The following is a 142,403-nucleotide window of genomic DNA, read 5'->3' on the forward strand; positions in this document are numbered from 1 at the left end:
GTGGTTTTGAACTATATTCTCGTTGGGTGCCCCCTATTTTTGATAGAAAACCTACTATCAGAAATAAAATTCACAAAAGGGAGTCTAAATTTCTAAAACAAAACAACAAGGAGGAAAAAGAAATGTTGGCATTCGTGACACAATACCAGCCCTCAGTGTCTACTATAAAGGAAGCTCGAATGAAAAAATGGAATCTTACACAAAACTAACTATAACTTCAATAAATTTTAAAAGAACCACCAATCATTTCCTTACAAAAAAGGAAAATCGTTAAAAGACATGCTCGTTAGAGCCGGAAAAAAAAGGTTGACAGAGGGTTCCACGCGCGTATAGATGTGCGGCCTGTCAACCTTTGTTTTCGCACAACACTTTGTGAGTATTTTAGCAATAATTCCAGCTGGCTGTGTTTTATATAACAAGTGTAGTCAACTGTCTCGTTAGTAGTTAGTAAAAAATTGCACGACCCACCCCTTGCACAAGGCTCAAAACCTCATGACCCACCCCCTCTCTGCTCCGGCCCACCTCCCGCTATACTTTTTGACCAGTCCCTTATGAGTCAGCTTCTGGGCAACGCACATTTTTATACCGTGCAACGAGTTTCTGGAATTCTCTTGCATGTGAAATAAGAGGATGTGATAATTTGCCAATCTTCAAGAGACATTTAAAGGAATTTTTCAGTAGATTTTAATTAGTAATGTGATATATTTTAGCATCTATTAGAATTTTAGATTTTTAATTTTAATGTATTTAGTATTGATTGTAATTAGTTTTTAAAACCCATTTAGTGGAAAACTAATAAACACATTCATTCATTCACCTAGCATATGATTATTTGAAAGCGGATTTATCTTTCTGTTCTAAAAGATTAAAGATGCTGACTGTTTGAGAGGTCAAATGACGCTTATGGCACCTGTCTAAAAACGCTGTATAACATTTAAATCAGAATCAGAAGCGCCATACACAGCGAGGACCACATGTGAGAATGGGAAGAACTAGGGTTTTAAACAAGTGATCTATTTCCTTCTGGCTAAAGAGTTCCTTGCGTACAGTTCTGAGAATGTGAAGACACTTGTTACCTTTTGTAAGCTTGAGTCTGACGTGCTCCCTAAATTTACAATTAGGCTGAAAAGTCAGCCCGAGCAATACAAGGCTATCACATTGAGGAATGTTATTGATGGAAGCGTACTGATGGCGTGTACCGCTACTTTCCTTCTTTCTAAATATCAGTTCTTTACACTTGCTCGGATTACACAGCATCTGATTATTTATACTCCAACTGAGAAACTGAGAAACAAAACTTGAAGAAACCGTGGAAGAGTCTACTGGGTCTATTGAGTGACTCTTTATCTTAGTTCTCCTCAGTTGGTCCACGGGATGAATTGGCTTGTCGTAAGGTCCAGACGTTTAGTTTGACGTTTATGTTCTGATTTAATAACTGTTGCGGGCGGAAAGAGGAGTCCGCAATCCTAATCTCCAGGTTGTTATCACGCATGCGTTGCATGTATGTAGCCAGCTTTCGTTTGGACTCCCACTAAGAGAATGAATGGAATGGATCGCGCGCGTTTGGACTTTCAAACACTCGTAATCTGATCACGCGTGTTTTGACCATCCGTAACGTGAAACTTCCGCAAAGCACAGCGTTGAAGCAAAAGCGTTTTGACCTTCGATCGCTGTTGCTCGCATTTCGTAACCTTTGGTTATTACTAGTTCTAAAAAAAGCGTGTCTTTGACGGAATTATCATCACCCACTACATGCGAACACTGTACCACACATACCTTGGCGACAGTAGACTGCAAAACAGTCCGTATTTTTGCGTATTCAAGTACGCGCGAGGATTCAAACAAAAGGTCTGGAACGAGGCTGTAGGGCGTGTTAGACTCGCGTTGTCCAATACTCACAAATAGACTCCATTGGTACCAATGGTACGATTGGTACCAATGGAAAAGCACCCTATTCCAATGGTTGTATTGGTTAATATGCATCTCATTAAGGGGACTTAGATTATTTTCTGATGTGGTGTAGCTGGGTACAGGGCAATTCCAATGGTCCATTGGCACCAAAGGTACGATTGGTACCAATAGAAAAGCACCCTATTCCAATGGTTCTATTGGTGAATATGCATCTCATTAAGGGCACTTACATTATTTTCTGATGTGGTGTAGCTAAGTACAGGGCAATTCCAATGGTCCATTGGTACCAATGGTACGATTGGTACCAATGGACCATTGGAATTGCCCTGTACCCAGCCATGTCACATGGGAAAATAATCAAAGTCCCCTTAATGAGATGCATATTCACCAACAGAACCATTGGAATGACATCCTTTCCTATTGGTACCAATCCTACCATTGGTACCAATGGACCATCGGTTTGACGAATCGTATCCGTTTGTGTATATTGGACATGTGTAGAGGTGGTGCTTGGCGCGTGCGTAAGACTCTTACGCCACGCTTTACCAATTTCTTTACTAATTTTGAGAAAAACACCGACTGTTTTGCAGTTTATGGCGACACCGCAACTTATTACATCAAACAGAGTATAGTTTTACTGTCGGCACAGAAATAAACAACATTTTTACCTCGAAATATGCTATAAGCTAAGAAGATTTCGTACATACAGTCCACCAAAGGACTAGTCTATTCTCTCCGTTATCGTAAATAGTGACACTAGAAAAACAAACTCTAACACGGAAGTGTTGATGTTTTTAATTAATAAACAATAATTGTTCTTCCAAGAATCATCTGCTAGGAAAAAGGCACCGAACATCTCCAGTGAAAATTTGGTGTTTTGCAGAGGACATATTTTAACCCCTTAAACACGTCATTGCCCTGTAAATCACAACAATTTAGGTATAAAGAAGCTAACATGATCCCATTCACTGGTTCTTAGGTGATTAACCGGGCTGAGTGACCTTTCTCCTCTTCTTGTTTTCTCGTCTGATATAGTTGTATCTTACAGTCATTACTGTTTGAAAACGTTGCCGAAGGCGGGAGGGGGGATTACTCCCATATAAAAGACACAGGGATGTTTTTTGTCTCACTTGGGGTTGTTGTTGTTCGATTAATTAAAACTTCTCCTAATCTCTTCTCTTGAGTTATAAGGAGAGAATAAATGTTAGTCATCACACAAAGAGGTCAGACAATGCACAGTTAAGAAAATTATTGCTACAACAAAATCAGCAAGACAATTTTGAAGAGTTTTTTTTATAACAGCAATAGCTATTTTACCATTGTGCTGACTTAATGCCTCGTCAAGATGTAACTTATGAAACAGGTTATGGTGGATAAGATTCATGGAAATTGAAAGAAAAAAAATGCCACGAACAACAATCTCATTGGAGTTGCAAGGTGCCTCGGCAAGAACAATAACTTTTTGGCATTAATTCGTAGCTCCAGTGCAACTCTGCAGCCAGTGGTCAATAGCTTCCTTGTAAAGCAATATCAAAGCATATAATTTGAACAAATTCAGGGTCTTTGCAGTAGAACCGTGTCATTGTCCAGATATAAATTCTATTTGAACCGCACTTTTGTCCCATCAATGTTTGAAATGCATTAAAACAGTCATTACATGTAGATCCTCGATCCTGCAAACATGATTTTTCCCAACACAGTCATTCCAACTGCTTTTTGCCCACCTTCAGCTCCAAAGCAATGAAGTCAGATAACAAAGCACATTAAGCAATGCCCTTATCTTGGTTAATAGCTTGTAAACTTTGCCATTTTGATATTTAACCATTCTGTTACATTCCTTCAATGGAGTAAATTTCTTTGGCAAAGCAATATTTTTCAAGCAGAGGACGATTGAGGTGGGTGTTTTAGTTGATACCACTCCACAAATTCATCCATAAGGACTGGCCCTTAAAGAAAAAAAGAAAGAAAGAAAGCTGATTCACCCTTTCACTCGTGAGTGTACATGTACTGGTAAAAAGGTAAAAGAAATAATAATCAAAACGAAAAAATTCAAATTTCTCTTTGTAAAATCCTGAGAAGTAAATACCACTGCACAATAGTTTTGTCTGAGAGATTTCATTTGAATGGTAACACCACAGAATTCGTCTAGAAGAAGGTAGTCCTGAATAGGACTGGTGCTGACAGTGACTTAAGTTTCGATAATCTACAGGGTATATGGTAGTCATCTTCAGAGTCAATGTTACCCTGTCACTTCATGGTATTTAATTCTGGTCATTGACCTGATTGGTCAATTAAGTCACAATGATATTGGGCATCTGTCAGTTACACTGTGATGTTATTGGGTATGAAGAATAAGTTAAATGTAAGCTTGGAACACTACATATACATTAAAAAAAGGCCATTATGTTTTAATACAATGGACTGGCTGCATGTCAGGAAGCAGAAGTTGCTAATGTCAGAAGTTTTACTTGCGCTGGTAACCAGCAGACTACATCCTCTTATAGGGCCACGTAATGTTGTCTGTAAAGATTCTAGAGAAAAAGGGGCCAGACGGTTTCTTTCCTGGTTACAGCTGCCAATTCCATCATAACCAGAGATTAATACCATCAACTGATATGATACAACTCACTTTGACTCTGAAGATGACTACCGCACTGGCTGTTGAAACATCAGTCACCATCAACAACAGTCCTATTCAGGACTACACTCACTGCACCCAGACGATCATACACAACCTACCTGTGTTATACTACTACATGAAAAATTACTATAATTTGATTGGCTTAGAGCAGTAGCATTTCAGCTTAATTTGAAATACCTACAAGTGCAAATTACAAACCTTTTGTGGGTAGTAGTATAAACAAATAATAGCATGATTTGTACGTGATATTTGGCATAAATACCACTTGTGATATTTCAAAATTGTCTCAAATTTCACTCGCCTAACAGCTCGTGAAATTATGTATAACAATTTCGAAATATCACTTGTGGTATTTATGCCAAATAACACTACAAATCATGCTATTATTACCTATACAAATTCCACCATTAGTAGCCCCTAACAGAAAAAAGATATTGAAAACCCTTGATGGGCCAGTTAGTACTTACATGCACCATCTTCATCATAATTTGATAAGTCGGGACTTATTGTACGACTGAATTCCAACACGTTATACCATTGGTCTTTGTTTAAAACTTTGTACTTGGAATTCTGCAGGCACAACAAAGAATCACACGTATTTATTTATTTATTTATTTAATCACTCTCACCATGATTACAATGCTAAAATAAGACTAGGAAAAAAATACATTTGAACAAGTCACGAGAACGAGAGATGAAGGTGCGGGAAACACAACAGAGCGAGGCTCCAAATTAAGTGTGCCCTTAAGAAAAATACACAAATACTATGTAAACATTAAACCATTATAAGAAGAATAAAAAACCTGTTTCCAAAAAGGATAAGAACAAATCACTCCCGCAGCCGATAAAAGTTCTCAGAAGCAGCAGTTGCCAGGTAATAGAAGATTACATGACCTACTGCATTTGCAGCAGATCGACTTTCAGGTGTTAAAGTTAGTGACGTATAGTATCAGAACAAACAGTAGAAGCAAAAGGTTGCACAAGGTTGAGTCAGTTTCCCATGGATCTGTCTGTCTGTTTTTGGATACTGTGGGGTAGCAACTATACAAATAACAAACCTGTAAAAATTCTAAAAAGTCATCTAGCAGTGGCCATGAGCCATGAAGGAGAAGATGAATCATTGTAACAGCTGTTTCTTTGTCCAGTGTACGCTGATCTTGATTCTAGATTAAAGAAAATAAATTAACATTATTCTTTCAGAAGAAATATTTTTGTCACACATATAAATGGATAACTCTGGGTATTTAACAATATTATTCCTCGAGCCTGAATGGGCTCTGAGTCAATAGCCCATGACGCTGAAGGCCGAATGGGCTATTGACTCAGAGGCCATGAGGGCGAGATGAATAACAATAAATTTTAGTAAAATCCAACTAGTTGGTCAAAAATATCGAAAATAATAAAAAAATTAGCTAGTTAAAGCTAGACTTTAATCCTTTTTTGCCACCAAAAAGCCTGCGCTTTTCGCTACTAGTGGGCTATAACATATAGCCTAGTTGTAGCTCAACCAATCAGAGCGTAGCATTGATAACAGACCACTAGCTGGATTTTACTAAAAATGGATACTCTGTACACTTACCCTACAGAAGTCAAATGCATAACGGTAAATCTTCTTAAAAGTTGTGCTGTCACTTGTTAATGACTTCAAGCTGTTCAGACGAGCTTTGAGCTTTGCTGTTGAATCACAACTGGGTAAAAATACAGTGTATTATTATGACAATGTTCCCTACACATTATGAGTTTACAAGTAGGTTAATTGAAAAATAAACTCTGCAGTAACTTTAAAAGTTCTTACTCTATTGATAGCATCCCTTTGCTCCATTCATGAAAAGTAAAAAATCCCATTGTTTCTGCTTGTAATTTCCACGCTAAGACAAGCATTACAGTCTGCAGAGGTGAAAAGATAAAATAAATCAGCCAACATCAATGACAGTTGCATAAATGTTTTACCACACTTTGTTCTGTTGCAAATTGAGGCTTCAAGAAATGTAGCTGGACATGAGCTTCAAGTACAGACCAAGTGAATAATAACAATAATAATATTATGACCTCTCTTTATAATGAGCTCTATGCACATGGCTGATTTGGTCTTGCACAAGTGAAACAAGAAGCCATGCACGAGCACCACAGAAAAAAAAGACAAACAAACAAGGGCAAGAGAGTGAGGGAAAGAAGGGGTTGGGGGGGGGGGGGAGTGCAGGAAATAAAAAAAGTTCTTACATCTTCTGGATCAACTCCTAAGTCCTTGCAGAGTTTTTCTACTCCCTCAGGGCCAATGGTGTCTGGCTCATCTTGGCCTTTATCCAATTAAAACAAAAATTAAAAATTCAACCTTATCAAATGATTGCATAATTAAGTGGAAACTAATATTAATAAATTGCAGAGCAAGCTTTAAAAAAATAGTCATCCGAGAGGACATGAAAAGTCTGTATAAAAACCACATGCTTGCAGAACAAAATAGTTCTTCAAGGCAGTCACATTGTGTAGCAACTTCCTAATTGGCACATTCACTTTTTGTTATGAGTTCTCTATAGCACGTAAAGTATTATAGCTTCTGAACTGGTCAATAAATTTAATTAATGTTTGGGGAAAATTCAAAGTGCCAGATTAATCGTATTTATATTGATTTATGTCATCAGTATGGAATTTCTGTTGTTTAGGCCCAGATGTCTCCTGTAAAACTTCCCTAGCAGCAAGAAGTGAGGAGAGACAGCTATATTCATAAGCTGTGAATCAGTCAGCATGCACTATTAAGTTACAGTCTCATTTGGCAGGAAAGCTAAGCACTACAGAACCTAGAGTGACACTTGGCTGACTCTTACATACAGTGTATACATGTACTTGTTGCTGTTAATTTTTTATCTGAAGTAATTTTATTTTTCTCTAATTTTTGGGTATGGTAATGTATGCTAATGAAGTTGAAACAAAGGAAAAATAAAAACTACCTGAGATAAAAAATTAACTACAACATACTTCTCCCATGCTTAGTAACCTCCTGCGCACAACCACAACTCAAAAGTATAGGCTGAGACATACATGTAAACCATTTATTAACTTTACTGGCTGGGACTCAGCCTGCAAAGAAAGTAGTGTCCGATAGCCAGGGGCTAGTGGATTTTGCTATAGGGCTAGTAAATTCTGTTCTTAACTTGCCAGACGGGCAAGTGAAGTTTTATTGAGGAGTTCAAATTACAGAAGAACTGTGAAATCAATCTGCTTATCAAAATGTTTTTGGGGCTAGTTGAAATGATGTTTGGGCTAGTAAATGTTAGCTTTAGCTTGTTCGAATGACAAGCTCTAAAAATGACTTCTTTGCACCCTGGGACCACTGGTGATCAAATGAATACCTGCATAATGCTCAAACCATGTCCTACATCTTTTCACTGAAAATGGTTTCCCTAACTCATCTGATAGTGATTGAGACTTGATGCTACAATAAATCAAACAGAATGGAGGAAATTAATATCCCGTCCTAACCCTCTTGGAACATACAATGTATTAATAGACCTTATCATGATACCCGCCATCTTTTAATTTTTTTTTAATTTGCTCGCGCTTAAGGACTGATGGGTAAAGGCAATGTCACACGGTTTTTCAGGGGGCAAATTGTGATAAAATCTGCAGATAAAAGAAATTATGGTCGAGTTTATTTGATTTATTCTAGGCAATAGAAAAAAGGAGAAATTTTTATCTTACAATTGTTAATGGAAAATTATGGGTTGCAACTCCCACAGGAAGGGGTATCTGAAATAAAACCCTAAGCAACTTCTGATAAACTACTAAATTCTCCTGATAATTTGCCTTGTACATGACTGTAAATTAACGGGAGAATCTAGCAATAATATTAGGAGTCACTTATGGTCCTATTCACATTTGATGATCCCTTTCCTTATTCCATAGCCTTTATGTTTGATTAATGATAAAATAAACAAGGACAAGATTATTATGAACTACTTTTACGGGTAAAACAAACTCAACAGATCACCTTCTTGGGGCTCTCAGATTATAAAAATAACAACAAAACAAGGACTTCTCACACTCCTTGATCACTTGCCACATTTATGTGAATTTCATTGCCTTGTTAAACAGATTCAGCCTTAGCAAAACTCAACAATAAAATAAAGCAAAGTAAAAACCTAGCTTTTAGGGAAGGGTTTAACAGTTGTATGCACCTTGTTAAGCACTCATCTTTCTGTTTTTTCAGCTTTGTTTCTTCTCGTGTAGCAGCTTTTCTTTTTCTCCTGGGAGGCATTTCCTTTGAATTATCTGATTCTGAACCTGAGCTGTTAACTATTGAAGGAGAAAATAAGGGCAAAGTGTGGTCAAACTGAAAAGCATGAAAAGTCTCTATACATATGCATATCTATGCATAATTTATGAAAGACAAAGGACAAATTCCCTTGAGAAGATCAAGTGGTCTGAATAGTGCTTTTTACCGATACGGTGGCCATATTGAATTAATTCAATTGAAGGAGTATTATGGGATGCCCAGGGGGGCATGAGCACTTTTGTTTTTTGGGGGGGCACTTTTCAGGACATTTTTTCTTAAAGTTTTCTTAGAATAAGATTGTAATGGGAAAAAGATTCTTGTGACATGTTTGCATATAATAATGATCGTCTTTTTCTAGTTTAGTATTAAAAATATGGTCTTTCACTGTATATTTCTCGGGAAAAAGGTAATCATTATTACATCCAAACACGGCACAAGGATCTTTCTTCCCATTAACATCTTATTCTAAGAAAACTTTACAAAAAAAAGTCCCGAAAAGCGATTAAAAATACAAACGCAATGTGCTCATGCCCCCTGGGTATCCTATAATACTCTTTAAATTGAATTAATTCAATATGGCTGCCGTATCGGTAAAAAGGTCTATTGGGAAAACAAAACATACTTGGGTCTATTAATCAATTGACAAGTAAGTAAACAGTCATCCTTAGAGGGAGACTGGTATATTGTTACTTTAGTAGACCTTTTTCTTGAAGACCAAACAACAAAATAATAATAGAATCAACCTATCTCAGGTTTTGCAGATAAAAGTTAACTGCTATGCTAACAACTTGATCAGACAATATTGCTGGTTTGCAGATTATGTCAATGTGACGGCCATATTAGTCAACAAGCATTAAAGTGTTTCCCTCCACCAGGAACTTAAGTCACTTTTCAGGTAAATCCTCTGAGAAAACTGAATAATTATTTCACCAACCAACAAGGCCAGCTTATCATGCGATTGTAAACCAACAATGTACGGTATGATCAAGTGGATTTTTCAGCAAATTTGCTTTAACTCCAGGGGTGTACAAAGATAGGAGAATGAAAAAACAGGCTTTACCACAATAAATGACCACATCAAGTTGTTTTGCTACTTTAGGCTTGACGATTCAAACACAGTAAATCAAGGAAATGTGAAGGCCTTTGAAAACTTGTTGAATCCATTGCTTTTAAGAATATTCTACCAGTAAATCTGAAATGCTGTTTATACTTAGCCTGGCCTAATCACTTTCTGTAATGAAACTCCAATTGTTTGATTGACTTCGATTGAGTTTATTAATCAAACATAATCGAACTCACCCAAAACACTTTAACACTCGAACATAATCGAATGTTCGAAAACAAAGCTTCAACAATCGTATGTAAAAACACTTACGTCTGGTCTAAAACAAGGCATTACAGTTAAAAAATAAGTTATGAGTTGGCTTCAATTTCAAACACGAGTACACAAGCAAGATGTAGAATAGAGAGTGGAAAATGTGAAACCCAGTGTGAAACAGACAATATCAACTGATGGTTCTTTTCCACTCGGTGTCAAGAAAAAGGGGAGATACTGTACAGTGTAGGAGTCCAGCTCTTAAGGTGGCTCGACTGGATTTTTTGGGGTTGATACCTCCCAAATTTGAGCATTAACTACGTCGGCATGAGTAAAGATATGGAAAAAAGGTTACCACAACTGTATTATATAAAGATGAAAATTTGTTATGATCTGGGTTTTATTGCAATCGGAGTCGCCATGGCAACGTAATGACGCTATTACGTTTTTCATTTATCTTTGTGTTTCTCTGTTCCAGGAGTTTTTTGAAGAAATCGCTTAAGGGAGTATGTACCTGCTATAATTGCCTCCATTATGGCAAAGTTTGAACAAATTCTATGAGAGCGTTTTCGAAATGTTTTGAAATGTAGTTTTAAGAATAATAAAAACAGTGAAATAGCATGCTACCTACACAATTCGCTAATATTTTAAGAAAATGATTAGCTTTGGTAACGAGGCTTGATCTCATAGTGGTTTGATTCCATTGAAAACTCCATACGAAAAAAGAGGGGAATTGCTCTGGGCGATCGCGAGTAAGAAGAATTTTATTAACTTGCATTGCACACTTGTAAACACAAAATCTGGGGGGAAAATTGGCTATATTTGAGGCCCTATTTAAAAGCCTTCCCTGTTTTTAATCTTAAAACTTGCAGGGAATATTTCTTGACGATTGATCTCGGGATTGTCGAATTTATAAAAAACTTTATCGAGCCGTTTTTGGAAAAATGCGAAATATTTAGGCATGGACCAAATTAGGTCCGAAATCTGTATCAAAAGCAGCTAAATGCAAGTTAATAAAATTCTTCTTACTCGCGATCTCCCAGAGCAATTCCCCTCTTTTTTCGTATGCAGTTTTCAATGGAATCAAATCACTATGAGATGAAGCCTCGTTCCCAAATCTTATCATTTTCTTAAAATATTAGCAAATTGTGTAGCTAGCATGCTATTTCACTATCTTTATTATTCTTAAAACTACATTTAAAAATATTTCGAAAACGCTCTCATAGAATTTGTTCAAACTTTGCCATAATGGAGGCAATTATAGCAGGTACATACTCCCTTAAGCGATTTCTTCAAAAAACTCCTGGAACAGAGAAACACAAAGATAAATGAAAAACGTAATAGCGTCATTACGTTGCCATGGCGACTCCGATTGCAATAAAATCCAGATCATAAGAAATTTTCATCTTTATATAATACAGTTGTGGTAACCTTTTTTCCATATCTTTACTCATGCCGACGTAGTTAATGCTCAAAGTTGGGAGGTATCAACACCAAAAAATCCAGTCGAGCCACCTTAAGGTAACCAATGATGATGGCTGCAGCCACCTTGGACTTTGCAACATGAACTGGTGGCTGTGCATTGGCCATTGGCCATTGACCGTCAAAGTGTTAGGCCCGGAACAGCTCAGCCATTATTTTCACCCAGCCCAGCCTAGATTTTTGCCTTTGGAGCAACTTTGGAACAGCTTTGATTCAGACACCGAATTTTTCATGTACCGAACCTAATGTATAGCGTATCTGTAAGCAGTTTGACTGAAATGAGCATTTTCGTTTTTTAAGCTTTCTTTTCGAATTAGGTTCGGCTCATTAAAAGGTCAGCGCCTGAACCAGGCCTCAGTCTTAAGCCCACTACCGTTATTAAGCTCTGCCAGTATTAATTTTGAATTTATTGATTTTGAATATTTACTTTCAACTGAAAGAAGTTTATGTTTTCACACCTGCCTCACATACACACATGTATAAGAGAGAAATCTTTCCAATTCATTTTCAACCAAATGCTTACTGTTTTTTTATATCATTTTGTCTTTCAGCCAAACAAAATCAAACACATCGCATTGATTAAGTTTGATTGACTTTGGTAATCAAACTCACAAGTTCAATTAACATAACTCACTGCAGAGTTCCAGTTGGATTACATCCGCTTACCAAACCAATCAAACAACAATCGACTGACTTGGCTCAATTGAGTTGACTGACTTTTAGTTCAGTTTTGTTCGATTGACTAGGCCGTGATTTAGATCTTCAATAGAGGTAGGTCAAAAAAATGAACCAGCTAGGAAAGAATGCCACCTGAAGGACCCATGCCTCTAGCTTTTATCTCTTCGTTTATGGAAGTAAGCTTTTCCATATAAAATATACTTAAACCTACATTTCTGAACATTTCTTCCGCATCATGGGCTTAAAATAATGATGCGATGAATTCAGTCATAGCAAAAATATAAGATGCTGCGTATCAGCTTGATGAAAGACTATATAGTATTACTTACACTGCACGTGTAGATATACATGTATATTTCAGCAAAGAAAAAAAACGTAAATTAATAGACATACATTTAAAATCAGCTACCACTGCAATTCGGCAATCTGGTGAATAATCAAAATGGACTGTGGTGGAATTACAAACATTTCCGCGAGGCACGTACGTGCAGTACAATCAAAAGTAGTTGTATGTAATAAAGAACCTTGGAACAATAGGCTCACTTCTTCTGTTATCTCCGACGAAAGCAAGAAAACCTTTAGAAGTAGGCTTCAATCTGGGTTTAAGCGAAGAAATTTTTGGTTGACGAATTTTGCTACGTAGTTTAACAACTTAGGCGGAAAATCTTGGCAAATAAGGTCAAGGTAAAAACAACCCTGTGCCCTGCAGAAAATGGCCATTGTGTCAACTGTGGTTCTTGTGACGTTCAGTCCACATTCATGAATATAGCAGTATTTAAACGAATTCTAAACACAGCAAAACTTAAAAATGTTTAAAAATGATTTAAATACCTTGAACAGGACATAGAAAAGCTCCAATATGCCCTAGCTAAGTAGGGGCCTCATTCAACATTCACGGTCAGCTTCTCCCGGTAGACTGTGTAACCAGGCGTAAATGTTTGTGCACGTGCTAAAGCCTCGGCATCGTGTAATTTGCTGTTTTTGCGAAAACGTTCTGTTTGTTTGCCCAGACAAAAGGGCAAACAAACAAAATCTATTTCGTAAGGCTTCGTCTCACGTTATTTTTCAAGCTCAAAATCTAGGAAAACCAAAAGCAGAAAGCCTAACTTGTCCTTAGTTTGATAATTTTATTTATTTATTTATTATTTTTGTATTAGCTATGTTTATATTTTTATTCTTTTAACTCTTCTTGATGTGTTATGGCGTTGAAGAGTATTAAAGTAGATGTGAAATAAAATTTGTTATTCTGTTTTTGGTATTTTCATATTACTCCAGGCTTGCGATCTTTCGGGTAGCAATCCAACGGGCATGGGAGGAGGAGGGGTGGGCCACTTACTACTTTAAAAATTAAATAGCATAAGAAACCTTGTCAATTAAATTTTTACGATTTACATGCAAAATTTTCCTTGTCGCCTACATACGTACCTTCAACTGAGCTTTCCACCCTAATCGATATTTCTTCGACGTCTTTTCTGATCTCCGACGATGAACAAAGCTTATCGTCGGTTTCTTCATCGGATTCTTTCATTAATTTCCGGTCGATTCGGCGGACAATGAAAGCATATAGCTTAGTCTCGCTGAAAAATGTCAAAGCACCAAGGAAGAAATAACACATCAGATTGATGTGTCCTCATACCTAGAAATCTCACCGTGATCGTTTGCGAGAGATTTCACAAAAGAATTGGTTTGACGTAATAATTAAATTTTATTTGCGTCATCAATCCACAGTCAATAGAGCTTGAATTGGCAAAAAAGAAGATTTTGTGTACCACGGTTTTTAGTTTTCACGAAAAACAACGTTCCCTATGATTTTTAGCCTGCGTGGCAGGCGTTCGAAAGGGATGGGGAAGGGAATTAGGGCGCGAGACCACCCGCGCGCGCCCATATTTCCGCTTCCCCTTCCCCTTTTAAGGCCTGCCACGCAGGCTATATAGTTTTCGGATCACTAGACTTTCAGCTAGGAAATCCAAACAGATGAAAAATTTTAAGGGAATAAAAATATGCCTGTATCTACCGTTTAAATACTAAAATACGTTTAGCAATGCTATTTAACTGGTTTTGAACTACATCTCGTTGGGTACCCCTGAACTGAAACATAGCAAACAAACAAAGAAAGAAAACCGATAAACCCCAGGCTGAGACTTTGGAAAGGATATTATTTTGTGTGTCGAAATCTGTAATACACTACCAATAATACAGTATGTTTTTAACTTATCCCTTTCTTAAAACGGCAAAACTAGCCAACAAAAAGAAAAATCCTGCACTAACTATAATTCAATCATACCCCAATATATTCTAGAACGGAAATGTCACAAGCTATAATTTAAGATTAACACAAGAATATTTTCAGCCTAAAATCGGTGGTCCAGCTGAAAAAGAAGAACATTCAGCCTGGATCGAAAGAACATCATCTTCTGAAAAAAAAGAGTGTAGGCGTCTTTCATGGCATCAGCTGTTTCGCTGGTTCCTGAGTGGCTGAACGCCCTCGTGCCTGGAAAATGTGATTTACTCTCGCCTGGAAGACAAGAGAAAAGCAAAACAAACAGGACTTTTTGATTAGCTCCAAAGCACATGACGGAAAACGAGAAAGAGCTTACTCTAGAGAGTTTCACTGAAGTTTGTTAGCCTGCGGTCTCGGTCACGATGTCAGCGACACATTTAAAATATTATGGGCTGTTCGCGCCAACTGGTTCAAAGTGATTCGATATTGAAAGAGAGAACAAAACAGCACCTGATATCCCAAGCTTAAACTATTGAGTCAAATAATCGTTATTTTCGTAATAACCGAGGAGTAGTAGCCGAAGGTTTACAAAGACAAACTCCAGCGAGGTATTTTTGCAAGATTTTGTCGTGGATCGAGGTGGTAGTGAAACTTGCAAGGTGCTGTTTCAGGTGAAATGCCTCGAGGTGAATCGGGCTCTTCTCCGAGAAAGAGAGCGGCTGCCACCGAGCTTCATGAGAGACTGAGCAAAGACGAGCTTATTAAGCGTTTAAAGGTGAGAACAGATAGGTTTATGAATAACAAATAATGCAGAAAACTGCACTTGCGATTCACTAGTTGAGTTTGTGTCAGAGAGTGCAGGGTTTTCTATTTTGTTTACCCGAAACTGTGCTTTAATAGCTAAGTGACTTCATGCCGTACAATGATGACCAAGTACAGAATTAATCGCACCTGTCGTGGAGTGGATTATCGACTAAATGATAGCATACGGAATCTTTTATTCAAATAATAATTATTCTTGGCCTGCACTATTAACATTGAAATTGGTTATTGGGCTTCTTGGTATGAAATCTGCTGAAATATATTCAAGCCTTAAACACTTGACAGAAAAAAGGCTCTGATGCTTGAATTTTAGGCTTTACTGCAAATAACCTATTTATTATTCCTGGCCAGGAATAAAAGGTTTTTAATTTTTTTTTATGTGGTCATTTAATAACGGTTAAGAATTCCAGTAGCAGGAGAAAGGAGTAATGTTTCAGGAGAATATTTTGAAAGCGGCTCCATGACTGAATAAAAAATAATCAGAGGCTGCCAAACATTAGCTGGAGAATTCTGCGTAGTAAACAGAGAATTCTTTGATCTCCTATGCCTAATGAACACCTGCATTTTTCTTTCATCGTATGATTCGGTCAGTTTAAAACACGGACCGCAGACTGCGGACTACGGACTGTGGACTGGGTATAAAACACGCACTAGATATAAAACGCGGACTACGGACTGTGTATATAAAAACAGCTTTAGAAAGGTAAAACTTAGAGAAAGGGATAGTGGACTAGCATAAAACAGTAGTCCCAGCTCCTTGCCTCATACACAAACATTCCTTTGGCTGGTCATGCAATCTATTCTCCTCAACGTTAGTGGGAGAAGGAACGCATACTACACTGGCAAGGAAGGTTAATACCACTACTCAAGGCAACTGAAAATGAAACTCTGAATTTTATAAAAAGGAGGAGTTAGAAGAGAATTCAATAGAAGATATGAAATTGAGAGGCACCAAATATATAGTATTGGTGTTAGTGAGAGTGAAATTCTTATAAATGCCACAATTCCATTTCAAAGCCTTGTGATATGAGGACATTAAGAACCCAGACCAGAGGGTCAATATAGAGGTATTCTGTGATGCAAAAAAGCTGTATTTAGGGGGAAGGGGTACTCACCTATACGTGAATAACAACCGAAATAAATCATCCAACATTATATATTCTAAGCAATAACAACATGATTTACACCGATGTAAACATGTACATTGCGTTTGTCATGGATGTTAGAGACTGAGACCAGGTCTAAAAATGGGTGTAGAAAATAGCATTTTGGTCAGGCTTAGGATTTGGAGAACAGGGTGGCACACCTCCACCAAGAATTTCTAGGAGTATAAAAACTATAAAAACTGTAAGTAACTTAAACTCATGTGTTGTGCTATTACTGATGTAGTCTGTAGTGCGCATTTTATACCTAGTCTGTGTCTTATTCCCAGTCCGTGTGTTATACTGACCATTGTATGATTCATTAGTAGGCCTGTCAACCCCCCACATCTTTAATATTGAGGGATGATAGATGACATCATAACATGCTGCACGTGATGTCATTGGTGTAAAAAATACTCGTTGATTCTGTCACGAATTTACAATGGCACAAAATGAACAGAAAATATGTTGTTGGCATTATAACATTTGGCCTGATTGGTTTACTTCCCACCAATCACATTATCATATTACAAGGGCAGTGGACTTTACGAGGAAACGTTCATTGTTAACATTAAAATAGCTCAAACAATGCAAAATAGATGAAATTTTATGGACGGAAAGTCAACTCTACTGAAGAAATGGCAAACTTTGGCAATTTTATTGTGATCTTGGAGGGGTTTGCCTGAAACCCAGAATCCGGAAACTCCATGCTGAATGACGAATGACTCTGAAGTCTATTGATTAGGTTTAGGAAACTGAGTGAATCAGGTTCCATTTAGGTTTGAGTCATCAGTAACATGCAATGCATTTTGGGATCGATTCAAGATGGTGGTATAGAAAAACGGTATTGTTTTTGTTTTTAATTTTGGTTCATACACAAGCTGAGTCATAATGAATTGCTGTACTGGTTAAGAATCCGAGTGGAAAAATACTGTATTTGTGTGTTTTGATCCCTCAATCTAAACATGTCACTGGGAAACTATCTCTCGGTTCGGTTATTTTAAGATCACGGTTATGACATGGTACCAGAGACGATCGTTAAATCCTAGGGCTTGTAGGCTGCTGTTGTTGTTCATTTTAGACGGTCCTCGAATTAGACTTGAGCTAATAACGAAGGTTTGAACTGTTTCTACTTATTCATTGAACAGAAGTACAGTTTAGTACTTTGACTTAATAATAAGTAGCAGTCATGCATTTTATTTGAATGTTTCATGGTCAAATTAAGATTTGACTACCACTTATTTTCACAGAACCTTGCTCATGAGCTATCGAGTGCTGATCAAACCGATGGAGAACCCAAGTATCATGATGTGGCGCAGTCTCTTGTCAACCCGTTTATTCTTAAGCACAGAGATAAAGATGTTAAAGTGCATGCTGCATGCTGTATGGCTGATATTTTAAGAATATTTGCTCCCGAAGCTCCTTACAATGAAGAACAGTTAAAGGTAATTACAGTTATGAGCAGTGGTACTGTTCAGATTGTGTACTGGCAATAAAGGGTGCATGACGTAGTGGTCAGCATACCACACTTGCTGTCAGGGGTACACTGGTTTAAGCTCCACTATCTAGTTACTAGCTGGAGTCTTCAGAGTTGATTACCTTAACCACCCTTGTTGTGCCTCCTACACAGCACCAGTCACAACTATTAATTTCTTTTCCTCCCACTAGTGAGTTCTTAATGCTCACTTGCCTTTGAGTTGTAATTAAGAAATGGTGAACGTGTAATGATTGAGTTATGGATGTATGCATCACTAAGCATGAAAGAAGCATGAGAGTTGCTCATGATGTGATAAGAGATACTCTAGCTTCTTGAGTTATATGCGAGTTTGCCATATGTAAGTCAAATTTGTTTATTAGGCTCAACCCTGGTCCAAGGATTCTTCTTTAGTTTCATCTTCAGGTTTCCATCCACAAAAACAAACATTTGTAAATTCCAATGTGATAATGGCTATGTTATCTTGAAAGAAAGTCAGTTTGTGGATGTTTTAGCACTAAAATTAATTATCTTTATCATTTTCATACTCTTGATTTCAAAAGCACTACATGTAAATGTATATCCTGAATTCACAAAATAAAAAGAATGAATTCACAAATAATTCTCAGCAGTCAAATTTTACAAAACAGGCACAGATGTTGCTGCTATTTTCTGGGAAGACATGTCAGTCCTTAGACTTTTTAGATGGTTTTATACCAGTTGATTAGCAGTGAATTTAGCTTTTGTTAGCCCAATTTTTTCTCCCTACCCTCTACCTCCCATGAATATTACTCCCACTTATCTTTTTACATGTATGATTGATTTTACATTCAGGCAGTATTTACGATGATTATCAACCAGTTGAAAGGTCTTGAGAACACCAAATCAAACCTGTCTAAGAAGTATTTTTATCTTTTAGAGGTAGGCAGAGGTTTTACTTAGTATGATAAATTATTTGCCTGGCAGGCTAGGAATTAAAACAAGAGTTCAAAAAGAAAAGAAGGCACTTTATACCTTGGGCAGACATGTGTAACAGAATTCCGTTTTTTTAGAGGGATGGTTGGTTTTTTTTCAAAGGATTGACTTGCTTTATAGCACTCAAACCAGGAATTGCTGGAGGGAAGAGCCCTTTTTCTGTTTTTGTTTTTCCTTTTTGCATAAATTTTTAAAGAGTATCAAAAGATAGTTTGTCATTTTGAACAAACTGTTTCAACTAATTTTGAAACAATTATAGATTCATATTTTTTTAGTGTCCCCAAGTTTATGACTGTAACCTACAAATAATGTGGTTAAAACAAGTAATTAAAACAACGACAGTGTTCTAAAGGGTTGTTTTTTTTTATATTTCTTTTCAGAATTTAGCATTAGTTAAATCATTTAATATTTGCCTGGAGCTGGATTTCCAAGATATTATATTAAAGTTATTTAAACTGCTCTTCCAAGTGGTGAAGTAAGTTGAATTTTACTGTATTAAATGAAATTTAAGTGTACCATGTAAATGGTATTCTCTGGTAATAAAAAGCTATTGCAACCAGCTTTCATAAGATGTGTTAGACAGTGCTAACCTAATATGGGATAAAATGGTAATATTATCATAGGTTATAGAATTGAGTAGAATGACAGAATATATCAAAATCATACCTCGTTGTCAACGCGAAAACTCTGTTCTCAATTTTAGTGAAAATCATACCAATAAAATTCAGAATTTCATGCTTGATGTGATGTGTCCCATCATACAAGAAGGAGAATCTGCATCTCAGGAACTTCTGGATACAATCCTGATCAACATCATTGAGCCACAGAAGGTACCTACTTACTAAGCTGATAACTTGAAATGCATAACTATAAAGATGATGTCGATTAATGTAATTTAAGCAAAGTTAACCTTGAAATCAATAATTATTGTAGCTAGTGATTTCCCGTCTTCCTGTTGCATGGGGTGGCTTTTGGTCCTTAGCAGGGATACCTTGTGACCCTTGTGTGATCATCGGTGACTATCAAAATAAAAGTTCATTATGTGCTGTGTAAACAACTGCATCATTAAAATGGAGGTTAGGTGCCTGAAGTATCCTGGGGCTTCCACTGTTGGCAGCCAGCCCCTAGATTGAAATAATGCCCCCATGACTGGCACAACAGCGCAACCCACAGCCATGAGCCCCCACACAAAAGGAAAGGAACAGGCACCTGTCACACTGGAAAACACCAGTGGAGAAAAAAGGAACACCACCAACAACAACAAAGCCTAGAGGAGGGGGGAGAGAAAATCGGAGGAAGAACCTCATGGGCTGAAAAAACCTAGCACGACAGAAAACTGAATGCGCCAATGAATCACATGATTGATCTAGCGAGCTACTGGGCATGCGCATGCCAAAAGACCACTGACCTCACGCACTAAAAGGCGTTCTTAGTTATTAATTCCTTTAAATTGTATTTAAATGCATTAATGAACAATCTCTTCATTTAGTGATTAAAATAATATGAAAGCAGATTTTGGCAATGGTTTCATGTTAAGTTGCACACCAAGGCACCCTTATGTCTAAACAATCCTTGAAAAGTACTTGAATTTTGACTGCCTTTTTCTGTACAAGTTGAGGCGTGTGTGGCCAAGTGGTTAATACCCTGGATCTGGAGGTCCATGGTTCAAGCCTCGCCCATCGCGTCGTTTCCTTAGACAAGTAACTTTACTCCACGTTGTCTCTCTTCACCCTGGTGTATAAATGGGTACCAGCAATATACTGTTGGGGGGTAACCTTGCAATGGACTTGCATCCCGTCCCAGGGGGGAGTAGCAATACTCCTAGGCATACTTGATGTTAAGGAAACCGGGATAAGCTCCGGCCATTTGGGCCTTTGGCTCGTGTGCACCTTTTCCTTTTTTTTTCTGTACAAACCATGTATTTAGAGGCTGTTGTAGGGAAATTTAAAAAGTGATTGTATGGATAAAGAAGTGGCTTGTTGTTGTTGTTGGTAGGTGGCCATTTTGTTTCAGTGGTTAATGGAGTTTTTTTTTCATCTTTCAAGAATTTTTTATAAGATCATTCTTAACATCATTTTGTTGTTTGTTTTCTCCAGAGTGAAAATCCCGTAGCCTATAAACTGGCAGGTGAATTCATCAGAAGGACTGCAACCTCTTTAGAGCCTTATTTACAAATGGTAATCGAAGAAAATTGGGGCTTCAGAGTGGAAAGGAAGTCAGTTTGCCATTTGGGCAAGTCACAGCTAGCATGTACTAGTCCAAGAGTCATTTTAAATTACCCCAATTTTTTTTTATGAGCAGGATTGATTACAGTTCTTCTGTAATTTGAATTTCCTAAAAAATTCATTTGCCATCAGGCAAATTAAGAACATAATTCACTAGCCTGATGGCAAAATCCGCTAAGTCCCGGGCTATATTCTATCAGACATGACTTTCTTTGCACACTGGGCTAAATTTTTGTGTGGTTTGCAAGTGTGGGGCATTTGAAATTAAAGAGTTGACAGACAAATTGTGTGTTCTTTTAGTTTTTTAACAGTACTCTTGCCTTGGGGAAGACATCAGACAGCAACCTAACAGAGAACATTTATGATCTTATTCTGGAATTGAACAGAGTTTGTCCTAGTACTCTCTTGTCGGTTGTTCCACAGCTGGAGTTTAAATTAAAGGTGATTTTTGGGCATTTTTCCATCTCTCAGAACTCTAACTGTTTTGGTTGCTATGGGCCAATCTGCACTAGCAGACAATGGAATTGTCTATGAAACATCTAAACCAAACATTGTATGGTGACAATTTTTTTTTTTAATTTATCTGCCATGGAAACTACTCTTAATAGGCCAGCGCATCTGTCATTACTTAATGGAAAGAATAATGGTTTTTGCCCCCTTTGGACAAGCACGTGTTCAAAAGGATTAATTGCGCAACACACACCCTTTATTTAGTATGAGGTGATAAGAGTTTCGTGTTTCATTTCGAGTCAGCTTTTACCTCGAGCGTATACCAGAGTTTTGCACCGTAATGTTTCATGTCGTCTGTCATTTCATCCCAATGGGTCGTCCAAGCAGGTGTCCAGGTTGTAAGGAGTTAAAGTCCGCTCATGATTTTGGTCATCCTGGAAAGAATTGTACAGGTCCAGTTCACAATGATACGGAACAGGATCTCAAGGCGGTTGATGAGCTAAAGCACACTGAAGAGGTTGGTGCCACCGCTTCTCCAAAACCTGACGTCTTGCAGTCTTTAACGGAATTGGTGCAGCTCTTATCCACTGAATTGAAATCTCTTCGACCAGAGACTACCGAGTTGCGCGCGTTAGTGCGACCTCCCACTTTACAACAACAGAAAGCAGCAACAGTACTGCCCCTTGTTACATTGCCAGAACTGCGTGCTATGACCGATTTGGCCCAGACGGTGGATCGACAGGTAGACCAACTTGGCGTTGTTTGTTCTGATGATAGCGAGTCGGAAAATAAGAGTGACTCTCTTCAGCACTCAGCAGCTACCTCTGCACCCTCCGCGCGTCCATCGCATCTGTCATTACTTAATGGAAAGAATAATGGTTTTACAACAAATGATTGACAAGAAAAACACATTTTCCTTTGTTTAATTGATTTTGTCCACTTTTTAACCTGGACAAAACAATTTTGTCCAGGGCACCTTTGAAGATTGTCCCATCTCATACAAAATTTGTAAAGTTGCAACAAATTAAACCATACGCATTTCTTAAGCATTGGTGATGACAGAAAATTTGTTGAAATAAACACTTTTTTTGCTAGAGCAGATAGGCCCTATGGCAGGTATAAAGGTTTCTAACCTCTTCTCTTTTTTTTTTAGAGTGAGGATGTAGATGACCGATTAAAAGTGGTCAGCTTATTAGGTCAGATGTTTTCTGAACATGATTCGGAACTTGCTGTTCAGAACAAGGCTCTCTGGAGTTCTTATTTAGGAAGGTAAGCAATTTATTAATTTATTACTACTAACAGAGTGTGTTGTGTTCTATATTAACTTTATCATTTGATGCAAAGGAGAACCCACTAAGTGACCTGCAAATAACTGCCTTCAAATGATGGTCTGCTCATGTGCATTGTCATCCACCTGTGTTTAGCTATTATTGAACTAGGTTATCTCAAAATATCATAATTTGTCAGTGTCTCGCATATCAATAAATCCTCGGCCTTTGGCTTTGGCAGATAATTGATCCGATGGCCACAGACAAATCATGATATTTTTGCTCAACCTGCTCTCATGATTGTTAAGTGGTTCAAGCTGTTTAACAGAGTTAACTCAGAGCACTAAGGTTCTCCGTCCATTGGAAGCAAACAAGATAAAGTATCTATTGCAGCTAAAATTTGTCATCAGGTTAAACCAGAATTTCCTTTGTCTCCCATGGATGATAATTACATGTATCCATAATAGATTATTATGGCTCGGAAACAAAGGTCTGGAATTTTTTGGTAAAACATGAGAATGTAATTTACCAAAAATACATCCACCAGAACTCCATGTGCTCTTGGATTTGATCAACTGTGTTTGCTGTTGATATAGTAAACTTTGCCCACTGTTCTGTTTTTTTTTCATTTTTTTTTTTGAGATGGTGGCCAATGCAAAGGCAGATACATGTGCGCTAGCTGTTGCTTAGAATGTACACCTTTCAGTTTCTGACACATTTGTTCCTTGATAGGTTTGTGGATATTAATGTAGATGTTCGTGTTGAGTGTGTGAAGAGAGCTAAAGAATTTCTCAAGTATCACCCGGACCTGGTGACAGATGTTACAGGTGATTTTTTTTTGGTTGATTTGTTATTTGCTAAATACAATTGTGCACAATACAATGAAACTACATTAACCAGGGCTTTTAAACAGACTAAACAATAAATTACAGATTACTGAAAGTGAATTCCAACAAAAGTTGATGGAACCAGTTAGCATCTTGCAGTATTCTTACAGTGATTTTGTTACAAATAGTTAAGGTGAGTCCCGGGACTTCTTGTGAAAAATCATGAGTCCATCCATAACTTATGAGTCCCAGTTGAAAAAAAACAAAAACAAAAACAAAAAAAACAGGAGTCCTAAATTGAAAATGCTTGGGCTTTTACGTAACCAGACAGTCAATTTGAAGACAGATGCTAGAACTCTTCATCACAGTTTTAAAAAAATTAAAATAATTTATAGTCTTCTATACATTTAAAGCACAAAAAAGACTAAAATAAATATGCATCTTTAAACAATAGCCACAGAAATCACACGAATAGGGTATTCTACCAAAAAATCTTCAAATCAATTGATCATTCTTTGGGGATTTTTATGCATCGGGGACACAGGAGGAAAAAGTAGCAAAATCACTGTTGTCATTGGATCATAGATGACTTTGGTTAGCTTTAACTGTATACTTCTTTAATTTGATTGGTTACCATCACTTTGGGCCAAGTAACTATAGGTGCTGTTGAAAGCTTTATTAATAATTGTTGATTGTATTAATTTTGTAATTTTTTTTTGTGCATAGTTGCTTAATTCAGTATTGTACTTTATTAACAGCTGATTATGTACACAGCCTTTGCTTAGTTTTCTTTTTTTTCTTTTTTTTTAATGTGTGCATACATGTGTATTTCTCTATTATTTTATTACAGTGTATATTATGTAAATATTTTTTTCTGCGTGGCATGACTAGCATTTGCTATTTCTAAGTGGCGGTGCTCTTCTGTAATTTTTTCCTCTGTATGTGCCAAGAACACTAATAAAGATTGTTTGATTGTTGTTGTTTTGCAGATAAACTGCATGAAAGACAAAGGGACCCAGATGAGAGAGTACGGCAAGAAGTAGTAGCAACCATCTGTGATGCAGCGGTTGAACAGATTGAACATATTGATGATAAGGTACTGCAAGTTTTATCACTCCAAGTGCATTGTCAGGGTTCGCAAATACGCTAAATTTGGCGTATTTTACTCCAAAATTGTTCAGATGACTCCACTGGGGTTACGGAGGGAGTCACTTCGACTCCAGAAATTTTCAGTAACAAACAGGGAGCCACTTTGACTCCAGAAATTTTCTGTAACAAACACAGTTTTGTCCTGGCTTACCTTTTTCGCAACAAATACAATTTACGTTAATTGCAAACGTTGTAAACCTTAATTAAATCATTGAAATTCAAGAATAATACTGCACGACAAAACGGGAAGAGGCTAAATTACGATCAAACTTTACTCGATGACTGACATAATGGATTTGAGCTTTCCAGGTCAGCGGACGGCCATAGCTTAATCGTGTATCCCTCACGATAGTGTATACATGCCAGGACCACGTGCTGGAAAGTCTGAAAATGGCTTTTTTCATTGTGATACTTGACTCCAAATGTTCTAAAATGACTTCAAAATTTGTGAAGCAGAAGTCACACTGACTACACTCATCAATAAAATTTGCAAACCCTGATTGTACTGCACCTGGTTGTGTTTTGAATGCATTGGCTGGTTTGCTTCCTGCTTCCAGATGGAGGCCGGACATCTTGCCTGGCCAAAGAAATTTTAGCTTGGTCAAGTCTCGTTTCTGACTGGTCAAAATATTGGGAAAAAAGTTAACTTATACTTTTGTAATTTTTACTTTGTGAACACAATTGTGTTTTTTCAAAGAAATAAAATTTAAGATTTACCGGAGAGGATTTGGCTGTTTTTTCATGAACGAGAGTGCATGCATGACCAGTCAATGTGGCTGGCGACTGAAGTTTTTGGGTAGGCAAGTTACAGTGCTGGCCAAATATTGTCCTTTGACGGGCGGTTATTTTGAGCCCCGCATTTAATCTGAGGGATGTCATGTGATGGCTCAATAAACAAAGCATGCTTGATCTGGCCTTATATTCTAATGTAAAGAAAGAAGAAAAGATGTTGCTACAAATGCAGTCAAGTTATAATTAGGATTTTGTGTTACTTGTGCCCTTTTAAGTTTTAATGTGGACCCTAGATCAAGAGGCCACTGGCTCAAACGTTCTTGAGTACCATTCAGCTGTAAAGAGTACAGTGTCTTTTCTGGAACTAGCAGTCAGCTCCAAGATGTTAAGGACACTATACCTGTGCCTTGAAAATCCTGCAAACCTTCAATAAGTTTACCTTGTGTCAGTCATCACAAAAATGACAAAACACAGAAGCTCAGAGTTTATAAACATGTCAGTAGCTTTGCTATATTTATGCTAGGCCAACCCCAAAAGGACACAAAGACTGTTAGCCTCCACCTTTCTTTCTCTTCGTCTTTACCATTTATCACGGAATTTCAAGGGGGCCTGACTACTTGTAGGGAATATTGACATATACACAAATGTCTGGCTCTGACTGAATTTTTCTTCACTCCCTTGTGTTAGCTTTTTGATGCTGTATGTGAAAGAGCTAGAGACAAGAAGGTAAGAATAGTAATTTTTTTTCAAAATTATTTAAGTGTATTCAGTCCACAGAGCTTGAAAAAGTCCCGTTCGGTAGTACAAAACAAGTCCATTTTCTTGCTGGGCAAGTAACTTTTAAAGCTGACTTGCCCATTGGGCATTTGGGGCCCAGACCAGTTGTCCTCTAACAAAACCATTATCTAAGACCAGCAAGAAGTGGACCTGGCAAGCGAAATGTGAGAGCTGATTGCATGTGGCTAAATGAAATTTAGGCAAAGTTAAAATGTAAACAATGCTGGTCATCAGATTCTTAGTTGCCTGGCTTGGGGTGGCCCCAGGCATTTAGCAGGGGCACTTCGTGATTCATAAATGCAGTCTGCTTCCTTGCAGTTACTTATAAAGTCATATTTATCTCGCCCCCCGTTGCCTTGCCAAATTTTTTCTGCCTGCTCCACCCTCCTGATAGTTCCTTCTACCTATTTGAGTATTGGTTGTAAGTATTCCACTGAGTGATTCAGGGTGATGGTGCCTGGTGGTGGCCGCTTGCGGATTGCCATGGATACCTCCTTTTTCTTGCTACAGCTTTGCCCAGCTCCACCAATCCTTAAGGGACCAGCTTCTAAGCTCATCTATTGATGATGAGTTTAACCAAAGGACAAGCTGGAATTTCCAAGCCCTGAGTCCTACCAGTTGCATGAAGTGTTCCTGCTGTCTATACTATTGATAAGTTGTGTATGAGTTTGTTTTTCTTTAGTACTGTGCATCTAATCTGTGTTTCTGCTGGTTTTGTTTCTTTAGTGGCATGTTAGTAGAGAAGCAATGATGTGTCTTGGAAAGTTATATAAGAAATTGACTACAGGGTCAGTATTTCGTTATGTCAATTTTTTGTGATAGATAGGAACTAACAAACCAAAAGCCACATTCTCTCCATAAGTATCACAGGAAATAACATTATGAAGAATAACGTGGCATCAATGTATTTGGGCGTAAAGGGTTGGCATTATTATTTATAGTCGCATTTGTCACATACCCTTTTTAATCTGTTTCGGTTGTAGAACTACTGCAGACAAAACAGCTGCCAAGAGGTTATTATGGGTTCCAAGTAAAATTCTCCACCGTTACTACCATAATACTCCAGAAAACAGGTACTGTCAAGGAAATTGTGTTAATGATTATAAGGAGTCAGTTTTACATGAAAACAGAATTGCCAAATGTTATTAAAAATGAGCCACAAAACTTTGGTTCTCTTTCCATGTTGTAAAGCTTTTAGTCTGGCATACTTGTCTTCTGAGTCTGGAAAAGCTTAAAATACAAATGTGCTTGGTTTGCCTAAAATCTTTCGTGTTGTTGTACATTACATCATCGTGGGTGCTCTTTTAGCAAAAGTAATGATGGGGCGGCTGTACAGTAATATAATATATCAGAGTGAATGTTGTGCTTAGTATATTAAGTGATTAAAATGTGAACTTGAACAAGAACTGTATCATCATGTTTTCATTAACTGAAGTACAACAATGCATTAGACTAGTCTACAATTTGGTTAACTGAGATCATCTTCATTACTGAGACAGTCATGTTATAACAGACACTTGTGAAATGGGATTTGTTTGGGGGCAGTGTAACTTGGATGCTTTTTATTCGTATTGCTTTTTGTTTACAGGGCTTGGAATTGTGACTGACTGGTCACTTACTCAACTAAAAGTTTAGTGTTGGTGACAACATTTTTTTAGAATTTCAAAGCCAGTTGCTAGTGGGCAACTTGCTTTTCATTTCTTTTAAATTTTGGTTATGGAAGAGTTGATCTTACTGTTAAAAATGCAAAACATACTGCTCAATCCCTATGTTGCAGCTCTTCAATGACCAAAATGCTAAATAAGACAGTTAATTTTGTGTTCTTATTTATAACGTGTAGAACATTCTTACAAAGCTTTTGTATTGCTTTTCAAAGGCTCTGCGTGGAGAGAATTTTAATTGGCTGCTTAGTGCCAGTCACTCTAGAAGCTGATGAGAAAATGAAGAAATTGTTACATATTTATTGCAAGCTTGACCCTCAGGCAGCTAGGTAAGTGTACATGTTAAATAACTGATGTGCCTTTTCTTTCTTTTAGGGAGGTAACACTTCCAGAATTTTGAGGTCAGACCAGAAGTATGTCGGACCCACCAGATACCATTCACCCTCTATTTATCACCTGTTAATTAAGTCAATACTAGTACCAACCAATGGGTATGGAATACGGGTGACAACGATCAAAGCAAAACCCTTTTGCTCCAATGCTATGCTTTGCATAATCAGATTACGAGTGATAAAAGGTCGAAATGCGTGTGATCAAATTGCATTCTGTGCATTTCATTTATTCCAAATGAATGCTTGCTAAATACGCGCGATGCATGCGTAATAACAACCTGGAGATTAGGATTGCGGGCTCCTCTTGTCGTCCGCAATTAGTATTGAGAAAGATGTTAAGTCTCATTTTGGGAGTTTTGTTTCTAAGCCTAGTGGTAACATTTTGTATGTTATGTTTGATAAATATTTTGTCACTTAACTGTTTTTGTGCAATTAAGCATATCCTAATATTTTTCTGTTATTTTTATTCTTTCTCTTCCTTAGTGCTTTCCATGGAATACTCAATTGTCAGCAAAGGTGAGGAAAAGTTAGTTACATCAAAGTGCACTTGCTGTCTCTTTTTTCATGTAAATAAAGTAGGGACTTCTCATGGCTGTGATGAATGTGATTCGTGGCTACTTTCACAAGAAAATAGAGGAAAAGTAGAACCACAAGAAATCCCTCTCTGTTTGCTTCCCTGCCTACTTGTAGTATTTATCTGGTAACTTGACATCTTGGTGACAGCCCTGATTAAGTCTAACATGCAAAGGTGGTTGTGATGTCCACATATTTCTCATAAGGCCTTTCCTAATTCGTTGTTTGCTTTCTTTCAGAGTACGAACAGACATTGCTGATCTTATAGAGCTGTCTACAAAAGAACAGGTACAATTTTTGAAAGGCTATTTGTTTGAATAGCTACATGTCTTCATGTTTCGCTGTGAAATACTTGATACCTCTGGGCATTTTTCCCTGTCTATTGTAAAAAACCATGTGTAATATTTACCAATAGGAATCAACACCAGTGGTGTGGACCAGGTATGAATCCCAGAAACAGCACCATTCGCCATAAATGAGTTTAGTTTGTTGTTGGCTCTCTCTCCCAATCCTCAAGTTTTCCCCACTCCTCAAAAACCAACATTGCTGAATTCCCATTTGATCAGGAATGGTAAAAATAAATCAGTTGACGCATGTGCTACCTCTAAACCATTATTTATTGTATTTATGGTTCATTTATGTCTACCAAACAGAAACCCTTTTGTTCAGTTCTATCCATTAACGGAAGTGGTGACTGACCTCTGCCAATTTTGTCCTTTAAATAGTAATATTCAGCTCAATGTTTGAAATGTTGCTGACTTTGATTTTTTTTCGCTGCAGTCAGAGGACAATGAGGCTCTTATTTTCTCAAAGATAATTTCCCTTGCAAGTATGTTATCTTGCATATCATACATATCACTGCTCAGTCTTAAAAAACACATCTCCTCATATGTAAAATTGGCCTATGGGCCATTTACCATCCTCTCCTGAGGATACATAACGACTTTCTGTTACTCAACCTGGCACTTCACATCGCTGATGAAGTTTAAGTGATGCAGGTGAAACATTCATTTTTGTCTCAAATTTTGATCTGAGTCTTAGAATTTGCTATACTGAAATTTCTTTGCCGTAGCTGGTGAAAAACCTTTTTGGTAGTACTTGTATATGCATGTATGTTAGACTTGGAATAGAACACAAATGGCATTATTATTCCATCCAGTAGATATTAAATGTCCTTTCATCCTTACCAATTGCTTCAGCAAGATTAGTAGTAGCCAGGCTTGTTATAATTATTTTTGGAAATTGATTCAATAGTACTTCAATAGTTTAGTTAACAGATCGGAAAAAGAGACTTAAATTAGGTAAATATTAATTAACATGATAAGTTTCGCAAGAGGCTATCTAATGTAAAACCAAACAGGATTGTTTTCCATACACACGTACACAGTTTGTGATTAATTGGCTACTTCCAGGGCTGTCATTAATTTTTAGAACAGCCGTATCAAATAAAGATTCACTTGTAACATCTCTCCAAAACTTTATAGTGTCACCTTTAGCTTCCCACCACTTGGGGCTGATTTGCGATATTATTTAGCAAGCTTCTTTGTTTGGATTGTGGGACTTTGATTTTTGGATCACTTGAGAAACATAACATGTACATTTTGGCAAATTATTTTGGCAGAGTAGGCTACTTTTAGCCCTTATGTTAATTTATTTCTTTTATTTTTAGATTTTTATTCCTGCTGATCCCTAAATTATTTTACTGTAGCAATAACAATAATGCAAAGAAAAAGAGAACAAAAATTAATGTGATATTTATGTCTCTTTTGATTTTAGGAGCTTTTCCTGATGCCTTTAAATTTCAAGAAAACCTAAAGAAACTGCGGGAAATGCTTCAGGAGCCAACTCTGAGAGAGTTGTTCAAGAAAAGCATCGATCCTGATGTAGGATGTTCGACAGTTTTCAAGGCAGTGGTAAGTACTTGTCCAATGCCTTTAACTCCTATCCTAGAGACAATCACAATCTTCCTGCACATTTGCTAAGGAAGTAATTGTTCCTTTTTCAGAGTGATGTTGTTTTAAAGGTGGGATCTAAGAATCCTGTCCTAGAGACAATCAAAGCTCTTCTGGACAGAGCAGCACCTCTACTAGTGGATGAACAGTGCATCAAGAAACTGTTCAAGCTGGTAAAGGATGCTGTGGAAGGGCTGTCTGATTATGAAGATGATGAGTATGAATGGCATGAGAGCTCTGGATCACGTCCTGTTGGGAAAAAGGGCCTGGATTTGTTATTGGTGAGTCTAAATTCCTGTAATTGAAATACTAGGGACCTGTTTTGTCTGAATTAGATATGTCCTGGATGAAATGCTAATAAGATGCACATTGGTTATGATACCATACGATAAACATGTAGGACATAGGATTGATGTTTGATGCATTGTGATGTAATATGCGATGTGATGTATTATGATATTACTCAATATGTTACTGTTCATATCTGGCCAGAAGAACGTCTGTGGTAACATGCCAGTTAATTTACTTCCTTGAAGCCATCACGAAGTGTGCTTGTGAATTAAAGTTCTCCAACACAACGATAGTTCTAGTAAAAAAAGAAGATTCAAGAAATTAATATGAAAATGGAAGGCAACACTATCACATGATTATAAAGTATTTTAGTAAAGTTAAAATAAGTATGACACCTAGTTCACCTAAATGTGACCTGTTAGTTTTAAGTTGATAAATAGCTATTGGTACAATCTGGAGATATGATAATCGTTGTGTAAGCAGGCATGCACATTGTGTTTTGTGCAAAGCTTAATAATGGGACGTGGCTATAATGTGGAAACTACTCCCTTTTACCGATAAGATTTTGTGTAGGATGTGTTGATTTATCAGATCGAGCTACACAGTATTTGGGTAACTAAATGGCGTGTAACAATGCATTATGCTTATAGGGTGTTTTACCAGAAAGGAAAAATACCTGCATCCAATCTTGAACGTGAGGCCTACATCCATAAGATTTTCAAAAGTTTTTATACGCCTTTTAGTCTAAAGTTTGAGCGTTGTTGAATGCAAAATCTGCGTAATTGCATGTTGACACAGTAAAGAAAAAATACAACATAATTATTACACTGCCTTAAATGTTTGAATGTGTGTTAGGGTTTTAGAAAAAGGTTTCCCTTCAGTGTTACTTTAAAAATGTACACTGTTTCTGTGCATATTATACGTGCCTTTTAACAGAGAGATTTTCGTATGACCTCGAAAAATGGTTTTGGTAAGTCACCGTTATTTGTATTGTCAGCCGATAGATGAAAAGATCAAAAGACGGCCTCTTCACTTTCCCGCCAAAGAAAACCCTAATATGGAGAAGACATTTATCGTGTTGCAGTATGACGTCAAAGTAAAGAATCGACTGACTTCTAGAAAGTTCTCGGACATGAAGTTTTTTCACCTGAGCGTTCGATAAACCAATCAAATCTCTATTTCCGTTTGTTTGTTGTTTCTGTTTTGTTCGGGAGTTTTCATTTCAAGGTCATATGAAAATCGCTTTATTGATAATTATTGATTTTTTTTGTTAGGCACTGGCCAGTGTGTTTCCCTCTCAGTTTCAAAACGATGATATTTTTCAACAACTATTGGTTTTCCTGAAAAACAAAGATCAAGAAATAGGTAAGTCACTCCTATCAGGTCTCAAACAGCAGACTTGAGCAATCTATCCAGGGTGTTGATGTCCTCCAAAAGATTTTCATCTGAGATTGTGTATACCTTTTCCTGCTTCTACAGGATCTATGCGAGTAACTTTTGACATGAATCAACATATCTTTAGCAAGTTGACCTTTCTGGTGCAAAATATAGTATTTTAATGAAATCCTTACTTTGTCACTCATTTGTTTTAAACTCAAAGGAAACCCAAACCAAAATAAACCCAAGATATTACATTTTCTTTGTCGGCTCAAAACATAACTGGGATGTGGCAAGAGAATGGAGAAGGAAAAAATGGTGTTGCGTTCTTTTTATGCTCCGCTTCTCATTTTGAGCCGCGTTCGTTTACATTTAATCCCTTGACATTGTGAATACAGAAGATAACTTTGTTGATACGCCCACTTTAACTAAAAAGGTAAAATCAGCCAAAATTTGAAAGAGAAACTCTTTGCTTACTCATTTCTACTCTTACAGTTTGTTATTTGTTTTTTATTCTTTCTTCTCTGTCGTTAATCCTCAACCATATAGTAATGTTCATTTCATTTATTTATAAACTGTAAACTTTCCTAAAGTGAGCCTTAATCTTAATTTAATTGTTTGCACGCACTGTCCCACCTCGAATAGCCTTGCTAGCTGCGGGCAGTGCTTTTGTTATATTATCTGCTTATCAATAAAGTTTTGTTGTCGTCATTGTTCGTTACATGTAAGGTATCTAACTTCTGCCTCTCATTGCAAACTGCTCTTCCCCACCTAATTACTGGAACAGGCTTTTGGCAATGGCAGTGTCTGGCATAAAGTGTTTTACAAGATTCCTCCTTTTGATAGCTTGTTAAATTGGATTTAAAATTAAATTGCTGAATTAACCGATAAACGTCACCATTTATTTTATTATTATTTGCAGTTGATCAGGCACTTAAGATGCTTGCCTTGACTGGTGATGGCATTGAAAAAGTGAATAAATCATTAGCAAAGTAAGTTTCTTTTATAAGTGAAGTAAAAACTGAGTCAAATGTTCTTCTTATGCATCAGTTCTGATTGTTTAAAGGCCAATTGATAATTTTACAGCAAGTTAGTGGTTGGAATCAGCTGAGATTTCTTAATTGATCATCAGAAATAATTGGATTGACACGACCGACTGATCATTGATTATCTTTAGGAAAAATCTGTTTATATAAATTCCTTTTTTTTCACCTATGTGCAAGTCAAGGTTACATAAAATTTAGGGTGTTTTTTACCTTGTGTACCACTTCTAAATTAAACATGGCCATTGTTCTGTCTTTATAAAGTGACCAAAACGCACAACAATAAAAAGGTAACTGATTGAACATTTTCCATAACTGATCAATTGTATTTAATGATTGGCACATCATTACTGCAGGTATGCTCATAGAAGGGTTAAAATCCAAAACTGTCCCTAATGTATGAAGATTAATGTCATACTGCTTTCTGTTCACCATTAGCTATTACCACCCAGTATTGTCAAAACTAGCGCTGAAAGGAACGCCTTGCCAAGCCAAGCACTCTCTGAGATCAATTGCAAAGATGGCTGCTTCTACCTCCCAGCCTTTTGATCGTATTTTTACAGTAAGTACTCGGATGTTGATGCATGTCTGGTAACAGTGATAAGCTGTTCATCTCTGCTTTTGCTCTGACTCTTTCTCCGGATAGTTTGTGGGCGATATTAGTTGACCTTTTCTTTCCCAGTAGTGACCAGAGTCAAAATTTGATCAAAAGTCCCAAATTTCACCTTGTAAAATACTAAAAAACAAATACAGTAGAACTTCTATACATGGGACACCCTCACGCTCAAGGAAAGTGTCCCATGAAGAGAGGTTGGTCTTGGGTATGTCAATAAATAGCCAATTTTTTACTTCTATTCTCTGTCTTCTCTGCCTCGAAATCTGCTGCAGTCATTATTTCAAGCAGCTAGACAATGTAGAAAAAATCTTGATTAACTTATCTCTACGGTATTGTGTGTTGAAATCCCACAAGTGCAGTACATCGATGTAAGTGAGATAGCTAATTGTATCGAAATCTGTGATCATTGTGATTAGTATACACTTAAACTTATCAGCCCTCTTTGGGGTCACGTCTCGAGAGCTAAGGTGTACCCTAAATGAAGCTTAAATTTGGGGTTTGGGACTCAGAAAAAGTGTCCCTTTCCCCTGAAGAGAGGTGTTCCCTCAGTGGAGGTGACAGATACAAAGATTATGTGAACAGTTTTCCGGGGCCAAATTTTGTGCCCCTGAATAGATGTGTCCCATTGTAGAGGTTCCACTGTAGTATTTTGTGAAAGAATCGCCGAAGACTCCATTAATCTCTTTGGGAATGACAGTTGTTAAGGGTTAGAGATTAATGTTAGTTTTTTACTGGTTACTAAACAATCGCATTCTGTTAAATTAACAGGAGATTGTTGTGCTACCAAAGATTATTCATACACTCTTATTATGTCGACTAAGCAAACTAAGTTCGTGTCGAAATGGTATGGCCCATTTTTTTTCTCGTAGAACCTCGTGAGCTCCTTGAGCTACGATTGTCCGCTTCTGCTGACAACACTGACAGCTCTTGGAGAGATTGCGTTATTGGCACCTACGTTGTTTGAAACCCAGCGGCCGGCTATTGTACGGGATTTTATAGTCAAGGAATTGCTGATGAAAGACAGGGTAAGTTCAGATTGTTCAATTGGGTTGCTGTGAGATGTGTTAGGCTGTAAAAATGGCTTTATGGTGAGGGATGAGGCAAAAAAGGGCAAAAGCGCAAGAAGATGAAGAAGAGCTAAAGGCAAGAGAGGGGGGCGAATTTTCCCTCAACTCGTTCCGGTCACCTCTCCAGGCTGGTGATGTGAAGTCTAACTGTAATCTCCCTGGTTTGCAAGTGTTTTTTTTTTTTTTGTAAGTCACTAAGAGGCGGTTAGTTTTCTAGCAATTCACCTCAAAAGTGCTACACGTAGACCTTTTATTGTACTACAGTTCTGTGAAACAAGTTTGTTCAGCATGACAGTCTTTATTCCCTAAGTGTTAAATAAACGTGTTCTTTTAACGTCAGGGTGTGGCAGCTAACTCTGATGAAAGCGAGAGTTCTTGGTGTGATGACAGGGATGTTACGCATGAAACACAAGCCAAGGTGAGCAGAAAGCATACACCTGATATAGTCTAACGAGTAAAAAATTTCCCATGATTCTTGATTTGCAACCGCGTAACGAGGCGACCATGTTGGTTTAAAAAAACAAAACGTCAGCTGCAAACCAACATCAATACTTTTGAAAACAGTCTACTTGAAAAATATCCTCTTGCTTGTCAAGGACTTCAAAAGAGGGTTTTCCCAGAGGAGAGGCACTCTGCAAAGATGCGCGAGAGAGACTTGCTAGGGTTACCATTGGATTATTAAATTAAACACGGTTGTAAAAAGATGTTTTAGCAACCACTTTGGTAGCAGTAGGGAGACTTTGGTCATGAGGACATGCAACAAAGTAAAAAAATAGCGATAATTACTTTGTCAAGCGCCATTTTCCTGGCGTTGCCTTTTTAACAGTCGATATTTTGACGTGATGCGTGTTTTCTTACAATTAATTGTTAGATCAAAGGGATCCGCCTCCTTGTCAAATGGTTAAGAGGCCAGGATAGGAACCATAAGACATATGTACAACCTGTTCTTAGATTACTTGATAGCATGCTAGCTCACAAAGGAGATTTACAACAACAAGGATGTGTAAGGTACTGTCGCAAGGTTGATTCAAATTGTAAAATATTCTTATCGAGCAAGTCTGTGAAAGTTTATAACAAAATATTAAATATTAACAAGTCCACAGCGACAAACCGTTGAGTGGTGCCGGATCTCACAATGAACAAGTGAACAAAAGAATAAAACAAAAACAAAAATATTTAAACCCAGTATTTTGGACTGAAAGACAGACCTTCAGGGACTAAAAGAAAAATGATGATAAAACTAAAAGTTCATTACAATTAAGGGTTTGAAAATACAAAATTAAAACAATAGATTGTGATTGTTTTCACTGTTTATACTGCTCTTTGTCTCATGTACTAAGGTTAATACCGATTAACAGTCAAGGCTTTCATTTGCTTTTTTAGGTTTTTTGCATTTCTTTGCTCTGTGATTGGCTGAAAATTCTCATGCCACTCTCTCAACCAGTCAGAAGTAAGACCATATTAAAACTAGTCGTTACTTGGTTACACAAGTTTCCAGCGCCTTCTTTAAGTTCTGATTGGTTAGTTGGAATGTGTGCGTCTATTTTGATTGGCCGGGATAATTAGGGATAGATTTTTTGTTTTCTCTTAAGTACGACACCCAAACTCATCGTGCAATAATTCGTAATTCGTGCAGCGAAAACAAGGTAAATTTCTACTGTGAAGAATTGTAAGACTTATCCTTGGATGTTTTCTTTTTGGCTAGTGCTGCTGATTGTTCACGACTTCGCCTGGCTGCAGCATGTGGTATTATTAAGATCGCTCAAGAAGCTCACTGTATTGAATATATAACTCTTGAAATCTTCCAACAACTTTCACTCGTTATGCAGGTAATCGATTACGAACTGTCCATTTGCACATCTCCCGTAATACAAATTGTTCCCCCCCGCCTCCCAAATTTTGCATAAGCAAAGAGAGATCATAAACGTAGAAACGAGATCATAAACGTACGTTATTAAACGTAGGGGGGGGGGGGGGGGGTGGGAGGCAAACAAGGTGTATTATGGGAGATGTGCAAATGGAGACTGAAGTTTACTTTGTACGAAACCTTTTGAACTTGTGAACACAATAAAAAATCATCGTCACCGTTGTTGGGTAGGAGGGCAAGTGTTGCTCAGCAGTGAAAGCAGTCGCCTCCCACAAATGTGGCTCCCAGAAATGTGCGCTAAAACCTCAAAAAATCCCTGGACCAATACTTAACCCCCTGCCCCCATCCTCAAACACCAACTTTTCTGAAATCTAATTCGATGTGAAACACCCAAAGCGATGTTAAACAAGAGCCGAGAGTTTGGTGGAAAAAAACTTATGGGTCTTTATTTTTGACAGTGGATATTTTACCTATTCAGGACCCTTGTTATGAAGTTCGGGACAAGTTTACCAAAAAACTGCACAAAGCGGAAGATTTACTAAAACTTCCCCTAGAGTATCTGGGAATATTCGCCCTTGCAGCACCAGAACCTGTCAAGGAAAGAAGGAATGAGGTAAACTAAGGAGTTTTTACTAGCTTGATTTAATACCGTATTTCCGAGAGTAAGCGCCCGTCACTTATTTAAAATTTCGGCTATAATGATGGGCGCTCTAAGGAAGGATGGCGATTAATCGGGGGGGGGGGGGGGGGGGGGCTTATTAAGTTCTACGGTTGATAATCAAGCCTACCTCAGTTCCATTATACGGTTTACACAAAGGGTTATCAATAAAGTTGGAATAGAAACATGTTTTCCTTGTACCCTTACTATAAAAGAAGTGATGGGGGAAAGGAGGGGGGGCGCTTGTTTGATATTTTGGCCTAGGTAGTGAGCGCTTGTTCGGGGGAAAGCTCGCATTAGAGCGAGGAAATAAGGTACTTTAATATGTTATGAAGAGGTGCGTGGCCTACTGAGGGGCATACCAGAGGCCTGCCTTTTAGCCGCTTCAAGTAAGACATTCTTCGCTAGGGTGACAAAGCGAGGCAGTGTTATGAGTTTCATTTCAAGATTTGATCGCGTAATTATTTTACTAAATTTTAGACGCGAATCTTTGGTTTTAAAAAGTATTCGTTTGTTTGTTGTGAATCAATTGATACAACGGTTAAACTTGTTCGTAGGTATACCCAATAAAAAGGGGGCTTAATTAGCCGAGATAAGCAAAAAGCTACGATTAAGGCCCTGTGCAAAATAATGCGTCGTCTTTTGTTTAAAACCACGACAGCGATGGCAACGGGAACGTATAAAACACAATAGGTTTTATGAACAAAACAACAACTCTGCACGTGCCTCATGCTTTTTTGTACATTTCTTTACCGTCCCTGCACAATTACGTCGTGAAATCACTAAATTTTGAGTTGACTCGAGTGCGGTCCCCTCTCTTTCGCAGTTCCAACCTAACTTCACTGCTTTCAAGTAACTGGGTGACTTGGAATTAGGGCGAAAAAGTTTCAAAGGACGCGAAGTCTATTTTTCGTTGTCGGATCGTAAAGTCCCTAAAGAAGCATCAAGACGTCCGCGTCCACTTTAGCGTTTGCATCGTTTTCCACCATAAGCCGTTTCCGTTTCCGCCTAAACTTACTCTGCAGCTGTATCTTAGTCTTGTGGCTTGTTTTTGACGGAATTAAAACCATATGTTTTTGCCCCTTAGGTTAGACAAATGATCACAAAGAACGTCAAAACAAGAAGAGATTACTTAAAGCAACATTCATCAGCCCAAGGTAAGTGAGGTTCAAGCAAAGAAGTGAAGGATGCTTGACGGCCGCACCTCTCTCAGCAAACAAGTGTTACTAACAGTTGAACTCAAGGTTTAACATTTCTTGGCAGAAAGAGGCTACCATAATGAACCAGTAAAAAATAGTTCGAAGAATGTCTATATGACATTGTATAAAGATTGAATAATTATTTGATGGCGGGAGTCATCGATAGGTCCGTATGTATTCTGCAAATGTTCCTACCCGCCTCATTTTATATAATCAAGACTCAATTTCTCTATAGGTCGGTGTAAAATGATACCTTAAAACAATCGAAGTTTTTGCGCGTAGTATTTATTCGACAAACGTTAACTCTTCCGCTATAGTACATGGTCAAGACTGTCAATCCCCATAATCGTAATCTTCCATTATATTCTTTTTCTTCTTTTATTTGTAGTATGTTCACAGTCCATTTTGCCAGAGTATGCTTTGCCCTGTGTTATTCACATGTTGGCGCATCATCCTGACTTCAGACAAGACGATCATGAAACCCTTGTACAATTCAAAGAGTAAGGAAATTTGTTAATGGAACCCCTTCAGTCCTAAGATGGCCACCTGGAGTTGGTCCTTGTCGTTCTTCACTCATTTAATTTCACTCTTTGTGAGGCTGAAACGTCTTTAAAATGGACCTAGCGATCTCCATGTCAGAGTGCTTACCAAAATTCCGAACAACATACTCGTCTTCTTTTTGTTTGTGCTACTTTGTTTTGCTTTATGCTGTTTGTTTGTTTACTTGTTTTTTCTCTATACCTATTCAGTACTGGAACTTCACACGGTATACCCTACCTTCTTAGCAAGTCTATAATTCACAAGCCCCCAGCTTCTATAAGAGACATCACTGTTTATAAACATTGTTTTTGTCATTCAAACTTGTAACGAGTGGAACAAAAGAATGTTTTGTAGAACCAATGCGCTTCTGGTTTGCAAATTAATATCAGTATGTGAAATCAGCGTGGGTATCGCTATTTGGACTTTTTTGCCATGGTCATTTGGAACATGTATAAAATTAAGTACCGTAATGATTCGATTTAGCGCCCTCCTTCCAATAAGCGCCCCCTTCCAAATAAGCGCCCCCCTTCGAATGTGTTTTTGTTAATAAGCGCCCCTATTCTAATAAGCAAAAGCGAGGTTTCTCCACGAGGAGAAATGCAAGGAAATGGAACTTCCTCCAACATTCACGGCAAGCATTGGGTGGGTACAGAAGTTCATGACCAGACATGGGTTATGTATACGGCGCAAGACAACAGAATCCCAAAAGGATCCCGAAAAACTAATCGACAAACTGATCGCATATGTGTTACAAGCAAGACGGCTACGTGTAAAGTTCTCCTACAGTGACAGTGACATAATAGCAATGGACGAAACAGCCGTTTGGCAAGACATGCTTTCAAATACAACTGTTGATTCCATCGGCCACAACACGATAGCCATGAAAACAACTGGTCACGAGAAGACAAAGGTTTCAGTTTGCTTAACAGCGAAAGCAGATGGAACGAAATTGAAGCCTTTTATTGTCTTTCCCGGTGCTAAGAGAGAAACCAAAGTACTCAAGGCTAAATGTGTTGTAGCATCATCTTCTAACGGGTGGATGAACGAAGAACTGACCCTTGACTGGGTAAGAAGTGTTCTGGGGAAGTTTTCATTCACCCGACGAATCTTGGCGTGGGATTCGTTCAAGTGCCACGTGATGGAAACAGTCAAACAAGAACTACGGACATCAAAGATAGATCCTTTGATCATCCCAGGGGGTTGTACGAAATACATCCAAGCGCCCGACGTAGTTTGGAATAAGCCATTTAAAGCAAATGTCACGGAGAAGTATGATGAATGGATGGCTGGTGAAGCCCACTCTTTCACTGCAGCGGGAAACATGCGTGCTCCACCCCGGAGAGAGATAGTTAAGTGGATCCTTGCGGCGTGGGATGGCTTGGACAAAAGAATGATTATCGATTCATTCAAGAGCTGTGCGCTAACCGTTGCAGTGGATGGATCAGAGGACGGACACATTCACTGCTTCAAGGAAAATCAGCCTTGCCGTGCAGGGCTAGAACGGCTCAAGGTTGTCCAACAAGCCATGAGCAATTCACGCGACAAAGATCCTTTCGACGGGATCACAGAATCCGACGTTGAGGATGCGGCACCAGATAGCTTGATAATTGACGCAAGTGACACTGAAGTCATCGACGTCGAATAGATAAACTCATGAATATTCACCGTCCCGTACATGTATACCGTTTATTACTGCTAAAATGAACAATTATTTTAAAAGTAACTGAACTTTCAACAATTTGTTACTGTTACGGTTTCTGTTATTGTTAGTTATTTTAATATTCATTAAAGTTTTGTTTTGAACATTAGGTTGTTTCTCAAAAAATTAAATAAGCGCCCTGTCTCGAATAAGCGCCCTCCCTTGAGGTACCAAAAGTAAATAAGCGCCCCGGGCGCTAAATCGAATTATTACGGTAATTAAATTTAATATAATTATTGAAAATGTAGATACCCTGAAGGTAGCATTTTTTTATTTAGTTTACTGTAAAATGTATGAAATGAAAATGGAAAATGAAATGAACTAGCCAGCCGGACCGCTCATTTTTATAAATACTTTTCTCCAAAAGTTTAAGCTAAAAATCCATTGCAATCCTGCATACTACTTAATATATATTTTTCTGGTTTATGTAATTTATTTGGTTGCTTTCCAAACTGTTCCAGCTACCTGTGGTTCTTCATGGAACCGATTTTAGCCAAAGCAGATAATTACAGCTTCCTGAAGAAGTTAGTAGAAAACGTCAAGCAAACAAAAGACGTCCAGGCTCCCGATGACCAGGAAGTGAACAAGGTAGATATAAGCCTACCATCCCCTCCCTCCACCTAACCCAGCCCGCTTAGTCTTACTTCAAAATGGAAATCCTGTCCCAAAGGGGTGATTCAGTTCAATTTTATTCTTAGTTGAAGCGTTATTTCTCTTTGTTTCGAACTCCGTATCACCCGTTTCAACAACCTCGTCTCCAAAGCCAGGGAAAAGCGCGCTTTGCCGTTTCAATACTTAAAAACCAAACTAAAATTAAGATAGAAGCAATTACAACGTTGAAAAATCACATGCACATCCAAAGGTCAAGCTGTTATTAAAATAAAAGGCGAAACGCTCTAAGACCAAAAGAAAATACTCTTACTTCAAAACAGCAATTAAATTACTGATAGTTTTATTATTTTCCTTTTATAGAACCTTTACACTGTCTGTGACCTGGCCCTTGGACTCATATTAAACAAGGTAAATGTCTTTGTTATAAATGTCATACAATGAAAACTTATCCCCTGTATCTAGCTTAAGAGCTTCCGTGTTAAAACTCATTTGTGGTTGTTGTCGTTATTATCCCTGTATTAAATCTGTATTGATCATGAAAACAGACACAACTTTACGCAGGGAGAGGCTCATTTTACCATGTAAAGTTGATTCATGATCACGCAGTAGCTATTGCGTTGAAAAGGAGGAGAGGCACTGCCTTAATGTGTTTAGTGACCTGCTCAGCAGAGTCTGAAGTATATACCCTCATTCAACACCTAGATCAAAAGTGGTGGCTGGTTGCTCAGGTGATGACGCGCTCACGTACGTCAGGGCCTCCAGATGTGATTGGTTTAAATTCCCGAAAATTTTAATTGGCTAGAGTAATTGCTCTGGCCAGTTTAGCCAATCAATTAATCTACGACAATCCGTTATGAGTTCTATTCAGTTGGTTTCCAGGTAATATAGATAATAAGGAAAAATAAGGTTTACACTCGAATCCGAAGGTCTTGCTAATAAACCCCTCTTTTTCTGCAAAATACCATTGATTGATTTTCCTGTTGTTTCTCGTAGGTCCACTCATTCGTACTGAAAGATTTTCCTGGTAATGTAGTTTTACCAAAAAGATTCTTTGTCCCGTCCGACACGGTAAGAGTTTTTGTGAAATCTAGACTTGGCCACGTTCGTGTAATCTTTTTTTTTGGATGTAGCTATCACGGCTCTCGCGACTTTGCCTTGCGCTTCTCGCTTTTTACGCGCGCCTCTTAACTTACTTTGAAGAAATTGAAATAAGAAACTGTCCACAGTCTTTAAAACAAAATAATTATCAATTCTATGTTGCAGATGGGTACTCCCAACACTAAAAGTTATCTTCCAAAAGGGTTCGTTTTTGTGGCTTCCAAGGTAAGTTCCAATACAATGTGAGACTAAGTGCTGTTTAATACACGAATAGTCTAGCCCCTCAGTAGCGTTCTTCAGAAGCGCCGGCTTCTTTTAAAGAGGGATAATGTATCCTTCGTATTTAGTCTTCAACACTTTTGTTCGAAAATAAAATAAAATAAAGTAAAAAACATGATATAACATAAGCAAATGTGGGTAAATAAAGGTACCGTCCTCGTGGATAAAATTTGGAAGTTTACGCAACCACTACGACATCATTGAAAATGTTTCTTGTTCTTTCAAACTTTACTCCAATTATTCCGTCTGGTTTAACTTGTCAGGTGTGGGCGAATTTCCTTGAAATGAATCTTAAGAGACCGCATTCAAGTAAAAAAGAATAGAGCAAGTTACCAACTTTGCCATTAAGAGATTTGTGGTCGTAGTCGCAGAAAGTAGACGTTCATTGAAGTTCTTTTTTTTCTGTTATCATGAACTTGGTTAGGGTCAGAAGAAAGGTGGAGTGGCTGAATCAAAATCAGCGTCTGGGAGGACAACATCAAAATCATCGGCCAAACGTAACAAGAAACCACAAGCAAAGTCTCAAAACAGGTATGGAGGAATTGGTGTATACAATGTGTTGTGTTAAAGCACTAATTTATATGAAGTTAAATGAAATTTAACGCAGTTAACAGCAAGGAGCGCCATCGCGTGTTGTCGGTCAGCGGTCAGGTCAGTGGCTCAAGCGCGGTCAGCCTTGCTTGCATCAGCTCCATGTGCTTAGTACAAGTGCTAAGTTAACCCCAAAGCACAAAGCCTCGCGATTTCTCTCAAGATGGTCTTAGTTAAGCTGGACATGAAAAGCTTCTGTTTTATTCTGCCCTCGTCTAACTGTCGGCAATGAGCTAAGCTCTGTGGTTGTTGGTTTATATCAAGTTCTCGCCGGCTTGCTATTTTGCCTGAAACAACGGGCACAACTAGGTAAAAGTCCAAAACTTCAAAGGGGGTGGTTTCCCCAGCAAACCCCCGCATCCCTCTCGCTCTCCCCCCTCAATACATTAATGCTGCTACCTGCGAATCCCCTTTTCGTGTTGTACGAGTTATCCTGGGCACTACTAAACGAACTCAGTCATTGATTTTAGTCAATCAAGTCGAAGGTAATGAATAGTTGACGCGATGCTGTAAGTAACAGCTGCGTTCCTCGCGGGTCCAATGTGAGCTGCCTTCGTGTGTTTGCCAATTTACTTGTAGAAGTTCCAAGACGCCTAAGAATTCTTTCAAGGAGAAGGTGAAAGAGCTGCAGGCTGAGGTAGAGGAAGAAGAATCCACAGAAACCCCGGAGAGTGGCTTTGGTAGCCCTGCAGAAAAAGAGCAGTCATCTCCGAGGTAGTAAAGCCACCTGCATTAGAGACCTTTAGATTCGAGGACGAGAATTAGCTCAAAGTTTTGTTGGTATAATCTTTCAAAAAAAAAACCGGAAAACTTCATTGTTCTTTTTTTCATATGAAAAGGTGGCACGATTATTTATGTTGGAGAAGGATAAGCCCTCTCCCGACTGCAAAATGATAAAACTTCTAACATTTGTCATTTCATGAATACGACGCCTTTCGCTAAAACCCGTAATAGAATGACGACGGCTTTCACGTTTTCTCGCTGGTTAGAGCACGTACTACTTACTAAGGTAGTACTGAGAATGGATTAGGGAGCTTAAACAACAACTGCAACGGAACGGAAACGTCACCCAAAAAGTGAGTTTTCGCTGTCTGAAATTTCATCGCACTTATTCCAACTCTGTTAATTTGTCAAATGGTTGCGATGTTTCCATTAGTTGAACTCTGAAGGACTGTATCTAAGTTCACAAAAAGAAAAAACATCGTTGTCTTATGTTTATGTCCTCCATAGAACGTGAAACTAGGACTTTTCACTTCGCAGTCGTTCAGTGACAGCAAAGAAATGTACAAAAATGAGTGATGCACGTGCAAAGTTTTTGTTTTGCCAATCTAGACTTAGCCGTCGCTCGTTCGTATGGTCGTCCTGGTTTTAGAATCTAAAGGTCTCTTATATTTTGTCTTCATGGCTTAAAGTCCGGCTGTCTTAGAGAAAATCGGTGATATAACTACAAAATGGAAGGAGCCGAATCTAGGTCTGTCCTCGGTAGGGACCTATTTTCAACAGAGATAGACTGTGAAATTAAAGGTGATGTTACTAGAGACGATTCGCAACGACGACTTTAAGCGCAACGCAGCGTTGCAACGTTGTAGCGATATTGTTTCGAATTGTTCCAACATTGCAACCCTGTGTTACGCTAAAAATCGTCGTTGCCAATCGTCCCGTGTAAAATCACCTTAAAGAAGTTCCTCACAGCCATGAAGTCGCAACTTATGCAGCTGCGAAAATAAAGCCTAAAGAAGTTCAAGCATACCGGGATTCGAACCCTGACCTCTGTGATACCGGTGCTTTGCGCCAAAAACCCTCACTCTCAAAATGAGGCTAGGTGCACAACCTTTCTTGTGAAAATGAGTTTTATTTGCATGAGAACGAAAAATGATTTCCATATCAAAGGCTGAGCACCTACCCTCGTTTTGAAACAGAGGTCCGGGGGAACTCGGAAATGGCCTACTGAGCTAGCAAGCCAACTTGGAACTGGTCATTAGATTGGTTCGTAACGTACCCGGGTTGGATAAAGATGAAATGATGAGTACATGCATGCGGCATACATATTCATATATTTGAACCACGGAATGAGGAAATAAATTAAAGAAGGTAGTCGTAGTTTAAGTGGCAACTAAGATTAGACTATGTACAATGTAGTTTTCATCGATGTGTCGGTAATCAACCTCAAAACTCAGTGCAACCTCTAGTTTGGAACAGTTCCTGTCAGGGAACACAAACCTTTCTCCCGAAAATACCTTCATCATTTTAATCTTTTTTTGGAACTGTCCCTACTGCTTCCGTCGGCTCGCCCTCAATTTGTAATCGTTCTTCAATAATGTGCTAATGCCCCAAAACAGTTCGTAACCGTGTAGTTTCAGTTCCTATGATTTGTATCCAGGTTTAGTCTCAAATGAAGTATAACTTGCCCGACGTTATTTATGTTCCTTTGTGATACTCTCACAGGAAAAGAGGAAGACCTTCCGAGTCATCTGAAAGAACTCCAAACAAAGGCAAAAAAGCGTCCTCGGAAAAGTCATCAAAGAACTTTTCATCACCGCCTTCTACGAAAACACCACTCAAAGAAAGTAAAAGATCCCAAAACAAAAAGGATTCTTCGCGTTTAAAAAGTCCACAAAGACGCTCGCCTTTCGTCAAAGCAGACAAACTGTCTTCGCCTAGCAAATCGTCCGCTAGGTAAGTGTCTTACAGCTTTAATTGAACACGTTTCTCCACTCAAGAACAATGAGGCAGGCCTCATTGTTTTCAAGGTAGACATTATACTCAGAGTATTTGAGTTCGTCTTGGAAAAGTTTTAGCCAACATGTTCAGTGGACCAGATAATAAGAACGGCGCAAATAAAAGTGAGTGGGAAAAGCAGCGAGCACGAGGCGTTAGGGGATAACAGAGCGATGATAAATGAATGATCTTTTTTAAAAAAAAAGTCCCGTTTCGCTCTCCCTTCCGCGCCATTCACATATCTGAGCGCTCAGAAAAGGGCGGATAAGTTGATTTCAAAAATCTTTATAACACTCAACGTAGGATTCAGAAAAAAGCTTTTCATGTGCAAAGTCTCATCTGACGACGGGCGAGTTCTGAAATATTTCAAAAAAGAGGCGTTATTTCTCTCAGAGATTTGACGAGTTATTCTTTAGTAATCACTTTCTTGGCCGGTTAAAAACTTGAAAGGAAACTGTAATCACCGTTTATTGTTGGCCGTATAGAAAAAAATTGAACAAAAAGTTCTCTATATTGTTAATAATTAATATTCTTTCCAAACGTTAGGAGTCCCCGAAAAGGGCGAGCCACGAAACAACTGGAGTCAGAATTAGATGCTTTACCAGAAGATGAACCCACACCAGACAGTGGCACATCTAGTCTGGACTCACCCAAGAAACCTCTGAGTTCAAGGTAAAACACGGAACTCTGATTTTTTGTTTTTAACATCACTACATCATACTCATATTGGACTTTACTTCAATCAATGCGCAGACAAATACCGCTGCAGGGAAGTCCTAAAACTAAAGGAGGAAAGCAAGTGAATGGATTGGTAAGCTTGTTTTTGCTGAGGTAGGCTTGCCGTTTAACGTGTTATTCAAGCAGTCCTTTCGCGCTAATGAAGTTGTTTTTTTCCGTTTACAGGAGGCTAAAAGTCCAAGTAAAGCAAAAAGAAAGGTATATTCATTTATTTTTATACGTTTTCTGCAAAGTACCAGGTTTCAAGAAAACCACTCTTTTGTGTTTGTTTGCACACATACGTTTTTGTTTGGAAATATGATTTTTGGCAGAATTATTTGTAGTCGCACGTATTATAACTTGAGTGTTGGCTTCTTTGTGATTTTCTCCCAAAGAACCTTGTAATCACCGGTGACAGTAAAAGAAAAACATGAGTTAATCGCCAGCATATTGCTTGTCAAAGTAATTAACCGTTAACCATTGTCTTAGTGGTTTGATTCATATGCTGTAATGCAGGCGTATTTTTTCGGTGTTTTTGGGGTGGGCGAAGGTAGAAGGAAAAACAGTCCGTTCTTTCTCAAACTGATCGTTTTTCGTTAATGTATTACAGCAAGAGGATGCAGAGTTGACGCCAAGTCCAGCGAAAAAGACCAAAGTATCGGGGTCATCGCCTGTGAAGCGAAAAGAGGCGGCCATAGTTGTACGTATTTTTCCTGTCATTTAATGAAAATTTTTTTCCCTGACGTTGAAAAACAGATACACACTAATACAGATATGCTTTTCCATTTATCTTAGGTGAAAAGAAAGAAACGAAGCAAGCCTAGATGAAAACACAATTTCGCTTCGTTATTGGACAGCCTGTCATTGTGTGTTCTTCTGAAGAAACTGAACCTACAATAGACGTCTTTTACTGTGCGCGGTTTTAATCTCTCCTCTCAAGGATCCATTGCTGTTCAGGTCAAACCATCCAACAATTCGTGACGTATTTATTTCCGTTGATGCCAGGGACGTGTTCGTGGTAGTTCAGTTGCCCAAAACGACGTATCCAAGTCTAAGTGATGTAAGAGCTCGTAGCCCACGGTGTTCTGGACTTATTTGGTTCAGCTGACTGACGGTTCGTTTGAAACTCCGATATATTCTGGTTTTTCGATCATTAAACGAAGTATTAGTTAAAACTTACTAAGTTTACGGTTTTTAGAGTTTTAAAAGTAGCTAAAGGCTTTAGTTTAACCTTGTGACGGACAACGAACCAACCGTAAGATAGCCTTTTGTACAGATACACGGTAGTTTTATTTGGGAATGGCTTAAGTACATAAAAAAAAGGTTTTAATCGCTGTACCGAGTGAAAGTAGCCTCTCAGTGCTGCAATATTTCGTTGCAGCAAGGAGGCCAAAAGTGTGACCTTCTATAATTAACTCACATTCTTTCGTGCAGACATTAGCAAATCAGAAGTGGAGGACAGTTTCCAGCCGGCTTCTGATTGGATTAAATCTTTACGAAAGAATGTGAATAGATCAAAAGCGGTCACACGTTTAGGCTCCTTGCTGTAAATGGAAGTTTCTGTAAAAATGTTTATACAGTTTCGCCAGTTTTGTAGTATTAATTACTTTTAGCTTTCGTCGTCTTTGGAATGTTATGCAAAGTGTGATCACCGCGAAGGGGGTGAGGATGAGAGGTCGAGATATGACAGTCCATTACTTCTGAGTTATTTTCCTAAAAGCCCTGTTGCCAGGGCTCAACGTGGCGAGCGTTTGAGCGTTGGGGTTGAGGCGAGAGGTCTGAAGTAACTGTATAGGTCGATATTAAACGCTTATCTTCTCAGGACAAATGTATACTCTTTTAAACGCTAGTACTCTACCCGTAACTGATATCAAAATTTTTACTTATATAAGCCTGCAAGCAAACTCTCTGTTTAAGAGTTCAAGAGTCCAAAAGTTGCCTGTAGGCTAAGCTAAGATTTTGCCCTTGCAAATGGTCTGTCCAGTAAGCTCTCCCTTGAAATTCCAAACACGCTGGCAGTGATTTGTTATAATGAATCCAACGCAGATTTAACTTAAACTTCTTATAACTTATAGTTTGATTTACATTTGGAAATATTATTCCTATTCATACGACTGTTTAGCAGTACTGACTTTAATGAAACACTTCTGCATTTCAAAGGAATTTTAATAAAGGATAACGATCATACTTACGAGTGTCATATTTATTATTAGGTCTATTTTATAGCTAATAGTACCGCTTCCGAAGAAACTCTCTTTACTCAAGCCAGACCTTAACAAGGCTGTGAAGTTTTTTTTCCGGGTAAGGCAAAATCTAATATTAATTCTTGGCAAAGTCGGCCAGTGAATTAATTTTCAGGTTGCCATGCGGTTTTATGAGGATAAACCCCGAGACTGAGTCCCCAGATTGTGAGGACGGCGCACTACCCGTTAGCCTGCGTTGCAGGCGTTCGAAAGGGAAGGGGAAGGGAATTAGGACGCGAGACCACGCGCGAGGGAGGAGGGAGGAGGGGAACAATAGCGTCCTTGCAGGCGTTCCTTTCCTTTCTTTTCTCCCTCGCGCGCGCCCAAACTCCCCCTTCCCCTTTCAACGCCAACCACGCAGGCTAACTGCCCGTCGCTCATTTCCCTTTAGGAAATGGTCGTTGCCATGCTAAACGGTCGATGCCACCATTGGTAAACAAGCTTTTATTCACGATAGATGTAATATTTTCCCTGGAGTAAGTTACACTAAGGCAAATAATATTTTTGGTAGTCTTAGAAAGAACGACGTTGAAGCCCAAGTTGAATTTACGTTAAAAATTATGGAAAGGGCTAGCCGGGTCACCTGTTATTGATGTAACAGTTAAGAAAGACAGTTTGCTAGTGTATGTACTCAAATTTTTCGGAATTTTGGCAGGTCGGTGTGGTAGTGTAGTGGTAAGGGAGAGGTATTAGGATAGGAAAAGTCCGGGTTCGACCCTGTGTTGCGATTTTCTTACTTTTTACTCTCCCGTGTAGAAACACTCTCAATATCAGCCCGGTTTCCGAGATCTCACCTTACCTCTACCTCGATGTGTTCATATGAGAGGGCAGGCTGGCTCGGTTCCCGAGATCTCGGTTTTTTCCAACCGGGATCTCGGTAAGCGGGCTGGGAATTTTGCCATATGACTCTTCAGGCCTGTTACCGGGATGAAAACAGGATGAATTCTGGCCCAGATGGCATCGTCTTGCATTGCCTGCTGTAGTTTCGACATCATAAGCATCCCAGTTAACTGCAGTGATACAGCTTTAAGAGTTGCAAAAGCTATGATAGGCGCGAAAGTTTTATTTTTTGTGTTTTGCATGTCTGCTTATTTTGTCCCTTGGTGCCAGAACTCGTCCCCAGGATCATTGGCCTTCAGCTCATCTCGGAAACCGGGCTGAAATTTCTCATATGAACCCAAGGAGAAATTGGTCTCGTTAACCGGGCTCATATGAAGAGGCCGTAAGAGTCGTGGAACCTCAGAAACAGGGCTGCGGCTGCAGGCATACGTGAGTGCTAATCAGCCGAAGGACTTTAAATAACACCGCGCATTTCGCTGTTTGTACTGGAGCGTAAACGGAAGTGCCACATGCGGAAGTGTAGGGAAAAGAACCTCATTTTGTCCTATTTTAGTTAGGTTGGGACGTGGGTGTTTAAAGTACCGGTAACTAACGGATGCATTCATTATAAAGCCCGCAGAACTTATGCTACCTTCTTGCTATAAATACTGAGTTTTGCCTAGGAACTCAATTGACCATGTCACGGTTTTCGACGCCATCTTGACGAGTAGGCAAACGCGTGAGAAATTACAGTGTTTGTATGAGAATCTAATTTCGAATAATTTCCGTAGAACAGCTGTTCTGAAAAAAATATGACTTGTAAACTAACGCTTCACTCCTAAGGATTCTACTGAAAAAAATTGAGGGCGTTACATGCACTATAAGACCTAGAACCACTTTTTAAATTTTCTATACATTTTACGTAATATATCAAACATGAGATGCAGTGTTTCATCACCAGATGAAACACCGAGAAGAGAGTTGAAAATACGACGCGCAGCGGAGTATTTTTGACGAACTTCGAGGTGTTTCATCTGGTGATGAAACACTTTGTCGAATGTTTGATATTTCTTCTCAAACAAAATCATTTTTGAAGGAGAAATTAAGGATGCAAATACTAAGCAGTGTTTCATCCGATTTCCAAACACTCATTAAACATTAATTTCCTTTGTATTTTCTTAATGAATTATTAATGAGTTTGAGAAGGTCTGTTGGAAAGTCCGGAGAAAATTACAGACAAACATATGGAAAATCTAAAGCAAGCCTCTGGAGAAATTTGAGCACAGGTACGCCTCCAAAATTTTTTAGGACAATCCTTTGCTTTGTAGCTTTAGTGTACAATTGATATTTCTTTCAGAACAGCCGTTCTACGGAAATTATTCGACATTAGATTCTCATACAAACGCTGTAATTTATCACACGTTTGCCTACTCGTCAAGATGGCGTCGAAAACCGTGACAAGGTCTATTTCTAGTTAATTTCTTTTTTACCTTTCTTTGACCCGGTTACGCCAACCAATAATTCACTTCCTTTCAATCGCGAAGGGGATTCTATAACGGGCTTCTTACCTGGAGAGCGTACAACTAAGGGAAGATCATCTCTTGACAAAACCAAATAATGAATTGTCATTGTGAAAGAAAAAAGAATGTAGGGTACATACTTTTTTAGCTCAGGCGGACTGGCCCAGGATTGAACCTTCCTATTTAAAAAATTTATTAGCCTGAAAATTTTGTTGAATTATTCACTGTTAAATCATATGTGGAAAATGGGGTTGACTGGCCACCACGAGTTTTACCTCGTAGTTTGAAGAAACTGAGAATGAGCTGAGTGGCAACAATGTCGCATACTAATATTCAAACAAATCTTAACTATTTTTCTCGATGGTAATTTCTTTATGTCCCGTGTTGAAAGGGTTTCAGTCTGAACAACGTTGTCACGGTTTTTTTAAGTTTTTCCCGTTCTCATTCTTAATTTTCTGAGACTAGAGAAAGAGAAAGAAAGTATTGAGGATAAGCATTATTAACCTGACTAGAGCGTCAACCCAGAGGGGATCGACGCGCTCCCACCATGTGGATGTGTGCCGATATATATTGCGAACGCCTAATAAAATGTTATAGAGAAAGTAGATAAAACTGTTATGAGTTCTCTATCACTACTCTTATCAATTTTGTATAGCTTTGCTGATCAAGTTTTTATAAGCCCCCCTTGGCAGTTCACGCAATCATCTCCCCAGTAGTCATCCCATACGACTTACTTTTCAAAACGGCTGTTCTACTATACCTTTCTGATTCCCCCTACTTTAAAACAAAATAGGCTTTTGTAGTCACGCCACGTTAACTTACTTATTCGAGTTTCAGTTAGAGCCGCTAATTCAGAAAGGTTATCAATTCCGTTTCAGCAAACACATCAGTACTGAAGCTTTAACTACGATCTGGAAATTCAGTACCGAACACACTTGCTTATAAAACCAGGCTGGTCAAATTTGGTGTTTGGATAATGGAGAAAGGGTTTACATGTCTTGTTGAGATCACTGCTGTTCTCAGCGTGCTAGGACTCACATTTCAAGTCCAAGGAGGTGCTATGATCGGTGAGGGGAATTTAATATTCTGTACTTTAAGTTTTGCGTGATGATGATCAACTATTATGGCGTCAAAGACGAGAGGCAATTAATGACTTCTGATTTGCATCTTTTCGTTAATTGAATCGACGTTGAGCTGGTCTCCAATACCGGTGATGAAGTTTGCAGAATTTTTATATTGATTCAGCACGGTCGTAATCAAGCCGGCAGGAAGGCAATTCATGACTATAAACTAGAATAAAAAAAATGACTGCCGTATATCATTATCAAGTCACTTGAACAGTTGTTGAAGTCTCTGAAGCCAGCAAAGTCTACCAACTGTCGGTCCTGTCGAGATACCTAAACTATAGTACCAAATATATACAACAGTTTTAATTTTTTAAAAAAGAATTTTTTCTTCAAGGTCAAACGCGTATTTATGGGTGTTCCCAGTAGACATTTTCTGCGACATCAAAATATGAGTTTAACTTTTAGAAGATCGAGCAGAGGCGCGTTCAGAAATAACGAAAGAGATTTTTTTTCCCGATTGAAAGATAATGTTTCAGTATTCGCTTTCTTACATATTAATCACTGAAACATGGGATAATTTCTTTTTCTCTTGAAGATCGGACGCTCAATTACGGCTGTTCCCGGTACACATTTTATGCTGAATCTCAACGGGAGTCAGTCAATTTTGTTAAGAGCAGAGGCAGGTGCAAAGTTAATGGAAGTGACCTTGTTTCTATTGAAAGTAACGAGGAGTGGAACTTTCTGAAAGACACTATAAACAAATTTCAACATAGTGATGGAACTGAATACTTCATTGGTTTAACCAAAGACAAAGACGGACTCTGGAGGTGGATAAGTAATAACAGCACAGTGAATGAATCCTATTGGGCACTATACCAACCCGGCAATGAGAGTAATATAAGGTGTGCTGTAATGTACAAGGATTTCAACAAGAACTATGGTTTGTTTGATGATTTGTCTTGTGCAGCGCAAAGGCATGGGTATATATGTGAAAGTGAGTATCATGTCATGTGTTGAATATAATTGCTAACAAACTACTGGTATGGCTCAGAAACAATACTCTGTGGCTTTACAGTGTGTTATACAGTTGGCGCATTTCCTATACGAAAACTTTATTGTATTAAAACAAGAAACAGTTATTTCTTTGTATTTTATAATTATTATCAATTTGGTGTAAATGTATTTTGCCACGATGACTTTGAGTTTATCAACTTTAATGTAATTCTTATTGTTCCTAAATAACTTTTTCAAGTCATGTCGATACTTTAATCTGTACTTTGAGTTTTATTCTGTATAAATAAATCATTACTTTAAATTCCGTTGTTTGAGGTAATAATTACTAGCAAAAACTTTCTCCTTCGTAATATTGCGGTGCATTCTCTTCTGAATTGTTATTATGTCCAGGTCATTCATTGCTCACAACGTCAAGGCGGGTGGCTTGACTCGTCTAACAGTGCACTTTCCTTGCAGAGCCAACATGTAAGCCAACAACGCCAAAGGAAAGCGACACACCAACATCTACTACAGGGCCACATTCTGTACCCCTTTCACAAAGTCGATCTACAAAGGACGGTTCAAAGGCAATTGCCACGACAAGTACGTGCAATTTACTTTAACATGCCTTAATTCATGTTTACCATATGAAGTACTACTATTAACCGAAGTCTTTGAGGACATTGTTTTACGTGCCTTTCTGGAGACATTCATCACGAGTACGAATGTTAGTAGACGTTTACAGCAGGGGCACCCAACGAGAATATAGTTCAAAACCACTTAAACATAGCATTGTTAAACGTGTTTTAGTATTTAAACAGTGGATATGGGCATATTTTTATCCCCTATAAATTTTTCATCTGTTCGGATTTCCTAGCTGAAAGTCTAGTGATCCGAAAATTATAGGTATCAAAACTTACCCGTTCGAAAATTTCAGCCAGAAAAGAGGCTCCCGAAAATTTTAGGTGACCTTTTTAGGGTAAAAATCCGCTGAAAATGGGCAGTTTTACCATTTTTTAGATGTTCGAAAATCCTAGGAGAGGCAGGCAAGCAAGAAATTTTACAACAAATGTTTCGAAAATTCTAGGTCTCAAATCGTCTTCCGAACAGATATTTTTCCGAAAATTGTCGTTGGGTGCCCCTGTTACAGGGCGAAGTCAGTCAGTCAATTTTCGCCAAGAATTACATTGCTGCGGTTCTAGGGAAAACGTTGGAATTGTACACTGAGTTCGATCAAGTTGTCTTTGTTGGGTAACCTGCAAAAGGTGAAACAGAATTTAGAAGAAATTCTTGTTCAGTTTAGCTTAACTTCTGATAGATGGGGTGATTTAGAGGTTTATAGTTCAAAGAATTTTTACTTTTCGTTGTCTTTTTTTTTTCAGCGGCAGTTCCTGAGGAAGTCATCGATGAGTCTCCCAATATCACTGTAATCATCTTAATTCTTCTAGCTGTTATCATACTGGCTCTTTTGATTGTCTTTTTCATCATCTTTTATCATCGACGTCGCAGAAACAAAACGAAAGGTACTTTTTGTTTTTTTGTTCGTAGCACTTTGTTCATTCATTCTAGAACGACTTAATGTCACCGCAACCAAACTATACTTGTTTCCAAAAAAATATGACATAAAATTAATTTGAATAGTTTTTTTTAATTATGTCACGTAGCCAAGGTGCTGCGTCGATGGTAGAAGGAACACAAGGCATTGGGACTGAGTTCATAAGAAGGGTAAATTGACACAAGATTAATTTTTAATGACTCTGTTAATAAAAAAAACACAGTCCTTTTGTTTAAGTAAAATGCCAGTTTTAGTATTCTCCTTTCTAAATTCAGGACATTAATATACTTACGGCATACACAGTTGTTGTTGTTCCTTTTTTAACGATATCCTCTTCTTTTACACTTCTTTAAGATTCGTCTCAGTCAGGAAAACAGCCCAGTAACCGGAAAAATTACCTGCATAGCTCCACCAAACTTACAGTTCATTTTAGCATGTAACAAGTGCATGAAGAAAATATTACCATTAAGACTGTTGGAGAAAACGACGAAGAGAACGCCTATGCAGTTGTAGATGAAAGTAAGCGAAAATCCAATTGTGACCAGGAAGGCCCATCCAGCTCCGAAGGAGAAGGAGTGGAATCGCTCCCAAACGATGATCACATCGCAGCAAACCAATCAGCATTGAAGCAGAATACGGAGAGGTGTGATAAAGGCGACGATCAAGAAGAGAAAAGGGACCACGTCTACGCCGAGGTGCTTGTTAAAGAAAGTAAAGCAGCTATGTTTTGTAAAACAACAGCTTCTAGGGATGAGAGCCTGCAAGTTTCTTGCACAGAAGACGGTTCGACTGAAGGGAAGGATCATGTGGAGAATTTGAATCCTTCATCTTTGGAACAAGGACGGGAAATGAACAGCAACGAGGTCACGAGTGAACAGGATCCACTTTATAGCAGAATTGAGTCCAGCGATCACTTTTATGCAGTTGTTGACAAATCAAAAAAGAAACGAATGGCTCCTAAAGTAGGTACTTTTAACTACCTTAACTAGTTCATATTTATCGCTTAGCTGATATCTGCGAATGATCATATGTTCAACATTACCTTTTTTTGAAGGATGCTAAGGGAATTGTCACACTCTTTGTTATAATGTTTAACAATAGTTACATAGAATCGGTCATGAAGACCATCAGACTCCCTTGCTATTTTTGTGGACTTGACAGTGCATGACGTTCAATCAGCATTTCTATCACGCATTTTGATCCGGTTGCAATAAAAACGTTGAATTTATTAATTCATTCACATTTTGCAAGGATTGTGGACCGTCAAAAGCTTCCAAAATAACCTACAGAATCGTTGTCTTTTTTAATGTTTTCTTTCTTGTTTTGTTTTTGTTTTTATATTGTTTTATTATTTGTCTATTTTTATACAGAAACCTCTCCCTTACCGCAGTGGCCACCTAATGTATACAGACGTGAACCACTTACCGAACAACTAAAACGGGAAGGTTCACAGAGCATGCACTCCAACGGTTTACGCTGACATCACTCATTCCACTAAGAGTAAAAATGTAAAGACTGGATTGAAGCCAAGGCTCCCAACAATGTGAAATATAAAGTACACTAACAATGAGTACTATAAATAAAATGATGGTACTGTTTGGTAGGGCCAGTGAAAAAAACTGACGATTAGAAATCAACACTAAATACAAGTAATTAAGAAGCAGGCTTGTTAAAAGAGTGAGTAAAGACTAGATAAAAATTAATTAGAAACAGAAGAACAATTAGAAACTATTTAAAATTCATGTTTGATCTTAGATTTAAAATAAGACCATAGGTGTTCAAATTGATTATTCTCTAATGAACAAAAAGTTGTTTGTCTCAGCTGTTCTTACACGATGTGGGTGAAAATCGTCTCTTAACGCCTTGTAATTGTAGACTACGAGCAGTCTCTCTCTTTTCTTGGTCCGTCGAGCAAAACGCCCGAGACACGCAAATGTCCACGCACGTCGCACGCGCGTGCACTCCCCTTACTAAATCTGAAGAAAAAGAGAGAATGCTTGCAGTCTATTGTAATTGTGAATCGAATGGCAGCGACCGTTTACGAAAGGGACGACTGCTTGCACCTCTCTTCTTTTCGCACCACTCCCCAGTATCTGAGCTGGACGCCGGGAACAGAGGAACAAACTACGCTAAGTCCGGTAAGGGTGATCTTCCTGAGGCGAAACCGGCCCACCAGGGTGAAATTCCGCTAAACCACGAGGGAAATACCAGAAACAATGGCATAAAATTTCTTCAACTCTTGAAACAAGGTCAATGTCGTGTGGATTACGCGGGGTAGAAGAGCAGGGGAAGCCCACGTCACCCTGAAATGGAGAATGAAGTCGAGCAAATGAAAACCAAAAAGCGCCATTTTCCCATCCCTGATTTGGAGAGGAGAGAAAATCCGTCAAACCACTGAAAAGAACGCCTTAAGATTAGTAAAATTGCCAACTTTGAAAGTGATTTGTTGAAAACTGACCAATATATAACTCCTCAAAGTCACGCAGTTTTACAGACGTTTATATGGTGGTGGGTACAAACTTGCCCCCTCCCCCCCCCCCACCCCCACAAACGTCTGTAAATGTTCGCAACTTTGCGCGGAGCTATCTTAGCTCACTTAAGACGTTTCACTTTCAAATTTGGCAAGTTCACTACTTTTAACGCGCTCTTTCTAGTGGTGTCGACGGATTTTCCCTGACTTGTTCATGTCAAAAGTTGAAAAACACGGCGGTGAAAAGTTCTGTCCGGTGGTAGTCTGAGGAGCATTTGCCGCTGGCGTGGGCATGACGGAAGTCAAAGCGTGACTTTCCTGAAGCGAACCTAACCCGGCCCACCCGGGTGAAAATCCGCTAAACCACAAGGGAAATACCTGAAATAAAGGGATAGATTTATATTTAATACAACTCTAGAGACAACGTTATTATTCGTGAGGATTACTCGCAGGAGTAGACTGACAATAAATCTGTCGGGTCAAAGATCGCCTGTTACCTGAATACCAGACGACTTTAAAATTGCATTACTGTCGGATTTGTTTGTTTATTTCTTTTTTGTAATTGAGTAGCTGTACTTTATGGGGCGCCAAAGTCAATCTAAACATACCGAAAATGATTATGTAATTTTCAGTCGCTACAAATCAAATGTATACTATTTCTTAGTGGAAGTTTTTTTTCCTTAATGCACAAATTCACAAAAAGAACAAAGAGAGAAGGTTTTTTTCTAATCTGTGCATGCGATTTCCGTTCTCCCGCTTGCAAACAAACATGACTAAACAAAAATAATTTTCTCATATATGCTGTATTACTTGTTCATGACCTGTTTTGCGAAGAAACAAGAACCGGTAAAAAACATGGGAGACGTAACAACTTTACGGGCATTTTCATATTTACGCATTTCTGATCGGGACTTGGTTAGGAAAGCAACCTCGAATTGGTTTCTCCTAAGTCTGATAGTTCAGGCCAAAAGATATCAGCAAAAGAAATCAAAAAAGCAACGAGGATAGAGACTTTTACAACGTAAAAATTCTAAAGCCGAAATATGTCCAATCTAATTCGATCGGGCCCAAGTTTGGGTTCACATCAAGATAAGGAAAGGACAACAAAACGTCACAAAGCTCGTTTACCAATTCTTCAAAGACTTTCTTACAGCGTTGGACATTTTTTAAACGATGCGGTGGTGACCGCTTGGTCCTCGTACTTGTTGGTTTTTCTTATAAGAGTGGTAGGCATGTCTAACAGAACAGCCGGATTTTTATGGATTGTTTCCAATTCAGCAGATGCTACCTTTGGAGTCTTAATCGGTTATATCTGCGATAGGCTAAATCTACCATTTCTCTCTAAATACTACGGCAAGCGAAAAAGCTTTCACTTACTGGGGACAGTCCTAGTGGCCGGATTATTCCCGCTTGTTATGATGCCCTGTTTCGTTTGCGGTGAAGATTCGTCTCAGTGGGAAATAGGACTATATTACGGCACCATCATGTTTGTGCATAACATTGGATGGGCTTTGTCGCAATGCACCCATTTAGCTCTTATACCTGAAATTGCACAACGACCCAGAGAAATGGTGGAGCTACAAGCTTTACGGTAAGTGCCTGACTATTGTCGTTATAAACAAGACTTTGTTTCAGAGCTTATTGGGATCAGACGAAACTGTAGCGAACTTGAAATATGCTTGCATTAGACGGGTAGCCTCATGGTTGCACGGACCTCGATTTGCGATGACTCGTGTCGACTAGCGTCTTGACCGCGTAATAAAAATCGCCGAGAATGGTAGTCTTGCAAGCAGACCGGCACTTAAGAACGTCAATCTCAACGAAAGGAAAATAACATCGTGTTTAATGCGAACATAAATGAAATATTAGAAGATTCTCTCTTGCAATAAGTAAGTAGAAGGTGTTTAACTGAAAGCGGATCACCAAACCAACTTCAGTAAGCTGAAGATCTGAAGTTTTTGCTAGCAGATTCAGACCTTCAAAGATTATGCCGGGAACTGTTTACTGTTTGTCTTGAAATTAAACTTACCTGCTGCTTAGAGGAATGTTGTGTGGCGTGAGGTTGAAATGACCGTGAAAAACTTGCTTCGAACAAGTTTAACTGCGGCGCCAACACAAGTATTACACGTGCTAAGCATACGCCCTTCGGACTTGCAAATACGAGCTAAAGAGCCTTTAAATATAGACGTAACATATCAGTGGGGTTTTAAAAATACACCCCCATCATCAACTAATTACCCTCAGCTGTAAATATTTCATTCATTTCCGTTGGCAGAATGACCTTCGCTCATTAACTTGACCGGTGATAAATAGAAATTGATTTCGAAATGACAGTTAAACTTCCTCTATAGAATGAGTAAATCACTTTTTTTCGATTCAGACAATTTAGAGTGCATGGCTTATAATTTCCATGGTATGGCTGACAATATATTAAGGAATTGTGTCTTTTTTTTAGCGATTTTGAAGGCAGGATGCGGAATGGCTAAAGCCTATTTTAACTCAGTAGGCCCCTATTACGACATGCATGCAGTTTAGAATTGGGTGTCTCACTGCGTGTCAAAATGAAAAAGCCAAAAAATAACCGCCTGACATTTAGTTCAGCTGGGCCATAATAAAAAAAAATTATATATACTGAAATAGCTTTGACTCATTAACTTTTTTAAAGTAAATTTGATGAGACCTATCTCCTTATTCCCGCCAATTCTTTCTTAACAGGCCTTGCTCACACTGGCTTTCTTAGCGTCTTTTCTGTATTTGACGGCTTATATAGTAAAACTGTTCTTCACGGACGGCGATAATTATATCATTCGAGAATGCCTGCTACCTTCCAAACAAATTTTGCTCGCGACATCTTCCACAAATTTAACGATGCATCTGGAAGTTCGGGAAAAATACGGTTTTCTTACTTCTCATCCAACTCGTGCTACCAGTAAAACAAGCTTTTAGGTGATGACTGATCAGTTAGCTAACGCAAAACCTGTTTGCAAAATGTTGCATAATTGCAGTAATTGTAGACTTTGACAGAATGACGATCAACATAACTGCCCTGTAAATAAAAAAAAATAATTGCTTCACTTAGCAGCAAGTCAACCGAAATCAATGAAAATGAATAAACTAAAACTAGAAATTGGGGACATTTTGTGTCCTTAAGCGTTTTGCCCGCTCACTCATGGATATGTCCTGAAAATCGATCCCACAATGCAATCCTTGGATCTTGAAATATATCAGTGTAATTGGTTGCAATTGTACACCCTGCCACGGCGTTATTACTCTGAGAGGAAAACATCACCGTTGTTGATTTTAAATTTTCTTTTTCACTTTTCTTTTAGGTCAGGAATAACTTTTATCAGCGGTATCTTTATGTACACTATCACGTGGATTCTATTGAAAACGGACGGAGGAGACCAACGAATCTCGCCTAGTCAGTGGAGGGACTTTATGGTAAAGTTGATTTCATGTGAATACACCCGGACAGACGTGTTCGTCATTAAAACAGAACAAGATTATTTGAACAGAATGTATCCTGTCACTAATTTGAATCAAAGTCCGCGCTAAAGATGACAACTGACAGTCTTTCAAAACTTTACAAATTCCACCTACAGGGTTGTTGAATTGTGGAAACCAAAACAAGAACACTTGAAAAGAAAACAAGTCAGTTTCATGATGATTTACTATTTTTTTTGTCAACTTTTTCAGGAAATGGCTTTAATTGTTGTGGGAACAGGATGCTTTTTCTGCTTTGTTTTCCACCTGGGAACCAAAGAGTCTCCTTCAATGCAACTAAGTGACAAAGGTTAGTCAAACAAAACTACTCCTTTGAATACAATTACCTATATTCTATAAGGTACATAAAAATCAAAACTTGGCAAATAACGAAATTGTGAACGTGAATAATGAAAAACCTAATTTAAAAAAGTAAAACCACGCCAAAATTTACAGAAAAGATGGTTCTCACTGTTCTGGATTGTGATTTTCTTCACTTCGACCGGCGTTTCTTTCCTTTACGCGAGAGACATTAATTTGAAGATAATAGGGGAGTATAATATCTTCACAGTCTGCTTGAGTACCTTGATGGAGCTCGATCATGAAGCTCCTTGTTTCGCGATTTTCTGAGAAAAAAAAAACTCAAGAAGTCTTTCATTATTAAAGTAAAGCTGATCTTTTTTGTTCTCAGGTCCTTCTAACGATGATGTTGGCCTGAAAGAAACCAAGAAAACTCAGTTGGATAATTCCCCCATTGAGGAACAGCCCACTACCCTTGATATTGTGCTAGAAAACACACTTTGTGATTCCTTTAATAGGGAAGGTATCGAGACATGCGTAATAGACTTAGATGAAAGTAAGAGAAACAAGGATTTTAGTTTTTCAAATCCTGCCTTCAAATCTGAACCGACCACGGATTGTGAAGAGGGTGTTGTCGTTGCCTCGGGAAACATTCCGGGTTGGGAAGCCAGCGGGAAAGCTATGGTACAACCAAGGGAAGAAAATGCATTCAGCTTTTCAAATCCTGGATTTATTAGAGAAGACAATCAGAGAAACGGGTGCGAAAAGTCGCAAGAGAAGGACGCAATGGAAGGTGACCCATCTGATGAGAATTTGATGGAGGAAAGACTTAGCAACAGGTCTGATTCTAGTGGTTACAGCGAGGGTTACGCCTCGTCACCAGAAACTGATTCAGTCTACTCCACTGACGGTAGTGTTACAGAGAATAAACCTCAGGTGGAGGAGGACAACTGCGTGAAAAACGAAATTTCTTCTCAAGTAATAACCACGGTTCTCTCACCTTGCGGGAGCCGCGAAAATTCACTCAATGAACGGACTGAGACGATTTGCAGCGAAGTTAGTGTTGTTATTGAGGAAAAAAGAAAATGTAACATGAAGAAAATTAAAGCGAAAAAAACTTGGACTGGCTGGTTCAAGACTCCGATGTTTTACAAGGTATTCAGGTTTCCTTTTCCTGTACCTTATGTACTATGAACCGTAATATGAATTTATCGGGTAGAAAGGGAGACATACCCAAAAGATCGAGTCACCAGTTGTATAATTTAGTACGGTCCTCAGTCTCCTAAAGGGCCATTAATGGCTTCATCCTCCTTAATGGTAAATTAAGCCAATTAAAATATAATTTATGCATGATTGACCCGGTGTGAGGTCAAGCTAGTAGAATATTGGCGGGATCAATTTTTATAAAATAGCCAAAAAAAAAAAAAAGAAGCAGAACAGAAAGAAGAAGAAGGAGATTGGTCAACGTCACAGTCACAACACTTGTCACAGTCACAACACTCGTCACAGTCACCACATTCGTCATAGTCACGTGACTCGTCAAAGTGACAACACTGGTCACAGTCACAATTATATGGCAAAAAAATTGTTTTCTTCCGGAAACAAATCAAGCGGGATATCAGGAGCGCGCAAGCAAGCTGGGCCCAGCCGCCCGCTTGATTAACCAATCAGAACCAATCACGAGAATCAGAATCAATCTTACCCGCATGGCGTAGCTCAACGGCTTAACTACCAAAAATTTAGGCACCTAGAACTCGGGAAATGACTCTTTTTTCTGGTGTAGTAATTCCAGTGATATTAGTTTTAACTCAAAAGGCGCGTGGCTCATCAATAAGTGTTTTGTTTTGTATTTAAATGAAAAAGAACGTTTTGTAGGAAAAAAAATGTGAAAAAGGGTTGAAAAGGGCCGGATCGCCCTGTAGTCAATACATCCCCGAGTAGCAATATTTAAAAGGGGATCCATCATATGGTCCAAAGGAGAATTCGATTTTAATCATCATATTTTTTTTCTTCAGGTCTCCTTTGCTTTTATGTGTACTCGTCTCGTCCAAGTAATAACAGGGTCTTACGCACCGATGTATTTGACCGACACGCTTGGCTTTGAGAAGGTAAGGTCGGCCGCAGATATTATTTAGTTTAATTAAAAAACAAGCTGGTGCTTGTGGATTATCAGTTCAAACGACAAGGCGCAGACAGAAAACAGAGACAAACAGACTGAAAAGAGTGGGCCAAATGTGCAATGAAGAAAAAAGGTGGCGCAGTGGTGAGAACACTTGCCTCACTCACTCCCCTTCCCTCCACCCATCCCCAATCCCGCTGGCCTCGGAGCAGGCAGACCAGGCTCCGTAGTGGGAGTGGTAGACTTTCCACAAGTCAGCCGCGTCAGCGTGGAAGTTAGGGACGCTCACGAGGCGAGCGACGTAATTGCCGAATGACCACCTAACCAGCAGAAATTGCAAATAAGTGACTGGGAAGGGGTCCGTAGCCCTTTCCTCCTCCCCAGTCCACCACATTTTGCTGTTTCAGCCCGTTCAGAGTTTAGTTCCAGTCAGGGATTCCGTTCTTTAGTTAGATCATTTAGATTAAAAAATATTTTTTGCTCCTGCAGGAGTCCATCGCTTATTTTCCTCTTGTGATCCTAATCAGCGGTGTTTTCTCGAGCTTAGGCGCTAAGAAACTTGACAAAATGGTCGGAGCAAAGGTGAGACGAAAAGGAAAGGTTGACAAACTGATTGAACTACTCTAGCTTCAAAGAAAGCTCACCGACAAGGCTAAGGCCCGGTTCAAAACGTCACATTTCATTTGTACCGAATTACCAAATGATCGATTAATCGATCATTTGCGTTAATTCAGTACAAGTGAAATGCGACGTTTTGAAGCAAGCTTTCGACTTGTTGGTTACAATAGATTTTTCGAATCGGCTCCTTCATGATTTTCCTCAGTAGTTCCTAAGTCAGACGTCCATTTTAGTAGTCGATGTTGACTAGTGCCAGACATTAAAATATAGAGTTTGACTATGACGCTATGAGTTTGACTTGCGGCTTGGTTGGCGTTTCTGTTCGACGTTTTAGTATGCAATCCATGAGAATATCTATGACAATGTCTATATGTGGTTGGATAAAATAAACATTAAAAAAATAAGGCAACCGTCACCGCGACAAATCCTCTCTTGGAGCGAAGAGACAGCTTACCTGGCCTGCAAAGTGGACGAGAGGTTTCCTTTGCACCATTGTCATCCATCTTTGTTTCTTTTTACACCTGAAGAAAGTTATATAGCTAGGAACCTAGACGCCTTTGAGACTAACAATGGACCGGTCATTTTTTTAGTTACCTTTCTTAAACAAGAGAACTGAACTGACTGTACACATTTTTAATTTCAGTGGACTTACTGCCTAGCCTCTTCTTTAGTCATCGGCTCCTCGGCTTGGTTTTACCAGCAGAGCCCATCGGGAAGGAACGCTGCCTACTGCGCCGCAATCCTATCGGGCTGCGGAGCCTCTGTCATGTACGTGACGTCACTAGCCTTAGCTGGGGAGATGATCGGTGATAACAGAGAATCTGGGGCTTTTGTGTTCGGATCGACTTGTGCGCTTAGCAAAATAGCATGCGGTGGTTCAGTATTTGTCATCCAGGAATTCTTCCCTTCTAACGGGTAAGTAAATGAAGAAAAACGTGGCTGTATTTTTTTCAAGTGAATCATGCCCGTTTTTTAGTAAGCAAAATCAAAATAGTACATTTATTGCCGCAAAGGTTCAAATCTACTCAAAACTTAAGATTTGTCAGTCTATAAATATTATTTTAGACATTTACAATGTCTTTTTGATTTCTTCTGTTGAGGGCAATTTAACACCGCGACAGGCGGAACATTTTTTTCTTGTCTTGTCTTGTCTTTTTCCACGCGGGGAGGGGGCGGGGGCGGGAAGGGGGGTGCGGGGGGGGGGGGGGTACGGAGCGTATGGGGTTTTGACTAGTGACTTCAAGTGGGAAGGCTGAGGAGACTCTCCTCTCAAAAGTATTTAGTTTTTGTGGAAAAAGTGGGGCGAGCCCCCAGCCACTCCTCCCCCTTGTTCCGCCGTTCCTGAGATTATCTGAATTATACCGTGAACAGTACTCAGCGCCCAATGACCACGTGGATTGAATTACTTTCCTATAGATCCTCTGCAGAGTATGTTCGATATGTCTTCTCAGTGGTTCCTGCCGCTGGCTCGATTCTGGGTTTCCTTGCCGTGGTAACTTTTCTTCCAGCTACTATGCGGTGCAGGAAAGTGGGTAAGTTAAGGGGAAATTAAAACAAGCAATAGCGTTTATTTGTTGTCTGTATTGTTTTGTGAAGCGAGTAAAATTTTCCCCGAGCTAAAACAGCCTTGGTGAAGAAGTCTGGGAACTGAGACATGCTTATTCCGTCAGCGCTCGCGATATGTTTTTTCGTGCCAACTTTTTTTGCCCTTCTCTGTCTTAATTCCCGCGGGAAATGTTAAAAACCGATGGAAAATTGTTTATTTTAAACTTACCTAAAAAGATATAGAAGTACTTGCAATGACGCTCTTAGTCAATCGCCAACAGTTATCATCACTGAATATTTCATTAATTTCTCATTAATGAAAAGTTAAATTTAGTTTTGACTCCCCTTTGACAATTCTTTGAAACATTGACTAAACATCAATCTTCTGTTTCGTGTTACAGTCCACACCGTTGATTCATCAGTCCAAACAGAGGATATGAGTGACGTTCCTTATGCTTACGAAAATCCAGCTTTGTTTCTTAACAACAGTGAACAGCGAGAATGCTCAACTTGACGTCTGATCAGGGAAACTGAGTTGATATAGACGCTTTAATCACGGATCGGAGAGCCAATTAAAAAAAAAGGCATTGGCGTTACTTCTTCATGCCCGTCTTCAGGGACATTTTGGAATTGTATGATAAGCTTAATTAGCTGCTGTTCGTTTTGAGATTATAGTTATCGCAGGGACGCTATAAAATAATACGACACTGCACTTGTGTGTGGTCACGACGGTCTGAAAATAGATCTAGATTAAATTATTGATCGACACTAGAACACTATGCTTTGTTACATTCGCTAAACGGAATAAAGACTGCCAGGAAATCGCGGTCATGTTACCTTATTGCAAGAAAAGACCGAGCGCTCGCCGTGGGCTTGCGCAGGTGATAATTAACGTTATTTATAACGGTAGTAGTTGTGTTAGCTAGGTAAATTAGCTCTAAAAAAAGGAGGGAAAAATCACCTGAGACTACCCCCAGTAATGATTTTGCTTGCGCACGTTTTAGAATGTAATGTATGCGTTTCGTTCCTCGTGGTCCGAGCGAATTCTTCTCCAAGTCGTTCGTTTCTGATACGTTATCGAAGTACAAGACCGTGAAGACCTGGGAAAACTAGGCTACTACTGACAATAGGTATAAGAACAAGATAACAGGAAAAATGAGTAATAAAACTTGTTGAATGCGTTACCTCGATATATGTGCATGTGCACGCTAAAACAATGGGTATGATGGGTATGTGCGTGTATGTGTGTTAAGAGGGGGGGGGGGGGGTGGGTGGAAGAGAAGCTGTTTCTCACGTTCACTCAGGTCAATTCCATCGTTTTTATGTGACAAGTTCTTCTAGACGGGGATAAAAGTTCTTACATCTATGGTAGTTTGTCTTTAAAGGCCTCTGTAAACCCGAGATCGCTTAATATGATAAGCTCTCAGTGATCATTCTACTCCAGTCTTATTTCAAATGTTATCGTTACGCTACACTCTCAGTGCTTTGAAAGCGTTTTAATATTTATGAGACATAACAATGCCTTTTCACCGCTAAAAGTGGGAAATGACATTATGAAACGACAATTTAAGAAAACTATTAACTGTGATATACTTCAACTGTTCACGATAAGGAATAAGCAATAACCTGGGACCAGGCACAGCAGTGGGGGAATAGGCCAAAGACGAGCCAGTGAAACAGCAACGTGCGAGCCGAGCGGTGGACTGGGGAGGGGGATGGAGTGGCGGACTCTTCGCTTGCCGCTTTTTCTTTTTCGTCTTTTTACTCCACTGGGGAGCCTGGTCCCAGGCTAAGAAAATACGTTGTAGGCAATTTTAAGGTTGAATAAACAAAATGTTCACCATGCTGGGCTAAGCGCTACTTTTTGAAAGTATTCTGTAACAACTGTACTACATTTATGCATTGTTTTGTGTCAGTTAAGGGGGCGCAAATAGACTGTTCACAGCCCCCTATTTTCCCGTAAGATCGTCGAGTTAGAAGACTTTGCGTTACGGGCGGCCATCTTGTCTGAGTGTCAAAACTACTTAGGGGGCGGGGTACGGTTTGGGAGAAAGCGAGAAAAATACCTCCCTCCCCCCCGCCGATGTAAACCCCGACGCACTGCTGGCTTAAGCTAGAAGGTTCGTTTATCAGTAAACTATAATTTCCCCGGTTAATGAACTGCTCCCAGGCGCGTGACAAGGAGAGGAATGGTCACACAGGAGCAAGACAGGATAATGAAACAAATTTTGTTCTCTCTTGGCAGAAACCTTTAGTCGCGGTACAATTTTAATTGATTTCGCTTAATTTAGTGAAATGAGCAAAGGGTCTTTTAAATTGCAAATCACGACCGAAACAACTTTATAGCCGGGCTACTTCACAGCACAGAAGTCCTTTTGCCTGGTCACGCAATCCTTCCCCAACGAACTGCAGTGGGAGTACTGCCCGGGGGGGGGGGGGGGGGGACTCCCATATGAAACAGACGGGGATGCTCGTCGTCTCGCTTAGGGGTGTAAATTTTGGATTTTGGTCTCGCTTAGGGTGTTCCGGGCAAAGCGCTAATATTTTAAGCCGCCAAGGTCTCGTTTAGTGTTCCGCGAAGAACTTGAGATTTATGACAATACTTTTAAAAACTACTTTTAGATAAAAGCATTCGATGATTTTTTATTTGTGTGTTTTTACGCGGTCTCTTTTAGGGGTCAAAATTTGCTTAAGCCACGCCCAGATTCGTCTCCTTTGGGGGTCACAACAAGCTTGAGCCACGCCCAGATGGTCTGTTGTCCCCCCCCCCCCCCCCCCGGGGAGTACTGTGTATGGATCCAAAGGTCGACGTATTTTTAGCCCTTTTTTACGTTTAATATTGATATTCTCCAGTTTTCCCATGCATGCCCCTTTCTGTCTCTTCCATATTTCTCTGGCGCTGTTTAAGGTCACCTCTGTTTCTTCAGATACTTTAGACGAAGACCAATGTCACAAGTTGGAAAGGAAAGATCATTCAACTACCTTTTAAAAATTACGTGACATGATGTAAAGTACGTTCTCTTATATTTGATTTGATAGTTCAGTTCCTGGTCACAACAGTTTCATAACACTCTAATCTAAGAATGTAAGAATGTACACAATAATATTTTCAACCTTAAGTGACTTAAGTCGGTAGAAAATTCGGCCTTAGTATGAAAATATACACTTTTAGTTCTGACTACAATGCCACAGGAACTGGTGCGCATTTCTCATTGTACTGTCCTTTCAACCCCTTTTTTTGCTTGTGGGTAACACTATCCCAGGTTCGACGCACATCACAGAAGGATGATCGAAGTTTGCCTTCCTCGATATAACCTGACAACAAATAATCGTGGCCTCGGTCAAGAGCGCTCAGGGATGGAATACAAAACTTCCACCAGGCTGCTGGCGTATGGTATTTGATCACAAGACTCTCGTTGCGAATGCCGGTAAATTGACTTCCTGGTAGTTGAGTAATTTTTTCTCCTTCTTTGAATATTTTTATGATCTTCAATCTGTAGACGTCATGTGGATCATAGCTGCTTATTTTTTTTAGTTCTTCATCTTCTGGAGTAACTTCTTGTGTGGGTCCTGACAAAACTTTGGCGTGCAACACTGGAAAAGTAAGACATTACTAATAGCTTATTTCACTTAAGGCCTGGAAAGTGTTTGAGAAGCTAAACATTGAGCAAAACTAGCAACATTAGAAGAGTTTTTGTAGGATTTTGAATAAAGATGATTAATGATTTATTCTCCAAGATGGTACTACCCATTATCAACAATTCAAAGCAAGTTTTGGTCAAAATTACCGACCGTTTTAGTGTGAACGTAGAGTCAAAACGACATGTAAGGCACGAAAAACACGCACTAGAGGTGAAAAAGCTTGGTCGTCTTTGTTCACTTCCTTTGTTATCGTTTTGTTTACACTTGAATATACTCTGATCTCAACATAATGTGTGCACTTGTCATCTAACTTTTAGCAAGCCAAGGCCACTCAGACCTACTTGCAATGACAGATTTCTATTTATACAAATCTTTCTTTTGGATTTTCAGTTAGCACAACAATACTGTGACTCTTCAGGGTAGAATGCCGAAATCGATCAGGGAAAGGACGTCGAAAGTTTGGGAATAATCTTATTTAAAGGACGTCCATCACTCTGCTCTGTCTTCTTCAGTTATCCTCTTAACAAAAATGCAATTCTAAGAGAGTTGGAGGTCAGTATTATATGTGAACAATTATGAAACGACTTTGAAGTAGAATGGGGTATTAAACACCGGACAGTAAATTCATTTTCATCACACGCTAATGTTTTGAGGGAAATTCTAAATCAGCCTCAGTCATGCCAATTGACGCTACGGAAAAAGGAGATTTACTCCCGGAGAGGAAGTAAATGTTTTTATGCGTCCTGCTTAGTTATCATGGGCAGAGTTTAAGTTTAGATCATGTGAATAGTGGTTACATCCGGGACGTGATGTTCAGGGTGATATATAAGTTGAAGCAGGCAGCAAACAGAGCTCAGCCACAGCAATGTACTTGGCTTAACTATTAGTTAATGATTGGGAGAACAAGCATGGGGCATAAAAGCAACAAGCTACTGATAAAACATGCAAGGAAACACTGTTATCCATGAATCCGGCCATCAAAAATCATCAAAATTTTCCGAACCCAGTTTTGTCTTAGCTTATGAGAGAGTTGTAAATACAACATCCTGTACTTGTATTTTACCGAAATTTTTTTGTTGGAACTTTAAACAAACGGTACTTACCAAACGACGCCGCGCAGAAATCTCTTTGAAGGTCAGTTTTGGGGCATGAAGGACACGAAAAACAAGCTTGAGTAGCCGTCATGAAAATACAAAATAGAACCAAGGTGAAGTACAAAGCCGACATATCTGACCTAGTGCTGTCACAATTGCAGTTGTTTTCTCTCTCTAGAGTTGACTGTTTCTTGTAGAAGACTCCTCTGATTTGAGTTCTTCTGTTATCGTTTTATTCCTTTCAGAGGAATTAAACACTTAAAGACCGGATATTGAGACATTTGAAAAAGCTAAATCAAGAAGACGTCACGATGGTAGAATAGCGCACGTTTTCCTGTCACTATGAGGACATCGTAAGGAAACCTTAGGCTTATCTAATTTCTAGAACTTCCATCACGTAAAGCATTGAAAACACAAACAAACATTGATATCTAAGCAGCTTAGATTTCAACCCGCACATTTTTTTTTTTTTCATTTTTAATCATTCATAGCAAAATATGCGAATTCTCTCCCGTTAATTTAATTCTTAATTTCTATCTCGGATCTTTTATTTCTTTATTCTCTGCTTCGCTCGTCAAACTGAGACTCTGGAACAGGTTACGGTGTATAAAATGCGAGAAAAACCACCCCACGAGCCGAACACGTCCGTTTTAAATTTACAGCTATTTTGATTTGTTTATAGAACTGTAACAGATAATCCTCCCAAGTTCTGGAGGAGGTGGGTGGGTTTTGCCAACTGAGATGCGGACAGAACCACAGTGAAGTTGATAACAATCTCTTTTCGGACCTCGGAGTCAATAACCTGCCTTTACGTGCAATTTCTGATCTGAAGGAGATGTTCACTGGAGTTTATGATTAGGAGTGGTTCAGTTGACACAGCAGTAAATACATCAATTTTTTATTCTGCACCTATTTATGAGACGATTCCTTAGTTTAAGTCATTAAGTAGGTCACAAAGCCTTATTTTGAAAGTGAAAGGTTTATTATGACGTGTCTCGGAAAATATTTTAGGCCTCCGAGAAACGTCATTATAAACCTTTCACTTGCAAAATAAGGCTTTGTTACCTACTTAATCTATAATGTTTATACTGGTCAGTTATACCCTATATATTAAAGCTGTGCTAGGTATGTGCCGCCCAAGGAGTAGGGTTGAACCGTTTGTGTGAAAAGGGGTATTGATTTTGCTCATGGTATGGAATCGGGTTATGGTTTCCAACGGATGACCACAAGAGCGTATAAAAGTATTTGTCTATTCGATCCGGCTCTAAATGAATAAGAACGTTCATTGTCAAATACTACTAAAATGCTGGTCGTTTATTACCTAAAGGGGATGGGGGTGGCCATCTTGAGAAAGCTTAGAAGATTTTCAAACCGACTCCCCACTTCATCCTAGCTTTCTAGAAATAACCCCCCACCCCCCCCCCCCCCCCCCCCGTGAATTTTGAATATTGTGAAAATGACCCCCTAGCTCTGAAAAGATCTGAAAACGGGTATGGATTTCAGAGGCTAGGTGTGAACGGGGAGTGGTGTTTTTGGTGAGATAGTGGTCAGGGTTTGGAAACTTGTGGGCAGCACACACCACCCCCACCAAGAATTCCTTGGACTAACTTGTCGGGGGTATCGAGGTACAGCAAATGATCTACAACTACCTCTAAGCTGTCAAATGGAGAATTGTCCAGATCAATTACTGTTTAAGGAGGCCATGTGCTCTTTATGGGTGTGCTGTACCGTCTTATTCGGTTAAAGAAAACTCCCGTGGGTAAAGATTGTCAGATTAGTTGCCAGGGGCCGGTTGCTCGAAGCCTGGTTAGCGCTAACCGTTGGTTAAGAGGTATCAAAATGTATAGGTTTCCATGGTATTTAACGCTGGTTAGCACTAACCATGCTTCGAGCAACCCGGGCCAGGGTCGGCATGGAGCATTTATTTTTACAGAGCGAGATCCAGATCTTTCACGCCCTTTAGGTAATCCTCTTTTCACAAGCACGTAGGCTGCGTTTTACTAAATTTTGCCAAGTGAAAAGGCGGAGCCCCGCGGGGAGTTGTACGTGAAGTCAGCGAATAAATGATGACTTCCTGTTCATTAAAGAACAAATCATCGGAGCAAAAAAGGTACCTCGAAATGAAGCCTAGCCTTAAAAGAGAATAAACCGGCCACCAGAGATACAAGTGACCGAATCCATACAGTTACCTACAATCCAGCTCTACCTAACATCCACGACATACTCCGCAAGAAACAACCCATTCTGCAATCCACCGAACGCTTAAGAAACATCTTTAAAGAAGCACCTGTCGTCGCTTTCTGTCATTCACCTTCCCTGGGTACCAGAGGTTTTTTCTCGCGTATGTCGGGGAGCTTCGTTTCGTCGGCCGAAACCGGAAACCACGCATGAAAAGCTTCTGGCACGTCGGGTACCGTTCACCAAACCTCCGTGACCTACTCGTTTGTGCGAAACTCGCAAACAACGACAACGCACCCAAACTCCCCGGCCGGCACAATCCGTTGCAACTCTAGACATGACTGCCACCAGCCCATACATTATCATACACTTTCACCAACACAGGAGAAACAAGACAAATTAAACATCTCATTACTTGTGACTCAACAAACCTAACATATATGATCCAATGTAAAAGATGTAAAAAACAATATATAGGTTAAACTAAACGCAAAAAGAACATATAGACAGGCATCAAACAATCCACTCCAGGCAAACACCACAGAAGCAGTCCCTTCCCACTTTACTTTACTTTCCTGACTTTAATCGATATCAACCTGGCCACTCGATCGCAGACATGAAACTAATTCCGCTGGAATTACAACCCACCCTCAGCATGTCACGCCGTAAGGCAAGAGAAGCGTACCTCATAGATGAGAGGCAATACCCTGTCACCAGCTGGTCTGAACCGAAGGAATGAACATTGAACTGTTTCTATTTCTATTTTTATTATTTAATCATTTACCTGTAAATTATTCTATCTAGTATTTATAATTATAGTTAATTATTAACCACTTATGTGAATTTTAAATTCAAATTTTAGGAGCCGTTAAAAGATAATTTTCTCTCGGTATAGCTCTGGCCCTGAGGAAGGCTAATTTTGTTAGCCGAAATATTGGCCTATAATAAATCAGCCCTTTGCCGTTATGCCAGCCCTGCATTCAGTTTTGCTTTATTTTAATTGACGTCTGGTGACAGCATCTCTAGATCTTTAATTACGGAGATCCGGAAAGAGGAGCCAGTCAGTTATATTTACGTGTTGCGTGGACCTCAGCACTCAAACAGTTTTAATTTTCCTCTTATGTTTTCGCCCGGAAGGGGATCGGGGGCATAAATTCTAGGGTTGTGGTATGGTGTGATGTTGCGCCCCCCTATTCTTGGCTGGGCACCAAAAATCTGTCCAAGATAAACAAAGAAACCGATTGAAACTCTAATTCTTCGTACCACTGATCAATTCCCCATGAACGGCACCCTAATCTAGACTAAAATCGTCTGCTTTGTGTGCGCTATTTAAACTAAATTAGATAAAATCCTACCCTTCACGGTAGCACATCCTTTATTACGGGCAGCACAGTACGCTCCCCTCCGGACTTTTCGTCTACGTGTTGCGTGCCTTAATCAGAATCAGTGTAAGGGTTAGGGTTAGGGTTAGGGTTAAGCGATTTACAATGTGACGACTTGACAATGTCAAGAAGCTTAGAACAGATAAGAAGAATACTTTGCATATGGGCGGATCATCTGTTTCCGAAGGGCAGATGATATTGGAATCAGAGGTCCACGCAACACGTAAATATACTGACTGGTCCCTCTTGCCGGATATCTAATTAAAGAGATGCTGTAGCCAGACGTTACTTAAAGTGTAAAATAAAACAAAACTGAATGCAGGGCTGGCACTACGGCAAAGGGCTAATTTATTAGCTAATTTTGTTAGCCGAAATATTGGCCTATAATAAATCAGCCATTTGCCGTAGTGCCAGCCCTGGATTCAGTTTCGTTTCAGAGTATCACAGTCACACAAATTAGATGATAATCACTGATCGTTGAACGCTTTTCTACTGATGGCCTGTAATCACGTCTCGCACCTCAATCTTGTCCTTTTTTCTCGTCTTCCATATATGAGGCCATTTTTTGATATCAACTGTCGTGTAAGCGAATTCTTTTGCTTTTGAAGTCCAATTTCCCTCAGTATGGGACGTTAAAATTCCCGGCCTCTGATCGTTTTACATATTCGGCTTCTGGAGTGGAGAAGTATTTGGAGGTAAACAGTGAAGAGCACACTGCATTAAAAATTCATTTGATAAATATAAACTCCCATTGGTTTTTGTTTTGGAATTAAGATCCTACTCAATGATATTTCGACAAACATAACATCAACAATCAAAATCTACGCTGATGACACTAAAATCTATCGCACGATCAATGAGCCTGATAAGGACATCTCAGCCTTAGAGCGTGACTTAAATAAATTATAATAAGTGACTGAGCTAACAAGTGGTTGTTGCGAATAATCCCTAAAAATGTGAAGTCATGCGTGCAACGCACATTAGGGACAGATCTAAGCCAAGTTACTCTCTAGGTGTGCAACTAAAATCTGTTGAAAGTGTCAAGGACCTATATATGGGCCACAATAAACTACGATCTGTCTTGGGGTAAACACGTCTCCTACATAGTAAACAAAGCGAACAAAGTGTTAGGTATAATAAAGCGATCACTCGGAAACGATAATCGGTATGTTTTTTCTGCCTCTTTAAGTCGTTGGTAAGACCTATACTAGAATACGTGACGCTGCCCCCGTCTGGAGCCCCTACCAAAAAAACGATACTGAATCCTTGGAAAAAGTCCAAAGAAGGGCATCACGGTTAGCCTTAAAGCAAAAGCGCCGAGAAATGAGCTATGAAGACCGCTGCCGTTTACTGAATTGGCAAACTCTGGAGTAAACGTAGAGAGTTGTTATCTCTAGTTCAGTGCTACAAGATCGTTTTTGGATAAGCCTTGTCCTTTTTCGGACTTTTTTGAACTTACTAAGCGTAATCGAATTACAGCCAATCACGATTATAAGCTCTATGTAAAAGTTGCCATCCTAAATTGCTACAAATATTCTTTCTTTGTACGGATCCTTAATGCGTGGAATAACTTGCCTAAAGATGTTGTACACGCAGGATTGCTGACTTTATTTCGCAACAGATTAAGGATTTATATGAATATTGATTAAGACGATTGTAAATAGTTTTAATTATGATATGCAAACGATGTTTTTTATTCTAGTTTTTAGGTTTAGATTTTCTCTTTGTATATAATGTTTTAGATTCCCAGAGATTTTACCTTTTCATTCATTTTTTATTTTGGGGAATCTTTTGTGTAGGGTTGACCTCTAGATATCCCCTTTGGAGAGATATTTTGTAACTTTAGTTTATATCTCTTGAATAAAGTATTGTATTGTATCGTATTGCATTATCATTATTGAGCCCCTTTTTTCTTGATACTGAGGGGCTGTTTACATGGAGGGAGGAAGATCCTGGAAGGATATGTTTTCTGTACTCGGTTTACATGCAAAGGGTTGTACTTCTTACATGGTGCTAGGATCTTCCTAGTACCAGGATCTTCCTGGCTGAGAGTTAGGAAGATCCTTGTACCATGTAAACTGCCTTTGCTTGGAAAAATCGAAGATCCTGCCTCCACTGCCCCGCTAATTCTTCATGCCTCACCATATTTGGAAAATTCTCGTAGTATGCCACCGATTCGATGGTATATTTGCTTGGAAACGAGGTTGATCGATGGTATATTTGCCTGGAAAAGATGCTGCTTGGGCAATAGTGATCATGGCGTTCAGAGCTATTCGAGGAAGAAATAGCTGAACGGAAGAAATGCAAGAATAGTACGCAAAAAATATTGCTCCAAGGATATTATCAAACTTTTGAAGACTATCTGCAAGAAAGAGACATCTGTTTAAAACCTGCCGAACTGTGCCGAGAAACAAGCCAAAGTGTTGATGAAGAAATGGCCTTTCAATTATGCCTTTATAATCTAAAGATCTTACCACTAAATCGTTACATTTATTATTATTAAGTAGTGGTTATGGTTTTTCTTCTTTCGGGATAAAAGTTACTTTAAAAGCTGCTTAAACATTTCGACCTAAAAACTCAATTTCATCTGCAGAACACAAAGGGCAAACCCTTATTCAGAATTTTAAAAACAAGATCAATCGGTACTGCAAGTGTTTTCTATGACTTATTTGGTGAGGACCCAAAAACGAAAAAGTGATGAAACACTTGTGAAGGCAAAACCACAACGACAAGCCAGTGAGGGTCAGCTGGATCTTTAGTACACCTGGATCAGTAAAAACATGAGTACCAAATTTTAAAATTAAAACAGTAAACTGATCCTTACGGCAGCTAGGAAGAGTGATGGAGAAACGGGAGGTGAATATATAATTCACCACTTTGTTTTTGTTTTCTTGCTATATTTTTTCTATCACTCTTCCTGCCGTAAGGATCAGTTTACTGTATTTAAAGTTTGGTATAAAAGTGATGGGAGACCTTGAACCTCTTAAGTCTGATTGTTTAAAAGCACAAAGGGCTATTTAAAAGCTGAATAGTTTTTCTATCATGGAGAAAGAGCCAACATCAAGTTTGGAGACAGGATGTCGAATCAGTATTTTACTTTTCAAGTCACGAAAGGAAACATTCTTAACACCTATGTGGTCTTAATCTGGTAAAATTCAGGAAAAACAAAACAAAGAGATTCAAGTATAGAAAGTATTTTCTCCTTACAGGGATGCACTTGTTTCATGTTTAATGTAAATAGTCCGTGATGCAGGACAAGCCACGAGGTAAAGCACGCTTTTAGACAATTATCTTACGTTTTCAAGTTGACAAGTAAATTGTTTTTTATTTCTGGACCCAAGAATAAGCACTTAGAAAGTTCCAGAACCGTAATAACGTTTCCTACAAACAATAAACAACAAACGTGTTTAACACACTCTTTAGGAAATGAGAATTTCGATCGACAAATATCAACTTCAGTCTGTAACAAATTACCCTGCGAGCAGAGGTTTCGCTCTTGCATTGCTTTTAGCGTTTACGGAGTCGTTCGCGTCGCCTGTCATTGGCGTAGTTGGCCTAAACAAACCCACTATACGTGACTGATTGAAAATTGAAGCGAACGACTTCGTCGATGCAAATTTTTAAAAAAGCCATGCAAGAGAGAAACCTCTGCTCGCAGGGTAGTAATAAATTATTAATGTACCGTATGCACCACACTTTGTTTGAACATTTAAATGCTTTATTAATCATTGGTTGTATGGAAAAAACGTTTAGTTCAATTCGGGGGCTCAATAAGCTTAAGGGAGCGCAATATTTCATTATCACAAAAACATAATACAACAGTAATGGTTTTATACACAGATAAAAGATCTAGTTTAAATAAATCCTCTAAACATCCGGCTGTATTGGGGCCTACTCTTCATCCCTGAAATTGTAGTATTTTTCATAAATTTAAACAACGATAGCGATTTGAAAATTATTTCAAGGCCAAGTAAAACGCAGTGCTTTGGTCTATGAGAGCAGAAGTTTCAGACATTACCGCCGAATCATTGCTTATCTTAAAAACAGACACCTCCTGGTTGAACTATTTTTCTAAAAATAAGATGTACGGTGGTCAATTCCTTGTAAAAACTAAAATGTTAATTTATAGTTAAACACCCCCAGAAGTAAGACACTCTTAATGTTAACAGTGCATCGGTATCTTGGGAAAATTTAAATTAAACGCAATTCTAGAAATTAAGAAAAGTTGCCATGGATGCGTTCTGTTTCGGTTCCGCAGAAGGTTGCGCATGAGTTGAATTCGAAAGTGTCATTTTTGTCAAAGTTTAACACATAACACTAAAAAAAGAATAATAACGTTTACAGATAATCTAATCTATTATTATCTTTCGTTCGATTTCTTTTAGCATTTACCAATTCAAGGCAAGACCACGAAAGTCAATTGCAAAATCTAAGATTAAACTTCCGTAGCTTCCATCTTAGTTGTTTCATTAGAAGGTAATTCTGTGTCTTTGAGGGTGCCCCGAGTTAATTGGTTAAGGGTCGAGTTTGAAATGAAAACAAGAAATCTTCCCGCTCTCAGTAGGCACTTAACTTGTTCCGTGATAACTTTGGAATATTAGCGATGTAGCATAAAGATTGTTTTGATGCGGCAAAAATGAGAAAAATTATATTTTAAAAGAAAAAAAGGATACAACCGTGGTCTCTGCGAGACAGATTTATTTTCATTGGTCTTTGAAAACAAACCTGGGCAAGCATTGTTTTAGCATTATCTAGGGACATAATGTTTAGGTCATATTTATCTATTATTTCGTTACCCAATCAACTCAGTTCTGTGACGACAGCTTCCAATTTATCGCCTTGTTTAAGGTAATCCGGGAATTTGGGAAACTTTTCCTTGTGGAATCCGGAATACAGGACTTTGCAATCCGCCAAATTATTCAGCTCAAGGAATCCAGAATCTCGCTTACAATAGATCTTCTTACCGATACGGCGACCATATTGAATTTATGCGATTTAAGGAGTATTATGGGATGCCCAAGGGGGATGAGCACGATCCAATATACTCGCTGAGTATTAACACGCGCTTTTCGGGCCAATTTTTCTGTAAGTTTCCAAGAAAAAGATTGTAGTGGAAAAAAAAGATCGTTGTGCCGTGTTTGGATGTAATAATGATTGCCTTTTTCCCGTGAAATATAAAGTGAAGTTCTCTGTTTGCCCGAAAAGCGCCCGTAAATACTGGGCGAGTGCCCCCTGGGCATCCCATAATACTCCTTGAATCTAATAAGTTCGATATGGCCGCCGTATCGGTAAAAAGTTCTATTGGAATCAGGAATCCAGGTTTCACTGACAAGGAATCCGAAACAAGTCCCTGGGAATCCAGTCAGCGTGGAATCTAGAATCCAAGACTGGCTTGAAATACCTGATGTCTCGGCATGGGGTGAAATCATTTCTTATTTGTTCAGTTTCTTCATTGGAGTGGTTGCCCTGTGTGGTGCCATCTCGACCTATACTACCAAGCCTTGCGCGGCGCCATAAAACTGTAAAGAAGATGCCAGGATAGATAAATTAATTATTATAGAAAAATATGAAACGGCAAACTGATCCTTGCGGCAATTTTCTACAAGTTTAATTGTAGTGATCCAGGTTTACAACTGGGAGATCCGGCACCACTCATTGGTTTGTTGCTGTGGACTTGCCGACATTTATTTTAGATACATTAATCCTTACACTACAAATAGTGGCCAATGATAAATTTCAGGAGATTATACAATTTTATTTTTGATTTAGCCCGAGAAACAAAGACTACTATGTATGTTTATTCCAAAAAAATTTCAACAACATTTTTCCTGAAACTATCCCTTGCCAATTATTCTTAAAATACTTTCATTAAAGATATTTTAGGTCCAATAAAAATATACAAAAATATATTCTATGCAAATTTCTCTTAGCTAGAAAAAAATTCATTGATCATGTTGATAATTACATGAGTAATTTGAAAAAAATCTGTACTTTAACGCGAAAGTTTATGACAACTTTTCTACAGCGGATGAGAGAACGTACCTTTGTCTTGAACTCACGCAAGGAGAATGCATAGAATAATGATCAATTCTGAATCGCTGTCTCGCGTACGCCAAAAATATAACCCGAGATTGAAACTGCCCAAATGTCAGCTAAAATTTCAGAATCCTTTGATTGGTGTTTTGCCTTGTAATAAAATAGCGACGTAAACGTGTAACAGTCAGTCATCATAAATATAAGCCACCTAACCGGCTACTTAGACTACTTATCCTTGCATGTACTTGTACTTGCTTTGTTACGTCGTAAATTTGTGAGACAATCTAAAAAAAAAAAAAAAAAAATTGGGCGACTGACAAGGCCTAAGAAGCATTATGCAAACACCCGTCGCTCGTCTTCAGTGATATTATTTGTATAGTTAACCCTTTCGTGTGGTTGTATTTAAATTTCTTGTTATTACATTTCTCTAGTTGCTTGAGTTAAATCCGGAAACCCACTGACTCCCAGTGCTCTTTTAAGCTAGAAGCACCCGAACGACTGCTCTTTCCAAAGTATTTCAACAACCTTTTTTAGGCTGTCTAGATTGTTCGGACGCTATTTAACGAAGGGCTTGCGCTCGGGAAACTTTAGCTTCTCAATCCCAATCTGCTTTTATCAAATCCCGTTGAAAACAAAAATTATTGCATTTTGTCGCTCCTCTACCAACGCAACGCCGGCACAATTTCGCGAGTCATTTTTTCGAATTCTTTTTGTCTGCTTGGCCATCTAAGGATACTTTCAGCCTTTTTTTCGTTTTTATCATTTATTATTTATCTGCTTATTATTTTCCAAGAATCTTGGATGCTATTTTAAGGTTTATTAAACTTGATATATTCCGATATATACACCTCTTTCCTTTTACTATTTCAAAATTTTAGGGATCCTTTCATAGAAGAAATATAGCCAAACTTGGTTCCCTCTTATCGATAGTTGCAAGGCGCAATCCGTAATTTTGTATCCAAACGCCAAGAACGATTTATGATCCATTTTCTTTGTCAGTACATTCGGAAATTATTGCCTCGCGACAGAAGCACAACAGGCCAAAAATGTCTCCTGTTCGTAGCACACATTTGTTGTATGCTCTGTTCCAATGAGAGGTAAAGGAGGCTATATCTGCTCCACATATCATAATGGACAACTATATTTTTATCTGCAGGAAACACCTATGAGGTTTAGCCAAAGTTATTAATCAATCAATCAATCAATCGAGCGAGATCGAGGCACGATACTGACTATGCTGTACGCACGTTGAGTGTAGAGGGAGATATATGCTAAACAACAATGTCTTGTTTTGAAGTTAAATCAGCACTAAAACAAAGCTAACTCATGCGAAATCAGGTAAGTTTAAAGTCTCGTTTTTTAACTGAAATTCTGAGTTGATATTTTCCTTAAAACTGAGCCCATATTTACTTTATTCCGCCTCAAAAGGTTTCCTCGTGTTAATTGATGTATACAAGTTTTTAAATTTCACTGCACGAGAGATGCACTAAGAGTCCGGCTTTGCATTCTGTGGTTCTTTCCTCGAATTAAGCTGTTTTTTTGGTTGCATGGCCAGGTTAAATCGCCACTGATTACATCTATACCTTTTTCAAACCCCAGCTGACTCAACATTTCTGACCCATTCAAACGGTGATAATCCGTACGTGGTAAAATCAATAAATGGCTTCTTAATATGATCTAACCGCTTGAATACGTTGAATTCGCTCATAACTTTCAACATTCAGTGGTTAAAGTTCGGTTCCTCCCGGCCCTAACGCCGAATAAAGTAAACTGAACGAAGAAACTGAGTTTTCCTAATTTTAGCTGCAGTGACAAGACCAAATAAGAAAACGGCGGGGCTATTCAGGGTATCATATCCGAGACTCTCCGCATTCTAAATTTAATTCCTTTATTTCCCGCCGTAAACGCATGTGATTCCAGATAAAACTGTCTTTAGTTAGTTTCCCCTTAAAGAAATTTTAAAATCGTCTTTATCCGTCATAATGTCCAGTTTTCGCTTGAAAAACTAGGCCGTCTATTGGACTTGACGTACAAATAATGGATGTTAAAAGCAAGTGTTTCACTATAAACGGTTTTAAAATTTAGAAAATAAATGTTCTTGCAATGCTCACTGCTGTATTTCGTAGGTATCTTGGGTACATTTGATGTTATTATGTGCAGGAGGGAGCATTACTTTTAATACTCAGAAAGCTTCTTTTAAATCACTTAATTGAAGCTTAAAAGATATAGACGAAAAACGTGTCCAGTCTTATCGATGTTGTAGCTGCAGGCAAGGGAGATTTCGAAGAAATGCGAAGCAAAATGTTTAAAAAAGTCTTTGCGACGACTGGTAATATTCGCTTGAACTTCTATGAGCAGCTGTATTTTTGTTTTTTTAGTAGCTGACGATTGTTTATCTGCCCACGTTAATGGTTCGCCCTAAAATTTCCATGGACATTTTACATTGCACTTATCTCGGTTATGTTTTTCACCTATACTCGCAAACTTGCCGTGCGTGTTTTTATTCGCTGAAAGTGAAAAACAACTATCAACTTTATTGACCCGCGATAAACTACCCGCCCCCAAGTCGGCATTTGTTTTTGAATCTTGATAAACTTTATGTTGTTTTGGCTCCATGGCTGAGAAAAGTGACATATTCATTTTTTATGCTATTTTTATACTTTCAATAAGCACATGCTATAGTGCCTTATATTTGGAGTTTCATCAATATGTCAACTGATATAACATGCACTCAGAAACTGTGACCAAACGTGTTATTCCATTGTTTGACGCTTTTGCCTTTGTTTTTGGCTCTGACGTGCGACCATTCGCCAGTAAAAGAGGATAAGTGTAACGTAGACCATACTAAACAAAAAAGATATGCTAATTGATCATTCCATATAGCGATCTTTTTGTCTTTATATGTAGTAATTGCACAAAATAGACTTATCAGCAGTTGTTGTATTATTCAACGCGGGTTTCCCACTTCCCTCTACCATTTCCCCATTATTTCTAGAAAAAAAAAATCTTGAAAAAAACATCTATCACGCATGTTCAGTGTGATTGTAAACAAGCCGAACAAGAATAACTTAATTTCGACTGACGACGATTGCTCTAAAATCGCATCATTAAAGGCACTAATTAAAACTCTTGAACCTGTGATTATATGTGGAAAAGAAACTGTGGAGCATTTCAACGAAATGAAATAATAATCTAGGCATTTCAGCTGGAGAAGTGTCTTAATGAAAAGGGCCCCCACTGTTACGCTCTTAAGATGATTATTCACACCACTTAGAAATCTAACACGCCAACACGCGGCATACGTTGTTTGGGCTTAAGATCGATGGATTAATTCATATTCAAAGTCATTATTTACAAACCACTGAGTCATTACTATAAAGACGGCGCTGCGCTCTTAACACGCGGAATTTCGCAGTTGGAATGAACTTCATCACAGTTCATGACGGCATTCACTAGAACAAGGCAGCTCCATTCAGTCACACTGATAACGTCCATGTTTTGGTTCATTCATACTACCCCAGCTTACATGTATTACATTCTGATAGCCTGTTATAGGCGTCTAGATAGGAGCGAGGTCAAAACAACAAATACAGGATATACAGCGAGTTTCCTTTTTTTCAGTGCGCACACGCAACTATCTAAAAGCCTGGAACAGTCTAATTTTGCTATAACAATCATTTTATGAATAAGGCTTTTTTACATTTCGACGAAGTTATAAGAAGAAGAACATACACAGACGTCATATTTGCCGTAACATGTATTGTAAAAAATGTTAAGCACGCTGCATAGATTTCTTATGTTTATGCACAGTGCTTCAAATTTGTGAACAAAGCCATATGAAATTTTCTTGAGTTAAAAGGTTACCTTAGTAACAGTTAAACCTATCGAAAAATCCCTCACTTATTTTATTCACACACGCCTCAGCTTATCACTACAAAAAAGTGTTAACGGCAACCTTTACTTGTGTCACGTCGTTTCACCGTAAACTTAGTCTTTCCTTATTTTTCGATTTTAGCGCGAAATTATTCTATCGCACGAGTCCCACAAACTCGTCAGCAAAACCTTAGACCGGACAATGACCATGCATTAAACATTCTGTACTATGTATATCATGGAAGACACAAGTAGAAAAAGTAAGAAATTATTCATAAAAGACTTGCAAATACCGAAAACTCCTCTTGGGGCACCTGTACCCAAAGTTTATTTGCTTTTAAAATTTTGTGTTAATTTTTGCAGGCGACGGATGACTTTCCTTTAAGACCTGATGCGTTACCGTGCAAAAGGTTTGCTTTCAATGCCACCTGGTTGGTCGGGCAAACACTGAAATAATTAAAAATCAATGAAATAATTATGCGCAGGAGCCCGGATAACAAGTAATTGGCATGTTTTCCGACTAATTCAAATTTATTAGCCCTGGACAAAAATCAGCTTGGGAATTTATTTTACAGGTCAAATTTGATTTCAGGTTAATTTTGATTTAACCTAGGTTGATTCTCAATTTTCTTTGTTTCCTAGCCCTAATTATTCATTAATTAGGGATAGGAGACAAAGTAAATTGAGAATCAACCTAGGTTAAAAAAGTTTAACCTGAAGTCAAATTTGACTTGTAACATATACTTGGAATCCATGCATACACTTATGAATGGCATTTAAGAAATTAAAGTTCATACACCATTTTCGATATATTAAAATTCCTCCTTGGCTCCGAGGCTTGAGGGGAATAAAACAAAAGAAATCACCTTGGGGCTGAGCAATGAATAATGCATTTCTTTTGTCTTATTCCCCCAAGCCTCGTAGCCAAGTATGAATTTTTAATATATCGAAAATGATCTATTATAATATTTCTTTCGATTCCTATGTTTTTATGGACAGAGAATGTTGTGCATTGGATAAGTTCAAAAAGAAATTCTTTACGAACTAGGCATATAATAGGCTAATTAAGGAAAAGCAGCAGAGTTTTATAAAAGTCAAATTCTCCTTTCAGTCCTTTGTCTTCTTTAAAAAAACTGGAATCTGTGAGATGATTGAACGAATTCAGAACCCTTTAATAATGTAGGTCTGTTAATGCTTGCGCTATATTTTGGCTAAAATGATTTCAAATCCAACCGAAAACCGTTTCCTGCGGAGAACCAGAATACATAGAGAATAATACATGGGGGCGCGGAGAGGTCAAATTTATCGTTGAGTGTTCAACTCGATTCGTTCACTAGTGAGATATAATCACGTCAAATAGTCAAGACGTTATCAAAAAGTACACTGTAAAATGCATTATGAAGTTGACACAATCTAAGTCTTTCAAAACGGCTTAATATAAGGTAAAAGGAAACAGCTATAAAGAGATGAGCAAAATTGTTCAATATATGGGACATATGTGTTTGATACGATATGAGATCACATGTATTCTGGTACGACATTTCTCAGTGGCCGAAACCCCAACAACTCACTATCGTGTATATAACTAGTAATAGTTGACCCTACAGCTGCCCCGCTCTGTATATTGTCGGTCAATAGCATTTTTGCTCGTTGTGTAGCTCTTTGAAATATACCGATTCATAAGGAAGATTTTCACACATATTCCAGACAATAGGTGAGATAAATACAGGAAACGCAAGGTTCTATAGGTCGATTTACACAGCTTTGATCAAAACATTCTCAGTTTCTAAACCGTAAGAAAAAATTTAATTGGAAGTTGAATTTTTCGCTATTTCTCTTTCACTTTTTACATTCAGTTCATTTTATTTGCCGGAAAGGAAGCCTTTTAGAAATAAAAAGGTCGTTTGATCAATTCACATTCGCGCATTCTAGTCTTATTTTAGACTTTATAGCAGAAGGACATCTGTGACCAGGGAATAAGTCAGCACAGAATTTGATTGTCGGCGAATTTCTGTAATCGTCCATCGTTCTGCTAGTGAGAAGCTAGCCGTTGTTCACTCGTCTTGCTTGTTTGGGGCTGAGTCTTATTCCGGTCAAAGAGAGAGTAAGAGTGTCTGGCAAGGTTTCCAATGAAAGATTTGTGAACTCGTGTCTGGCAAACTCTCCAAGCGTTTATATATACACAGTTATACGCACCTTATAACTTCTTCTGCGCTTAACGAGTGTCGTTAAAATTTTGGTCCATTAACTTTCAGAACTTTCAGTGAAACAACTGCTCCACAGAATGTCACTGATAACACGTAACGCAAAAGAGTGTCGAAGTATGACTGCACAACAAATGTCACAAAATCTACCTAAGCGGTCCCTTGGGGATGTTCTGTCTTTACGTCATCCTATTCCATTTCGTATTTGCGGGCGCAAGCAATAGAAACGTCATCATTACTTACCGATTCCTCGCGGCCCCTGTTCAAGCAAATCGAGATTGACTGTATGACTGTATATTTCAACTGTAAGTACTTTCCTGTTACTAGAGTGCCGCTCCTCGGGATTTCGCCTTCTGCGGGGGCAATAAAGCCCTTTATAGCATATCATGTGTGGATGTCAGTGTGATAAAGCCTCGAAGTGATATGATATCAGTTTCATGGCAATTACTGTGAAATTCGAGAAAATGTGACACACCAAAAAAAAGCGGTCCCTTGGGGATGTTTTGTCTTTACGTCATCCTATCCCATTTCGTATTTGCGGGCGCAAACAATAGAAACGTCATCATTACTTACCGATTCCTCGCGGCCCCTGTTCAAGCAAATCGAGATTGACTGTATGACTGTATATTTCAACTGTAAGTACTTTCCTGTTACTAGAGTGCCGCTCCTCGGGATTTCGCCTTCTGCGGGGGCAATAAAGCCCTTTATAGCATATCATGTGTGGATGTCAGTGTGATAAAGCCTCGAAGTGATATGATATCAGTTTCATGGCAATTACTGTGAAATTCGAGAAAATGTGACACACCAAAAAAAATAAATATTTCTGGAATGTTATTGTGTTGCAAGGGAAAAGCCAATCAGGCGTCAAAAAACTAAACCACAAGCAGCAACCGTAAATAGTTTGAGGTTGGGTGGCTTGCTCGCATGTCCTGATCTTCGCTGTGATTGGTCATTACGCGGTAAACATTCTTAAAACATAAGGTATCTGTTCACTTTTCGCATTGTCCAATAAAGGAACTCGTTATAAACTGAAATCAGTTAGACCATTCATACTCTCTGGTCGTTTTATCTTTGTTGCCCAGTGATTTCGTGATGAAGAAATTAAATTTCTCCGGCTACTTCTTCAAAGCGGGATGAAACCAAAAACACCATAAAAAAAACATGTTGACAGTAACAGCCAGTGGCTGTTTCTGTGAATATCTGTTCGAAGTAGCAAATCAATGCCTAGAAATTTCCATACCACTACTCAAAGGCCAGTCTGTTCCCTTCACCTAAGATCGGCGTTTTTCTGTCAAATTTCCCACGATTTTCGGGAATCTGGTTTCACATTCCCCAGAGATGATTATATTATTCAGTACGTAAGAAAGGAACTCTTGAATTTTCGGTTTCAAAAATATGTGACGAAAAAAGGTATAAAAAACTACGAATCAGGCATCTAAGATTAGATTTTTCGGGAAATAGAAAATAATAAGAAAACCTAGTCAGAATTCGTTGGGACGAATGCCGGAATTTTATAGCGACGCAAAAAGGCGTCCTTGGGTGCTCCTTTGTTGAAGACTTTTCTCAGGTATCAAGAGACTACCAAAATGTTCTGGTTTGTTCATTATTAACGACATATATAATATAAATCTTTGGTTTTATGGCTTTACTACTTTTCTTTGTTTTGAATCCTGAGGATAAATGTTCTGCTTACGTCAATAACTCAAAGTGGCGAGGAAAAAGCTTTCTTTTTAATTCCGGCAAATAAACGGATGAGTTCATCGTTAATAATCAGTCATTTCCTGGATCACGAAGCCTAAACAAGTGCCTTAGTCTTGCTGTACGTTCTAGTTTAATCCTGGTGATGGGTTTATCATAAGACAAGTGAAACGTCCGAACGAGAGCTCGTGAGAACAATACCGTGAAAGATGTCTAAATGGATTCTTTACCCTGGCAATGGCACAGTCGGTCTATCAGTTATAAATTATTATAAAAGAGAAACAGATGATTTGACTTTTTAAAAAAAATTACCTCAGACTGTTACGTTATAAGTCAAAATAGATGCATAATGACACGGCGGATTTAAAACAGGGGAAGTTAATTCCCTGCTAGTTCTAGTCTAGTTGAAAATATTTATTTAATATTTGTATTGAAATGGAAAACAAGCTGGACTCTGAATGACCAATAAGGCATTGTGGGCTAGCCGAGCTATTAAGGTATTCGTACAAAACTCAGCGGGATAGTAAAACAAAATAGTGGATATCTTCTCATGACAGAAATATTGATTATGCATTGGGTAAGTCAGTAATCTTAAGGAAATGACGTATGCATTACGTCATTCTAACATTATTGTTAGAGTTAGTCAGCATGGCGCCCCAAGGCTAAGTAAGGCGTGAGCTAAAGCATCAAGGAATAATTGTTCGAAATTTTTAACGAGAAATCACCAAAAGCAATGAAACACTTGTGGAAACACATTCGATAAAGAATAAAAAAACTGACGTAATTTCCCAAGAATATTATTTGAGACACTGAGATATAAACTGAACTGCATTGTAAAAAGATAATAAAATTTCAAGAACTACGCCAAAGCCGTAAATAGACAGTTTTATTATATAAACACCAATGAAATACCAGGTGAGCTTGCCCGCGAAAACTTGATATCTTCACATGTGAAAATAACGTGTTATCTTCACATGTGAAAATATCACCGTTGCTATGGCTTCATAATAAATCGCGCCTTTCACACCAAAAAACCATTAAGGTGAAATGGTTTGGTAGTTCATTGGTGTTTATATAATAAATAGAACATTACATGGCCGCTTGGAGATACGAAATTTCTCTTCTCGTGTTAAAAAAATATTTCACTCGTTCGCTGCGTTCACTCGTGACATAATTTTCAACACTCGAAGAGAAATTTCGTATCTCCGCGCGGCCATGTAATATCCCCTATATCTCCCCAATTCAAATTCCCATTTTGCGGCCGACTTTTAAATTAGCCCATGGCGCCAAATTAAATTAAAGCAAAGGACATGTGCGTACTCACTAAACACCGTTCGATCCTTATATTTGTGAATGCTTGTGACGTTATTAAACAAAACCGCCGTGGGTGAAGTGTTTTAAAATCCGGTATAGTATTGAAATTTCAACAACCGCACTGATCAAACAAACATTTACTACCTGGGTTCCTCGGGGAACGACATGAGCGCAACTGCGAATCACAACTTTAAGGTATTGTAAGACTCACTGTCCAGTTTTGGCTCCTAAGAAATCTGCGATAAAATCAGTTAAACTGGTGATTTACAAATATTCATATTATAATGCTAACATGGGGTTTTTATGAGATACATATCTTTTTTGTTCTTTTTCGATTAAAAGTACAACTTAACACAATGCAAGATCTCAAAGAAAAAAAGGGCGTTATCAGATGAAGCTTTGGAGAGCAAGGTTGTCCAGGAAAGTTCTATGCATTCACATGAAAATAGGCACAGCGACGGAGTCACAGTTGCTGACTATAGCAAATGCCGAGTACATAGTGACTGTCAAGATGCTTTCAAATTTAAAATATTTCATCGAATAAATCTCAATTTCTGACTTTCTTTTTCCCGACCACTTACAGGAAATAATTTTCTCCTCAAAAATTTGTTTTTCAAACTTATTTTTTAAAAAAAACTTAAGCTTATAGTGATTCTTAGGAAAAGAAATTAAAGAAAATAACCATCATAAGGAGGATATTAAATAAGATACATTTTTTTGTGATGTAAATTTGTTTCAAAACTGCCAAATATGGCATCTTATTTCCCAAAGTTAAGGAGGTTAATATAACCACGGTTGGGCATTAAGAAACATTTTTTTTTGCCAAGTGCATGTTTTCGTGTGCATTAAGATACATTTTTTGCTAAGTAAAGTGCATGTTTTCAAAGCTGGCAATCTAAAACTTGCAACTTAAGTTCGAAATTTAAACTGAGAAAGCTCTCTAAAGATCTTCGTGCTCTTATACTCTTCACTTCAACTGAAAATCTGAGAGCTAAAATTAAGATTCTTGTGAAGAAAGAGGAATAAAAAAAAATAGAAAGTGAAAAAGAAAATTCAAAATAATTAGAAAGTGCCGGACGCGGGCGAGTGAAGTACCAGTCGTTATCCATACTAGCTCCGCAGGCTGATACAATGTTTTCGAAGGTTGCTTTTTTATAAAATTAGAGCAATTCTATCGTGAAGGCGTGCGTAATCTATTAAAGCAGTATAGATGGTTGAGCTTTCATTTGTTCTAATCCGCGATAAAACAAGAAAAGTGCAACACTTTCTTACTGAGAATTAAATATATGCAATTCAAAAAGCTTAAATAAAAAGTGTACATGAAATAAAAATTAAAAAACCTCAAAGTTTATTTAAGCTTTAAAATTTACATGAAAATTCACAGAAAATTATCGACTGAACAGATAGACTGTTAAAATTAAGTTTACTGAACCATGGATCCAGTTTCATTTTTGGGACCAAAAAATGTTTAGAATTTTTTTTATAATTTTCCTTAACATAAAAAAAGAGATTTAGAAACCTCGTGAGCGCGAGAAAGGAAACGTTTGTCTGTTTGTTTCTTTACTTGTAAGTGCTTATTTCCTTGGAGAAACGAAATTTGCGGATGTAGATTACAGTAAAAAATAAACAGCTGCGGCAATTATAAAAATACCACGTGGGTTAGAGCAGACAATAAGACTCATATCTCATTTGTCAATGACCTAAACACCGTCTAAATTTTCGATAGACTATTAAACAAGAGCAGGAATTTTAATAGGTCATATACATGCATGAATAAGTTAAGCCATATTGAAGCGGCAGCTGTAAATACAGTCTTGGCGATTGAATAAATCTTTGCACGTACAAGGTCAGCATTTGCATTCGTTTCTAGGAAACTTTTTAACTTACATGCAGAATTTCATTTATTTGTTTAGTCTCTGAAAACGTGCAGTTTGTCCCCGTTTAATCATCGTAAAGGTTCGTTGTCCTCCTTATAAAAGTACGACGAAATTCCCTGTTTTGATATTGATATCCAGGTTATTAGACGTATATCACCTTGATTGAAAGGAAATTCATTGATATCAAAATGGTTAGGAGAATGACGCTGCAAAATGAGGCACGTTTCTGCTCCGTGTTGGTTCAAAGGCCGGTAATTATGACACTCATCTTTAGACAGCACAACAAGCGTCAATTAATCCAAAGAGAAATTTCTTATTCATATTTATTTTTAAACTGTTATTTACATTCAAAATCAATTTCAAAATTAATCGTCCATCGAAAGACAATCTCCCGTCATTACTCACTGGAACAAATTGTTTTGCTTCATTGTTCAGTACAAGCCTTCTTTTTTCTTGTTAGTATGAAAATGAAAATTTCTTTCTTTCTTTTTTTGTCACTTATTAACACTTTTGCACTGTTTTTCTCCCGTAGATTGCAGAAAATTTGACAAACATTTCTGCGGATATTATTTCAGGGTTGAATGACACAAGTATGCAAGAACCCCTCTGGTATACTGTACTTGCCTGGCTTTTCACTATTTTAGGTTTTGTTGGTAACAGCTTCGTTATCTTGTTAATTTCTTCGAAGAAAAAACTAATTCGCCGAAAAACAAACTGGTTTCTTCTTTCACTGTGTTTTGCTGATCTTGGAGTCAGTCTAAGCATGTATCCTGCCATGACTCTTTGCCACCCAAACAAGCATTGCCGTTTTGTTTTGCTCGCGAGCTTTCAGTGGGCTTTCCTGTACTCTTCGGTGATAAACCTGTGTTTGCTAACAGTGGACCGATACATTGCAATAGTGAAACCGTTTATGTATGTGCTGTTAATGTCGACTTTTCGTGCCGTGGCCTTCATTTGTGCTGCCTGGCTTATTCCTTTCACGCTCAGTTTCCTTCCCTTTACGTTCTTGTACAGCCAACAGGGAATCATTGCAATGAAGGGCTACTCTTACCTCATGATTGTGGGGTTTGAATTTATTCCCACGCTCACTCTGCTCTTGGTAACATCTCATCTTATCTTCATCGCCAGAAAACACGCTCGCGAGACGGCGTCGGTGATGGCTCAGTTACGGTACAACCAACCAATGACGGAGAGCAATAACGTCGCAACCTTGCGGCATGATAACAGAAGACGATCTTCAGTAATTTTCATCGTCTCGATTGTGGTCTTCTTCATCTTTTGCTATTCGGCAACGATCGCTCGGACCTGCTGTGATATCTTTACCCTTTGTAGCTATCCGCGTGCGTTTTACAGGGCGAGCCAGCTACTCCAGATTGCAAACTCCGCATTCAATCCGCTCGCGTACGGATTTCTGAAACTTGACATCAAAGCAGAAGTCAAAAAACTCCTTCGTATTGCCACTGATGATGACCGGTCGTCCATGCAGTTGGAACAGAGATAAGCCACATCTCTGGCACTAAGTGAGAAGATACCACAAAAAAGCGAGCTCTGCTTGGCTAGTTCAGGATGTCTCATCAGGTTGTGCCTCAAAACTGAAAGAGTGGTCTTTTTTATCATATTTGTTTTGTAGAAAATCTCAAAGCAAAATACAACCAAATGTAATAGGTCTGGAATTTAAAAAAAGATGACTTAAACATCCTCTGAGCCCAGAAACGCCTTCACAGAACCTCGAGAGGTGGGCGTCAGTGTTCTTCCTAAAATGAAACGATAATTACGGGGATTTAGGTGCCAACAAAAAGGGATCCCATTTTCAGCCTTCAGGCAGTTTTAAGGGAAGGAATTTCGGGATTTAAAGTACATGAAAGGGTAGGCAAATCTTTCACTTATATTTCTCAAAGGTTGTTATGTCTGAGTCTGTTTAAGATTTATTTATTAGACCAGCCACCCAAGCAGTGGAATGCAGTGTTACTTACTATGTATATATGTGTAAGAAAAGGGGTACCATTTTTCATGGGAGGCTATATGAAAGGAATACCTGTTCGTTTAAAAAAGGGATGGTAAAAGGGGGTCGTTGGGCCTCTGGGCGGGGCCTCCCCGAGTAAATAGGGAGCTTTAGCATCGACGACTTTAACTGCAGCGAAAACGTCAGTTTTAAAATGAGTGACCGTTTTTTCAATCTTTGTCGTGTTTATTCCAATTTGCTGAAAATGGCAAGTGTAGGCGAATTTCCCTGGAGTTGATTTCTTGAGGACCGCACACACGTTTAGAGAGAGAAAAAGAGATTCCTCGTCGCTTGTTTACGTCCTTCATAAAACATGCAATTAGGCATTTTCACGTCGTAGTCGTGCAAGGACGGTAAAGAAATGTACAAAAAAGCGTGATGCACGTGCAAAGTTGTTGTTTTGCGTAATAAACCTCTTGCTTTTTCGACGTCCTCTTTGCCGTCGCCGTCGTCGTTGCTAAAGCTCCCTATTCTTTGTCGAGTACCCACCACCAAGGCCGGGAGATGGGGTACATCTTACATTCCCAAGGTACCACTTCTTGAATCAAACCCAGTTGCATAGGGAGCCGGAGTGTCTGAGTTAAGTCTTAAACGAAAAAATAAGGTAAAGCTTATTTCATGGTCAGTATAATAATATATTTATAATAATTTATAATAATTCAAAATGCAACAATAATAAAAGCATGATACGTCCAAAGTTTATCATGTTTGGTAAAAACAATCAATAATAGGAATAACTTGGCCGTCTAACCACAGACGTTTGTGATACCAGTGAAGATGCATTTTTTACCGCAACAGTGACGTTATTCTTTTGACAATAGAACAGGACATTGATGTAGCTAGCATACTTACATGCTAGCCTGGGACCACGCTCCGCAGTGGAGGAAAAAGGCACGGGGTTAAAAAGAAAAAATATTGGTGAGCGAAGCAAGCTAAGCGGTTGCCTGGGGAGGGGGAAAGGGCGCCACCCTTTCCCCTTCCCAGACTACCTCTCGGCTCACTTTACTCGCCGATTTTTTTTTTCGCCCACGCCGATTTTGTTTCTCCTGTTTCCTCCAATGTGGAGCCTAGAGGAAAGGGACCTTTAATTAAATTATTTGAAAAATACCTTGCTTGTAGCTTTATCATTTTAATTTATTTAACGTTACTCGAGCATGACCAGAAGATTTCCCTGTTTCAGCTATTTGTTTTAATTAAGTAGGTATGTTTTGAGGCTACCATTTTTATATGGAAGATATACAAAAAGAATACTTTTTCTGTCAAAAATGGCAGCTGAATGGTTGCATCTCGTGGAGGAGCCTCTCCTTGCTTGCCACCCTCCCCTCCTCCCCTGATGCTTTCTGCACAGTTAGTCCAGTATTACTACTACACCGAGCTTCCAACAACTTTGCCGAGTACAAAACTCAATACAATGCGTGTAATACATGTAGAGAGTTATAGATAAACAAAATCTACTAAACAAAATTGATGTAACATGCAAACAACAACAAGCTTTATTTGTTGGACCATACAAGTACATACAGTATTGCAAAAGCTATTTATAATTATGTTTTAAGAATAAGAACTAACATTTAATCACTGGCCAATTAAACTACTTTGTTAATAATTCGTCGCGAAAATCAAAGCAAGCTGAAATAAATTTCATGAATTGCATATAGAAATTAGATGTGTTCATCAGTTCATTGATCAAAATGTTCACAGGTAACTGGGTAATATTTGGAATTAGAATCTTAACTTTATTATAAAAATTATTCGTAATCAAAGAGTATTTAGAACAATTAAAAAGAAATTGAATTTCGTCTTCTATTTGATTGGATCCACAAAAGGGCAGTTCCATTTCTGGAAGTTTGATTATATCTGTATACCAAGTTCTATCAGTTTGTGGTTACTTATTAAAAAATTCTAGTTCTTGAGAGTGGTGAAGTGTGTTTTGCCAATATGATATTATATTCTTGTTTCATTAAACCTGCGAAATCATTACTTTCGCGGTATCTAACAAATCAGTGTTGAAGTCAGGTAGGTTAAAATATTCTGACATCTCCATCAAGTGAGGGTGAAAGCCACGCCTACCATTGTAGTATTAATCAAATGACATTAAAAAGCTTGCTTAACGAAAGATTCTTCATCTTTAGACTTAATATATAAAATCTAGTTGAGGATTTTATGATTGATAGTGATTTTTAAAGGTAAGCGACCATTGTTGTCCACCTCTAGGTAACGTTTGCAAAATTGGAGGTGTGTCTTTTCAAAGTGAGCTGTCCCAAGTCCTCAAATCTGGTTTGGCATACACACCCCAAATTTCACTTTTATATGTCAGAATAGGGGAGATCATCGTATCAAATATTTTACAAGCAAGAGATGTTTTTAGTTTGCTGAGATTCGTATGTCGTCTCAAGCTAAATAGGGCATGAAGAGCTTTTTCTTTGAGATGTTCACGTGACACTGAGAAATTTCCTGAAGAGGAGATTCGACTCGATTTCCTAAATAAGTGTACAATAATTTGACCATCTATGAGAAAGCGAAGTTCAGCCTTTTTCCTGGCACGTTTCTGAAAGACCATAATCTTAGTTTTCTTGAGATTGATTTTCATTATCCACGAAGCCTAGTAGGAGGACAACTTATCAAGGCAATTTTTGCAATCCTGTTTTGGATCGTGATAATATCATTAAATCATCTGTATAAAAAAAAAGAATTTAATTTTGCACTGTTTGGCAAAACAAAAAGATCAGATAACGTATTTTCAAATGCGGAATGTAGGTCGTTTATATAAAGATTAAAAATCAGTGGACTCAAGATACAGCCTTGCATGCCGCACGCCTCTCGCATAACGGAAGGGTCGTGTTTGCTTTTGGGCAATTTTGATTGCGCATGTGAAGTTGAAATTAAGCTTTTAATCAAATTGTAAAAGCAACCACCAACATTAATTTGCAGTAACTTATGCAGGAGCCCTTCATGCCAGACCGAGTCAAAAGCTTTTTTGAATTTTCAAAGCGAGCATAAATCTTTTCCTTGTGATTATAAACGTACTTATCTAATATCAAGGTTCGGAGAGTACAGACGCGGTCTGGTGTGCGGTTATTTGGTAAAAAAAAAAAAAAATTGAAATTTGGGAAGTGTATTGAAAGACATGACATGTTCGAGGAGTCGCTGATTCAAAGATAGAACAAAACAATTTTCCCAGGCAGCTGGAGACACAGATAACTTGGTAATTTGCCGGCCGGTTCATTAAGCCCGCCCGATTTATAGATGGGAGTAATAAGACCACCACATTAAGACTTAGGCATGGTGCCTGGGGTAAGAATTGAATTAACCCTCGGACGTTGGGAGCAGGTCAATTGTGGGTTCATATGTTCCCGTGAAAGAAATGAGTGTTAATGATATATGAAATAAATCATATATGAAGTGCGGAAATGAAATGAAAATGAAGAAATGATCGTCGCAGTGAACGCAATTTATGCAATTGCGTAAAGAAGCTTGAAGGCTTCATAGTTCAGTTGGTAGTTCATATTTGATTTATTTCATATTTTATTAACACTCATTTCTTTCACGTGAACATATGAACCCAAAATTGACCTGCTCCCAACGTCAGTGGCTTCATTGCTCAGTTGGTAGAGCATCTCATCGATAATCGCGAGGTCACGGGTTCAAACCCCGTGACCAGGCTTCCAGGCTTCTTTACGCAATTGCATAAATTGCGTTCACTGCGACGATCATTTCTTCATTTTCCTTTATTTCCGCAGTTCATATATGATTTATTTCATACATCATTAACACTCATTTCTTTCACGGTAACTAATAACCCAAACCCCGTTGAAGTCCTGAATTTTTTTTTCTAGGCTTCTTTACGCAATTGCATAAATTGCGTTCACTGCGACGATCATTTCTTCATTTTCAGTATTTCTAACTCTTGATAAAATCCAAGATGGCGACCATGTTTGGTGACGTCACAGACCTTCAGCAGCGCCACCACCCATAAAATATACCTTATCTTGTAGAGAAGTTCAAAGGCTTTCCACTGAAGGAAAAATCGTTTCAAAATATAGCAACATATCAAAAATCCAACGGGGGGCCTCCATCAACCACCCCCTTGTACCACGGTGGGGGTATGACTTTGCGTTTACGTCCGAGGGTTAAATAATTTGTCATAAATAGAGGATATTACACGGTGGAGCGAAGATATGAATTTTATTTTCGAGTGGCAAAACAATATTTTACGAACAAGCGCAGCGAGTTGGTAAAATATTGTTTTTTCCACGAGTAAATAAAATTCATATCTTCAAGCCGCCGTGTAATGTTCTTTTTATTATATAGACGAAAAGACCGATAAAATAATAGAGGGAAATGACCGTAATTACGTCATCGATAAACTCACGTGTGAGATTATGGAAAATAAACCACTCGAGTCCCGGATGTAGTTTTTATGAATATTACGAGTGGTATGTTTTCCAGTAAAACACTCCTGTCCATGTATACAGGCATCAAAGTATCAATACTAGCTTTTATCATTTCATTTCAAATTTCATCCGAAAATGGAGATTTATTATTCTTTAACATAACATAACTCGCTTAACTAAATTTCCTGGCCATATAACAAAAAATGCCTTTACCTGCCCTTTAACATTGAAGTCTTCACCAGTTAACGAAAAAATATAGTCTCAGAAGTTATATTTTGAGTGATTTTAAGTGATTTTGTGTTTACCGTTGACTATGCTTATAGGAAAAGGACAAGGCAACAGCAAGGCCGAAAGTCTTATGCTTATTTTCCTATCTCTCGTTCGAAAAAGCGCTTAAACGGCTCATAGCTCTCCCCCTCAAATCAAATTCCTAGGCTTTCGAAACCGATATCCTCGTGACTGACACTAGTATTTCCTTTTTTCAGTTTTTTTTTTTTTTGGGGGGGGGGGGGGAGCGGAGGCGGGAAAAGGGAGACTCCCATGCGACATAAAGAGGTGAGAATACCAGTGCCTTGGCTGCTGTACCGAAATGCCGGTCTAACGCCGGTCTGCGAACATTTCATGCGAGCGCGACTCGCCTTTGGAATCGTCTAGACGACAAGCATAAAAACATTTTAGTATTACAAGGACATTTTAAGGTACCTTTTTTTATTTTTTATCTCGATTGTACTGTACTAATTAGGTAGCTATTTGTAACCATTTTATTTTTAATTTTGTTACCCTTTAACTCCCTTTTACGATATCTTTTACATTTTAGAATTATTTGTAGATTGGGGCCACAATGTAAACTACTGGGCTAACCAGTAATTGTGAAAGCCATTAAAATTTTATTGATTTATTTGAAATACTTGTCGGTTAATTAGAATTAAACTGGCAAAGGAGACTAATCTAGGCGTGGCCCAGCCCTTATTAAACACTCAAGGATCCCGATATGGGCGTGGCTCAGGCTTTATTTAACCCTAAAGGATCCCAGTCTGGGCGTGGCTCAGCCTTTATTAAACCCTAAAGGATCCCATTCTGGGCGTGGCTCAGGCTTTATTAACCCCTAAAGGATGCCAGTCTTGGCGTGGCTCAGGCTTTATTTGACCCCCGAAAAGGGCCAAGCAAACAACTGAACCACTGAAGAAGAGGGGGCATCCTCGAAACGTCTGATTTTCCTCTTTTTTCAACGCGTATTCTAATACAGTATGACGGCATTTGTTTAAGTGTTTGTTTTAACCCTTATGGTTAAACATACTAGTGGATTTTAGTCAGTAACACTTTAAAGACCAATTCAGCAATTCTACTTTTAAGCGATACAAGGAGCATGCCCGTCTCCGTCATTTGATAGGTTCCCCCGTTCAATAATCATTGTTGATAATTAGAGCGGTTTTCATTTGACTGTCGTAAAACCAAAACCAAAGTTAATACACTAGCCAACCAAAGGGCGTAGTAAAACCAAAACCAAACCAATTCCTCAATTACTTTCGACAGTCAAGTGAAAACCGCTCTAAGAGCGACTGTCTGTAAATATCAACCAAAATCGACTTTTTGCAGCACAAGTTCAAAATTCAAATTTCGCTCATTTTTGGCTCATCGATAACCCTTAATGAGTAACGAAACATGCTGTAGTTAGTTTTCCCAAATAACGAGTTCTTTTGTTAAAATTCGAAAAAACGCATTTTGTCCGCTCAGAGCTCAAGTCCACTTCCGGTAAAGCGAAATTTTACACAAATTCCATTGACTCGTATGTCAAACCACAACGATTTGGCAGCCTTTGAAAAACACGAATAGTTTTTATGACCCTTTCTTTCATATAAGACGATAAATTTGGGAAAGCTGTAATAATTTTGTGGCCAAAATGGTATTGCTAAAAATAGGCCCTGATGACAATTTCTACCGTTCAAAATTACAGGGTTAAAATAATGCAAATTTTTTCAATGCGCTGTAACTTAGAATTTCGCAAATTGACTTTCTACGGCTTAACTAGGCCCCAATCTATTAGAAAATCGAAACAAATCTCTGGGCAAACGATTTTAAGTAGCCCGCAAGACCTCGAGTTCAACCTTAATTTTGCGAAAAATCGCGACATTTCAGTGGTTAAAAATAGCGTTACACGGCCGGCCCGTCAAGCCAGCGGTGTTAACGACGGTTCTATTTCTATTCAACGCTGATCACATGCCAAATTCCAGCATACAATCTATATTACATCTTTCAATACACTTACCGTAAAATGCCGAAAATAAGCCCCGGGGCTTATATTTTTCAAAGGCCCTTTTTGAGGGGCTTATTTTTGGAGGGGCTTATCTACGGAGGGATATTTGAGTTTCAAAATCGATTGGGCTAGCCTTATAGTTGGAAGTAAATGTACCGTTTTAGCTTTGTTTTACTTTGTATTTGAGGGCAATTTTCCAAATACAAGCCCACGGGGGGCTTATATTTGGAGGGGCGATTTAACGGAGGGTTTTTTGCGTTACCGGTTTGGGGGTCTTATATTTGGAGGGGCTTATACATGGAGGGGCATATTTTCGGAATTTTACGGTATCTTATTTAGAAGAGTCATTTTGTTTGGATACAATATATAGTGTAGAATTGCCCAAAAGTCGGCTTTTTTGAGCGACGTCGGCAGGACGTCACGACCGAGCCCAGCGAAAACAGACTTTAAACAAGTACAGTGGTGTGTTTTATTAATTTAAGCATCCGTCAAAAGGCATAAATACGTTAAAATTAAGAAGGGGACAACCAATAGTAACTAATTAGAACCCTTTTTTTTCTTGCGAGTTTTCTCTTTCAATTAAAAAGTAATTATGTATAAGTAAACATGTACGTTCCAATGTATTACTATCACGCTTATAAAGGTACATTGTAACGAACGTTTCAAAAAACATTTTAACTCATTTCGATCGACGATGAAATACCATCATCAAGAACAAAACGGAAAATAGAAAAAAAAATTGGCGTTTTACTAATGCTAAAGCAGGAATAGTTGCAGCTTGAGTATGAGGTTTTAAAAATGTCAAATCCTCCTAAATGGACATCTATAGATCCCTTGCATCGGCACTGGAAAAAACTCTCTGGCCTACTATGAACTAATCTGTTCCAGGCGTAGTGGATAGTGGATAGTGGACAGTGGACAGTAGCGCGAAATGGGGAATGGAGGAAAACAAACGTGGAAGAGAGTAGGAGGACCTTTCGCCCTCTCTCTCAAACCCCGCCCTTCGCCATTTTTTCTAGCTCACTTTTCTTTGTATTTTCCCAACTAGCTGAAGGCCTGTTACAGGTTATCTACTTCCTTTATTTCCAAATTTTTATGGTATGTCTTCAACTTGAGCGTCGAGCACTTTTGACGTTTTGTTATTGGTCAGCGCGGGAACGGATTTGGTAGTACTAACTTTTCAACTGCTTTTTGACTGCGAAACTATCATTTTTTTTCTTTTCTGTTTTCTTTCTTCTTTTTCAGTTTCTTTCGTATTTTTTAGACGTATTGTTTGCTTCTCTCCTTAGTCTCACTCACTCTCCGCCCTCACCCACCCCATATGGTCCACACAAAAGGGAACGGCCATTTTGTTTTGCTCAAGACCATTCGTTTGACTATTCCGCGTTCTTGGCTTACGCAAAAAGTACGGGCTGCTTTGTTGTCTGAAACAGAGTCGTACCCAGTCGCTATTTGGTTGAGACGCGCGCGGGGTCTCATGGGAAAAGACGAAAGAAAAATAGCTCGCGCGCCTCAACCTAATCCCCACTCTTCTCTCACCCCCAAACACATAAATAGCGACTTGGTACGAGTCTGGGTCTGAAAGACTTTGCACTGATTGACGTTTTTAGTGTCATGGAAACTCTAGCTGTAATCCTGAAGTGCAGATGACAGGTTAAAAGACTGAAAGTTCCTTTCAACAGCGTTTGGAAAGAGAACATCGTCTTTTCCGCAAAAAGGAAAAATACAAAAAAAAATAGGGGAAAAAATAGAGTATAATACTAAGCCTAAGAAGAATCTTGTAACGAACGAATGGGAACACCTAAAAAGGAAAGACAGACTTGAGGACTTCCCTCATTCTTCGTAGTCTTAGTCAATGAAACTTAGACGCCCAAGAAGGCCTCCAAAACCGGCTTACCTTTGTCTTGTCCCAAAACCGAATTAGACTAAGAGCCTTGGTCTGCTTTCCGTAAGTACCGTGTAGATCTCCAGAAGAATTGTTTGCAGCCATCCCTAAAAACCCCAGGAGACTTCGCCTGCTGCTGGACAATATATAGGGAGGCTATTCCAAAGAACTGCACCAGAAAAACTATTTTTCTTAACATTTGTCTGGGGTAGAGGAATAGCGAGGTTTTTGTTGGTGTCTCTTAATTAGTTATTAGAGATATTGCAACGATCTGCCATTGCTACGATCTACTATGCACTTAACAAGACCCCTCAAGGTACCTAAGATATGTGACCCATAGTCTGCGATAGACCCGTCTCTCACCGCTCTTTGACGAAATGTCCCCAGTGGCAGATAGCGATGTGAGGAAGCTGTATCGCAGGCTTTTGGACACAAGGCTTTTCTACAATTTACATGGGTAAACCGGTCGCTTCACGATTTGGGCTAGTGGTGAGCAGAATTCAGGACTGACGAATTTTGATTCCGTTCGGTAATCGCGTTTACGATTGCCTAAGTCAATTTCGTGTAATGAAAAACGGCCGCGAAAGCCTGAAACTAATATTAAAAAAGGTTTGAAGACATGAAATGCGAATTTCCGCCTGGAAGTTTCCAACCAGGAAAATAGCCGAATGCCTTTTCAGACGTCCGTTTCTTACAGGAATTTTCCACTGAAACGTCGAAAGCAACCCGAAACTGAGTTAATGGTAAGCCCCACGTAGCTTTTTTTCAGTATTGAGAGCCCGCAAGGGTAAAATCTTCGAAAAGAACTATTGCACCAATACTTAGTCGAAAATATTTTAAAACTCCTTCAAGGAAATTAGTTTTTATAAACCAAATGGCATTGATTGGCGATGATTCAATTCGTAAATATCTCACAATTCAAAATTCATTCAGTAAACAGTTTTAGGTTTTAGATTTTGTTCTGATTATATACCATTTTTTGAGGGAAATCGCCAGTCTGAAGCTGAACATGAAAGTGTGTGACGCTATCCCAGGGACGCTATATGTTGCATCTGAAGAAAATGCTACAATCAATGAGAATAATAGTTTTACTGAAAGATTTAATTTCGAATTGGCTTTTCATCTGCCTTGAAGTAAATTGTTTAAAGAGTATCTATCGGTAACACTGTCGTGACGGGCAGTGTAACGCTATTTTAGTTTAACCACTTGAATGTCGCGATTTTTCGCAAAATTAGGTTTGAACTCGAGGTCTTGCGGGCTACTTATGATCGTTTGCCCAGAGATTTGTTTCAATTTTCTAATAGATTGGGGCCTAGCTAAGCCGTAGAAAGTCAGTTTGCGAAATTTTAAGTTATAGCGCATTGTAAAAACTTGCATTATTTTATCACTATAGTTTTGAAAGGTAGAAATTGTCAATAGGGCCTATTTTTAACAATACCTTTTTGGCCACAAAATTATTACAGCTCTCACAGATTTATCGTCTTATAAGAAAGAAAGGGTCATAAAAACTATTCGTGTTTTTCAAAGGCTGCCAAATCGTTGTGGTCTGACGTAAGAGTCAATGGAATTTGTGTAAAATTTCGCTTTACCGGAAGTGGATTTGGAGCTCTGAACGGGCAAAATGCGTTTTCTCGAATTTTAACAAAAGAACTCGTTATTTGGGAAAACTAACTACAGCATGTTTCATTACTCATTAAGGGTTATCGATGAGCCAAAAATGAGCGAAATCAAATTTTGAACTTGTGGCGACTGTGGGTCGATATTTACGGAAAGCCGCTCTTAAGTGTTGTGCTCAAAAATCCGCTTGAAGGTATTCGGTGTGGCGGGGACGGGATTTATTTTGCTGGGTCCAATCAGAAAGAGGCAAGAAGAATCACTAGGATAACATAAACAATAAGCACGTACTGCGTGATCACGTGAGAGCAAAAATTCTAAACCTGATTGATTCTGGCTTACTCGTGGTGATCCACTGTAAATAACGTTATGCTTGTTTACGTCAGACGAACAGATCATTCGCCACAAAGCCTCGCTCGTCTGTGAACAAAGTTCGTCACATTTGCCCTTTCTTAACCTGAGATCAGGCGTTATTTATTTATTTATTTATTTTTTTGCTTCTTTGCTTCTTTGGCTCGAGAGGGAAAAAAATAACGCCTGATACATTTATTTAACAAGCCATCAACCGCCTCCTAATTTACATAATCTAACGTCTGCTTGACCTGTCATGTTATCAGCCAATGAGCGTTAACCAGAAGGGAATCAAATTTTGGCTGGAATAATATCTCTTTCGAATTAAATTGTCAGCGACAAGAAAATGTTTAAGTACGTTCAGATGGCGCTTCCTTAGAAAAATTTTTAAATGTTTTTTTTTTTTTTCTGGTGATGAAGTACTGCTAGTTGGAGCTGTCGTACCTTTATTTAACAGCTGCAAATAATCAAGAATTTACTGCTAAAAGCTCGTTGTCTTCATTCTGTGCCGAAAGCCGCTCTGAAAAAAATGTAAGCTGAAGAACTATATTTCACGAACTGAAAAGTGTTGTGAAAGCGAAGATCGCTCAGAATAATTCGCAGGTTTCTGAAGGAGGAATGACAGGAATTAAAGTCAAACCAGGTCAAGAATCCATTCATGAATCAATTATTTGAAAAGTGAACCCGTTTGTCGCTTCTGTAACTTGTAGCCGGTATCAAATTGCATTCAAATGATCGGTGAATTTTTGACTGCAATTTTTAGCATACGATGAAATGGAAAATATTTCAATGGATGAAATTTCTCTTTAGACATTTTGCAAACTGGCATGAAAACCAGGGGCGGATCCAGGATTTTTTGTAGGAGGGGGTGCACTCGTCTCTTGCTCTACTTCAACACCAATAAACCACATAGCTTTATTTTCCTGAATACCAGTTGTATTAGAAAACCGCAGGTCATCTCAAGGGGTGGGGGGGGGGGGGGTGCGCACCCCCTGCACCCTCCCCCTAGATCCGCCCCTGAAAACTGAGCCGGCGGAAATTTCATAACGAACTCGCGTGTGTATTCACTGCTCATTACGCAAGCAAAAATGCAGACTGAAATCAACAACAACTTTAACGGATGGCGGCGTTTTGGCCAATCGGAACAGCGCAAATTATCGTCCGTATTGTTTCCTATCCAATCAGAAAGAAGTCCAGATTCTGGCTTTTTTGCATGTGATCTGTAAAAGAAATGTATCATGCCCTCCTCCCGAACACGGATTACAGAGAGAAAGGGAGAGGGCATGATCGCAGGCTAGCCCTCTCAGTGTTACATTCGTCCAATATCCAAAGTCAATGGGAGACAACGTTTATGTAAATTTTGATTTGGTTGATTTGGGAGCAGATGTGTTATGGGAAACGGGAAGTGGCAAATTTTAATATTAAACTTCACAAATTGACAAAAATTTAAAACGTCTATTTTTGAGTGGAAAGGTATAGTTTTATTCTGTTCTCCATACGTTTCTAAAACACCGTGAACATCATATTGCTGTTGTTTTTCGTTTTTTGTACCGTTTTTATTAATTCACTACCCGATTATTGTTATTAAACAACCGACAGACGTTCTTTGATTGCGTTGCACAACTTTTAATCTACCCTGTGAATTTTAGCTCACGTCATACCACAGGTAAGCCAAGCTCACTATTGAGAATGGTTATTGCGGTTATTGTTCAGGGGTAAAAAAACCAATGAAAATACATCAGATAGAGCTTTTTAATTTGTCTCCTTGTTTTATTTACGGTATGTTCTTAGTTTTTTTGGCCTTTTGAGGGCGATTCCAAAGAGTTTTGGTTCAATCTGCCTATATATATTACAGAGAAATTAAGTGTGGTGACAGTCACAATTGCACCGAATAAAGTATAACAATTCTGTTGTAGTACAGGAAGCCCTGAATACGCAAATTGCCCTGGCCGGCTGGAGCAACAGAATAACATGTTTATAATTAAAAAATGACAACAAAAAGACAACCTTTCATGAGTAAAAGTACTAAGAGCATTATCTTGTGTCAAGTTGTAATCTTATCGAAGAGAGAGACGCTGTTTATTAATTTGTTCACCCTATAGTGACAACCTACTTCTCTTTAAGTCAATCTTAAAATATGAAAAGTAAAACTACAAAGCCACATTATAAAGCTCTGCAGTTTAACAGAAAGGACGGAAATTAAGATACTATTTTGTTCAAACAATGACAAACCTTTTTTATTTATATGACTAAATTTAGTTTCATATGCGACAACTTATTTGCATTTATTTGCAGAAAGAAATTGAAGAGACAGCCTATTCTTCGCCATCTGCTGTAACTGAAATCGCTATAGGCACTTACGTTTTGAAGTCCACCTTTTTCTCTTATAAACGTTTCCTTCCCGTCTGCACACAGGATAAAAGTTTATAAGGGTGGTCATAAATTACCGTGAGTCGGATTTCTATACCGGGAAGAAATTCACCAAATCTAAACAGGCTACAAGTATCAAGTAAGACATCTCGGTTTTTAGATGGTTGACCTTTTACATGCTCGTTGGTATTTCCCAGATTGTCTCGCGTAATTTTAAAACGAAATTCTGTATTGACACGAGTTGTGTTCTTATTTTTTCAAGGTTTCAGCCTCAGGCAACATGATAAAGGACCCTCTCTGGTCTACTGTACTGGGCTGGCTTCTTACTTGTTTGGGTTTTGTTGGCAATATCTTTATCATTTCACTTATCATCTCCAAGAAACCACTAATCAAGCAAAAAACCAACTGGTTCCTCTTGTCGCTTTCTTTGGCTGATCTTGGCGTCACTTTGAGCCTTTTCCCCGGTAATTTCTTCTGCCTCCCAAACAAGTTCTGCCGTTACGTTTTATTGGCCTCCTCCCAGTGGGCTTTCATCACAACGTCAGTTATAAACTTGTGCATGTTCACTTTGGATCGATATATCGCGATAACAAAGCCATTCAAATACTTACATTTCACGTCGACAAACCGCGTCACGGTGTCACTGATCTGCATTGCCTGGATTGTTCCTTTCACTTTCAATTTCCTTCCATTCACTTTCATTTACAGTGAACAGAAAGTCATCGCCTTGAAGTACTATACTTACTTCATGGTGGTGACCTTTGAATTTGTTCCCACTATCTTTCTCATACTCGTCACCACACACATGGTCTTTATTGTTGTAAAACTTACTCGCGCAACGACAGCCGTGATGGCTCAGCTCCAGTACAACCAACCAGCGACAGAAGGTGGCAGTGTCGCCCAGCTTCGGCAGGAAAACGGCAGAAGACTGACATCCTTGTTGCTTATCGTGTCTATTGTGGTGTTCTTCCTGATATGCTACTCGGTAACGATCGCTACGACCTGCTGTACGACTTTTAAGCTTTGCCATTACTATCCACTTGCGTTCTTGGTGCAAAAGATACTTTTGTGCGCTAATTCTGCGTTCAATCCCTTTGCCTATGGATTCCTGAAGCATGACATCAAAAGAGAAGTCAAACGACTTCTGGGTACGGCCAGCCACGATGGTTAGAGGCTGTCCAGTCGATGAGTCGTATCTCGCTAAGTAAAGGACAACCCTAAATACTAAAGGGCCGCCTAATAGTGAAAATGGTTTTTTTCCCTGTAAGGAGGCTGAAATACTGAGCTATGAAACTGTGTCGAAAGAAAGGCAAGTGAAGGAAATTAGTTAATTTGTCTCCTTTAACACTTCATTATTAGACACTGTTCAAACTTTTTGTGTATGATGTGAATAATGCTAGACCCTCTCCGCGTTAATCCGTTACCGAATTTATCAAGGGCCGGATTCGATACGAGGTCCGCATACTATCGTTATTGATTTCATTCCGCCTTATTACATTAAAAACTTTTGTATTTGATTTAGTTAGACTATACGGTAAGCCTGCCAGTGTTAAGTTTAAATGCAATGTACAAAGACACAAAAGAGTTTGATTGGATACAGCTCGTAGAAAATATCGATCTGGTTGTCTCCCTATCAGGTGAAGAATCATTACTATAATTACTGATTTAGGGTTATAAATCAGTAAAAAAAACATTAAAAAGCGTTACAAACAACTACACGCTGAAAAAGATTGATGATAAAATGACTAATATAGACACAAGGTCGCAAACACCCTTACATCCCAGACAGCGATCAACGTCTTGAACCACAAACTCGTCCCCAGGGTCACTCTTCCACTCTTCAGGGGAACTACAATAATAGGTTGAGTTGAGGAGAAGAGGTAGACTCGTAGCGTGCTGGGGAAATTATTAGGCTCTTTTATGAAATAATCAAAAAAGGATTCCGCTTTCTGAATGGCCCAGAAGTGTGTTTGCATGAACTGAGTATGTAGTGGCAGATCCAGACCTTCAGATAAGGGGGAGGGGGGTCTCAAAACAAAAATTTTTTCCGCCCTTCGGGCCTCAGTCTGATCTAAAAATAAGGGGGCCCCTCCCCTGGATCCGCCACTGGTATGTTCACAGTTGTTGCGCGTCACCATAAATTCAAGTTTGGAAGCAACGACCAAGTTACAAAAAAAGAAGGGCCGGATACTAATAGGATTTAATCACAGGTGAAAACATTGAACAAAAGAAGCAAGGCTGATTCCATGCCGGTTTTGCTGTGCAGGCGCGAGAACTTCTTTATTTTAATGGGGTCGTTTTTGCAAAACAAGAAATGATTACGTTAAAAGACTGCAACACATCGCGGCTAATGGCAATTTCTCTTTCAATCAGCGCTTTTGTCTAGCAATTAAGAGTTTTGCTTCTTCTTTTTCGCTTCGGGAAAGTTACTTTATAAAAGCAAAAGAAAACTTTTTATTGTGATCTGTTGTGTTTCCATAGCCTGACATACTGCCCTCGTGGGGTTGGTAAAATTGTCGCTCGTCACGGGTATGCATAACTTTTCACAATTTCCATCCCCCCCTTCCCCCACCTCTGATTTATGCAAGCCCAAAACACGTTTTCCCTTGCCCAAATAATACTTGCCGCCCGTCCTGTATACGATGTATACGTTTAGCCAAGAAGATCGGCAATTACTAGAGAAATTAAAAATCAGGTCACGTTTACAACAAACTCTTACATTAAGTTCTCACTTACGGGTAAAATTATGTTTTAGGGGAGGGGTAGGTGGGTAGTTGCCCATATCCGTCCCGGCTAAATTCAGCCGATAAGTAAAGACGTACCACAACGACATACAGAAAACCCACACAATTTGTACAATTTTTTTTTTCTAAGAGAATGGCGACTTCCCTACCCATTTATTTCTATTGTTCAAGATAACTCACGCATTAAATTGTTCATGAAAAACAGGAATGATGACTTAAAGGCATTACAATGTGTTACAGGGAGATGTACTTTACAGAAAGTGAATTAGATTTTCGCCAAAAAGAAAGCACAGAACATTATTGTTCAGTGTTGAACTGTGTACTATATTGGGAATATTGTACAGGACTGACACATTACGGTACTATGAATTTAAGAGAGAGGCTGAATTTTAAGCTCGGTTAATGAGATATAAGGATCACATCTTTCATAATAGGAACCTTTCATCTAATAATAAGCAAATTTACAATTGTTGAATCAATGGATGGCTTACTAAGCTTTGCTGTTGCTGTTATTTATTTATTTATTTTCATTTTTTTATCTCTACTTCCGGTCAAATGGATTATTGCCTAACACATGCATCATGACGCAATGTTCGTCTCTTTGACGTAACCATTGCACATCAAGCTTGTACAGCTTAATTAAAAAATTAAATTTTAGTTATGCTGTTCCACCAAGTTTCTGGTGGTATAATATCATTCCGTAATACTCTTTGGTCCTCTTTCTTCCGCTTCTAGAAGACTACAGAAGGACTAAAATAGCTAGGTCTGAATTTTGGGTCGGAAATGGCTAGTCAAGACTGTTCAGGTCATAGCACTTCATTTTCAGGTTTTCTTATTCGACGAAGGAGGTCTTTTAGCTGGGGTGCGCCTTGCCTCTGCCTGGCGTTTCACGTCTGCTGTATTACTTTCACTCGTCCTTAATTTCGAATTCTTGTTTGTAAAGAGAGAATATAGAGGCTCACAAGTGCCACAGTGGTCATGTTGGGAAATAATTTCTTAATTAGGAGCTGCAAATTGGTGATAAATATATTAGAAGACTATATTATGTGACAGTGCCGCCAGAGGAAACATTAGTTTCGCCTACAAACAGGTCATCCGTTTGAGATTTATTAGAGGCCAAAAAATAATAATTAACAAAAATATAGGTGGAAACTCACGATAGTCGCGATCATCAAGAACTCGCCTGCATTCCATTTCTTGAGTTTACCTCGCATATCATTGAGTAAACAGCGTCGGGGATCAGGGCCTTTTATTTCACAAATATTTCATAACTAAATTATTAGGGAGGTAGGGGGTACTGATGATACGCTGAAACTTTTAATAGGATTAAGCTAGTGGGCACTGCCCGGTATTCAATATCCGTCTAGACCGTCACTCAGTCAAAGAGTAACAGTGGTATTTGGGAAACCTTGCCCATATATACTTCACCCTGGTAGGTGAGGGAGGGGGGGAGGTGGAGGCATTTTGCAGTACCGTGGGGTCAAATAGAAAGATGGCAGAGTGCACAGCGGCAAGTTATTTGTTTGGACTGGAATTTAAGCACATTTCTCTGAACAGGTGAATAAACAAACTAAACGTAAGCCAAATAATCCAATAAGAGAAAAAAAAATTCTATGTCTGATATAGAGAAACTTATAGGACGTTAACTTGTTCTCAGCCAAAAGTCAGACAGCACACTTGACATTTTTTTTTTTTTTTTTGATCAGAGAGCTGTACAAGCACTGCTACCTCGTTTAAAAATAGCAAATAAACAAGGGAAAATAAAAGGGCAGAATTTTAGAAATAGCAAAAAAAAATTCTTTTCAGACGCTGCGCCAATACACTAACGAAATCCAAAGTAGGCCTAGGTTGAATAGTACCTCATGCGGTGTCGCAATTCATTTTATCATGGGTTGTTTTTCAAATGTCTCTACATCAACAAATCGCATATTTTCTAAAAATAAATTGACCCGTAAAAATAGAAAAAAAAAATTCCTCAAGGTAAAAAAAATGTGAGTATTTGATAAATCTGGAAAGAAAGTTCACCCGGAAAACAAAACAAGTCTTTAAAAAGGCACTCAAGAATAAGAGCTTTTATAAAAATGGGAACGCCTAGGATATGAATAATTGACCGATGACCCGAAACCGGTGAGGCTTGTTCACGCCAAAAATTCTATTCTGTCGACCATGATTTTTTTTTGTTATATACATATATATATATATATATATATATATATATATATATATATATATATATATATATATATATATATACATATAATTCCAGCCTAGCCTAGGGGAAATAACCCCTACTTGCAAGTTCAACTTTTGTTCCAAGTAGCAAAAAATGCTAACGTCTCAAAGGAAATCATCGAACCCACTTCGATTCATCTCCTCACAATAATAGGTTAAAATATTGGGCGTGCGAATGGCCTGGATACCGTGTACAAGCTCCAAACAAAAATATATTTTTAATATAAATCTACATACCGTGCGAGCAGAGGTTTCTTTCTGGCATGGCTTTTAGCATTTGTTAAGTCCAGTGTTAAGTCCTTCGTGGGGCTTGTCAGGTCGCAGCAACGCGAACGACTTCGTATTATGCTAAGAGTCCATGCCAGATAGAATCCACTGCTCACAGGGTATTTCATTGCAAATCATGAGGTTAGTTTCAAAGGAAACCGAGTTCCGGGCAGAGGAGGCGTTTTGAATCCTAAGTCTTTGTGAGAGGTGGTAAATTTTTTTGTAAAACAGCAGATAGAGGTGAAAAGCTTTCTTCACTACCAACTTTTGATTCATCGCCCATTCATCTTAATCACGTGCTATGTACGAACTGCACGTGATTAGGTGTCTCTCTCTCTCTCTAACACAAACGAGACGTCTTTAATGTTAGCGAATAATTAAGGAATTTTATCACGCTTTGTGACATTGACATGTCGGGTAATGTAAGATGGGTGTTACAAATTTGACCTATTCATTTCACCGTGTAAACATTTAAGAGGAAAGACAAACATCCGTTTCATATTTTGTGGCCCAGTTGTTGTTAGGAAATGAAATCCATCTAGATTGTTCTCTGACGCTTCCACCTTCTAACTTAGCGTTCCATGAATTTATAAGGTATTCTGTCCCTGCAAATTTCTAAGGAAAAAGAATCTCAATTTGCAGTATAAAGAAGAAACCACAGAAACCTCTGAAACGGCGGATATCAGTGCCCAGTTTGTCCACGCGAGTTTGCAGATAAAAAGGTCGACATCATGAGTCTGGCTTAACCCCCCTCCCCCCCCCCCCCCGGGTAATTTAGTGTCCTTAAACGCTAAACGTCGATAATGAGTTTTGAGAGGTTTCCTTAAAAGGAAACACGGGCATTGCAAACATGGAATTTAAATGACGAAAACTATCTCCACCAAGCATTTGTTTTACACCCACTCAGCAACTTCATTGATCGAAACACGTTCGAAAAGAAGGGAAATATAAATATTTGTCTTTGAAGTGTTACAAGATTAAAATTAGATACCTGTGAAAGGGACAAATTCCTTTAATTAAGAAACTTAATGATAAGATGTGCCGATAACCCCAAAAGCAATGGGCACAAAATGCCTTAAGGTAGAAAATAGCGTCGATCAATCACTTGCAAACAGCAACACAAATAAAATTTTCGTTAAAATATCACTGTTCCTGTCCCAGTTTAAAACGTTGTGTTTATAATGAAAAAGAGTTTAAAAAAATGGTTAAAGAAACTGGCTGACGTGTTCATAGTGTTATCTATTTTTGAAGAAATTTCCGTGATGGAATTTTGTCAAACGTGGTCGTAATAACAACTTAAAAACAACTTTTCGTGCAAACATGATCACCCTACAGTCTATCAGAAAAAAATTTACACACGTATTTTCAATCAGATATCCTTATTTCCTCCAGCAGACAGGCGAGACTGCATTTTTTATCAACCTTGCCTCTTAAAATTCCCAACAATTAAGTTATTTCCTGACACGACTGAAATTCCACTAGGATTTGCGTTATTTCAATATGCAACAACAGCCGTTTCTTAACAAATGTTCACTATTCGTTTTTGCACAAATGTTGAACGTAAACTTAGCATATGGTATCATTAAGTTGTTTAATGTTTGAATCGCCAACGTAATGTGTGCTCTTACTACGTAAGACTGCAACCCACCGCGTTCTAAACAAAAAAACAAATTGTGTAATTTGTTGACGTCACGTAACTGGGTTGATTTTAATACCTCCTTAACCACATCAAACTGGTCGCTATGGTAAAATGGTATAAAAATCGACACCTATCGTGTACTATCACAGCTTCATCGCGATAGGTCCGATAGTGAATCAGCCGCACTGAATCCTAAGAGACCGCAAGAGCAGAAACCGAAAACCAAAATGGGGATTTTACAGCTACTTTTGATCGCTTCTTGTGTAGTAACTTCGTCACTGGCCTGTTCATGTATGCCAACACATCCTCAAAAGCAATTTTGTTACGCTCATTACGGTAAGTAAAGCAGGGTAGTGTATGATATATACAGAACAGTTAATTTTGATCACCCCGGCTGTTTCTCGTTACAGCATGTTTCCTTGGAGTATCCTTTCACTTTCACCGCAACGTTACGAAAGTTTGTTTGAAAAAAGCTTTACAAACTGATTTTTTTTCCGATGCAACCAATACTGTTCGGTAACAAATCCGAAATGAGCTACCATTTCAGTCAGATTTGCGACCATGGGCTAGTGTAACAAAAGATGTAAAAAAGGAAAGCAGAACGTAATAAAATGACAATTGACTTTTCCGAGTAAGTACTCAATCTATCATCTCCACAATCCTCTCATAAAATAAGAAAAAAAAACTATGAAACCAACCAAGAAAATAAAACAAAATACGTCGGCTTTCGTTCAGTTCTTTGTCCTCAGGTCATACTAACCTTTCATCAACTCAGCTATTTAAAAAGTTGAATGCCAAGTGCCACAATACATGTCTGTCATTAAAATAATATCAGGCTGGCTGCATGTAGCAGACAGATCAGATCGCAATGGTGTTTTCTCCTGAGAAAACTGTTTAATTTAAATCTATCTATCTGCCTATCTATCATTCTAGCCTTAGTAAAGGTTGAAGGGTAGGAAATGAAAAAATACGATTAAGGATTTATAACTATTAACGCCTCCGCTTCTTGCCTTGCCCTATTCTGCTAGCGTTGCGTGACGACACTAAAAACGGCTGTGTCCTCCAAACTGATGGGTAGGAGCGTTACGTGATGACACTAAAAACGTCTGTGTAGCAGACTAGCCTTTCCCTGCGCTGTTGTCGCAACTGCACCTCGACTTTTGAGGCGTAAAATGAAACCGCAAGATCATGTTAAAACAAACAATCGACCAGTTCAGATTAACCAACTGATAAACCTTTTTCCGGATATTGATTTTATTTCGCTGATATTTTGTTTCCTAAGACACGTGTGTTTTAGTCCCGGGGGGGGGGGGTAGTCGATATATCCCTGGGTGGGGAGGTGCGGCGCGGCCCCTCATACCCTGACCCTGTTTAAGACAAATATCGCTGATTTTCCTACCCTATTTAAGACAGAATTCCGATTTTTGATACCCTGTTTAAGACATTTAATTAACATTAGAGCCTGTAAAAATTTTGCTGTTTATCGTCCAAGAAAAGATATCCTGTTTAAGACAAAAATTGATAAATCGATACCCTGATTAAGACAAAAAATGATAAATTCGATACCCTGTTTAAGACAAAAATCCCGAAAAACATACCCTGGCTGTCCGCACGCCCCCATTAAGCCCTTATGGAGGAGTACCCCCCCCCGGGGGGGGTTTAGTTTGGAAATATCCCACCAGTAAAGTTTTCATGTGAGAGCCGGGATCTTTGATTAAGCCACCACACCCTGGATCTAGTAGCCCATAAACAAACCTATCTAATTACAAAAATTTTTTTCAGATTGAAGTTTGATAAGTTAAATACAGTTGTTAAAATGTATTCTTGTTAGGTATGTGCCACTGACCCCCGGGCACTGACCGATCTCATTTTTCGTGCAAAATTATTACTTAATGCTTCCTTACAAATCAGTAGTAGAAACACTAGTCAGAGCGATTCTCTTTATTTGACATGTTTGTTTTAGCAAATTTAACCCATTCGAGAATGCACCGAGATATAAAGTTAAATTGTTGAAAGACAGCAGATAATCAGATAAGATTGTGAGACAGCACAAATAGAAGTGAGGAGGAATAAAACAAAACAAAAACAGCGTGCATTTTCCGCTCTTCGTTTCGCCCACCCTCAACTATCTGCACTTCTCCAGATGATTACTATTTCCCTAATGGACCTAATGTTTACGGCTGATGACTGTCGACCTCACTCAACAACAACAACAACAATAACCTTTATGTGCATGACTATAATTACTTACAGTGTTGCAAAAATGAATGATATTAATAAGAGTAAATCAAGTGACAAAATTCATTTCTTAGAGAAAGATATGTTGGGTCAGAAGCTGTCAGAGAAAAATTTATCCTCGATTTCACTCAATTACTGATAAGGAAATTGTCATTAATTCGTGGACAATAAATATCTTGCCCCTCTCCCAACAAGGCTTTCCTGCATGAGATAATTTATAACACTGTGAGGGAATGAATTTCCTTGTCTGGTCTGGTTGAGCAGAGAATCATCAATGAAATGATGACTTGTGAATGCCCCCTTTGGTGACGCTTGAGTTTAAAACCTGACAAAGACTTAGTGTGAGGGAGTGGGGGCAAGGGAGGCGGTTTTTTTTAAGCTTGGCCCAAAATTTACGCTTAAGTAAAAGAATCGTTCTACTACACCTGGGACTATTCTTCCTGTCAGAGCAAAAGTAACATTTTTAAATTATTCTCAAATCTGTAAAACTGTAAGTGCTACGGGTCTGAATCCAACCAGGATCTACCATTCCGAAGTCTGAATCTCAGCCTATTGAGCTAAGAGGTCAACCAAGCGGTGGTTGAAATTCCTTGTGGGGGAAGGGGTACTAGACCAATATTTGGGTATAGGTGAGCCTCGGAGGGTTTGAAACCCTGACCCGGACAAAAAATCCTAAGATACCTACCCTGTTAAGGACAACACCCCCTAATTACCTTGTTTAGGACTAAGGACAAAATGCACATTGTCTTGTTTTAAAGCAATAGTAATTTCTTTTGTATACTTGAAGTACAAACAAATTTCATCTAGACCATTATCAGTGGTGCAGGCCAATACCCTGTTTATAATCAGGACAGACTCAAGCGAAAATATATACGCTGTTTATATAATTAGGACAGAGAGGTAAAAACCATACCCCATCCTGCGGTACATCCCCGAATTGTCCATATAAGGGAGTACCTCCCCCCCCCCGCCCATTCTCCAGGGTTGAAATCCCAACTGATTTGTATTGAAGAATTGAAACGGGAATATATGAATGAAGCAGAAAATTAAGATTCATGCGTAAAAGAATGTCTAACCTTGCTGTTTTATTTTTTTCTTCATTACGTGTAGCTTTTCGTGCCTCTGTCGAATCAAGAACGGAGCAACCTTTCATGCAAATATTTAAAGAACAAGTTTATACATTGGAAGTTAAAGAAATTTTCAAAGGTCAATCAAACGTGGAAATCAACCCCCTTACTAACCAAGTGAAGCTATACGCCCCTAGCAATGGATCGTCCTGTGCGGTATGGTTACAACCGGGGAAAGAATACGTGCTGTTTGGAAGAGTTCTCCTTGTGCAGGGAAAGCCAAAGCTGTTCCACGGGTTTTGTGATTGGCACAAAGAATGGTCGGATTTGACGACAGAGCAACTGCTTGGCATACAGTCACTATACGGTAAAGGATGCATCTGTTCCATTGGATTTTGCTTCACCCCAAACTGCAGAAATCTTTTGCCTGGTTGCGATGGATACGATTATAATGTCGACCAAGAATGCAGGGAGAATTACCAACGCTGTGCACGCCAAATTAGTCCCAGAGGAGAAATAAAATGTGCCTGGATCGGTAGAAAGACGTGTTCAAGAAGACTCTTTTTTCCTTAAGTAATTTTTAAATCACCAAAAACAGTGAAAAGCAGGCAATATAATAACATGCTTTCCTTGTATTACTCAGGTCAGTTTGAAATATCATATTAAATACGTCTCTTTTACATGAATAGTAACTACATGTAAAGTACAGTGACAGCAGTAGATCGAAAGGACTATGGGCTTTCTGGCGGTTTTTATTTTGGTGCCTTTTTTTGCACAGAAAAGATGATAAGCCAGACGGACGAGTTGTTAGAGTAATTATAATTCTAAAACTCTACCCTCTTTTAAATTTTTTTTAGGCGTTTTTGGGTTTACCATGATTCTCATCTTTCACTCTGATTCGCTATGCAGAACTCTATCGAACGGACATATTTGGGAGGGGGGCGGTCTCGTGAAAAAGGTACTAGGGTCCCCTTAAGGATTAGAGATGTCCCCCCTTTTCAGTAGCTGAAACCGACTGTTCTTACTAGTGCCCATTCTAAAAGAGAATGTCCGGTAAAGGAAAGGTGATGTTACACGTTACGATTCGCAACGACGATTTTTAGCGCAAAACAGCGTTGCAACATTGTTGCGACATTGGCTCAAATGGTAGCAACATTGTTCCAACATTGTGATGCTGTGTTGCTCAAAAAATCGTCGTTGCGAATCGTCCCGTGTAACACCACCTTAAGGGAGAGTTGACTGAATCAGTGGGTAACTGACCACCTACCCATCCCCTAAATCAACATTTTGCCCTAAGTGAGAAGTAAGTGCTAATGTTGGTTTAGGGGAGGGGTAGGTGGTCAGTTATCCAGATACGTAAAATGATTCGAAAATTATTTCTAGCGATTATGACGCCAGTGTAATACTTGGGTTTTAACAGCGATCAAGTAAAAGAAATTGTAGATTATAGGGGTTTAGAGAAACTTGATTAAAAATGTATTTGAGTGTAGTTATGGCTCGCTTAAGTATAAAGTTCGTTTATAAATCTGTGGACGGGAGTCGGTGTAGCTCGTCTAATGCTCGTTTTACTTCTTCAATATCTGGAAGAAAAAAGATATGATTGTTTGTTAGTTTCTATTAGAACGTTAAGAAAAACTAAAAAATATCATTACCGAATCAAATGAATGGAATAATGTTTTTGAATGGTTTATATTGAGTTTAATAATGGCTTTCTTGCTTTCAATAAGTAAAAGATTAGGTTCTAAGCCTAACTTGGCAAAAACTGTGGAGTATTTTTTTTTTCTTATTACGAACCTTGTTCTCGTTGGCTACGCGGCTGCGTTTCCACAGTCTCACAATGTGATGGAGAAGCCGTTAATCGTGAACCTTTTAAGACAACACAGAACGATGAAGTATTAAATAATCAATAATGATTTATGCCGCAGCACCAATGCGCGCAACTTCCACTTCACTTAACCCCACCACTCTCCAGGGCTGATGAAAACAAATAACTTACTACTTTGTCAAAGTCAGTGCTCGATGATGAGGAGATGTGACGGTGAATTTTAAGCCTGGTGAATACATATGGAAGATGATTTTTCAATCAGTCGCACAGGCGGCTCGGAAAAGAAAATCCGAGTGCTCTTGAGTCCAACCTTTGACCTTCTGTTTTTTCACCATCACTCACACTGTATATTTCTATTGAGCATAAGCCATAACGACATTCCAGTCTTAGCTGTGCCTGAACCTGGATTGGTGGCTGATTAGCTCCCACGAGTCTCCTGTAGCTCAATAGAGGGTTTAGCTTCACGTGTACGGCAAACGGCAAAACGTCAAATTCAAGATGAAAAATTTCTCAAAATAGAAAAGGAGCAGACAAAAACAGCTCAAAACAGTTCTTATCGGTGGATAAAAAAATTGCGTGAAACTCAGTACTAGGAAACGACACTTAAAGGGGACACTTGGTCACGTGTTACAAATTCGCGTAAACGTGATGCTCAGCCTCTCTGATAGTAAAGCATCTGTCACTGACCAGCAACCGGAAGGTCTTAGGTTTGACTCCTGTTGGAAGCACAGCATTCGGAACCTCCTGTGTCACTTAATGAGAAGCATCTCTAGTATCTCTCTTTCTCTCCTTCATTCCTGATTTATCTGTTTGAACCTACCTTGTAGCTCATTGCAGTCGCCATCAATATTAGTTTTCATTTCATTGTGTTCTATATCCACTGGAGGAGTTGGTGCTTCCGAAGAAGCTAAAAAAAGAAAATAAACACTGAGAATTAAAACTCATTTTAAATGTTTTTAAACTGGGTGCCACTCAGTATCGAGAATTGTCTTCACGGTGAGCAAGAGACAAACTTCTTGCGTGAAAAAAGCTCTCGAAGAAAAAGCTGGAAAAAATCTGACACTAACTAAGCCTACACGCGATGTAGAAAATAAAAATCGTCCCTTTTGATGCGGCTGGTTATGTGAAGGGGGTAAAATTTTTCAATACTAAAGCATATAAAAAGGGGTACAAAATAGCTTTTCCGTCAAAAATGGTATATAATTGGGTAAGGGAGTCGAACCTCGGGACGGAAGCCTACCCGTGTTTCAGTCCTCCTATTTCCATATGGACATACCTAAACGGTAGGCGCAGTTGACTAATGGGAGGCTAGTCTGTATCACTTCATTATCCTCTCGAGGGCTTGCTACTGTTATCGTTAGCTCTGGTCCTGCAAGACGAGACCTAAAGCATCAAACATTGCGTTTTCAAATAACTCTTGGACCACGTCAGACGAAAGAGATAATTCACAAACGCGGGAAATTGAGGCCAAAGGAAAAATTCCTTAAAGGAACTCATGCCTTTAGACAAGCGCCTTAACGTCCGTTCCATGCTTACATAAGTGAGACTTTTTGCCAGCTGGGACTCAGCGCTTTTGTTAAATCCCACACGTTTATCTGCCCACAGTTAACTGCTTGCAGCTAAATAATCTGTAGGCTGGGATGATCTCCAAAATTAAGTGTAGGCTCTTAGCCAATGAAAATACAGATAAAATAATGAGTACAATGTATAATCAGGCAGAAGTCTCACTTCAGATCATGCTGTTTGTCGATGATCAACCTCAAGAGAGGATAAATCTTCTCTTGTCAACCTATAATCAACTGTGTTGCTGGATTGATACGCCACAATAATATTCTTAGCATATAAACTACTTTTAAGCTAGTGTACAACTTTACCTTCACTGGAGTTTCTTGAGCTCATGAAAGCGGTCGCAACAAGCATTGGTACGACAATACAGCTCCCAAAGGCCGCTGGGAAGGCAGAGCGTAGGTAACTACCAATAGATCTAATGAAGCAAGATCGATTGAAGATGAATAATCTATCTATTATTCATGTTTTATCCTTTTATTATGCAGAAAGTTTATCTTTCACACAGATCGATGAAGTTTACTTAAAAGCCTGCACTCTCCACCGTGAAGTTTATTTAAAATATTAAATAGAGGGGAAATCCAAGGGAGTAAACTTTACCATTAGTCTTTCAAGATTTTTGTCACCAATTGTAACCTACAATAAAACTTTTTGAAGTAGGACGAGGTTTAAGTCAACTCCGAGATCTTACGTACATGCATTGTAGATTAAAATGTTCTGACTCATAAAAATGCAACACGTCTTTACCTATTCTGGCCGGCAGGGCAGAATATTTGGACTGTAAGAACAATTAAACCAAGCGAAACTCTTTCTGTACATTCAAGTGCACTTGAAACAAAGCTGTTGACTTCCTGAAAGAAAATAAAGGGAAAATCACTAAAAGAGTTGTACCTAGCGCTTTTATTCATGTAGGCAACCAGCCTGCTCATCGTTGAACGAGAATGACTCAGATTCAGCCACATATTTTTGTTACAACTTTTCGATTGCTTAATTATTAAGATAATCATTGGAGTCAGGGTCTCGTAACTGAGACCGCGAGTGGTCGTCGACCTTCTCTTCTCAGAGCCACGCGCGACGAGCAAAAATAAGCCCTGGAAATAACACACGCACACTGGCTTTCACGAAGAAAATTCGTTGTTCGTATTGACGTTAAGTGGAGATTATTCTTAACTTTTAGCTTACGCTTTAGTGTTTTGAGAACTAGATATTAATAAATTGTTCACCACGCAACATTCTTTAAGTCTATTAAAACACAGGGTTCTGTTTTTATTTACTGAGCGTTCAAATAGTAAGATTTGATTGCTCGTGGTTTGATAAGTAAATATATGATCGCTACTTAAATAGTGACCAACCTCGTTGTGTCCAATCATCTCTTGATGCAACTGTGACGTTACCATGATGACAAGAGACGACATGCAAGCAAAAATGACCGTGGGCGCATAAACCAGCGAAGTTTGCTCTGCTGACTGCAGGAAATACCACATGCAGGTACCAAACATGGCGAAAGTAGTGCACAGGATGACAACCTAAGGAAAAGAAAATCATTTAGAAAGATGACTTGAATATCCACGTACAAATTCAGAATTGTTAAGCATGATAGTAATACGATGAAAGCAATAACATGAAGAGTCCACTGTAAACTACGCGAACAATTTCTGTATAAACTCTACACAACCCATTAGCCTGAATTAACTTAAGGGGGAATTGAGAAAGCTTTTTTTTTAACAGGGGTGGGGCAGGGGGATAAGGAGAACGGACTTCACCGATTTTGAGGATCACTCAAACCCGGCAAAATATTTCCTCTACTTTTTAACGAGAAAAGATGCTTTTGAGCGACGCACGACAACCGAAAGTGAACTTTTTTCGCTCTTGGGGCAGTGATTTTGCCTAAATTTTCAGCCAAATCTACAAGAATAACGATCATTTTATTAATGCTCATATACTTGCTCTTGACAATCTATGGATATCGTTAGGAGAAAATTGTTTGGTCACCATTGGGAGTTAAAGGGTTACGTTCCCTGATACTGATCATGAAAAACTGGCATGGGGGATTTTATTTTACTCATAAATGGCTGATTTAGCAACAGAACGGGAACGTCAGTTGACGACGGCGCGCGCAAATCAAACAACTGGCTTGACCAATGGCTGAGCGGCAAACTGGGCACCGGAAGTAGAGTTTAGTCCTTTTCGCGCGCTTTGCCGTCGTCAAATGACATTCCCGTTCTTTTGCTAAATCAGCCTAATAATCTTAAGAAGAGGCGAGAATAATGGAAAGAGAGTGTAACGCTCAGTCGAGCGAGCCCTTGGGATTTATGAATTTCACCAAAGTTATTTTTAGACCAATTAAACGCTTGAAATTAATCGGAAGTTGGTTTCCATTATTCAGTGTTGTCAAGTGGAGAATTCAACATTGAGTCACCCAACATTACAATGATCTGCTTTGTATTGTGGCAGTGGCGCGTGGACTTGATGACGTTTCAAATATTCGAGAAAAAAGCGCGTAGGTCTCAGCAATTAGACCTCCGTTCAATTACAACCTCTAAAATGATTTATTATAATAAGAGGAAAAATATATCTCGCAGATTCCCTCTTTTTTTCATTTGTCTCCCTTGATCCTACCCTTGGTGTCTGTTTTTCAATGAAGCTTTTGCAGGTGATCTCCGTAGCAATACGGGTCATCACAATAATCAGCGGGAAGAATGCTATTGACTCCTACAACATAATAAAATAATTATTACAATTATAAGTATCACCGTGCATTTAAGTTTACCGTAAACCTGATTTGAATAAACGGCATAAGCGAGCGGTACTAGCTTACGATTAAACGACGGCGGACAATGCTGTAGGGGGGAAGCCGAACAGCCTTTTAATGTAATTGTCAAGTAAGTTTCCATCTTAGGATCTTGCAATTTAATCTTAAAATCTATCATTTAAAAGTGGACAAATGCATTTCCATCGAAAGGTTTTATAGCCAGAAAAAAAAGGGGAGAATCCTTTATTGCAAAATATTGGCCAAAAAGATCTTCGTCAGCGGACAATATCGCCCACATTGACAGCAGCGTCATTTTTTAAGCTGCCTTTTAGGAAGTAGAAAGTGTTACTGACTTAATTTTAAGGTAGAACCACTTACTTTCCGCAACTGAAGAGTTTCAGTGAGATACAATGGAAGGTATGACTGGACGATCTTCAAAGCATTGTTTACAAAAAGGATAACAAAACCAGCCTAATGACGTCGGGAGAAGACTGTTAGAAAAAAAGAAATAATAGGCAGAGGAATCTCTTCTTAAAATATGTAGAAAGATTATTTGATTTACACACAACCATCGGAGTAATTCTGAGCTGAAAAGTCAGTCAAAAACATGTTGTTTGACCACCATGCAACAGTTCAAAAATTCGCCACAAAATAATAAAATGAGAATGAAAAAAATATATAAATATAAATATATAACGCAGTAATTATATAAAATTATGATCAAGGTTGATATGCTGCATGTTGGGTAGGTTCTGACTTCTGATTGGATAGGGAGTCACGCCACACAAGGGTTTTACGTCACTTGCTGCAAACAAGTTTGTCTTGGGTCGGTAAAACGCGCAACATGTAAATATTTTGTCGGAAAAAGTAGAACCACTCTCTACTTTCTGCGACAACTTTTCGTAACCTGCAGCAACCTGATTTGCTGCCAGTTCGTGGATGAATGTCTCAAAACAGGTTACACGTTTTTGTTGTTCGCAGTTTTACCGTATCTCGATCTACCTTTAGAACTTTTACTGACCTTGTATAACAAGGGTTCTTTGAGCCATTCGTACCATTTTATTTTTTGCCTTTCTATTCTGCTCGTTTTCTCCTGATCCGCTAATGAACTTGGTGTTGGAATGTCTGCCATTGATCTTCCGCAGTTCTTTTCTTTAAGTCAAAGGATATATTTTAACAACACAACCCTGTATACTGTCATACACAGTTTTCAAGACGTATCCAAAGCTTTTAGTGTTTAGCAGCCAAAAAAGGCAAGAATCACGGAAGATCCTTACATACGTGAAAAGATAAATAAATATTATGATATTATTTTTCATATAAAATTTGTTTAGACCATACTTTTGTTCAACGTTAGTATCAGTCCGTTTCTTGTTTTTAACAATTTGTTTGACCCATCCAGGTCTGTTTTCAACCGCAATTGGTGAGGGGGGAGGGGCTAAGGGGGGGGGGGGGGACGCGAGGGACATGGTATTTGTACTTGACTCATTTTACACCAACTACGTCAAACCCAGGACTTCACACGGAAAGGATCTACAAACGTTATGCTGTTCTGGCCTCGGACACCTGTCTGTAGCGTGGATAGCCTAAAGATTGGCTTCTTCCTTGGTGAAAGCCGGTACTTGTTATGAAGTTATTGTACCTTCATCCTCTTTTTCTTCCGGCTTGAACTCTCGAGACTGTGGTATGGACTCGAGGACGGAGAAATGAAAAGCAAAAACGAATAGAAAACCCACAGGAACTAGAACGAGCGTAACGTACTGAAACAGAAAATAAACAGACAGAGTGTGATATTTTTGCAAACTCAGAAAGCGAAAAGATGATGCCCTAGCCCGTTCACAGTTTTTTTCCCCAACGCCTGCAATCCATACATCCCCCGCGATTTCAATTTTTACACACAAGCGCAAAGACCTCTAAAGCCTGAAAAGTAAGGGGTCTTCTGTGAACAGGCTATTGATGCCTTAATTACAGGTTTACATTGTCTCGTGTTTACAAAGGTAAGAAATTTTATTTTTAAGGCAACAGAGGACATGAAAAGGATGATCGGTAGATACAGCCATTAAAGTTGGTTTGGTAGACTGCCCATCGTAAGGAGGAGGTTCAGGGTAGACATTAGGGTTAGCCCTAAGCCTGCCCACTTTCAGTTCCTCAGTTAAGAGTACGTTGGGTCTAAGATCCGAAGATAGATTTACTGAAAAGACTATTTTTGCTTTCACTTACTGTAAATTGCTCGCTGATTTGTGAGTTCACTTGGTGTTCGGTATTCTGTTGTAATAAGACCCACAGTAAGATATAAAGACACACTTGGCAGATACGAGCAATAGATCTGAAAAAAAAAATTCAGATGTAAGTTTTTTCATTATTTTCTTCTGATCCGTGGGGCTATCAGATTGCTATCAAGAGTAGCAATACGTTATCATACCGCACAGCCAGCATTCAAGCAGTGGCAGCACAGAAAATATAGTCAGCTATAGTCACGGCATTGTACAGCCATAGTCAGTTTACTCAGCTATAGTTACCATTGCACAGCTTAGTCAGCTATTAACGTCACCACTGCACAGCTTAGTCAGCTATAGTCACGGCATTGTACAGCCATAGTCAGCTTAGTCAGCTATAGTCACAGCATTTTACAACCATAGTCAGTTTAGTCAGCTATAGCTACCATTGCATAGCCATAGTCAACTATAGTCATCATTGCACAGCCATATATCACTGACCCGAGCTCAGTGAGTGACACCACACCCAGTCGTTCAGCTAATATCTAGCTCACATTTTGAAGCTATAATCAGCCTCGAAGAAATCAATAAAAGCCTTCACTGTTGGGAAAAAATCCATCTAGATACCAGGGGGCCGTTTCTCGAAAGTTCCGATAATTAACGGGCCCGGTAAGCTGTCCCCGTTTACATTAAAGATCGAGGTTTCAATAGTTTTGCATCTAACATGATAAAACTATCAGTTAATGAAACAAAATGGAGTAGTTTGCTAGCCAGGACCCGCGCTCTTATTCTTTATATTGCGATTTGAATATTTGATTTCGGGCCCGAAAAGTTACCGGGACTTTCGAGAAACGGGCCCCAGATACCTAGAAATGCCTACTCTTTGAGGTACAATTTTCTAAATATTGATATTGTTAAGGCAGTAATTCATGCTCTCATGCAAATTGGGAGTCATAGAATGTGCATACGATCGAGATTGTTCCCACTTAAGATTCGCGAATTAAACCCAAAACAATTTTAGGCTTCGTTTAATCGGATCATAAGGAAACATGTCTGGCAGTGGACCAATCAGGTGTCTTGAGGCAGAGAATCAAATGTGAGCCGAAGTCAAGACCCAGAGTCAAGTCTGGTTTTAGAACAGACTGGTCTATAAATCCTATTCTAATTCAAAACGAGAATCATGGGGTATCATATAGAAAAAAACATAAGAAAGTGTATGATTATTTCAAAATTTCTACACAATAATTGTATGGGTAAAAGTATAAATTATGTAAATTTAGTAGAAAAAAACGATGTGTGTAAGTATACTTAATAATTCATTAGTATTTTCGATATGCGATTTCTTTAATTAAAAAGAAACAATTCAAACGTACGAAATAAGAAAACCGGCTGAAATAAACATAGACAAAGCGCAAGACTCTAATTGCCTTACTACGTACTTTGCTGTCAGAAGTACGCTAACAGAGAAGATCCAAAGTAAAATATAAATTCTTGAGAATAACAATTCCATACTTGTCTTGTTAATTTTACTTCCTTTTACAGTTCATTAACATTTTATTGCCACAATAATATTAAATTTTAAAAAAGAACAATTTAACTAATACTAATTCGCAGCCACAAGACAGCGCCATCTTTCCAGAAACAGGTAGGTGCACTCAGCGGTTTTAACTTATTCACACCAAGCCAGACAACTCGCAAAACACTATGAAAATCCTCTTGCCTTGTAGACGTGAAAAATTAGTTAAGAACAGTGATTCGCATCCGGCTAGCAGTGTAATAGTGGCTAAAGTTAAAAATGTATTTTGTTTTGGAATGATTCAACTATGTTTACGTAAAAATAATAGAGTGGTAATATCGGGAAAAAATAATTAATTAATAGGCATCGTAGCCATATACGTTTTTTTTAAAAAGTCTAAAAAAATAATAACACATGCAATTTCCTCTATACTGGCTACGAGCCTGTCACGAAAGAAGAAGCACTTCTTTCTATTTCTCTCTCTCTCTCTCTATGTCAACACAGTATTGCGATCTAATTGCTAAGTAATTGAATTAGATAAAAAAGAAAAACAACAACAAAATAACATGACCGCTTAAACTATACAAAGTATTTAGGTGTCAGAGTATTGTGAAAAAAAAAATAAAAGCCGGAAAAGTGCGATTTTGTTTAACTTTGTAATTTGTCTTAGCATAACGGAATAGTTAGGCGCAGATGAAAATAGCGACTATTGTTATTGGTGCTATATACGTTCAAAAGAATAATATATTTCAAAAGACTTACCTGGAGTTTTCTGGAACCTTTCCACTTTCTGTACGCATTTCTTTCATCAGCTTAGAATAACTCACATCTGTAAGCGGCCAGCCAACTGATAGTAAAACCACTGGCATGAGGTAATACATTCCTAACTCTAAACTGGAGCTACCATCTCCACAAAACAAACATGGGGTGGCCGTAAAAGGCCAGGCGAAGAGTACAATGGCCGACCCAACAACATGTCGCGCTTTTTGTATCCCATAGGAAGAGAACGAGTTCCAAATTCGCTTGTCGCGACCGAGTCTAATCACTAGTAAAGTAACGACCGTAAGAATCTGACAAATGAAGAACATAATTCCAGCGGTTGTGGGGAATAAACCAGCAACTTCTTGAAAATAGAGCAGTGCATAACTATACCACATACTTGAAGTTAAGTTATTGAGTATATGCCCTGTCTGACAGGCTATACGGTTTCTTGTTGACGGTTTTTCGTCGTCACCATTCGTTTCTTCCGTGAAGTCATCGCCAACATTGTTGATCGACGCAGCTGTTATATCACGAGAACTGGCCATCCTGGTTACTGTTTTTATGTTTAAAACTCCGTTTCAGTGGCAATGAAGATATAATTGCAGATCAAGCAAAATGCTTCATATTTGTTCTACATGGTAGCAGCAATGTGAAATCTCTTTACACGAAGAGCGTCTCATTTCAATTTTTTCTATCAATCATCATTTTCTAATCAAAGGAAAACAATCCTGAGAAAATTTTACAGAAAATAATTTTTAAATAACATTGAAATTTTGATCAGAAGTATTGACCCACCGGCTGCAAGTCCAGCAACAATCTTTCGTAAAAATTCATTTCTATCAAAGCTATTTGAAAGTGTGAATTCCCTGAAACGAAAGCGAGTTGTAATTCTGTGGTACTTTTAAGGACATTTTAACGACTCAGAAGTTTCTGTGGTTCATAAAATATTCATTTTGCTGATGTAATATACTTAAATCTACAATTCTATTTGTCTGCATATATGTTTTTGTTTCAATATTTATATGTTCGGCCAGCCATTCTATCAAACTTTGCTTAATTTGCTTGCAACGTACAGCAGATTTTTTTTTTTTTTTGGGAATTAATGAATCTTCATATCAGTACATGTAGTGTTAAGTTCTTTTTAGAAATATGACTCATTGTGATGTACATAGAATTAAACTGAATTTACTACTTGCACAGATGGCCTTGCTTTGAATTTTTTTTTTCCGACTCAAAGAAATTGAAACATGGGTGGCTAAGCACAAATCTCTGACTGGAAATCATAAGCGAACCAAGCATTAATTGCCATTATAGATGAGGCCACTTCTTGAAATGAACGATTCGGACAATTTTACAGCGTATAATGTTTCAAGACAGTGTCAGTGCCAAACAGTTCGTTGAAAGAGGAAAACTAGTCACCACAGTTCATCGGCTCATGCAGTTTTTTAAAGTGTCCGTTTACGGCTCGACCCGACCGCGGGCTGTCGGTCCTCAGGTTTAACGATTTTCTTTAATATATCATATCTGGTTATAACACAGAGTTGGACGCGAAATGAACCATGGCTGGCATATTTTTTTCAATAGTTACTTTGTTACTTTGCTTTAGAGAAGAAAGCCATTCAGAAAATTAATAGACTGAAAAAAAAGAAGACCGACAGAACAAGAACAAGAACTAAAAAAAATATTACAGAGACAATTTTTAAAATTTTCCAATTCTTATTAGACTGAACATTTTGAGTCCCAAAAGCTAGTGACCAACATCAGTTTTCTCCCAACAATATTAATCTATCATCACGAGGATACGATAGGAGAAAAAAGTGAACATGGTCACCTGGTCACCAGAGGAAAAATACTTTCAACTGATCTTTTCAATTGATCTCAAATTCTCTCCACTGATTCTTTAATGGAATGTATGGAGGTCACTCAAAAGAATTTGCTTGTGGATATTGGTGCTAAAGGGGTAAGAGTCAAATGGTATACCACTGGCGGATCCAGGGGAGGCCTGAAAATTCTGTGAGTCACAAGAAAATAATACGGTAAATCAGATTTCTTTTTTTTACTTACCACAAACAAAAGCACTACAACTTGAGTCTCCAGAAACCTCTTACTAGAACTTTACACGGCTATAAATTATCTTACGGTCAGCATACAGACCGAAGCTCTTTTAACGGATTTCGTTTTGATCTTTCATAATTCTAAAAAGGTATCAGCGAATTGAAAATCAGTTAGTGGCTAAATAGGATGATGTGATGTAACTATGATGTACAGTAAAATTGACCTGCGTATAAAAACCTAGATTTTTCCAACTTAGCCAAAATAGGTTCTTGTAGCAATGATATTTAGTGGGATTTAGGCTGCCTTAGGTTCTTAAATAGGTTATTAATTTGATAGGGGCACCAGCGATCAGCACAGATAACTAATACAGGGCATGTGTGATATGGAATATGTTGCTGTGTTAAATAATTATCTGGAATACAGTTTGGATAACCATACAGTAAATTTATCTTTCCAAAGTACTAGTATGCACGTCTTTGATGCTTCAGTGTCCATAAAATGCTGTGTTGGCAAAGTTAGACATGATATGGTTTTCATTTTGGTTTATTCTTTGAATCTTAATGACTGAAACCTGGACTAAAATGTTATTTTTTCCTCTGTTTTCATCTGTGCTTTCATTTTTGTAAAATAAGAACCTATTGAAAATTTGGGTGCGCCGGAAGCTCTAAGAACGGCTCACAGGATTGGTTTAGAAAACAATAGATAGCCCTAACCCAAACAAAACTAACAATGAATCCCAACTCTGAAACAATAGAGCTTCGGGCCAACAAGAACCTATCAAATTAAAGGAGAAAATTTTAGGCTGAATAGGTTCTTATGAAAAGGGGGTTTAAAAATAAAAATTTTAGCCTTAGAGGTTCTTAAATTTTAGGTTCTTACACGTTGGCAGGAGCCGATTACTCCTGACGCGGGTTTTTACTGTTTATATATGGTGTAACTTTATTGGTAAATTGGCTCGCGAACTGGTTGCAGACGTTCATTTTTTCCTTTCTTCTCGGCAACAACTGGTCATAATTCCTGGATCTCTGCAGTCTTGCCAGTTGCCATCACATCCGACAATCCAGAAGCGTGTCCCAGTTCCGGAGCCATGCTCACGCCAATTCTCACCACGGCAATGACAATTCCCTCGGCTAAATAATTCGTGTAGCCGGTCTGAAGAGGAAATAACAAAACATATAAAAAAATAAGATAGTTTTAAGAGTACGAAGGCCGGCCAAAATGATGATGATGATGATGATGGAGGTGTGATGATGATGTTTGTAGTGGTCATTCTCGCGCTGGGAAATCTCGGTGATTTGCAAGAGACCTCAATATGCTGGCGTGTTGTAGCGCACAGTGCTTCTTGACAATCAAAATACGTTGATTAACGGATAGAACAATTAACATAACATTAAATACACTTTATTACGACTCCTTTATGGCTATTCTGTCGTAATATACAAAAATAACAAATATACAATAATAAATTACAATCATGGGGCAAAAATATTTACATCTGTAAATACAACAAGAAATGTTAACATGAGTTTATATACAGTCATGAAAAATGTGATTCAATCTATTTAAGAAGAATTTCCAAGAAAGTGGGAAGCGACTTTCCTTTAAAAACTTGAGATATTGTTTAAATTCCGAATGTTTTTGGGGAGTAGGTTGTATTCTTTTGCCCTGCGAAAGGCGAAAGAGCGTTGACCAGTTGATAATCTGCATTTAGGTAGATTCAACTGTGACATGTTTCTAGTGCTGGTTCCTGACAAACTAAATCTATCATGAAATAAATTGCAAAGATAAGGTTATTATTATTTTCCTACCTGTTTTCATCAGTTCTTTGTAGGCCTAAAAAAGCAATAAAAATAGCTGGTTGGGAAAGGAGTGCTATCTGTTTATCAAGCGGAAGGGAATAATAAATGTAAGGAGGAGATGTAAAAATGGGTCCCGCATGTATACGTAGGTATACCGCCTCCCTCCTCCCTCTCAATGTATTCCAACTGGCGTTCGTTCGGTCATTCTAGGGCAACTTGAGTCTTTTCGAAATTACAAGAGATTCAGTATTATTTTCCCGAAAATTTTAGCTGCAATTTAAAGTTTTACGAAAGTGAGAATTTTCTTGATTCCTCTCTGCATCACATTTTCGGTTCCGAAAATTTAAGGTTTCCTTTCTCTGATCGTTTTCTAGCAATTTTTAGGAAACGCGAGGGGATATTAGGGGCATGTTCAGCAGCCACGATGAAAGGCAGAGTGTATTTTTCTAGATAAGCTTTAAAGCTTCTCTCAATATCACTTCGTCCGTTGGGTCATTACAGGGAAATCTCAGACCGAGGCCTTGATGTATTGACAAAGCGATGCGAGGTCAATATATCAAAGCTAAGAGACAAGGTCTGATATTTCCCTATAATAACCGAACGCACGTTGATAAGTTATTTATTATACTAGGGCCTTTTTTTAGCGCTATTCTTAAAAAGGATACCAATAAAGAACACAGGAAGTAATTTTCAACACCCGCCTGGCCGCGCAAGAGGTTTTCGTCGCTTATACTAAAGAAGAATCGGTAAGGAAGTATTTTTCTTTCAGTTATTGAAAAGATAGTTAAAGGTTTATTTTGTCGGTATTCTTTGTTGTTTTCGCCTTCGCGCTCGTAGCTTTCACTCAAATAATGCCCAGTCATTACAAGAAAATCTTGCCCTCTCAGCAGCCAATCAGAGCGCGCGTACTATTGTAGCCATATATTAAGCTGTACACGTGACCAGCCGATGCCAGAGCCTTTTCCCGCCCCACCCATTTTTTAAGGGAAAAGCCTTGGGGACAAGGTTGAATAACGAACTACGAAACCTAGGCCTGGGAGAGCTAATCAGTAAATATTTCAACCATCTTAAATCGAGAATGACAACTGACCTCATGGTTGTTATAATGGGCCGCAACTCGAGCATTTACACCAACAAAGAAAACCGCGGCCATTGCCATGGCAAATAGAAACAACTTAGCCGTGCTCATTCTTCAATCTTCTGCAGGATAAAAATATGAGGAGTAATGAATGATACATGGTTGGTCTCCATTTAGTCCAGCTACCTGAGAGTTTCTTTTTAACTGGGCTAGTTAAAAAAAAAAATTAAAATCTGCGTTCCCTAAAATTCATACCCAATTTCAGACTAGTATTGTGCACTAGTACATACATTGCTTCAATAGGGGTTCCCCCGCTTTGAATGGCTGAGCGCCGGTCGATGTATTTAGCATCATAGAACCTACCACCTGGATTATACCTGTAGTTATTTGAGGGTAGTAACATCTATACCTAACTGATATAGATGTAACAATGGAGTTGCTGTAGTTGTTGTTGTTGACATTTTTAGTTTCTGTTGTTGTGCCTGTGGTTATGATTTTACTTACAACGTTGCGCGAGTTGTTCAGTGCAAACCGGGAGCTTGTGCATCATTACTAGATAAGGGGGGGGGGGGATTACTTGGGTTATTTTTTGCTGGGTATGTGCCGCTGGCCTCTCAGAGCCCCTACCCTATTATAGTCACTGTCTATTCTGTGGCCAATTATAGACCCCATCTTAGTCACTTTTGGGCAAAAGTCTAATTTTCGCGATCCCAACTTAGTCACTTTCTATCTATGTATCTCTACCTTATCAATCCTTTAAACTAATAGGCCATCCTAAAATGAATTGACCCATTTTTTAAACTGAATATAGAACAATTTACTTTTCACCTACAATACAAACATTCTGGTACGTTTGCTAACCGTAAATATGAAGAACTTTCTTACCACCAAAATCCGAAAATGTGCAACCGCATTCTAGTCAGCCCACTCGGGAAAATGAGACCCCATCTAGCGGCACATCCCCATTAGCGTCACGAAAGTTCACTAAATTAAACGCAACCGTATCTTCTTGCCCCTTTTGCTTCGAGCGCGGGCAAGCTGGCGAGAGTCACTAACCCGTATTACTAACAAAGTAAGTTAACTGACTCACCTCAAGATTTAGCGCTTTCCTTGCAGTGTTCTTGATGCGAAGTGCTCAAACAAACTAGTTATCATGTACGGTTTGCTTTCTTATATAGGTTTAATCAGTCACGCTAAAATTAATTTCCTCATGATCGTGCCCGTTCTGTTTCGGGGTCAGAGTCCATAGTAATTTGGTTCACTTTCTATTATTTTCACTCGATGACCCGAGTCGGCGACTTACTGACACCACTGTTATTGAGTGCCCCTCGGGGGTTCAAAGACTTACTATTTAAGAAATAGTATTAATTATTGATGATCCAGTTTATACTTTAAGGACTTCTCATAATTTGAAAAAGGTAGACCTCGCTAAACATTATTTTAATAACGTTTGGGGAAGTCTAACGAGGTCCTTTTCAGCGGAATGGGGGTAATTCTACTGATCCGAGCCAGGCATTAACCTCGTGAGTTTTCGTGATCAGGGGCAGATGAAGACAAATGTTAATTACAAAGAACGCCCCTTGCGCATTGAGCGTATCGTTATATTCATTTGGCAATTGGTTCTTTTTAATCATTGATTTGCTAAAAGGTATAGTACTGAAAGTGAAAACAAAAATTTAACACGTAATTATTACGATCCCTTCCTTTTCAAGCAAAAGAAGCTTCTATGACACTTCCTATTCCTGCTGTCACTAGACAGTGTTCATAATATCTGAAAAACGGAGCGGAATCGCGACTTCCCTATGACTTTCCTAAAGAAAGCGTCTGCGTGCGAGGCTAATTTGACGGGAGGCAATCCTAGTTTTTAGGGCGGTTACGAGACTGTCACCCGTTTAGTTCTTGATTCACGCAAACCTAAGTCTTTTGTTCAACGTTGGCAAATTAATAAATGAAATGATGAGTGAGCGAATACATCGGACCTTAAATAAGGCTGTCAGCAAAACGCGGGATCCGGGTCTATCTTTTTTTTAAAGAACGCTGTTTTACCCTAACCCTCACCCTGGTTATTGTATTCTTCGATTTAAGGGAATGTTCAGTTTATTGTTAGCGCCTGCGCGTGATGAGAATAAGTAAAGATGGTAAGGTTCATTGACCTTTTAACAGTCATTAACAGTGTCCTCTGTGGTTCAGCTGAACATCAGAACGTTGTCTAAACTACGGGGACAAAATAGTTAAATAAATAATTTGATAAATAAATAAACAAAACTTTAAAAGGAGAAATACTAATTATTGAGGTCTTTTAGAAAGCGCGCCAAGAAGTCAGTTAAAACCAAAGCTTGATAGGACTTTCACGATCTTTCATTTCGGGCACGCCTATTATTTTTATGAGCACTGCGCAACTGGTCGGCACAGAACCATTACCAATATAACGATACGCCCAATGCGCTAGGGGCGTTCCTTTTAATTTACATTGTCTTCATCCGCCCCTGATCTAGAAAACTCACGAGGTTAATGCTTTCCTCGGATCAGTGGAATTACCCCCATTCCGCTGAAAAGAACCTCTCTAGACTTCTCCAACCGTTACGTTATTAAAATAATGTTTAGTGAAGTCTGCCTTTTTCAGATTATTTGAAAACTTCTTAAGTATCAACTATATGTTATGTGTAAGGACGTATCTTTATGGACAAGAGGCAAGCTCAGTATAACTAAAAATATAATACTTTTAATAAGAAATACTACGTACACTGGCATAAGAAAGGATAAGAAAGCCTTTTCGACTCTTTTTTTTATCCTCTTTGGACTGGCAAGGATAAAGTACTCTTATCAAACAAAGCAGGATTTTCAAGCGGATTTAATTGACTGGTTGCCCTTGTAGGAACCCACCACTCAAATCAATCGGTCGAAAACAAGAATTCTTTCAAATTTTAATTTTGTATGTGACTGAGGCCCGAAGGGCCAAAAAGAAATTTTTGAGACCACCTCCCTCCCCTCCCCCCTTATTTCAAGGTCTTGATGACCACTTCCCCCATCCCCTTATCTGAAGGTTTAGAGGAAGGAGAGAATGAATGATTTTCCAGTAATCGGATACCCATGTTTTGCGCATAGGATTCTGGGATCGCCAGGGGGCAAACATTGAGAATCGCTACAAAGAAATGTATGGCGTGGAGTTGTTTCTCCGTTAAAGGGAGTGTCTTTGGACATAGAATGCCGCATTTTGCCGTGATTTTATGAGAAACGGAGGTCACTAATGTTGGTGCGTTGAAATTTCAAGTTTCTGTGTGATTAATGCGATAAATTCTATCGATAAACACTCCTTGCTTGAGGTTGAGTGTGAAATTTATGTTTACTGAATTTACACAGACATGAAGAATTCGAAGAAAAGGTCTCGAAATATATAGTGCAAATTTAGGTATACATGAAGGGGGATTGGTTCATGTTAGCGTTTGATATTTACGACGAATGTAACTACGCTCGGCCGCGATCACCGCTGTGCGGCGCTTTGCGGGTTATGACTAGACAACAATCGTAGGTATGTACGTGGCCATAAAAATAAAAAATCCTCCTTTACTTTGGTATAAACAAAGTGACATCTACAAAATATTTCATGGAAAGTACATGGTATTTAATCACTAGTACACTGCTAGTAGATGAGGCAGAAATCGTACGACCGAGTAAGATTTCCGATACAAAGGCGGTGAGTTTGAAAATAAATACCAAGTTGATGTGCGAAATTCAGAGATTCTATATCTTCCCTCAAAATGACTGGAAAAGGCATTAGAACTCATCGCTGCTCCGGATCATGACAAAACAATTCGCTTGTGTTTTTTTGGCGAGAAGAAATCAATATACTAATGTGCGGAAGATGTTTTTGTTTTTAACTTTAATACATATCAAATTCGACAATACATAGGCTTACCTTTGATCGTTGTCACAAACCGGCACAGCATTGTGATCGCCGCCGAGCGGAGCGTAATTACACTTGTTGTAAATATGAGCACATGTAAGTACAACTGGAAAGGCTTAAATGAGTCCGCATTCCCCGCTCATTTATACCTAAGTTAGTACTATATATTTGGAGACCATTTAGTAAATTCACAGTCGACCTTTCGCAAGAATCAGTGTTTATCGATAGATTTCATCGCATTGATCCCACAAAGACGTACAATTTCTTCGCACCAACATTGGTCACCTCCGCTTCTCATAAAATCATGGCAAAATGTTGCATTCTCTGTCCAAAGACACTGCTTCTAACGGAGAAACAGCTCCACGCCATACATTTCTTTGTAGCGACTTGCAATGTTTGCCCCCTGGCGATCCCATAATCCTGTGCGCATAACTAAGTGTCCGATTACAGGAAAATCATTTATTGCAAAAACCTCACAAGCCCTCGCGTTCAGATCTTTTTTTGGATCGCTCGTCCGTGCGTTCTTGACCTACGGAAAAATACGGGCTGCTTTGCAGTCTAATCTCAGACAAGTAAAAAGGATGTTTTTAAACACAACAACCTCTAAGTGACAGTCGTGAGACAAACGATAAACGAAACCCTTTAAAGCATCGATTATGTTTTCGCAAATTTAGAAAAGACCTACTTTAGATCGAAATAGGCAGAAAAAGTCTGTATATTTGACCTACATTAAGCGGAAAGTTATTCGTTACCTGTTAGACTTTTAGACTTAATCATTCGCTTTTCATTTCCGATTCCGGTAGTTGGAGCAGAACACATAAAAAATCTATCGCGCGCACTTCGCGCTCGTGAAAAAATCTGAGCTCGACTTTTAGGCAAGTCTAGTTACCTGAGTATAATACATATTAAATAAAAAAGAAAAAGACTTCCCGTGAATATCATGCCAAATTATTGATAGATACTGACTGCAAAAAAGGCATTACATAATTTGTGGGTAATGTTGAAATCAGGACAGTCACAGTCCGTTTCACTTCCTTTTACCTTTTACTCCCGGTTGTCTTAATTAGTAGGTACCATTAACGTTTCTTAGCCTGACACCGTCAAACATATGTAATTGAGAACAAAAAAAGACTGGGGACAGTCCTACTATTTTTCTTGAACCGTTTATAGTTGTTCATTTCACTTTTTCCTCGACCTTGCATGGTCCTCAAATACAGTGACTTTGTCGCTTTTCTTTTCACACTTTCTGCCACTGGTTGCGTTTTCTTACCCTCTTTATAGGACACTAATTTGCTTAGAGCGAGGATTAAAAACTGATCACTAACTCACTCGTTTTGGCGTTAGTAACGGTCAGGATTTCGTCATTGCGTTGACTCTTCACCCAGTCACTACTTAGCCCACGAAAGCCAGAACACATCGGATGGCCTTAAAAAATGTAAGGGAAATGCAACGAAACGTTTGTATCAAATGCCCCCCTTTTTAGAAGCAAAGATTCTCAATGCGCAGAATGTAAGCTCAGTAGTAACAGCCTTTAAATACCGATAGCATCAAAACCTTTATATTCAGCGGCTGGATTATGAAAATTCTGTTGGTCACAAGAAAATGATACTGTAAATCAGATTTCTTTTTATTACTTAGCACAAAACAAAAGCACTACTACTTGCATCGAGTCTACAGAAACCTATAGAACTTTACACGACTATAAATTATCTTAAGGTCAGCATACAGACCGATCGAAGCTCTTTTAACGGATCTCGTTTTGATCTTTCATAATTTTAAAAAGGTATCAGAGAATTGAAAATCAATTAGTGGCTAAATAGGGTGATGTAATGTAACTTTGGTATACCACTTATTGGTAAATTGGCTCGCGAACTATTGCAGACGTTCATTTTTTCCCTTTTTCTCGGCAACAACTGGTCATAAAGCTTGGTTCTTTGCAGTCTTGCCAGTTGCCGCTACATCCGACAAACCAGAAGGTTGTCCCACTTCCGTAGCCAGAATCACTAAAACCTTCACCGCGGCACTGACAACTCGTTCGGCTAAATAATTCGTGTAACCGGTCTAAAGAGGAAATAACAAAACATAAATAAGCTTTATATTCACATGAAAATAAAATAGTTAAAAGAGTACGAGTGTGGCCAAAATGATGATGAAGTTCATGATGGAAATGTGATGGTGGTGTTTGTAGTGGTTTCTCGCGCTGGGAAATCTCGGTGATTTGCAATAGGCATCAAAATGCTAGCGTGTTCTAGCGCACAGTGTTTCTTGGCAAAATACGTTGGTTACCGGATGGAACAATTATTATTTTCCTACCTCCGCTTTTCACCAATTCATTGTAGGCCTAAAAAAGAAATAAAACAGCTGGTTGGGAAAGGAGTATTTTCCAAATAGATGCTATCTGTTTATCAAACAGGGAGGGAATAATAAATTTAAGGAGGAGATGTATAATGGATCCTGCATGTGTAGGTGGGTCATGTATAACCCGAGATCAGGCTCTATTTTCGTTTCGCTTTTAGAGAAGAATGTATGAGAACCGCTAAAATTGGGCCTGATCTCAGGTTAGTCATGATACCGCCTATCCCCTACTAAACAGTCTACTGTTGTGTAAAACTTTGAAGAAAATGTTCAGGAAATGCTTTGCTGGTGTAAGAACCAGGTAATCGTTTTCTAGCAATTTGTAGGAAGCCCGTGGGATAATTGATATTTCAGAAGCCGCGATGAAAGGCAGTGTGTATTTGTCTAAATAAGCTTTAAAGCTCCTCTCAATACCACTTAATTAAGTCCGTCCGTTGGGTCATTAAAGGGAAATAATCTCCGACCGAGACCTTGATGTATTGACAAAGCGATAGCGAGGGCAACACATCAAGGCCGATGTCTGAAATTTCCCTGTAATGACCGAATTAACGAAGTTAATAAGTTGCTTATTATATGGCCTTTTTTAGCGTTATTCTTAAAAAGAATACCAAAACACCGGAAGTAATTTTAAACACCCGCCTGGACGCGCAAGAGGTTTTCCTCGCTTATACTAAAGAAGTATCGGTAAGACATAGTATTTTTCTTTCGGTTATTGAAAAGATAGTTACATGTATATTTTGTCCTTATTTTTTGTTGTTTTCGTCTTCGCGCTCGTGGGTTTTACTCACAACTCAAAAGAACTGTCGAGCCGTCGAAAAATTTCCATAATGCCTGATCGATTACAAGAAAATCTTGTCCTCTCAGCAGCCAGCCAATCAGAGCGCGCGCACTATTGTACCCATATAATAATAACGAATGACAAAACCTAGGCCTGGGAGAGTGTTATAGTAAATATTTCTACCATCTTACTTTCGAGAATGACAACTGACCTCATGATTGTTATAATGGGCAGCAACTCGAGCATTTACGTCAACAAAGAAAACGGCGGCTATTGCCATGGCAAATAGAAACAACTTGGCCGTGCTCATTCTTCAATCTTCTGCAGAAGAAAAATATGAGGAGTGATGAATGATACATGGTTGGTCTCCATTTAGTCCAGCTACCCGAGAGTTTCTTTCTAACTAGGCTAGTTAAAAAAAAAATTAAAATTTGCCTTCCCTAAAATCGCAACCCAATACCAAAACTGCACATTACATACATACTTTGCTTTAATGGGGTTTCCCCGTGGGGACGCATGCGCAGTTCATGGCATGCCTTAAATGGTCTAAAATGGGTTTAACCGTCAACTCCTATTAAAACTGCCTAAAGTTTAATCGTTAGCCCTCGTAAAAGGTAATTTTTTACCATCAACCGTCAAAAGTGCAGATTAATATTAACCGAACGAAGCAAGCTTGAGGCTAGCAAACTTATGGTCGCGTGTGCTTGTGTTCTTTCTTTACACGAGTGGACCAGGACCGACACATTCAACCGGCACAAGCATAAGCAACAAAAAAAATCCATCTTTTCCCGCCTTTTTGGTTTCCTTTAATTTTTAAATATTTTAGCGCTAGCATTGGAGGCGCCAAAATCAGTTTATGCCTCACGGCCTGTAAATATTACCTTCATTCGCCTATAACAAGTGACATACTTGTGCTTTTGATACAGAAGTAAAGTACATTAAGATGACGGTATGCGCTCGCAAAGGCATTAGGAAATTTTGGCGCCAAAAATGTAAAATGTTAATTTTTTATGGGGCTTTCATTATACTGTGCTTGCTGCGAGGTGCACAAACAAACTAGTTATCTTGTACGCCGTTTGCTTTCCCAAGAAGGTTTAATGAGTCACCGTAGAATTAATCCTCAGAGACAACTTCCATTGACATTTTGTTTCAATTTCTGTTATTTTTCCTTGATGAACCGAGTCGGCCACTTACTGACACCACACTTTTAGAAAGGCGCGCAATTTCTTTCCCGTAAGTTAATCAGTTACGCGTTGGGCGTTGATATACCAACGTTTAAACCAGACTGGAACATTAAACTTTTGTTATAAAAACAAAGAGGTCGCTGAGTAGAAACTAAACTGTCCCACAGTTTTCCGTTTCATTCGTGTAAGTTCATTTTGATGGGGCCTGTATGATGAATTTACTTCACATACGTGAATAACATCGAGATGAAACATTTCTTTTTGCTTTTGTGGAGTAGATTCATCCAAAAAAGTCAAACCGACAAACCACTTTTTTCGCGTACTTGTAAAAATGAGCATTTGATATGTCGCGCTAACGCGCGAAAATTTTCTTGTCGTGTATTAGATTTCAGTATACATACTGTTAATCTTCATTTCGCGCCAGAATAAATTAGTTTGAGCACAAAGGGCTTCTAAAAAACCACAAGATTTTCCACTTCGAGTCCAACTTCTGGAGATACGCCGGCTTGGTAGATGGAATACATTGCTCGTCGTTTTTTTCCCACGACTTTTGTTTCTATTTGAAATGAGATGCAGTGCATATCGCTGGATTTTACCTCATGCGGCTTCAGTTCGTGCTCGTGTTATGAAAGAACAGTGCCGGATTCGCTTTGTTCGCCTTAATTTGTTGTCGAATGCAAGGTAAAAGAACGGACTACTGTAAGGTAAGAATTGAAGTTTTAAATTTGTTTCTCGGAGAAAAATAATGCATAGAAGCACAGGAAACCCGACACAATGTGTGTGTGTAGTCGATTGTATTTTGACTTGTGGCAGCTGAAAAAAGTATTCTCTGATAATGTTAACAGAATTCCCGCAATAGTGTCCCTTTAACAACTGATTTAGTGATAAATTTCCAATGAAAGTGCCCCTTTCTGAGTTAAGCGAATAATTCATCTTTTGAGAAAATCGTGTTATTGTATCTGCCCTAGATCTTGATCGGAAAGTACATCCGTGAATTTCTGTTGGTAGCAACATTCCAAATGGATTAAAAGATTGAGCGACCGGGATAAAGACTACTGACAATTAAGTGAATAAACAAACAGAAAACTTACGAATTGAGTAAGACAGGAAAATCTCTTCAGCTGCAAATCAGATCAGACTCACGGCCAGCGCCTACTTGCAAATAAACATCTTTCAGAAGATACGCGCGTATGTATTTGGCTCTTTTATGTATAAGAATGCTAAAATCCTTTTAGTTCACTGTTATTTTTCTGGTAAGAACGTCGCTATTGGCTGGTTTGGTAAGAAACTATAATAAGTGGATTATTGCTTCATCAAATGAACTAATTATAATTTCTTTAATTTGCAGACAACTTCTAGTGGTAGACCGACTTAATTATTATGCTTTTGTTTCCCCACAAAATGCTCCTCCTAAATTCTCCATTTTTCCCACTAAAATGCACGGTCGCCTCCGACTAAAATAATGCTCATCATGACAGGAGAGGCTTTTCTTCAAATCAATTCTATTAAATTAAAACGTTTTACGGACAAGTTTAAGGCTGACAAAAATGTGTAAGTGGTATAATTATCCTGGGTGGAATTTTGCCCGTTATGTTTTGGAAATATTGCAGATAATGTTGCTTACGAGTCTCGAGCGATAAGTTAAGCGAAGTGTGCGTTTGGAGATTTGGAACTTCTACATGTGGATGTAATTTCCACTGTATATTGGCCCGTTCACGAGGACAATTGCAGGATTAAGTACCGGGTTTAATTGAAGTTACACTTCGATCATGTGCTGAAAGCTCATTATGATGAGAGAATTGAGAAACTTACGAATTGAGTAAGACAGGAAAACCTCTTCAGCTGCAAATCAGATCAGACTCACGGCCAGCGCCTACTTGCAAATAAAAATCTTTCAGAAGATACGCGTCTGTATATTTGGCTCTTATTATGTATAAGAATGCTATTCTTTTTCCGGTAAGGACTTCGCTATTGGCTGTTTTGGTAAGAAACTATAATAAGTGGCATGGATTGTCGCTTCATCAAATGAACTAATTATAATTTCTTTACTTTGCAGACAGCTTCTAGTGGTAGACCGACTTGATTACTATGCTTTTGTTTCCCCACAAAATGCTCCTCCTAAATTCTCCTTTTTTCCCACTAAAATGCACAGTCGCCTCCGACTAAAATGCTGGATAATGTTCATTATATCCGGAGAGTCTTTTCTTAAAATCAATT

General features: G+C 38.6%; 10 protein-coding genes across 16 annotated transcripts; 6 read left to right on the plus strand and 4 right to left on the minus strand.

Moving 5' to 3' along the window:
• Positions 1-2,683: 2,683 nt before the first annotated feature.
• LOC140948033 (DCN1-like protein 5) lies at positions 2,684-13,238 on the minus strand. 2 transcript variants are annotated; one of them, XM_073397249.1, is made up of 10 exons: positions 13,129-13,179; positions 12,691-12,723; positions 8,725-8,842; positions 7,900-7,982; positions 6,773-6,849; positions 6,348-6,439; positions 6,132-6,240; positions 5,611-5,715; positions 5,020-5,122; positions 2,684-3,857 (listed from the first exon to the last, which is right to left on the minus strand). In XM_073397249.1, exons 3-10 carry the CDS (start codon positions 8,802-8,804, stop codon positions 3,787-3,789), a joined length of 720 nt encoding a protein of 239 aa, XP_073253350.1. In that variant the 5' UTR covers positions 8,805-8,842; positions 12,691-12,723; positions 13,129-13,179; the 3' UTR covers positions 2,684-3,786. The 2 variants fall into 2 exon arrangements, with proteins under 2 accessions (XP_073253350.1, XP_073253349.1); XM_073397248.1 differs by lacking the exon at positions 12,691-12,723 and having other exon boundaries at positions 13,129-13,238.
• Positions 13,239-15,010: 1,772 nt separating this feature from the next.
• LOC140947877 (sister chromatid cohesion protein PDS5 homolog A-B-like) lies at positions 15,011-49,496 on the plus strand. Its single transcript, XM_073397088.1, has 41 exons — positions 15,011-15,293; positions 17,733-17,927; positions 18,791-18,877; positions 19,312-19,406; positions 19,635-19,761; positions 21,028-21,108; positions 21,457-21,597; positions 22,760-22,875; positions 23,607-23,701; positions 24,691-24,797; positions 26,270-26,308; positions 27,086-27,147; positions 27,343-27,432; positions 28,236-28,349; positions 28,896-28,928; positions 29,225-29,273; positions 29,766-29,814; positions 30,762-30,898; positions 30,991-31,218; positions 32,503-32,593; positions 33,528-33,597; positions 34,087-34,210; positions 35,134-35,289; positions 35,672-35,749; positions 36,203-36,339; positions 37,037-37,160; positions 37,677-37,811; positions 38,944-39,013; positions 39,444-39,555; positions 41,756-41,882; positions 42,267-42,314; positions 42,900-42,974; positions 43,170-43,229; positions 43,708-43,814; positions 44,454-44,588; positions 46,320-46,550; positions 47,139-47,264; positions 47,346-47,403; positions 47,496-47,528; positions 47,920-48,009; positions 48,105-49,496. The coding sequence occupies exons 1-41, from the start codon at positions 15,195-15,197 to the stop codon at positions 48,135-48,137; spliced, it is 4,164 nt and encodes a 1,387-aa protein (XP_073253189.1). The 5' UTR covers positions 15,011-15,194; the 3' UTR covers positions 48,138-49,496.
• Positions 49,497-52,867: 3,371 nt separating this feature from the next.
• On the plus strand, positions 52,868-55,530 carry LOC140949164 (uncharacterized). Its single transcript, XM_073398395.1, has 4 exons — positions 52,868-52,958; positions 53,554-53,952; positions 54,429-54,554; positions 55,301-55,530. The coding sequence occupies exons 1-4, from the start codon at positions 52,868-52,870 to the stop codon at positions 55,528-55,530; spliced, it is 846 nt and encodes a 281-aa protein (XP_073254496.1).
• A 3,399-nt stretch (positions 55,531-58,929) lies between these two features.
• LOC140948451 (major facilitator superfamily domain-containing protein 12-like) lies at positions 58,930-67,275 on the plus strand. 3 transcript variants are annotated; one of them, XM_073397690.1, is made up of 9 exons: positions 58,930-59,567; positions 61,306-61,417; positions 61,673-61,769; positions 62,151-62,914; positions 63,775-63,867; positions 64,368-64,460; positions 65,140-65,411; positions 65,913-66,028; positions 66,443-67,275. In XM_073397690.1, exons 1-9 carry the CDS (start codon positions 59,020-59,022, stop codon positions 66,553-66,555), a joined length of 2,208 nt encoding a protein of 735 aa, XP_073253791.1. In that variant the 5' UTR covers positions 58,930-59,019; the 3' UTR covers positions 66,556-67,275. The 3 variants fall into 3 exon arrangements, with proteins under 3 accessions (XP_073253791.1, XP_073253793.1, XP_073253792.1); XM_073397692.1 differs by lacking the exon at positions 65,913-66,028; XM_073397691.1 differs by lacking the exon at positions 64,368-64,460.
• Positions 67,276-69,219: 1,944 nt separating this feature from the next.
• Positions 69,220-70,910, minus strand: LOC140949165 (metalloproteinase inhibitor 3-like). Its single transcript, XM_073398396.1, has 2 exons — positions 70,787-70,910; positions 69,220-69,635 (listed from the first exon to the last, which is right to left on the minus strand). The coding sequence occupies exons 1-2, from the start codon at positions 70,908-70,910 to the stop codon at positions 69,220-69,222; spliced, it is 540 nt and encodes a 179-aa protein (XP_073254497.1).
• Positions 70,911-81,593: 10,683 nt separating this feature from the next.
• On the plus strand, positions 81,594-95,063 carry LOC140948348 (octopamine receptor beta-2R-like). 4 transcript variants are annotated; one of them, XM_073397584.1, is made up of 2 exons: positions 81,594-81,711; positions 91,872-94,225. In XM_073397584.1, exons 1-2 carry the CDS (start codon positions 81,700-81,702, stop codon positions 92,838-92,840), a joined length of 981 nt encoding a protein of 326 aa, XP_073253685.1. In that variant the 5' UTR covers positions 81,594-81,699; the 3' UTR covers positions 92,841-94,225. The 4 variants fall into 4 exon arrangements, with proteins under 4 accessions (XP_073253685.1, XP_073253686.1, XP_073253683.1 ...); XM_073397585.1 differs by having other exon boundaries at positions 81,611-81,711; positions 91,915-95,063; XM_073397582.1 differs by lacking the exon at positions 81,594-81,711 and adding an exon at positions 89,577-89,657 and having other exon boundaries at positions 91,872-95,063.
• An 11,049-nt stretch (positions 95,064-106,112) lies between these two features.
• On the plus strand, positions 106,113-107,380 carry LOC140949166 (uncharacterized). The gene has a single exon (XM_073398398.1). The coding sequence runs from the start codon at positions 106,490-106,492 to the stop codon at positions 107,378-107,380; it is 891 nt and encodes a 296-aa protein (XP_073254499.1). The 5' UTR covers positions 106,113-106,489.
• Positions 107,381-113,249: 5,869 nt separating this feature from the next.
• LOC140947748 (tissue inhibitor of metalloproteinase-like) lies at positions 113,250-118,073 on the plus strand. Its single transcript, XM_073396926.1, has 2 exons — positions 113,250-113,427; positions 116,440-118,073. The coding sequence occupies exons 1-2, from the start codon at positions 113,319-113,321 to the stop codon at positions 116,967-116,969; spliced, it is 639 nt and encodes a 212-aa protein (XP_073253027.1). The 5' UTR covers positions 113,250-113,318; the 3' UTR covers positions 116,970-118,073.
• LOC140949167 (major facilitator superfamily domain-containing protein 12-like) lies at positions 117,915-127,818 on the minus strand. The gene is made up of 13 exons (XM_073398399.1): positions 127,034-127,818; positions 124,760-124,865; positions 124,182-124,299; positions 123,561-123,691; positions 122,918-123,010; positions 122,407-122,499; positions 121,140-121,313; positions 120,535-120,638; positions 120,096-120,205; positions 119,498-119,590; positions 119,042-119,128; positions 118,191-118,262; positions 117,915-117,976 (listed from the first exon to the last, which is right to left on the minus strand). The coding sequence occupies exons 1-13, from the start codon at positions 127,576-127,578 to the stop codon at positions 117,915-117,917; spliced, it is 1,788 nt and encodes a 595-aa protein (XP_073254500.1). The 5' UTR covers positions 127,579-127,818.
• Positions 127,819-137,724: 9,906 nt separating this feature from the next.
• LOC140949282 (uncharacterized) lies at positions 137,725-139,363 on the minus strand. Its single transcript, XM_073398515.1, has 3 exons — positions 139,214-139,363; positions 138,183-138,210; positions 137,725-137,930 (listed from the first exon to the last, which is right to left on the minus strand). The coding sequence occupies exons 1-3, from the start codon at positions 139,310-139,312 to the stop codon at positions 137,755-137,757; spliced, it is 303 nt and encodes a 100-aa protein (XP_073254616.1). The 5' UTR covers positions 139,313-139,363; the 3' UTR covers positions 137,725-137,754.
• Positions 139,364-142,403: the final 3,040 nt, after the last annotated feature.

The sequence above is a fragment of the Porites lutea genome, chromosome 9, assembly GCF_958299795.1.
Source record: "Porites lutea chromosome 9, jaPorLute2.1, whole genome shotgun sequence".
Taxonomy (NCBI): domain Eukaryota; kingdom Metazoa; phylum Cnidaria; class Anthozoa; order Scleractinia; family Poritidae; genus Porites; species Porites lutea.

Coding starts and splice junctions, on each gene's coding strand:
- LOC140949166 (XM_073398398.1), top strand. CDS start 106,490: ATGATAAAGGACCCTCTCTGGTCTACTGTACTGGGCTGGCTTCTTACT.
- LOC140949165 (XM_073398396.1), bottom strand. CDS start 70,910: ATGTCGGCTTTGTACTTCACCTTGGTTCTATTTTGTATTTTCATGACG. Junction 69,636..70,786: donor TTTCTGCGCGGCGTCGTTTG/GTAAGTACCGTT, acceptor TTACTTTTCCAG/TGTTGCACGCCAAAGTTTTG.
- LOC140948033 (XM_073397248.1), bottom strand. CDS start 8,804: ATGCCTCCCAGGAGAAAAAGAAAAGCTGCTACACGAGAAGAAACAAAG. Junction 6,440..6,772: donor TAGGAGTTGATCCAGAAGAT/GTAAGAACTTTT, acceptor TCACCTCTGCAG/ACTGTAATGCTTGTCTTAGC. Junction 3,858..5,019: donor TTATGATGAAGATGGTGCAT/GTAAGTACTAAC, acceptor TTTTTCTTTAAG/GGCCAGTCCTTATGGATGAA.
- LOC140949164 (XM_073398395.1), top strand. CDS start 52,868: ATGGAGAAAGGGTTTACATGTCTTGTTGAGATCACTGCTGTTCTCAGC. Junction 53,953..54,428: donor GCATGGGTATATATGTGAAA/GTGAGTATCATG, acceptor CTTTCCTTGCAG/AGCCAACATGTAAGCCAACA. Junction 54,555..55,300: donor AAAGGCAATTGCCACGACAA/GTACGTGCAATT, acceptor TATAGTTCAAAG/AATTTTTACTTTTCGTTGTC.
- LOC140947748 (XM_073396926.1), top strand. CDS start 113,319: ATGGGGATTTTACAGCTACTTTTGATCGCTTCTTGTGTAGTAACTTCG. Junction 113,428..116,439: donor ATTTTGTTACGCTCATTACG/GTAAGTAAAGCA, acceptor CATTACGTGTAG/CTTTTCGTGCCTCTGTCGAA.
- LOC140948348 (XM_073397581.1), top strand. CDS start 91,528: ATGGTTAGGAGAATGACGCTGCAAAATGAGGCACGTTTCTGCTCCGTG. Junction 91,591..91,871: donor CCGTGTTGGTTCAAAGGCCG/GTAATTATGACA, acceptor TTTCTCCCGTAG/ATTGCAGAAAATTTGACAAA.
- LOC140949167 (XM_073398399.1), bottom strand. CDS start 127,578: ATGGCCAGTTCTCGTGATATAACAGCTGCGTCGATCAACAATGTTGGC. Junction 123,692..124,181: donor GGAAGAAAAAGAGGATGAAG/GTACAATAACTT, acceptor TTTGACTTAAAG/AAAAGAACTGCGGAAGATCA. Junction 123,011..123,560: donor AAGAACCCTTGTTATACAAG/GTCAGTAAAAGT, acceptor CGACGTCATTAG/GCTGGTTTTGTTATCCTTTT.
- LOC140948451 (XM_073397690.1), top strand. CDS start 59,020: ATGTCCAATCTAATTCGATCGGGCCCAAGTTTGGGTTCACATCAAGAT. Junction 63,868..64,367: donor ACACGCTTGGCTTTGAGAAG/GTAAGGTCGGCC, acceptor TTGCTCCTGCAG/GAGTCCATCGCTTATTTTCC. Junction 65,412..65,912: donor GAATTCTTCCCTTCTAACGG/GTAAGTAAATGA, acceptor ACTTTCCTATAG/ATCCTCTGCAGAGTATGTTC.
- LOC140949282 (XM_073398515.1), bottom strand. CDS start 139,312: ATGAGCACGGCCAAGTTGTTTCTATTTGCCATGGCAATAGCCGCCGTT. Junction 138,211..139,213: donor CCCATTATAACAATCATGAG/GTCAGTTGTCAT, acceptor TTTCTTTTTTAG/GCCTACAATGAATTGGTGAA. Junction 137,931..138,182: donor TGAATTGGTGAAAAGCGGAG/GTAGGAAAATAA, acceptor TTTCCTCTTTAG/ACCGGTTACACGAATTATTT.
- LOC140947877 (XM_073397088.1), top strand. CDS start 15,195: ATGCCTCGAGGTGAATCGGGCTCTTCTCCGAGAAAGAGAGCGGCTGCC. Junction 36,340..37,036: donor CAACAACAAGGATGTGTAAG/GTACTGTCGCAA, acceptor CTTTTTGGCTAG/TGCTGCTGATTGTTCACGAC. Junction 43,230..43,707: donor TCGTTTTTGTGGCTTCCAAG/GTAAGTTCCAAT, acceptor GAACTTGGTTAG/GGTCAGAAGAAAGGTGGAGT.